The 116,226-nt window shown below is 39.4% G+C and overlaps 7 protein-coding genes and 2 long non-coding RNA genes across 15 annotated transcripts; 4 read left to right on the plus strand and 5 right to left on the minus strand.

Moving 5' to 3' along the window:
• Positions 1-11,416: 11,416 nt before the first annotated feature.
• On the minus strand, positions 11,417-13,155 carry LOC148869715 (uncharacterized). The gene is made up of 2 exons (XR_016106706.1): positions 11,857-13,155; positions 11,417-11,717 (listed from the first exon to the last, which is right to left on the minus strand). It is a non-coding gene; the product is annotated as an uncharacterized LOC148869715 (long non-coding RNA).
• A 22,876-nt stretch (positions 13,156-36,031) lies between these two features.
• On the minus strand, positions 36,032-37,352 carry LOC148869716 (early nodulin-like protein 14). Its single transcript, XM_088967695.1, has 2 exons — positions 36,616-37,352; positions 36,032-36,523 (listed from the first exon to the last, which is right to left on the minus strand). The coding sequence occupies exons 1-2, from the start codon at positions 36,803-36,805 to the stop codon at positions 36,165-36,167; spliced, it is 549 nt and encodes a 182-aa protein (XP_088823821.1). The 5' UTR covers positions 36,806-37,352; the 3' UTR covers positions 36,032-36,164.
• Positions 37,353-43,195: 5,843 nt separating this feature from the next.
• LOC148869717 (early nodulin-like protein 15) lies at positions 43,196-44,082 on the plus strand. The gene is made up of 2 exons (XM_088973447.1): positions 43,196-43,471; positions 43,576-44,082. Exons 1-2 carry the CDS (start codon positions 43,291-43,293, stop codon positions 43,923-43,925), a joined length of 531 nt encoding a protein of 176 aa, XP_088829573.1. The 5' UTR covers positions 43,196-43,290; the 3' UTR covers positions 43,926-44,082.
• Positions 44,083-50,018: 5,936 nt separating this feature from the next.
• Positions 50,019-50,942, plus strand: LOC148869718 (early nodulin-like protein 15). Its single transcript, XM_088967738.1, has 2 exons — positions 50,019-50,346; positions 50,444-50,942. Exons 1-2 carry the CDS (start codon positions 50,166-50,168, stop codon positions 50,794-50,796), a joined length of 534 nt encoding a protein of 177 aa, XP_088823864.1. The 5' UTR covers positions 50,019-50,165; the 3' UTR covers positions 50,797-50,942.
• An 8,342-nt stretch (positions 50,943-59,284) lies between these two features.
• LOC148869719 (Tetratricopeptide repeat (TPR)-like superfamily protein) lies at positions 59,285-62,731 on the minus strand. The gene is made up of 2 exons (XM_088974051.1): positions 61,982-62,731; positions 59,285-61,031 (listed from the first exon to the last, which is right to left on the minus strand). The coding sequence occupies exons 1-2, from the start codon at positions 62,623-62,625 to the stop codon at positions 59,978-59,980; spliced, it is 1,698 nt and encodes a 565-aa protein (XP_088830177.1). The 5' UTR covers positions 62,626-62,731; the 3' UTR covers positions 59,285-59,977.
• A 753-nt stretch (positions 62,732-63,484) lies between these two features.
• LOC148869720 (uncharacterized) lies at positions 63,485-69,577 on the plus strand. Its single transcript, XR_016106711.1, has 3 exons — positions 63,485-63,651; positions 68,590-68,828; positions 69,140-69,577. It is a non-coding gene; the product is annotated as an uncharacterized LOC148869720 (long non-coding RNA).
• Positions 69,578-70,237: 660 nt separating this feature from the next.
• Positions 70,238-77,602, minus strand: LOC148869721 (magnesium transporter MRS2-1-like). 3 transcript variants are annotated; one of them, XM_088973448.1, is made up of 5 exons: positions 76,836-77,602; positions 73,328-73,456; positions 72,912-73,241; positions 72,757-72,804; positions 70,238-70,577 (listed from the first exon to the last, which is right to left on the minus strand). In XM_088973448.1, exons 1-5 carry the CDS (start codon positions 77,406-77,408, stop codon positions 70,347-70,349), a joined length of 1,311 nt encoding a protein of 436 aa, XP_088829574.1. In that variant the 5' UTR covers positions 77,409-77,602; the 3' UTR covers positions 70,238-70,346. The 3 variants fall into 3 exon arrangements, with proteins under 3 accessions (XP_088829574.1, XP_088829577.1, XP_088829576.1); XM_088973451.1 differs by having other exon boundaries at positions 72,757-72,832; positions 76,836-77,549; XM_088973450.1 differs by lacking the exon at positions 73,328-73,456.
• Positions 77,603-79,688: 2,086 nt separating this feature from the next.
• LOC148869722 (signal recognition particle receptor alpha subunit family protein) lies at positions 79,689-88,766 on the minus strand. Of its 5 annotated transcripts, none has more exons than XR_016108062.1 (11): positions 88,652-88,749; positions 87,392-88,391; positions 82,759-82,843; positions 82,575-82,670; positions 82,301-82,453; positions 82,071-82,178; positions 81,837-81,956; positions 80,775-80,900; positions 80,566-80,649; positions 80,226-80,475; positions 79,689-80,137 (listed from the first exon to the last, which is right to left on the minus strand). XR_016108062.1 is itself a non-coding variant. In XM_088973453.1 (10 exons), exons 2-10 carry the CDS (start codon positions 88,360-88,362, stop codon positions 80,350-80,352), a joined length of 1,869 nt encoding a protein of 622 aa, XP_088829579.1. In that variant the 5' UTR covers positions 88,363-88,391; positions 88,652-88,766; the 3' UTR covers positions 80,163-80,349. The 5 variants fall into 5 exon arrangements, 2 of the variants coding, with proteins under 2 accessions (XP_088829579.1, XP_088829578.1); XR_016108061.1 differs by having other exon boundaries at positions 79,689-80,124; positions 88,550-88,675; XR_016108060.1 differs by having other exon boundaries at positions 88,550-88,675.
• A 3,607-nt stretch (positions 88,767-92,373) lies between these two features.
• On the plus strand, positions 92,374-92,982 carry LOC148869723 (uncharacterized). Its single transcript, XM_088969929.1, has one exon. The coding sequence runs from the start codon at positions 92,374-92,376 to the stop codon at positions 92,980-92,982; it is 609 nt and encodes a 202-aa protein (XP_088826055.1).
• The last annotated feature ends 23,244 nt before the right edge of the window (positions 92,983-116,226 follow it).

Below are 116,226 nucleotides of genomic sequence, written 5' to 3' on the forward strand. Positions count from 1 at the left end.
GAGTAAAGAGAGCACTCGAGGGGGCATACGAGCTCAAATCCTTAGAGGGCAAACAAGTACCCTGAGCATGGAACATCGCCAACTTAAGGCGATACTACCTATAGACCGCCAGGCGAAGTGGACGAAATCGCTACCAGAGCCCAAGGACCAGGATGTCGAGCTAACGAAGGAACCTTGGCATAGGAAAGCAAAGAAAAGTCAACCAGAGGCTCAGGCAAAGCGGAGACTTAAGTATTAAACATCAAAATAGGTCGTGCGAGTGCAGTAACCCGGGCAAGAAACAGATCGGGCATATGATCAGTTCGGCAAATACGATCAACTTGGGAGAGAACAACCAACACTTAACCAAAAGAAAAGTCATTCCCTTTCAATATAAGGGAGTGTACATTTCAAAAAAAAAAATTTACAAGCCCGGAGCTACTTCTTCATTATCAAAAGGCACTTCAACGATACCCAAAGGTCCTGCCTCGCCCTCAGAATCTGGCTCACCATCAGCAGCATTGGCCATCTCCTGAGTTAGGTGCAAAGTAGATATGGCATTGATATCGAGCTCGGGGTACATGTTCCGGATCATCCACCGGCTCAGTTTAAAACCCCTTCTGTATGAGTCCACCATCAGGTCATCAACGCGTGACGAGGCGATGTACTCATCGACGGCCTTCTTCTTGGCATCTTCGGTGCCTTGAGAAAATATCTACGTCCTCTCCCTAATGTCCTCTTGAAGGTATTCAACTTGATGCTATAGATTCAGCCTCAGGTCCGCCATGTGCTTCACAACAACCCCCATGGCCTCGGCATCTCTCTGAGACCTTGCCTGCCTGGCCATTGCAGCGCAAGCAGCCTCCTCAATAGCACGAACAGCTACCTCAGTAGCTCGGAAAGTCGCCTCGACAGCACGAAAAGCCTCTTCGGCAGCTCGCGCTTGCCTCGAGCTCCTCTCCACTTGGGCCGCCAAGGCATGGATAGAAGAGTTCACCTACCAAAAGGAAAGAACAAATGATTAAGAGAACGACAGCAAGAGGGATAAAAGCAAAGAAGCCCGACAAGAAATCTGACTCACCACCATAGCATGAGTAGCAGCACGATAGGTGACCTGGTTCAAAGGAAGATCGGTCCACGCCACGATCTCCTCGGGGAAGGTGGCCTCCCTACTCTTCTGAAGAGTGTAGTTCGGCAACAGCACGCTCCTAAATTCCCCTTGGGCTCCCGAGCCTGAGGGCCCAGCTCGCGTATAAGAGGACCCAGAGTAAGCGGGAGCACTAGAGTAGGCGGGAGCTCCCGTGTGAGTAGTCTCGGCAAAAGGGGCCCCTGCCGCTTCTTGCATTGGAGGAGCCACCTCGGGCTCCCTGGGCGGATCCTTTGACGGGTAGTCTGGTACCTGAGGCTCCGCATCCTGGGGCAGCTTAGCACGAGTTCGCTTGGCGACTTGCTTCCTCATCTTCATCCTTGAAACAGGTGCCCACCGCAAGTTCTTTCTGAGTCCATCACACCTGCAAAAAAAGAGTTCGACATCAGAAAAAATGAAAGAACAAAGCAAAACAAGAAACCTCTGAGCAAAGAACCTACCCGAACTCAGGCCGGCCGCAATGAGCTTGGCCTCCGTCAGATATTGATGGCATTTTAGCCCTAGCTGTGCCCATTGTTGGAGGCCCTTCACCGTCTCTTTATCAAGCGTAACACCGGAGTCAGGGGCGGCCATTCCCCACCCAGTCTGAAATGGCCACCCTAGTACACTTCGCACCCCGAAGTAGTCCCGCTTACACGCTGGGACCTTGTTGAGAAGTTCATGCAAGAGCTTAAAACCCAGGCAAGGAGACAGGTAATACGCCCGCCTATGCCCTGGAAGGGGACCCGCTTGTTTCTTAAGCATTAAAATAGAAGAAAATATCTCCAAGTCTAAAGGAAAACCCTGTTCGCAAAATAGGGAGATTGTCCCCACCAAGTTACGAATGGAGTTTGGGTGAAGCTGGCCGACAATAACGTCGAAGTGATTCATGACCTCGACGAGAAAGGGGTGGAAAGGCAGTCACAGCCCTGCAGCGAGATGCTCCCGGAATATCACGATCTCTTCAGGACCATGTTCCCAAGGAAAGCTACCCGAAGGTATGAAGTAGGCGTACTCCCCAGACAAGTTGTAATAGGTAATAAGGGATTGGAGCCCCTCAGGCGTCATGGTCGAGAGACCAAACCTATCTAACATCCGACCTCGACGAGAGGTAGACGCCAAACTGCCCGAAGCGGCTCGGCCTACGGGCTCAAACTCTTCCTCAAGTTCTACCTCAGGTTCGCTAAGGCCGTCGGGGGATGCAACTCGGTTCGTAGAACCTGCATCAGACCCACTTAAAGAACTGTCTGAGCTATCCGAGCTAGACATCGAGGAGAAAAGATGGGAATCCAGGAAAGTACTCATCCAGAAAAAGGTTTGAACAGACTACGGGAACTGGAACACGAGCAATAAACTTAAAGGCGAACTAAAAGCCTAGATGCGAGTTGAAACTGGAACACGAGCTCAAGAAGCAAAGCGCAGAAGTGACAAAGCGACTCGGGTCCCCCACTATTTGTACCCACAGTGACCGAGAACCAACAGTGCAGATCAAAGCCAACACGAGCTCAAGAAGCAAAGCGCAGAAGTGACAAAGCGACTGGGGTCCCCCACTATTTGTACCCACAGTGACCGAGAACCAACAGTGCAGATCAAAGCCAATCCAACGGACCGCAATCGCGCTGACCACACGTCCCCTAAGACCGAGACATGATTGGCGCACGTCTTTCTGAAACTGACAAAACACTGGTGCACGTTTTTTTGAAACTGACAGAATGACAACGCACGACTTTCTGAAACTGACAGAACGCCAGCGCACGTCTCCTCGCATTACAAAGGGCAGCGACACGTTTTTTCAAAATTTGAAAAGACCCGCTGTCACGTCTCCCAGTGGCACGCTTTTTTGAAATTTGAAATAAGCGTGTGCCGCCACATCTATCAACATTTGTAGGTAGGTCAGCGCGTTTCCCGCCTTTTGGGTGCTTGAGAAACCCAAAGAACCCTGACAATGCACCTCGCGCTATTGAAATTCGAAGTACAGGGCAAATCCACCTGCCACCTCACGAACTCCCCGCACCAGGGCAAGACCCTTAGCACGAGGAGTGGGAGGCAGTTGATGAAGGAAGGTTTGGACTGACCTCGTAATTACGCAACATGTGACGAAGGCAACAGCTCAGCACAACAGTGCGCCCAAGGCGCGAGCACCAAAAGGAGGAACCAGCGGTCCGACCTACCAGCAGTCCGAACTCCCTACTAGGAGCCCGAACTCCCTACAAGGAGCCCGAACTCTCCCATAGGCCCCGAGCCAAACACAAAAGGCAATAACCCGAATTGGCCTGCCCCATGGCAGTTTGGGACACACCTCTATCCGAACTCAAAACTTCACACCGCTCACCACTTCAGCACTTCGCCTTCAGGATGCCGGACTGAACAGCCGTACCATGCTTGACACCGAGGAAGTTCGTATCCAGGGGCGGCGCACTTCAAACGGCCACCTGCCACCGCCATCTCCAGTTACAGAGATGGCTCCAACAAGGAGCAGTGGCGGTTCTGTCCCAGCAGAGGGGATGACACTCGAACTGGCAGAGCACAGAAGTAATCATACCCGACCTGACAGAAGCCTCGGAGTGAGTGCGCGAAGTGGTTATAAAAGGCTCCTTACCCCCCAAGAACAAGGTATGTGAACTTTGCGCCATTTGGTTTTATCTTGCCTTTGAGAGAATACTAACTTGAGCTTTGGAGCAATCTCACCGGGTTTCCCCCGGTATTCCCTCATCTTCTCTGTTTTAGGCTCCCTGTTGCTCCAATCGGAGGCAAGGTCATTGATAGCTAAGACCGGCCGGATTGCGCACCATCAAAAAGGATGAATCTCAACCAAATAGACTAGAAAGACACCATTAACGATTGCAGGAAATTCCTGCTTTTGCAATAAATTATTTTGTTTCTTCTCCATTTCTTCTTTGGATGCCGCAGACCCTCTCGCTTCTAGCTCTCAAATCCAACAAGATACAGAATTTTGGGAACATTAGTTTTGTGACCGACCTCATTCTAACTTAATGAATCTTTCCTAGACAAATCCCAATCTCAGATCAGCAGAAATCTACTTTGGGTCATTAAGCTAGACAAAAATTCCACTTCAAAGGCTCTAGAATTGATCACTGAAATTGGTTGCTTCCAGATTATAAATCATAGAATATCGATAGACTTTTCAAGCTCTACTTATATATTTAAAAAATTAATTTATTGTAAATGGTTTTATCCCCTTGTCCAAGCTTAAAAACGAAAGAATTTCCTGCAATCGTTAATGGCATTTGTATGGTTTTTCTTCAAAATTTTTTAGTTTAAAAAATTGTATGTAAAAGCGTATCGTTTAGTTTTCCATACATGCGACAGGGGTTCCACATGTGAACAATGATATGTTTGATTTTGATTGGAAGTACACCCCTGCACATACCTATCCGACTGCAGGAAATCCTGTCTAGTAGCATAGTTTGGCGCTTCACTACCCTAGGCCGTGGTCACATCAGCCCCAGGGTGCCCCACAACGTCACACAACAAGTATTGATATGTATTGATCCATATTGGCCGATACGATCATGTTAGTGCCTTTTTGATACTCCCTTACAGGGGTGTATTGGAATTCTGACTGATTCAGAGAGTGGAGGAGCCCTAAACTAGCCCCTTGAATTGTCTGTGGAAAAAAAAAACAAAAAGAAAAAACATTACCGATATCGCCCGATATGCTTCTACTGACATATTGAACATATCAATATTTTAAACCTTGCACACAACACATTTTAGCCGTGTATTGAAAACAATAATCAAACTTGAAATTTGGAAATTGCACAGAATTAGGCTCAAATTCTACTTTGGGCCCATAATATATCTCGGTCCCAGCCCACCCATCACTCGAAATCTTTATTGGAGTTAGGAATACCAAACAATGTGGCCAGCCTAAGTTTACTTCACACATGCATACCCACTTGCTACTTTGCTAGTAGGCTCTGTTTGTGTGTAAATTTGAATCAGATGCAAAATTTGCATCTGTTTTAGTTCCACATTCATTTGTTGATCATGACTTTTCCCTATTACTTGCTATAACATTCTGTTTCTTTGTTTGTACTTTCTATACATGAGAGGTTACGATGTGGGTGAAAGAGTTAATCAATATATTTAGTCAAAAAGACAAATAGATAAAGGCTTGATGAGGAGGAAGATCCAACAATTTGTTACAACAAGCCTTTCTCCAAAATTTGTACATTTGTTGTTAGATAGTATATGCCCTTAGCTCCAATTAGATTGATGTACATATTCATTTATTGTAAATGAATAAAAGTACATAATGATTCATGTTATATTTGGTGTATTTATGTGTAATTACCCTTAAATTGGACACTTATGAGACTTGTGTTACTTTACAATGTTCTCAACTATTGGATAGACTTAGGGAATTTTATCCTGCCAAGGCTGATACTAATGTGTTGTCAAGTAGGTTATGGTAGTTTGTCTCAATTGTTAGGGTTAAACTCAAAGAACGTGTAGTGTGTGTTTGTTTGAAACACTGAACCCAAACCATTTTCCAGTTATGCCCTAGACCTTAGAGACTGGTGGGCAAAATTAAAAAGTTACACCACACCCCTTAGACTCAATTATGGTACTACACTAGGTGTTGAATTTGATTGTCTTTGATATGCCAATCAGTGAGATCCTTTGGGGGTCAATACCTGAGTCTGTTGGGGCAGTCGAGAATTTAATCAAGTGGGTGATTATAGTGACATGATCAACACTTTTGTCGGACAAAGTGAATGATCGGGATTACACTCTTTCTGATGGAAACTAAAACTGTCAATAGTCAATTTCAAACTTGTTTAAGATTTTCTTTTGCAAAATATATTTATATGATAATACATACATGCATACATATATATATACATACATACACATACATACATGCATATTATATATGTATATATAATGTTTTAAAGGAACATGTTTGCAAAAGATTTTAATTCCCAAGACCCATCCGAGCAGAGAGTGCAACATTGCACCTTGCAGCCAAGGAAGAGGTCATTCCCAGTTATACAGTGGTTGATCATTAAGGACTGAGAAGTTAAGTGTAAGAGTTCATTTATGGCTGTTTTTCCTTATAAGATAATCTCACTTAAGACTATCGTCCTTGGGCCTTCATTGGATGGCTGGACCCAATGACCATTTTGTGTAAATGTTGGGTCCATTAAGAGTCTATACTGATGTATTCAGGGGTTCACTGTGCTTGACAGTGAATTCGGCCAGGCTTTTTCTCAAAAGCTAGGCTGAATCCATATGGGCTTATGTAAGGTCATTGTTGCAGCCACATTCCATAAAAAGAGAACCAAATTAGCCAACAACTAAAAGGGGACGTGAGACATTTGCTTAATGGGCCTAAATCCCATAATTAATTGGACTAATTAAGAAGCCAAGCAGTCATGTGACTTAGGCAAATATGGATTTGGATCAGCCTTTAGGATAAGAGAACAAGTCTTATCTACTTAAAGAGTCCAAACCCAAATAACGATTTGGATTAGGAAGCTCCTATTTGGACTAGGAGAGTTGATCTTTAAGGCTTATAAATAGAGGAGGGTGAACTCCTCCAGATAACACTACTCTCAGCTTTTTCTCTCTTTCTCCTTCTGCTTTTGCCACCATACAAACCTAGTTCATTCTCTAGTTCTTGGATTAATAGAGATCAGTTCTCACTTCTGATTTTGCATGAAAAATCAGAATAATTTCGTGCTCATCTTTCTTGCTCAATCCAAGTTGTTGGATTACAGTTCTTGCTAAAGGACTAAATTGTTGAACCGGCTTCAACCTACGCTGTGCTTTCTTTAGTGGAAGCTAGTTTTGGTATCCTCTTTGGGAGTGAACATCCACTTTGGGAAGTACATGTGTGGAATCTGTATCAGGTACTCTTCCTCCCTTTCTTTTGGTTTCAGATCTGGTCTGATTTCGGTGCAAAAACAATCATTAAAAAATATAGTTTTCCTAAAATTGGGAATACAATTCCCGGAAGGGTAAAATAAATTTTTGAAAATTTGCCTTACATCCAGCATGGTTCGGCCATCCATACGATGGATTTCCTCTTCCTTGAGTAACATCAGAGCCAAAGGTTCAATCTTGAAAAAAAATTAAATCATATCTGAAATTATTTTTATTTTGCTCTGCAATAATTTTAGAATTGTTCTATTTTTATTTCTTGAATTTTTGGACTGTTAATGTGATGGGGATCGAATTTTTATTGGCATCAAGATTTGTGCACCCTGCTATTTATTTAATTGATCATTGGTCTGTAAATAATTTTTTTATTTTTAGACAAAATATATTAGGATTTATTCTGATGTAATTAATAGAAAATTAGGGTTTTTCTATTTTTTTACATTGGAAGACTTTCTAGAGTGCGTGAAGGAGAAGAAGAAATTTTGTAGAAAAATTCTACAATCTATGATTAATAGTTTCTTGCAGGTTTGTAGTTCGTCCGAATCAGATTCAAACCATCACACTTGCATCCCCAGATTGTTTATTTTGCTATAATTGAGTGTCAATATTCAGCTGTTAATAATTTCATATCGAAATCTTGAGAATTATAGCATGTTTTGGTTACCAAACCCTAGGCTGAATTGACCTAGTTTGGTCCAAACTGGTTGGACCGAAACCATGGTTCAATGGGGTCTGATCTTAGCCCCATGGCTCAAATTCGATTATGGGCCAAGGTTTTGATGGCTCATCACATGGTACAATTCGGCCCTCCCTTGTAAAGCCTAATTTCAAGTTAAAGCAACAGCAACCCAACTGCTATATGGGTCGAACTGCTCTTTGCATCTTAGCCCATATGCCTAGATGATATTATATGATAATTCATGGGCCTTTAATGGGCTGATTGTGTGTTAACTTAAATATATTGGGGTTTTACAAGCTTTTAATTGATTGGATCAATTTGTGATTATGTAGATGCTTGTGATGTGCTGAATGTGATTCGCACATGGGCCATAAGTGCTTGGCCCATGTATAATCGTATGTGGCTCTCTATGAACACCATGGCTAAATGCACATCATTTGCATGATGTCCATAAATCATTCGATAATCTCCCTTTTCAATGGGCCCCCTGATCGGATTCCTCCCCAAGAGGAATCCTGCAAAACCCTAGCTCATTTTGGGCCCATGTGAATCTAACTTTATGAAAGTCAACCACTTTGGTATGACCTAAACCAGACCTAGGGACTGTTTTTGTTCCCTCCAGATTAATACAAGTGCAAGTGATAGAGAATATCATATGATGAATTCTCTACATGCCTTCCGTCATTAACTTGAAGGCAGGTTGAATCGGTGGGTGGAGATGCATCATAAAATTGGATTTTCCATTTGTTGGTCCAATTGGTTGGATTGATTTATAAGATGATAGGGGCGTCATAGACCGATGTGGGAGAGGCCTATCCTAAAATTAAAGATTCTTTCATGGTACCTTGGGGTCTATGATATGATAGTCAGCACTTACTAAACAAAAATGTTTAACCTAAAATGGCAATGAACCTTGTCTGATAGAAGCTAAAGGGAAAGCTCATTGGATGGGTGGATATAATCCTTCATAGAAAGTGGTGGAGTTTTGTATCTGAAACACTTGGTTCCATGCACATATGTGATTTTCCACATTTCCAAAGACATGCATCGTGTTTCCATCACTGAGATAGGAGGGAAATCTCAGAGATGAACAAATGGAGATGGAGCATGGATAAAAGATCATTCTCTGTAAGATAACATGAATCAATTTTAAGTCGTGGACTAATATCTGTCACTTTTTAAAAATGGCAAATGGACAATTTTCCAAATTGTTGGATGATAACAAACTTAAGGGACCCAACTATGTTGACCGGTACCGTAACCTTAATCTAGTTTTGACATCTGAGAAATTGGACAATGTTGCCAAGAACCTTGCTCCGGAATGTCCAGGTCATAGGGCTTTTGAAGCACGTAGGATGGAGTATCAGGAATGGGAGGAAAAAAATTCTCTTACCCAATGTTACATCATAGCATGAAAATTCTCTTGCTCGATGTTACATCATAGCATGAAAATGACAGACTTCGATAAGATTGAAGTCTGCAAAGACATCCTAGATAGTCTAAAGTCTATGTATGAGGAGCATAATCGTTTTTTCCGTCAAACGGTCCTCAAGTTGTTGATGACCACACAGAGGACTGCGAGCCAACAGGTTCACGACCACACCATAAAAATGATGGGGTATATTAACAAAATGGAGGCTCTGAAATTTCAGCTCAATGATGACATGAAAACTGATGCCATCCTAAACTCTCAGCCTCTCTCCTTCAATCAATTTGTCATGAATTATAACATGAAAAAGCTAAAGGTTACCTTTAGGAATTCAACAATATGTTGCAAAGGGTTAAAGAACTGATTAAGAATGACAAGTCAATAGTCATGCTTGTTGAAGGTGGCAAATCAAGAAAGATGAAGGGCAAAAAGATGACTCAGAAAAAAGCAAATAAGCCAAAAAGGCATAAGAAATATAAAGCATCAAATGCATGTCACTTCTACAAACAGACCGGACACTAGAAGAGGAAACGACCTTAGTATTTGGAATCCAAGAATAAAGAAGGTAATTTTGAATCTCTTGTCAAAGAGATCAATATAGTGGTCACTTCTACATCCTGGTGTATTGACCCTGAACACATTGTAGGGTTCAAAGAAAACAAAAGGCTGAGTGACGACGAGGTGATCCTTTACTTGGGGACTTCTGCAACTGTTGCAACTATAACCATAGGAAATGTAGATTTAGTTTCCAGAGAAGGCATTGTGAGACTCAAAGGTTGTCTTTATGTACCCTGACTAAGAAGATATTTGATTTCAGTTTCAAAACTTTGCAAGGATGGTTATTCTATTCTATTTAGTGATACGATTACTATTAAATTGAATAACAAGTCCCTTACAAAGAACTTGAGAATGATCTCTATTCCCTCTGTCATTCTCTAGAAACAAACATAGCTGAAACTACGTTGGAAATTATCCCCAAGAAAAGAACATGTGATACGGTTAATCCCACATGCCTGTGGCATTACCGACTTAGTAATATTAATATAAATTGTATTACAAGATTGGTAAAGGATGGTCATTTGGCTTTTCTAACCGTAGAAGATCTTCCAACTTGTGACCTTGCTTGTAGGGTAAAATAACAAAATGGCCATTTGTAGGAAAATGAATGATCCTTTGGGGGTCAAAACTTGGGTATGTTGGGGTAGTCTAAGAATCCACTCAAGTGGGTGATCATAGTGACAGGATCATTCCCTTTGTCGGACAAAGTGAAAGATCGGGACTACACTCTCTCTAATGGAAACAAAAGCTACCGACATTCGATTTCAAACTTGTTTGAAATTTGTTTTAATTCTCAGAACCCATCCAAGTAGTGAGCACACCTTGCAATTAGGGGAGAGGTCATTTCCTTTCGAGCAATGGTTGATCATTAAGGGCTGAGAGGTTAAGTGTCAGAGACCATTTAAGGTTGTTTTACCTAATGGGCTAATCTCACTCTCACTTAAGACCATCGTCCTTGGCCCTTCATAGGATGGCTGGACTCAAAGACCACATTTAGTGTAAATGTTGGGCCCATTAAGAACCCATACTGATGAACTTAGGGGTTCAATGTGCTTGATAGTGAATTCGGCCATGTTTTGTCTCAGAAGTTGAGTTGCACCTATATGGGCTTATGTGAGGTCATTGTTGAGGTCTCACGCCATACAAAGAGAGCCAAATTGGCCAGCAACTGAAAATGAACGTGAGCCAGTTGCTTAATGGGCCTAAAGCCCATAATTAATTGGATTAATTAAGAAGTCAAATGACAATGGGCAAATATGGGTTTGGATAAGCGTTTGGATCAGCCTTTAGGATAAGAGGATAAATCTTATCCACTTAAAGAATCCAAATCCAAATAAAGATTTGGATTAGGAAGCTCCTAATTAGGTTAGGAGAACTGATATTTCAGGCTTATAAATAGATGAGGGAAAACTGCTCCAAATAACACTACTCTTAGCTCTCTCTCTCTCTCTCTCTCTCTCTCTCTCTCTCTCTCTCTCTTGCTGCCATACAAAACCCATATCGTTCAATTCTTGGACTGATAGAGATCAGTTATCACTTCTGATTTTGCAAGAAAAATTAGAATAATTTCGTGCCACCTTTCTTGCTCGATCCAAGCTGCTGGATTATAGTTCTTGCTGAAGGACTACGTTGCTGAATTGGCTTCAACCTAAGGGACGCCATCATCAGTGGAAGTTGGTTTTGGTACCCCTCTTTGGGAGTGAACATCCATTTTAGGAACTACACGTGTAGAATACGTATCAGGCATTCTTCTCCCTTTCTTTTGGTTTTAGATCTGGTCTGATTTTGATACAAAAACAATAATTGAAAAATACAGTTTTTCTAAAACTGGGAATACAATCATCAAAATGGTAAAATAAATTTTTGAAATTTCGCCCTATCATCCAACTGGTTCGGCCATCCATATGATGGATTTCCCCTTCCTTCAATACCATCCATCCATTTGATGGATTTTCCGTTCCATCACTCCAAGCCTAGATGAAGAAGAGTTGTGTCGGATTGGCCGCGGATAGTATTAGAACTTTTGCTACCCTTATCTAAAAGAAAAACAAACACAAAGCAGGTCAATCACTAAAAAGAAGGAAACTCAAAATAAAGGTAAAGAAAGCCTGACGAGCCGGCCCCCGCAGACGAACTGGCTCCTACAGCAAGAGGAATAACTCAGGTTTCCCTCACCTCTCTTTGGCGACGCCTACGCTCCCTCTTATCTTATCTTATGGTCATTGATCCTGATGACCGGTCCTAAAGAAGAGTTATTTTTTTCTAGTTGAAATAACTCTTATATACTATGTGACAAAACATATTTCTCATCAATATAATTTGTATTGGTCAATCCAAAACATTTCTAGTAGAAACGGGAATAGTGTCAAAGATAACCAAAATGAGAACCGAATCAAAAGTTACACTCAAGCCTATTTGCCCCAAAGATTTGCACCTCAAACAAACTGCATGAGCCTAGTAAATCTTTGCAGAGGAAGCAACAGGACATGTTTTAAGCTTTGTTTTCAATTTATTCACTTCCACAAGAGAAATAATTTACAAAACAACTGTGGAAGTGAGGAAAAGGAAGAGAACTGAGAAGTGGGTCTCTTGTGTCTGGACCTCAGTCATGCCTCCCAGTTCCATATGGAAGCTTTACACCTCAAAACCAGTCCGAGCACCATGAGAAGCACCAAGATCCCACATGAAGACCCACCAACTCTGTGTATCCAGTAGGGGTCGAACCTCGTAAATCTCCGATCTAAGAAGCGAGACAAGTTGATGGCAACGATGAGGACCACAAGCAACAGAGGTAGCCAAGAAGCAAGGCTGATGGGCTGCTCGTCGGGATCCGGCTCGGTCAATGGCTTCCGGTCGATATACAACGGCGAGACGATAGCAAGAAGGGTCAAGCCTATGGCCACCAGTCTCTCGTTAGAGGAAGCTCTTCCGGTGCCACCCATGTAGACGAAAACTGCAGTGAAATCCATGAGAGAAAGGGAGAGCTTTAAAGCTGTCTGTGTTGGCATACATTTAATATGGTTCAATTAATGCCAGAACCCTTCCAGAAGAGAAAGATTATATTCTCAGGAACATATAGCAGGCAGGTTGGGCTTATTCATGAAGCTTGGGATATATTACGATGGATGGATGTGGAAATGAAGGTAGTGGAAAAGAAGATTCCGCTTGCTCCATTGACAAGAAAGTCAAGAACATAGAAGTACGTCTATGTGTTTATCAGTTGGAATCCGATTCTCATTAGAAGCTGTATTTGGATTGGTGAACACTAAAAAAAGCATTTTTTTTATGGCAGAAGGCAATTAAAACTTAAAAGGCTACTAAACTAGCCTGATTTCAGTCTGAATGGGAAGAAGAATTCCATTAATTCTTGTACAACTGGCACTGTTTATGAGATCTTATAGATGGTTTAATTAGTGTACGCCCAGTTGAATTCAGGGTGTAAAAATTGGATTGGGTTGGTTGTGCCAGGTTGAAGATCGGGTCAGGGTTGGGGATGAAAAATATATAAGTTGGATTTAATTTTGGATTGGAGTAAGGCCATGTTTTGGAGTGCTTATCTTAAAAAAATAGGTGTTTAAAAACAAGTACTTATTCGAATAAGCAATTATTTGTATTTGGTACCCAACTTTTTCAAACTTATTTTATATTAGGTGTTTGGTGGTCTTTTTCTCCAATAATTACTTCAATAAACAATTGTGAATATTTTGTCCTTCATTTTCTTTCAAATTTTCAAAATATCCTATCCAATGCAAAGTGAATGAATAAAAGTACTTTAATAGAAGTGCTTTTATCTAAGCACTTTTAGTACTTCTATGAAAGTGTTTTCATGAAAGTACTTTGATAAAAGCACTTCCGTAAAATATTTTTATAAAAGTGCTTTTATAAAAGTGTTTTCGTAAAAGTACTTTTATAAAAAATACTTTCATAAAAGTATTTTTATAAAAGTACGTTCGTAAAAGTACTTTTATAAAAGTGCTTTCATAAAAGTACTTTTATAAGAGTGTTTTTCTAAAAGTACTTTTATAAGAATACTTTTATAAAAGAGTACTTTCATGTAAAAGTACTTTCATAAAAGTGTTTTTATAAAAATACTTTACTTTCATAATAAAAGTGTCTTTGTAAAGTTATTTTTGTAAAAGGGTTATAATTGATAATCTAAAAATTTACTGGGGACAATTATGGGAGAAAAAAAAAATTGAATAAGTGATTACTATATGACACTTCAAAAAAAAGATGAAAATTTGGACTTAAAATATTTTTAAAATAATCATTTATTTCAGACTTATTTCCCAAACACTACTAAGTGTTTAATGGTGTGGTCCCTGCCCAAATATGGCCTAAGGTTGAGCGTTGGATAACACCAACCTGACATACATACATATATGTGAATATCATATACATATGAATGCATACAACATTGTGTACATTCTATAAAAATAAAATTAAAAAAAAAAAATAGACCAACTGGATTCCAGCCCAACCCGAAAAAAGTCGGGTTGGATCAGAGATTTTTTTTTTTAATTTGCATATGCCTCAAGGCCCTCAACATGCAAGAATTTATAGAGGGGCATTTTTAAAATTTGTTTTGGTTATATTCAAGTTTTCGAACTAAAAAATTGGATTATTTAACCTGTAATAATCAAAGTACTGCACCATATATGATATATCGATACCACGCAAATTGAGAATTTTCCTGGGATGCTACACAATTATTTGACAGATCATCATTTATAGCATTGATGTTGCCTTTGAATCAGAGGGGGTTGCTACGGCTTTAACCCCAACAAGGCAACAAGCAGGGTCAGGTGTTATATGCTACATCTAATCTGTGGGTTAATGATGGGCCTATTAGCATACAACATGGAGAGTTTGTCTTTCCGGATTTGAACCTCACCTCCTCAAAGGATGCTTGTGACCAACTGGATATTAAGTGTATTAGCGACCAGATTTCAAATTGTCAATTCCATGAATAGCTAACAGGGGTTTCATGGGGCTACACAACAGGGGTTAACTCATCCCAAACCTTAGCGGCAAAGGAATTCAATCCCATATCTCCACTACAATCAGCTAGAGAACCTATCAGTTGATAATATCTAGGTTTTATTATTTAGCTGTGTCACCATTAATAGGACTGTAAGTCAAGAATTTCAATTTAACAAATTCCCCATCCCATACAATTCAGAGTTCAGGTTGCACCCCTAACCATAGAGCAGAGATATTGACAAAGCACTGATTTTAGCCTTCCACTTCTGCATTTTATCGGAATTGGAATTGATGCAGGCAGAAATGACATTCAAATCCAAATTCTTTCCTTTCATCCGATGGTTTTGACATAGGAAAGTCTCAACCTCTCTCATTTTATGGAAGCTGAGATCATCAAGTGGCCCACATACCAATTCAAGGGGAAAGTGAGTTGCGTTGTCACAATTCATTCTCAATTTTATATTGTTTTTCACATACTACCATTTCCAATATTCTTAATCCATCATTAACCTGGCCAAAATACCAGTTTGGGTCAACCTCCAAATCACTATTTTACAAAAAAATTCATTGACCATGAACCTATGTGGTTGAAATGTTGACACATCTGATCCGTTCAACGGGTTATCTAGTTATTATTTTATTTCCTTTGAACTTTTTATAGTAATCACATCACATGTTGATCCATTGATCCAAATGATTGAACTGCTGATCCATTGACCCACAGAGGAATGTTTCAATATCTGAATCAGCTTTTGTATTTTTCTTTTGCTTTTTGTGCTTTGGGTTGGACTAGAGGCTAGAGGGTGAAGTTTTGTGTTTTCTTATTGGGTTTTGGGGCATGGCAGGCTAAGGCTATATATGTCCTTTCAATTCCTATAATTTTCTTCCTCCATTTTATTTTGATAATGGTTAATGAAATTTAGGGTGATCGGTCCCTCCACCTGAAGTAAACTTAGGGGACTCTACTATATAATCCCAATATACTTGCCTTGGCTTTACCTCCAAACTATAGAAGTTAAACCGAAATATTTTTTAAATCCTTTTATTTTTATGTATACATGTCCATCCCATGTGCCCTTCCACTAGAGCAAAAATGTACTAGGGATGCAAGTCAAATTGCAGAAGAACTTCAATTACATTGGGCTGAGATTGGAGTTCGGGTGCATTGAAAATTCAACAAATTTCCGACCCAATCAGACCCAAGTTACACACTTATACCCCCTAATATATCTGTACCCAACCGAACCTGAAGCCATCAAATTGGATTAGGGTTAGGATTGGAGTTCAACAAATTGGGTTGGTTAACTTAGGGCTGGCCTTAACTGACGTGAATTGTGCTCCTAAATGATAAGACGTTAGGCTGTGCTTAGTTGCAGTGCAAATTTGTTTGCACTAGTACAAATGCATGGGAATGCAAATGAAAAAAAAAATGCAAGTTCTCGTTTAATTTTGATTTAGGTTTTATTTTATTCTTCTTTATGCTTTGAATTACTTTATTTGTACTGCAATCAAATAAAATAACCTAAAATTTGAAATAAAAATAGGCCAAAATTTACACTCGAATCATTTGCAGTCATAATTTTGTGTCAGTGCATTTTTTTTGCATTGCAACCAAACACAGCCTTAGGAATTCAAGTAAATAATTTTTTTTTTCGTTGAAAAATAAAGAGAACATGCAACTATATATTTTCTTCTTATAAACATTGTAGAACCGTGTGAGCCATCAGCCAAGGGAATTATGTTTTAAGCTAGTGGTGTAAGTTAGATGGGGTTGGACAGGTTGGTCAGTCCGTATACACTGAAATTTGACATGCATCTGTGTATGTATTTATGTATGTATGTATGTATAAGTGTTTATAGTTGGGCCAGCCTCACAATCGACTATGATTGGGATAAGATGAGGCTTGGCTTGGGCTACCTATGGGTTAAGACGGTCAAAACTTGAAAAATAAAAAACTAAAGTTTGGGCTCAGGCCCAGTCGTGACTTGGGTCGGCCTGAGCTTTTTTTTAGTTACCCTTTACAGCTACATAAGCTAATATATGAGAAGATGAGTTAGCTGTTTTATTTACTTGAGAGTAAGAAACAAAAGAAAAGGATGATAGTAGTCTATTAATGCGAGTCCAGAGTGTAGCTGCAATATCTAATACACGTAGACTTTATATTGCTACAAAAAAGAGAACGTTAACTAGTTGTAAGGAGTCTGAAACCATAATGAAGCATTGTAAGTCAACAACTCAGAGCTGCTTCCAGTCCACTGACTGAGTGCACTTCAGCGTCATAGCCATTGATGGCCCAACATTGTCTTCCCTGTGCCGATATAATTTCAGTGGATTCTTGGATGATGAAACCTCTTTTCACATATCTTTGTGTTAACATCATATTAACCACCGATGAATAATTGAGATATTGAGCCTGTAGAAGGTTTGGTTTTGAGGGAGATTGTTATTGGTTGTTGGTAAGGGTGTCAATTGGATTGGATTTGGTCTAATCCTATTCAGTCTAATGTGATTCCATTATAAATGGATCAGGTCAAATTCAATCTAATGAATATTTTAGATCATTTTGGATCGGTCTAATTCAATCTGTTTAAATTCATTTTGATTTAAATTGATTTCAACTCAAACCTGATCTATTAACACCTATATTCTTATCTTATATCAATGGATCAGATATTGGCTTAATCCAATCCAATTCAATCCGATATAAATTTATTACAAATGGAACATGTCCAATCCAATCTAATAAATATTTTGAACCGGATTGATCTAATCTAATCTAATATATATTGTTGGTCCGTCCATTCCATCTAAATTGATTTTGAACTGGACAGAGTCCAATCCAAAACCGGTCCATTGACACCCTTAGTTGTTGGGTGTTTTTGGGCCAGCTCCTGTTGCTATGGTTTGGCCTTGACTATAACACCAATAGGGGAATGCCAGAGCTCTTCAAAGATGGCTTTATTTCGAGCTTCCCAGATAAGATAAAGGACGATAATACATGCTTTGGCAAAAAAATTCTTGAATCTCTTGAAAAGTCCATACTTCATGTTTGTAGCCAGTTCTAAAGAGTAGAGTGGGGTGTTTGTTGTCTCACTTGTTATGGTCTAATACCTATTTAAACTTCGCACCATACCGCTCTAGAAAACGGACAAGTGAAGAAGAGATGCTTGGCTGACTGATTCATGGTTTGCTTACAAAATAATGCAAAGTCCTCATACTTCAACCATATGGTACACTTATCTTTTGTAAGAAAACCATCACAGAGTTTACAAACTAAGAGGATACAATGATATGGCACTTTGAGCTTTCAAAGATTGGGCATTTGAATTGTAAAGCAGAAGTAGATGGGTTTGAGGACAAGAAGGATTTATAAGTTGATCTTATGGTGTATTCACCATTGTTATTTCTCTTCTAAATTAATTTGTTTGATTCTGAGTGCAGGTTCAATATGAGAGTGGTAATTTTATAGGTAACAATATCAACTACGCCTATAACAAGTGGTGATCTACGTTATTGTGTCCCTAAGATGACCTGCATAATAAGCTATCTATATATAATTGGGGAAGCTGAAGGCAAGAGTTGAGGTATGCAACTTAATATAAAGGGGACCCATGGATCATTGAAAGCAGAAATGGATGAACCATCTTTGATTACCTAGAGGTGTGTGTTGGGATCGATGGCCTTATCCAAGGGTAAGGGTGTAAATGGATTGAAGATTAATATTCGAATTCGAATTTAACCAATTAATTATTTTAGATAATTAATATATATAATAAATACTTTATTTATATAAAATATATAAATATATAAATTATTTTTATAATTTAATTTTATATATATATATTATATAAAATATTTAAATATTTTATATATTACAATATAATGCTAATATGTCAAATATTGTCTTTTTGATACAGTTTAGTGTTTGAACCCCTAAAGACAGAAATAAAGATTTTAAGTTGCAAATTTGTACAATTTAAACCAATGTAATACGGCAGATTCGTTCCCTATAATAGGTGCCTCGAATTGGAATGATCATTTCAATTCCAATCGTTTATTTGGTTGGAATGCGATTCCAATTCCCATGGTTTTTAAAACCGAACCGGAGATCGAACCGGTTAAGGGTCCGGTTACCGGGTCCAACGGTCCGATCGTTCGAACCGAACGTCGGCCCGTTCTGATAGAAAATTTAAAAAATAAATAATAAGTCTGCACTTACTCTGTTCAGACTTCAGATACCACACCAGAGGCCAGCAAGGATGGCGTCCACTACTACCATCAACTCCACATTTTCCACCATCACTGCCAATTGTATTCGGAAAATCACCCATTTCCAACGCACTACCGTTAATAGCTTCGTTGGCCTCCGGAAAACCACGAGAATCACCATCCCCTCTCCCTAACTAAATCTCTCTCATCCAAACCAAATCCCCGCAGATTCCATATCTTAGCTAGCAAATCCAGCCCCAAACTCTCCGGTCGCAACCTCAGAGTATCCGTTATCAGCAGCAGCCCAGCAGGCATCTTGGCTTTAATGGTTGTTGTGGAGGTTTCTGCCGCTCAATACATGCTAGCCAATGCAAGAGATGGTTGTCGGTGCAAGAAAGCCCCAATATTAAAAAAAAAAAAGGGGGAAGGGGAATGACTAATGCGCAGAGATTTGGGAGGAAGAGGTGGTTGTCAGTGCAAGAAAGCTTCAATACAAGCTGGCCGATGCAATCCTTCCACTATGTTCACCGGTTGCCGCTGTAAATCTCGCTCGTCGAAGGTTGATTGTTCGGAAACGCAAGTGTGCTGCTGTTTACCAGAGGTTGGTCGCTGCCAATCTTGGTCGTTGCCTTCAAGTGCACGAAGGCTGTTGGCCGCTATAAATCTTCGGTTGAAAACGTAGGTGTCGTTCTCTTCTTTGATCAAAGGAGATGCTATGCCAAATCTTAGTCGTCGGCGGTTGCTATGCCAAATCATGTGGATTTTTACTCAGAACCGGTGATTCCACCGTAGTCGCCAGCGGTTGGCCGCTGCAAATCGCCGCTGCTACTGACGCTATAAAATCGCCGGTCGCCGCTGCCAATCCTTGGTAAATAGAAGTTGTTGCTGGTTATAAAATGCAAACCACCGTAGGTGAAGTTCACCGCCATCGCCAATCGCTGTGAATCGCCGTCAGTCGTGAGTCGGGATATGAGGACTGAGAGGAGGGAAGGGTGAGAACTAAAATGAATGACTTTCGTTCTAACCCTAAATGCCTAATTTGTAGGAGTATTTTTTTTTTTTGTTTTTATTATTTTTTTAAATCAATGAAAATGAAATTCATAACCCGCGAACCGCTGCCCGGGTCGAACGGTTTAGTGGTTTAACTGCCCGGGTCAGTGGTTTTCTGACATTTTCAACTATTTTTTAGGATTTAGCGGTTTATAGTATAATCGGACCCGGAGGGCTGAACAGTTACTGGTTTTTCCAGTTCGACTGTCCAGTCCGGTCCGTTTTTCAAAATTATGCTAATTCCTATTCTTGGTGTAATAGAATTCCCATTCCAAAATTCTAGATAGGAATGGCAACGGGGCAAGGCACCCCTTCCCCATCTCCACCTTGAAGTCACGATAACTTGCCCTGTATCTGCCCTATCCCCGGTGGCGGGGCGGGTTTAGGGCGAGGCATCCATTCCTCATCGGGGACGGGGAATCCCCAAATTTTCCCCTCTTCAAGACAATTACTTAAAAATTATCTACTTTATGGATAATTTATACATAGGATATAGAAATTTGGGGGTGATGGTGCACATTTGGTTACTCCTAGTTGGCACTTCCGTGGCTCCTGAAAGGTACCTGAGATAGAGAAGATGAAGAATCCTCGGGGGCTTGCTCGACAGGAACACTCCGACGCTTAAGTTAGAGTTCTATGAAAGATGCAAAGAGAGGAAGAAAGCTAAGAGTGCAGATAGCACGAGTATATGGAACTTGCCTCTGTCCTTTGGGATTGGGCTGCTTATAACAAAACTCTGTCGAATCAAGCCCACCTGCCTCTGACAGGGCAGGTATAAGCGCCATTGTCGTCCTGTCGCAACCGTTATAGCCAGGGCTGCGGTGGCACATGCAGGTTCGTCCTTGGAGGGTACGTACCAGTCAGGTGTAAGACACCTTCTAAAGGTGACAGGCACGACACTGTCTGACGAGAGATGTGGTTGCAATCTCCAGGTTTGTCGGGTCCTGTGATGTGCCGAACTGCTCTTTTGCGAGCTACCCCATACCGAGCTACCCTGCAAGTGGCGAGCTGCTTGTGGCTGACTACACCGATCTGTTTGGCCCGAGGTGTCTCTACCTCAGGGGTATCTAGAGGCGGATCGTGGTGTTCCTACTTGAGAGAGGCCAAAAATCCACTGGGAGGAGCTCGGGCATTAGAAAAGGTCAGGGGGGCCCGAGCTCGGAGGTAGCTCGGAGTGCCTCAGCCTTGGGAAGGAGGTGCAAGCCAAGCGGCTCTCGGCGAGTAGCCTAACCTGCCGACGGACTCAGCTCGGTGATCCTTTCCCACCAAGCTGTGGTTGCGCTTGTTGTGCTATCACGCTAAGTCATCGCTTGAGGAAGGTCACGCCCACGTGTACCCGTGCTATGAGGTCGGGCCAAATCACCCTCCATCAATTGCCCCCCACTACCTGTGCTGGCCGTGTTGACCCAGTGCGGGGAGTTCATGATGCGTCGGGTGGATTTGGCTTTGGTACCCATGCCACTACGTCGTGCGCTTCGCCTAGCTGGACCTGTCCAGTGCCCGACTTGATCAAAAGAAACCTGGGTCACGTTCAGTTTACACGCGGATGTCACGCAATTTGGACTTCGCAGATGCCAAAAAACACACTAAACTAATTTCACCTCGAGGAACCCGTAGCCGGTTTCTTTGAGAGTCGTTGGATCATCTCAATCTTGACTGTTAGCGCTCGGATGCAGTGGCTATAAATAGTGGGGGACCCTTGGTCATTTCTTCGCCACAAAGTCTTCAGCGCCAGTATTAAGCTCGCGTCTGAGGTTCCTAGTTTGGGTTTTCTAGCTCGGTTATTCCCTTAGTTCGGCATGTGTTTCCTGCAGTGAGTCCCTGAGCTTCCTTTTCTTTTCTAAACATTCTTTACTTTCCGTGTTATCATGTCGTCTAGTGTAGATAGCCTTATCGACGAGCCCGAGGTGGGTACCTTGGCTTAGGGTGGCTCTTCTGCCGCCCAGCCGTCCAACGTACGGGCAGCTTCGGGTCATCTGGCATCCACCTCCCACCGAGGTCGGGTGTCAGATCAGTTTGGCCCTTCCACCATGACTCTAGAGAGACTCCAGGACCTCACTCAGAGGTTCCACCTTCTTGGGGAGTACTCTTACATTCTTCCTACCGGCAGCTTTCCATGGGAGCACGGTCCCGACGAGATCGTGGTATTCAGGGAGCAACTGGTCGTTGGGGTCCATCTTCCTCTTCACCCTCTGATTGTTGAGGTGCTGGTGCACTTTAACATTACCTTGGACCAGCTTCACCCGAATTCCATACAGAATGTGGTTGGGACCATTTCCCTCTGCTTTGATCGCTCCTTCCCCATTGACCTAGATATCCTCAGTACCATCTTGGCATCAAAGAAGAGCGCTTCGGGACCTCTCCCCGGGCATAGGCGGGCTTATTATCTGTCTCCCCGCCTGGGTTTTAAATTAATGCATAAGCTCCCGAGTAAAGTCCCAGCCTAGAAGCGGGACTACTTCGTAGTTCGGAGCAACATGGGGTGGCCCTCCCCAACTGATTGGAGGGTGGCCGTTCAAGACCCTAGTGTTATCCTTGATGGAAAAACTAAGAAGTCACTTCAGTCGTGGGCTCGGCTCGGGTTGAATTACAAGGACTTCACAGCCGAGGAGAAGCTCATCCAGGCCGGCTTGAGCCTGGGTAAGTCTTGTCCTTACTTCGGCTTTATTGTTCGCATACTTGTTTCAAGGTTACTAACGCCGAGCTTCGTTGCAGGTCCCATGGAGGCGGAAAGGATAGATGGTCAGAGGTTCTTCCGCCAGATGAAGAGGAAGAAGCGCGTAGCCAAGAAGGCGCGCGTCGAGTCCCCGCAGACCTCCGCTGAGGTTCAGCCTCCACAAGCCCCGGCTCCGAAGCCTGAGCTCCCCGGCGCTCCACCTATCATCGACTTTGAGGGGGATGTGGCACCTTAGGGGCCCGAGATGGTGGTAGAGCCCACCACCGAGCCTATCGAGACTGTTGCAGAGGGACGCCACTGAAGCTGTCGCCGAGGCTCACCCTGTAGAGGCTACAACCAGAGCTCGTCCTGCTAAAGTCGTCACCTAAGCTTCTGAGGAGTCCACTCATGCGGCCGAGATGTTGGAATCCAGCTCGGGGAGTCAGGAGGGTCAAAGCACTCTGAACCCCCAATGCAGTCTTCAGAAGAGTAAGGAGGCTGCATACCCGGAGGAGGTCACAGAATGGGCCAATCTCACTCCTGGTCAGTTCGGTGCCCGAGCTGCTTCTCATACCATGGTGGTGAGTTTTCTGTGAAAGATTCTCTTTCTTTCTATTTTTCTTTTTTGATTGGTCTCCTTTTTGTAGGTGAACTCAGTCGTGCGTGCCTTGACCTTTCAATCTGATCAGCATCTGAAACGGGCTTTGAAACCTGAGAAGTCATCCCACGCAGCCCATACCAAACTGAGGGCAGCTCGCCGCCAAATCCACCGCTTGTAGAATGATGCCTCAGTTCAGAAGAGCTTCATCGAGGTGCTGCTAGTGGAGAAGAGTGGGCTGGCCCGAGACAAGGACAAATTGAGGGCCGAGGTGAATGGGTTCAAGGTTGGCCAAGAGGCCTTGAGGCTCAAGGTGGACAGTCTCACGGCAGACCGGGATGCCCTGAAGCTCGAGGTGCAGGGTCTCAAGGAAGCAAAAGAGAAGTTGGAGCATGAGGTGGAGTACCTCCAAAGTGACATCAAAGAGAAGATCGAACTCTTCGAGGATGCCCTCAAGGAGACCAAGGTTCAGGCTATCATTGACTATGTTAAGTCTCCGAGGTTTGACGACATGATGATCGAGGCCTACCGCAAGGGTTTCAAACTCAGCTAGTGGTTAATTAGGTACATCTACCCCGGTCTTGATACAAGCGCCATCACTACTTTGCGGATTACTGATGACATAGTGCGTCAGTCAGCGGATGGTCTAGACTCTAAGGACGAAGGCGCCCATGATGATGCAGAGGCCACCGGCTTGGTTAATGCCCCTGAGGACGTCCCTAGTAAAGACGATGATCCTCCGAAGTAGTTCTGCCCCTGTACTTGTGAGCTTGATCTTCTTCTTTTTTTTTTTCTAACAAACTTTTGTAATGGTATATTTGTAATGAAAATACACTTCGCTAATTGATGTGCAATTTTACTTTTTTTGCTGAAGTGATTACTTTACCCCGAACTGTTAAGCTATCGAGCTAAGTACCCGAAGTGGGGGTTTCTCGACTGTCGTCACCCTGGACTGTCTCCCAATACTTAATAGGGATAAATTTATGTACACCGAGGTGAGTAACGTAGTAGGGTATATGCCCGACCTGTCTGCACCTGGGTGAAGTTGACATTGGTTGTCCCTAACGGGTTCAACCTGTTGTATGCCGAGGCGGGCTATGCATAAGGTTCGTACCCGAGCTGTCAGCGCCTTAGGCATTACAAGTACTTAGCCTATGTCGATGAGGTGGCTAGGTCCTATATGGTGCTGAGATCTTTCATTAGCTTGGCGTTTTAGCCCTTAGGTTGGGAGGAGCGGCTTATAGTCCGCTCTCCTATAGTTCACCCGTGCCGAAGAGGCGACAGGGTCTTATGGCACCGAGGTCATGTTAGGTCAGCATTTTTGGCCCTTAGGCTCTGGGAGTGACTCGTAGTCTACTCAGTTGTTACAGGTAATACTGTCTTAAGTTGACAATATTCCATGCCCGAGGTATCTGTCTCCCTTCAAGGGTTTCGAGCTCATATGTTCCTTCCCCGAGCACACATTTCACTCGGTAAGGTCCTTCCCAGTTACACCCGAGTTTGCCAGCGCTGGGCTCAGGTACCCTAACTTTACGAAGGACCAGGTCACCGACGCGGAGATTCCGTTTCTTGACCTTGGCGTTATAGTACTGAGCTACTCTTTGCTAGTAAGCTGCAGTCCTGATGTACACGAGATCCCTTACTTCGTTGAGTAGATCAAGGTTGGTACGTAGTTCATCTTCATTTGTCTTGTCATTATATGCTTCCAGTCGCAGCGTAGGCACTTTGATCTCTACTGGGATAACTGCTTCAGTGCCGTAGGTGAGGTTGAAGGGAGTCTCTCTTATGGCAGTTTTCTCCATGGTTCGATAAGCCCATAGAACATTGGGTAGCTCGTCTGCCCACAATCCTTTAGCTCGATCCAAGCGTGCCTTCAGTCCATAGAGGATGGCTCTGTTTGTGACTTATGCTTGACCGTTTGCTTGAGGGTGTGCAACTGAAGTGAAATTCTATCGGATCCCCATGTCTTGGCACCAGTTCTGGAATTTGATGTTCTCGAACTGCTTGTCGTTATCAGAAATTAGTACCCGGGGTAGCCCGAAGCGGCATACAATGTTCTTCCAAAAGAAGTTCTGGACCTTTCGGGCTATGATAGTTACAAGAGGTTCAGCCTCTACCCACTTGGTGAAGTAATCCACTACTACTACTAAGAACTTCCTCTGGCCTTCTGCTAGTGGGAATGGTCCAAGTATGTCGATGCCCCATTGTGCAAAAGGGCATGTGCTGGTGAGATACTTGAGGTCGGCAGTAGGTCGATGGCGAATATTGGCATGCTTCTAGCATTTGTCACATTTTCTGACGAGCTTGATGGCATCTGCCTTCATTGTTGGCCAATAATACCCCTATCGTAGTGCTTTTTGGGCGAGGGCCCTGCCCCCCAAGTGTCCGCCGCACAAACCCTCATGAGTATCGCGGAGTATGAGCTCGGCTTCGGTAGGTCACAAGCAACACAAGTAGTGGAGCGTGTAGGATCTCTGGTACAGCCGTTCGTCTATCATGATGTACTTGGCTGCCTGGCGCTCTACCCTTCTAGCCGGATTGTGATCTGCAGGGAGGGTCCCGTGTAGTAAGAAGCTTGCAAATAGGTCGATCCAGTTCGACTCTGCTTGAACGACGGGAGCGACCTTCTCTGCCCCCTCCCCCTCGAGAATGCTAGGCCGAGGCAGGTCCTCTATGTACACGGTTCTCATGGTGATGTCGCTAGTGCTGGCTAACCGGGACAGGGAATCAACCTCAACATTCTCCGACCTCGGGATTTGTCTGATGAAGTGTAACTAAAAGTTGAGCAAAGTCTCTCTTACTTTGGCTAAGTAAGCAACCATGGTTGGTTCGCGAGCTTCGTAATCTCCTGTGACTTGGTTGACTACGAGCTGGGAATCGTTGTAGATGACGATGTGCTTGGCTTTTACTTCTCTGGCTAAAGCTAGCCCAGCTATCAACGCTTCGTATTCTGCTTCATTGTTGGATGCGGCAAACTCGAAGTGTAGTGCGTACTCCAATTTCATGCCACTTGGGCCGTGCAGAACTATCCCGGCTCCGTTGCCCTACTGGTTTGAGGAGCCATCTACATGAAGGATCCAAGGCTCCTCATCCCAGTTCGTGCTTGGCCTAACTAGGAGAGATGCCACACAGGCTGCTACCTCACAGGGCCCGGACTCAACTGGCTTGGGAGCTCCGGGCTCGCCCGGATTGGGGGCCTCGTGCTCAACGGACCTAGGGACTTTGGAGCTGAAAGTGTACTCAGCAATGAAATCTGCTAAGGCTTGGGCCTTAATAGCAGTTCGCAGCTTGTATCAGAGATCGTACTCGTTGAGCTCAATGGCCCACTTCGTCTGTCAACCAGAGACCTCGGACTTAAGTAAGACTTGCCTCAGAGGTTTGTCGGTGAGGACGATAACAATATGAGCCAGGAAGTATGGACAGAGCTTTCGAGCTGCGATGACCAGTGCATAAGCCAGCTTCTCTATCTTTGGATATCTCATCTCTACTCCCTGCAATACTTTACTAACATAATAGATGGGATCGTTGGATCCGATCTACTTCCTTTATTAGTACCAAGCTGACCACTTTGTCACTTGCTGAGAGGTACAGCTCTAAAATATCGCCCTCTTCGGGCCAGGTTAAGATTGGCACACTAGCAAGGTATTTCTTGAGCTCGTCAAATGCGAGCTGGCAATCTTGGGTCCATTTGAACCCTTTGCTTTTAATTGCCTTGAAGAAAGGCAGACAGCGGTCTACTGACTTTGACATAAAGCAGCTCAGGGCGGCTATACGACCATTCAACCTCTAAACCTCCTTCAACATCCGGGGTGGTCTCATATCTAAGATGGCCTTAATCTTATCCAGGTTGGCCTCAATGCCGCGCCGATTAACGATGTATCCTAAGAATATGCCCGATGTGACACCGAATACACACTTGTTTGGATTCAACTTCATGTTAAATTGTCGCAGAATTTGAAAGACAGAATGCAAGTCTTGTATTAATTCGTGTGAGAATTGAGTTTTGACGACCATGTCGTCTACATAACACTCTATTTTTCTACCAATTAATGGCTCAAATAATTTATTTACAAGCCTTTGAAAGGTTGCCCCAGTATTTTTCAACCCGAAGGGCATAACCTTGTAACAATATAGATCGAACTATGTGATGAATGCAGTCTTTTCTTCATCGACCAGGTCCATCTTGATCTGGTTATATCCTGAATAGGCATCTAAGAAACTCAGCAACTCATGCCCCGAGGTCGCATCCACTAAGCGGTCGATTCTGGGGAGTGGGAAGCAGTCTTTTGGGCAGGCTCGGTTTAGGTCGGTGTAGTCGACGCATATGCGCCACTTGCCATTAGCCTTCTTTACCAGAACGGGGTTGGCTACCCAGCTCGAGTAATGGACTTCTCTTATGAAGTCGGCTACGAGGAGCTTCACGACCTCCTCGTCGACTGCTTTCCATCGCTCTGGGGCTAGGTTGCATTCCTTCTATCTAACGGGCCTAACTACAAGATTAGTATTGAGCTTGTGAGTTATAAGAGTAGGGTCTATACTGAGCATCTCTGCTGCGGACCATGCAAAAATCTAAGTTTTGAAGCAGGAAACTTACTAGTTCGGATCGCAGGGGTTTCTGGACGGAAGCACCGATCTGAAGTGTCTGAGTTGGATCTGCTACTGAAGTCGGAACAACAAATGTTTCTTCCATGGGTGCAACTCGTTCTTCACCTTGCTCCATAGGCCGCTCCAGTTCGAGGTCGTCGGCCACCTTGGTCTTTCCCTTGAGGGCGGTGACATAGCACTTACAAGACTCAAGCTGGTCGCCCCGCGCTACCCCTACTCCGAAGTCTGTAGGGAACTTCATTGCCAAATGATAAGTGGAGACCATCGCCAGTAGGACATGGGTGATCGACTGGCCTATTATGGTGTTGTACGGGGAGGGGGTCGTGACCACCAAGAAGTCATGGTTGAGTCTAACTATGTTGGGCCATGTGTCGACTTCCACAGATACAGTTATTTTCCCGAGGGGTCTAACTTCTTCTTCGCTGAAGCCCACCAAGGGAGTATTAGCGTTCCTCAAGTCACTTCTCTGCAACTGAAAATGGTCGAATGCAGATTTGAAGAGGATATCCACCGAGCTACCCGAGTCAACGAGTACGTGCCTGACCTCGATATCATTGAACCTTTTATGACAAGCGCATCATCGTGGGGGTAGTGGATCCCATGCGCATCGTCCTTCGTGAAGATCAGTTCCTCTGTCTTTGGCCGTTTCAGAGGATTTTGTTCTTCCCTGTCAGCTTCGCGAACTGACGTCCGAGCTGCCACCAAGGTACGACCTACAATAATTGAACCTCCAACTATCATGTGGATGGTGCCCCGAACTGGCCTCTCTTCTAGAGGCTGCCTCTGTGACTGCTCTGCCGGCCTGCTGCTAGACTCGGGAGCATCCTTACCGTACTCCCCTTGTCGACCTGCTTTATTATTATTACTGTTGTTATTCTGTACAAAATTTCTTAGGTATCCGCGACGAATGAGTTTCTCTATCTCGTCGCGGAGATTCTTGCAGTTCTCGGTGCTATGGCCGTGGTCTCTGTGAAAACTACAATACAAATTTTTATTTCTTTCAATGAGATTTTCCCTCAAGCGGAGCGGCCACTTCACGTATGGGGCGTCCTTGATGGCCATAAGGATTTCGACCTGCTTCACATTCAGTGGGGTGTAATTAGTTCGGTCTGCTACAGGAGCTCGAAACGGCTGACCCGGCTTTGCCCCCCGAGCTACATCCTTCTTCTTTCGGTTGTCTCCTTGGATGGAAGGTTCTCCTTCTCTCTTTCTCTTCTCGGGCGTGCTCTCGCCCTTCTGGTTGATCTCTTCTTCTGTGGCTATGAACCTGTCCGCAAGCTTGAGGAATTCAGTTATGGTCGCCAGTTGGTTAACAACCATGTGCCACTTGAATTCTTTGTGCGTCACACCCTTCTTGGCTGCTGCAAGGCGCCCTGCGGGATCTAAGTGTAGTATCTGCATGCATGCATCGTTGAACCACTTGATATAGCCCCGGATGGACTCTCCCTCTCTCTGGACTATGCTGAGAAGGCTTTCCTCAGTTTGAGGGCACCGCTTGCTAGTGACGAAGTAGGACATGAAGGCTTGCACAAACTGTGCCCAACTTTTTATAGATCTGGGTGCAAGGTTCCGATACCACATGCAGGCTGCTCCTCTGAAAGTGGTGGAGAATGCCACACACATGCAAGACTCACTGGCCCTGGCCAGGTGCATTTATGACTGGAAAGCATCTACATATTCATTCGGGTCGAACAACCCGTCATACTTGTCGAGAGGGGGGAGCTTGAAGTCCTTGGACATTGGAACATCTAGAAGCTCGGGAGACAGGGGGATGGAACAGAAAGGAGGGGAGTTTTACCTTCACCCGAGCTTACCTCTTCCCTACCTCTGAGCTCGGGCAGGTTGTGAGAGGTAGTTCGGCGAGCTCGACGGTGGCGTCTTTGCTTCTTGGCGAGCTCCGCATTGGTGTTGCTCACCTCTGTACTATCAGAAATAGTTTGTGCAGGAAGCAGCTCGGGCTACTGGTGATGGCTACAGACAAAGGGGTTCTGCTTAGAGTCTGTAGCTAGGATCTTGAACCGGTTCTCCAGAAGTGGGGCCTCGAACTTCGATTGCTAAGGTGACATAGACCTGGCGAGTTGGGGTCCTCCCGACCTGACTACCTGCGGCGAGACCGGAGTGGCAAGTCTTTCCTTTCTACCTCGAGAGGAGGCTTGGCTCTTAGGGGGGTTCTGGGAAGCCTCTCTTTGGCGAGAAGGGCGTTCATCCTAGTGGCGAGACCTAGCTTGTCGTGAGGCTGGATGCCGAGGAGGGAGCTGAGGTTGAAGTTGAGGCAGCTGAGGGAATTACTGCTAATAGTGATATTGAGAGACTTGGTGCAGCACTTGCTGCTGGTAGAGCAGGAACTGCTGAAACTTCTGCATTTGGGCCTGCATGGCCCGCATGGACTGCACCTAGTTGTCAAGTTGGCTCTGGCTTGTCGTCGGAGGAACAACGGTTGGTTCAGCAAAGGTTGTCTCAACGGAGGGGGGAAGGGGAACACTCACAGGCGCCACTACTCGTGGCACGTTCAGGATAGGGACTCCATCCACTAAAATGGGAATGGTGAACTGCCCAATGCAGACCACGGGGGCCTGGAGCTGTTCCCTAGCGATGTCCATCTCCATGCTACATCCGGCATTGCTTGAAGAAGCCATGCTACATCCGGCATTGCTTGAAGAAGAAGCCATCCGGTCACTCCTAGCTGGCACTTGCGTGGCTCTTGAAAGGTACCTAAGATGGAGAAGATGAAGAATACCCAAGGGCTTGCCCGACGGGAACACTCCGACGCTTAAGTTAGAGTTCTGTGAAAGATGCAAAGAGAGGAAGAAAGCTAAGAGTGCAGATAGCGCGAGTATATGGAAGTTACCTCTATCCTTTGGGATTGGGCTACTTATAACGGAACTCTGTCGAATTAGGCCCACCCACCTGCCTTTGACTGGGCAGGTATAACCGCCACTATCGTCCTGCCGCAGCCGTTACAGCCAGGGCTTAGGTGGCACGTGCGGGGCCGTCATTGCAAGGTACGTACCAGTCATGTGTGAGACACCTTCTAAAGGTGGCGGGCACGACATTGTCTGATGAGAGATGCGGTTGCAGTCTCCAGGTTTATCAGGTACGGTGGTAGGCAGGAGGCCTTCCTGTGATGTGCCGAGCTGCTCTTCTACGAGCTACCCTATACCGAGCTACCCTACAAGTGGCAAGCTGCCTATGGCTGACTACACCGAGCTGTCTGGCCCGAGGTGTCTCTACCTCGGGGGTATCTAGAGGCGGATTGTGGTGTTCCTGCTTGAGAGTGGCCTAAAATCCACTGGGAGGAGCTCGGGCATTAGAAAAGGTCAGGGGACCCCGAGCTCGGAGGTAGCTCGGAGTGCCTTAGCCTTGGGAAGGAGGTGCAAGCCAGGCGGCTCTCAGTGTGTAGCCTAACCCGCCGAGTTGCCAGATTCAGCTTGGTGATCCCTTCCCACCGAGTTGCGGTTGCGCTTGTTGTGCTGTCACGCTGAGTCATCGCTTAAGCAAGGTCACGCCCACGTGTACCCGTGCTACAAGGTCAGGCCAAATCATCCTCCATCAAGGGGTATTTTAGAATTGAATTATAATACTTTCTGAGCAATTCAAAAATAAAATTATGGGATCCTAAGATTTTAAAAATTTAGGGAAAACTTAGATATATTTTAAATATCAATATTAAACCTAGAGATATTTTACTAATTTACCTTCGGGTTCAGGGCGGATTCAGGGAATTATATACAAAACATGTCCCCACCCCATACCCGGTTCGGGGAAAAATTATTTTCCCCATCCCCGCCCTATCCTTGTTTAGGGTCGAGGAAAACCCACCCTGTTCAGGGTAGGGCAGGGCTCCGGTTTTATGGGGGAAATTGCCATCCCTAATTCCAGAGTCTGTTAAGAAAAAAAAACTCTTGACAGGAAAAAAATCAAACTCTAATATTAATAAAATAATAAAATATTCATGAAAACATTTTTAAAGTAATAATATGATAATGATAATAATAATAATTAAAATCAGATTTGGGAATAGGCTATTCCAATTCCAATTCTGATCCTTACTGCAAATCAAACGCTCTAAATATATTAATGAATGTCACTCAAAACCTTATCAAATCGGATTTTGACGGTCCATATAATTATTGGATTGGGTGAATCCAAAATAAATTGGTATATATTCTTATTGGTCTGAATTGGACCTAAACCAAATTTCCATCAATCCCGATCATGAGTTCAAACCCTTGTTCAATTTGAAACCGATCAACACTGAAGCCAGTAAAAAATCATTTTTATAAAAGTACTTTTACGAAAGCATTCTGTAAAAGTAATTTTATGAAAAGCACTTTTACAAAAATAATTTTATAGAAGCAGTTTTATAAAAACACTTTTATGAAAGCACTTTTGCAAAAGCACTTTTACATAAAAGCACTTATACAAAAATACTTTTACGAAAGCATTTACAAAAGCACTTATATGAAAGTACTTTTATAAAAGCATTTCCATAAATTACTTTTACAAAAGCATTTTTATGAAAACACTTTTACAAAAGTACTTTCTCAATGTCAAAAGGGCATATTTTTGTAATTTTCAGATTTCTTCATTTGAATATATTTTTATAATTTTTATATGTTCTATTGTTTATATTTCATTTAGTTTGGATTGGATCCAATCCAGTCCATTTACATTTTAATGGATTGGATTAGATTTGATTTACATTGGATTTGGACTAGATTAGATCTAATTGATTTATAAATGGACTCATATTGGACTAGATCGGGTTGGACTTCCATTTGACACCTCTGCCTCGAAGAAATAAATGAAGGTGTCATGTGTGGCAAAGAAAGCACTGAATCTCGTCTTCACCAACTTATACTCCCCCTTTTATCACATGTCTTTGATTGTTCTATCAATGAATGAAGGTGTCTTGTAGGTTCTATCAATGTCTTCGATTGTTCATGACAACAAAGGGCAGTTTGGTAACTCTAATATCCCCTGTAACGTTAGTTAACGCTGCTGCACTAAAGTGTCACTTTTCAAAGATCAGGTAACGAAGGGAAACCACTCGGTAGTAATCTACAATTTACCCGAAAAAATAAATTAATATCAGATTATCAGTCATGTTTCAAAATATCCATACACTTGATAGCAAAATTTGTGTACGGAGAGTTTGTTTTGATCAAAACTTGGGTTTTTTTTTTCATCTTTTTTGCCTTATATATCTTTTTGGCAATTGTCTTATGACAATATATTTCATTATATAAAAAAAACTGAAATCTAATAATTCTCCAAAAATAGCGTATAAATGGTCCCAAAATACAATAATATATAGTCAATAAGCTTTGTATCATGTGTGTTGTATCGTTACTTTGAACCTTGATATCAGGGGACATGTAAATATTATACAACTTCACTAATAACATCAATACATATTTATGTAAGTTTTTTACGAAATACTGATTTAATGATGATTCTTGTTACTTTTTTAGTTGAACATTTACATATAACATTATTTTTTAGGATTGCATATTCCAAGTTAAATAAAGTGTATGTTATTTTACCTATTCATTTGAAAAAAAATCAAAACTAACGGAATTAATAGTAGTAATTAATAGACAATAAGCATAATTAATAAACATTTAAATTTGAATTCCAAAAAAAAAAAAATCTTGGCTTGTGAATTGTATATGTGTTAAAAGAGTATTTATAAACAATTTAATGAAAGACTAGCAGAGGGGGCCCTGCTTTGTAGGGGCTCGCTCATAAACTATTAGGCTCGAGCTCGATTCGAATTAGAGACTTGAGCTCGAGCTCAAGTTCATCTCAAGTCAAAAGCTCAAAAGTTTGAGTTTGGCTATCTTTGATTACAGGTCTCTCAAGCAACCGAGGTGTTGAGCTGAGGTCTCCCTCAATTGCCAAGGTGCCAAACCGAGGTCTCCCTTAGCTGTTGAAGTGTCGAGCTAAGGTTTCTCTAGTAGGCAAGGTGTCGAGCTAAGGTCTCCCTAAGTTGACAAGGTGCCGAGCTGAAGTCTCCCTCAGTTGTCGAGGTGTTTAGCCGAGGTCTCCCTCAATTGTCGAGGTGTTGTTTAGCTTGAGCTCAATTCCAATTAGAGACTTGAGCTTCAGCTCAGAAGTTCGAGCTCGACTCGGCTCAAACTCTATAACCCTTAATTGTAGGTCCCCTAACAGTCGAGATGTCGAACTGAGGTCTCCCTCGGTTGGAGAGAGAGTAGCATTCTTATAATTTATAAGGAGAGAAAGAGATGGCATTCTTGTAATTTGTAAGAAAAAAAGCAAGAGAGAGAGACCAACATTCTTATAATTTGAAAGAAAAAAAAAAAAAGCAAAAGAGAAAGAGTTGGTAGAGAATGACATTACTGTAATTTCTATGAAAAAAATGCAAAAAATACTATTAGATTCCATTTCCCTCATCCTAGGCCTTCTTACATACACATTTCAGCTTAATATATTTATATATTGATACAAGCAAGATGTGGGGTGCAAAACCTTAATTTCCAAACTGAACGGAACTTGAAAAAGAGCCCAAATGGCTAGACTGCTAATATGAAAGTTGAAAGAAACATGTGAGAATTAAAATTTGGAAAAAAAAAAGTTAAAAGGGAAAAGTTAGGGGTGCTCATTGTATGGTTCAAACCATAAAACCGTATCGAACCAAACCGAATTTGCAATTTTGTTTGATTTACACCTAAAAACAGTTTGGTTCGATTTGGTAGTTTTCTAAATTATAGTTTATAGTTTCGGTTTGGTTTACCAAACTATAAACCGTAAACCAAAATTATATATTATGCAAATGTATAAATGTAATATTAATATATGATGTACAAATATTATATATTAGGGGTGAGCACTATTTGGTTAAAACCGAAAAACTGAACCTAAAATTTTAGTTTCGATTTTTTGTTAAATTGGTTCAGTTAATTCGGCTTTTGGCTAATTTGGTTTTCGGTTTTGAATTTTAGAATTAGAATTTTGATTAACCGAATTAACCAAACTTTTTGTTATTATACGTAATATATAATATATAATATATAATATATTGTATATTTATATATTAATATATAATATACTAAAATTTAATTTCATAATATATATAATATATATTATATGTTATAATATATATAATAGAGTATATATTATTAAAATTCGGTTTTAACCAAAATAACCAAAAATTTCGGTTTCGATTATTTCGGTTTTGGTTCAGTTTTTAACTGAATGCTCACCCCTATTATATATAATATAATATATCTAAATTAAATGCATAAAATTATTAATATATAATAAAATCTTTATCTTATAATAGAATAAAAGTTATAAGTTTTAATTTTTAAGAAAGCTATTTGGACTTTCTAATTGGATGAAACCCAAAAGAATTATAAAATAATCTAAGTCCCTAAACCGTTATTAGAAACCGCACCAAGCTGTTAAAATGGTTTAGCCTAATTTGATTTTTATACCAAAATGATTTCGTTTGGTTTAGAAATTTCTTAAACCGTAATTTATCGATATGGTATGACATCCTCTCCAAATTGCACGAAACCGGACTGATAGAAAAAATGGTCTCATACAATAAGGTAGCAATAGTAAAGTTTAGGGTATGTTGTACCAAAACAACATTTGGGAGGTTGGGTTAATTGTCACTACACTCAAGGTAGCTGTATGTATTTGGCTTTCACAAAATAAAGAAAGGTAGCTGTATCCTGCATGTAATTTACCCTAAACTTATATGCTGTCTGTTTGTAATTACCCTTAAATTTCAAAGTCGGATCAGATAGTTTTAGATCCAAACTAGATCCAATTATAAACGGGTCGAATTCGGACCTTGTCCCGTTTCCCAAAGCTGTGTACGATTCCGTGTGACACGTAAGGTTCGCCTTCACGAACCTTCATGTTTTTTATCCTTTCCGTTAAAGATGAACAGAGAGGGCAACCAGAGTTCCAGAGCCCCATCTTTTGTCCCACCGTAGGACAGGGTGGGCATCCAACCGTTGGGTCAGAATCCAATAGATCCATGCAAGTACATCTCACTGTGCAAGATGGGGTTAGGTACTCCTGCACACGACCTTCTGAAAGCAAACAGAACAAAATTGGCGGGTTGCCACCCTTTGCTTTCCCATACAAGGAAACTCCAACATAGGCCACCGCTGAAGCCTGAAGCTGATGAACTCTGGTCCTGCATTTCAATGGCAGTTTTTGAATTCCACAGAGATGAGAGAGAGAGAGGGAGAGAGGGAGAGGTTCACCATTACACAAAGCAAATCCCATTACAGAATAAAGTTCAGATTTCCATTCTAGCTACTACATTCTTATCTATCTGTATTGTATTATAAGAATCCCAAAGATAAGAAAACGCTATCAAAATTTTCCATTTTTGTTGCTCATAACAACATCATCCCCACCAAACTCCCTAAAAGAACCAAACTGAAACCACTCCTCAAGCCATGCACACCGCTAGTCGGAGACAACGCCGGTCCCTCTTGTGCCACCGCCGGAGCAGGAGCCGGAGCAGACGAGCCAGACCCATGGTGTCTCGGCGACAGCACGACCACGGTCATCTTCTCTCCCTTCTGGCAGTTATCCTCAGTTCCGCTGATGAAGTAGAACGGCCCCGACCGGTCGAGCTCAACCTTGGTGTTCCCATCCTTGTAGGCAGCGATCGGGTTCGACGTATTGCAAGCTGTGTACGCCTCCTTCGTCACTTGCAGAACCAAGTCCTTCTTGGGGTCGTACTTCCAAACTGCAGAAAAAGAGAAGACGTGAACAGAATCAGAAGAGAATCCAGACGAGGAAATGCCTCAAAAACTTATGATTTCAGATGGAGAGGATCACCGAGAGAGTCTCCAATTCTGAAACGAGTAGCTGCAGCCCACAGACTTAAGGACGCGCTTTCATTGGATGGGATTTTCCATGCGTTCGCGTTGCCTCCAACCAAGATGTCTCTGGCTTCGGTGAATCCGAAGAGAAGAATCGAGAAGAGCACCAACAACGATGACAGAAGAGCTGATGAAGAAGAAGCCATGACGATGGATAAACCCAGAAAAACTTGAAACGCGAGAGCGAGAGGAGATTGGCAGAGAAGAGAAGGAGATTAACACAACTCAGTCTCAGAGGGTTGTTGGGAGGGGGGGGGGGGTTTCTTCACCCTATTTAACGTGGAAAAGAGGATAGATAGCCGTTGAACCAGACCGGTTGATAGTTCAGTGAACCACTTGGTTTCATGTTTCAACTGAAGAAATGGAATATTGGATTGGAAAGGAGTAAGAAACATAACTCGGAAGTCGGACGGGATCAGAAAGGTCGAACCATTGAATCGGAAAATTGGTGGCCCAATGAAGTTTCCGATTTTTACGTTCGATCCGAATCCGACAAGCTAAAAACGTTTCAACTTACTTTTTGAATGACCAAAAAATGCCCTCACATTTTGTACGTTTTTTAATTGTGTAGAGGGCTAGTTCTGTTATTCTGCAAGAAGCCACTCACGTTTTACTACGCGGCCTGGCCACACTTTTACGAACCGCAATTTAAGGGAAAAGGTGGTAACGGCGATCGGCAAGTTTCAAGTTAAGAGAGATGGAAATGACATTTCTAACCCTCATATTTTGGTCTATTTGCAGACTTTTGGGATGGAAATTTGAAAGTGAAACGTGAGTTGATCATTGCATGAGATACTCAATACTCATACCCAGCATGTACTGCATGGCAGAAAAGTTGGATCATTGATTGATGATGCCCAGTATGGCCTACAACGCATGCAGAAGAGCTGAATGTAGAAATAATCCATGTCCCAGATGGTTTGTGTTTGGATGGCAGAATTCGATGGAAAATGTTTTTCTAAAGAAATTGGTGAAGTTTTGAAGTGAAACAATGAATAATAATAATCACGGTATAAATTTCTATTGGCTGTGATTACGGCACACCCCAGTTTTTTATGAAGAGGGCACAAAGCCATAGGCCCACAAACTCTATGTGACAAAAAAATTTACCATTTTTGCAGCACAGCACAAGAGGTACAAATTTTGACTAGTGTCAATTGTAATCAATCAATTTTTGTGAATTGTGAGAGAGATGTTCCAGATTCATCAAAAATGGGATGTGTCCAAATCATTCTCCTTTATCGGGTGCAAAATTTTCATGTCTACTTATTTGCTAGCAAAAGGGAAGGTAGCACATCATTGACTCGATCAACAAATTGATGATCCAAACAATTAAACCACTAAATTATTTGACCTGGTCAATGAGTCTTGCTTAAAATATTAATTCTCTTTTTGATTTTAATAATTATTGTTTATCACATTATTTTTATTTAATATGATAAGACATAATAGTAGAGACCAGGGGTGTTAACTTGTTGGGAATATATATATATATATATAATGTTTAAATGTTTTATATATTATATGTAGTATCAAATATACATATGCTTTGCACGTGACAAATTTAGATGACGCTGATGATAATTATAATAGCAACATATGCCAATATATGTTCAAATTGTTTCTTATTTTTTATATTTTCATGTGCATGAAAATAATTCTTATTATGTGTATTTTTATTTAATATGATGAATATATAATATTAGAAATGTGCTCAATGTTTCTTTACAAAGTTTTTGTATTTTGTCATACTTTTTATAATTTTCATAATTTCTTGTATTTTATATTTTTATATTTTATTATTTAATAGAGTATATTACATATAGGTACTTTGTATACCTTGGGGGTAGTCTCACTTTAAACAAAGGTGAGCTTACTTTGCTACCACTAGTTTGAGTCCAAAGTCCACTGAATGAAGAAAGATGAACAATGAGAAAAAGAGAGTCAAAATGTGGATATTTTCATAATTTTACCCCTCACCATAAAATTAGTTTATTGGAATTGGATTTAAATGTATATTTCTTGAAGCTTAGGTACGAAGTGGCACATTTGAAAGTTCATACCCTAGCTAAAGTGAGATTACCCCCAAAGTACAGAGTACCTATATGCAATTTACCCTATTTAATAATGGCATTGAGGTTTGATACATTTGAGCCAAAAAGCTTGAATTGTTGACTTCCACCAAGAGAAAATGGTTTTTTTTTTTTATCAATTTTAAATTCTACATTTCATTTTTATCGTCAATGAAAACAATACTTATTTATCACACTTTAATTTTTAATATGATTAATATAAAATATTAGAAATGTAATTAATTTTTTATATAACATCCCTGCCATTTTATTTTTTGTGTTTTTATATTTTTAGTTTTTATTGTTTAATTATGCATCAATTGTAACACATTCGACCCAAAAAGGTTGAATTGTTGACCCACCATTGAATAGGAAAACAATTTCATCTTTAAGTTGATTTTAAATTTTGCATTTCATTTCCATCATCAATAAAAACAATAGTGGTTTATCAGTCATTTTTTTTTAAATATGATTAATAGAAAGTATTAGAGATGTGCCAAAAATTTTCTACATTTTATTACTTTTGTAAAATTCTATTGAAGAAATGTTTCTTAAAAATGACATCATGGGTTGACCCATTTGACCTGAATGGTTGAATTTCTTATCCACAACCTAGATAGAAGAACAACTTTGTTCCTAGGTCAGTTTTAAAAAACATAGGTTTCATATTGTTAAAAATCTTAATATTAAATTTAAATATTATTAATAGAATTTTTTGGTGAAAATACCTTAAATATATGATTTAATGAGAGAAAGAATGGGAATTAAGATCTTGAACGTAAGGCTAAATGAGTGGGAATTGAATAAGGTAAAAAGTATTGGTTCAAATGCCTTCAAAATTAAGGATGGACCAAATTGAAATAAAGGGGTATTTTTAATCAAGAAAAAATTTTCACACACTCATACTTTTAATAGCATTACAACTATAAATGTAGATGAGCTATATAATTTATTGAATTGGAAGTTTAACAAATTGACTGAAGTCACCCAAATTTGCAGATTCAACTAGTTAAATGATATGAATAGGATATTTGAATTCAACCCGTTATTATATTCAAATTATCTGAATTTGATTTTAGATACCATTAACGCATCTAGAGAGGAAAAAATATATTAAAGAATTTTCTTTTTCCCTTCCCATTCCATAGATCAAATGGGGAGGTGTAGGCAAGCATTTAATAATGGTACTCTATGACAAAGAAAGAAAATTTCTTTAATGAGACCAGCAAAATACATATGTAATTTTTTAACAAACAAGAATGTTCCACAAAATCATACATACTAGAAAACACCTTCTTGATTTATATATTAAAAAATTATATATTTTGGATATACATTGCAGAGTTTATGAGATACTTTAACAGTTTAACTTTGTGTATGCAGATAGTGTTGAGTGTGTTTCAGCATGCCTGCTCTGTTTTAGCACTTTGAGTGTATTCAGGTTGTAGAACACCCCTTACTTTAGGGGACATCTCAATGGCCCAAAGAATCTTCTCACTTTCTGCTCTAGAAGGTCTAACATGATCCTCTATTCCTCTCTATACCCATCATTATCCATCAGAAAGCAGAAGAAAAAAAAAAAAAAAGCAAAATTGAGGAATCATAGCAAGCAACAAGTTCATGCAACTCTTGAATTTCTTCGTCAGATGGAGTTTGTTTTATTTGTACGTACTGTAACATGATTTTTACTTATCTACATATAAAGTGAACCCCATCAAAAGACTTGTCTTAAGAGCTCTCGTAGAATGCGACATGATTTCTAATTATTTTTGTTGATGGTTCCACCTTGTCTATAGTGCGGAGTATCAAGAGTTGCAAAACCCATTGTTTCTTCTATTACAGCAGTCCCATATACAAATTTAAGCATGTATTTGTAATCGTGGGCATTTATTTATTAAATGTTTGTATTTGATTTATTTGTAAAGAAAAATAATAATGAATCTGTTTATTGACACTTAAACGTTATTATGCATCACATCATTAAGGGAGTGTTCTATAATGTAGATGATAAATTGGGTGATGTATTTTTATCTATACCACAGGTGTAACACACCACACCCCAACAGGATAGTTGTTTTGCACCATAGACAAAAATGTGTGTACTGATGATTCATACCACACCTTAATGGGTGTTCCGCAAGGTGTGGCACATTTCTATATACATCTTGTGTTTGATTTCATACATCTCAACTACAACGCGTGAGATTATTTATGATGTTAATAAATATAATACAATATTTTAATTTTTTAGTAATATATATAATAAAAAAATATTAATAAATTACCAAAAGAATTAATAATTAATAATACTAACAATAATATTATTAATATTTAATAACAAATAATGATATTAATGTTAACTAAAATTAGTAATAATAATAATAAAAATAATTATTAATATTAATGATTAATAAAATAATGTTAACAATATTAATAATAATATTTATAATATTTGATAATAATTAATAATATTGTTACTAATTACTAATAATTAACAATGATTAATAATATTAATAATATTAATAAAAATAATATTCAAAACTTATTAATTAATAAAAATATTATTAATAATATTACTAATATTGTTTTATGAAGTTATTAACAATTTGACATTACTACTATTTATTTATGTAAAATAACATGATTTTCAAAACTAGACCGGACCAGACGGTCGGACCGGAAAAACTAGGAAGTGATCAATTCCATTTTTTTGCCAAAACTGGATTTGGGCAAAAAAACGTTGATTTGGTCAGCAAACTACTGACTGGGGCAATTGAACTGTTTGAACTGTTCAATGGTTTTGATCATTTTTTTTTTCTATCAGAATGGGTTGACCGTTTGACCCAGGAACCAGACCCCTTACTAGTTCGTTCTCCAAGTCGGTTTTAAAAACCTTGTAAAACAATAAATAATAAAATATACATTTATCCAATTAAACGTTATTACTTTTTCCATGGTTTTCAAAACCAAACTGGACCGGATGATTGGACCGAAAAAATTGAGAACCGATCAGGTGACCGGTTCTGTTTTTCGCCAAAATCAAATTTTGGCCAAAAAATGTTGATTTGGTCAGCAAACCACTGACCCGGGCGGTTGGAACCGTTTGAACCGTTCAATATTTTTTATCATTTTTTTTTATTTTTTCTACCAGAACGGGCCGACCGTTCGACCCGGCAACCGAACCCCTGACCGGTTCGTTCTCTGGGTCGATTTTAAAAACCTTGTAAAATAATAAATAATAAAATATACATTTATCCAATTAAATGTAATTACTTTTTCCATAGTTTTCAAAACCGAATCAGACCGGATCGGACTGGAAAAACTGGGAAACGATCAGGTGATTGGTTTCGTTTTTTGCCAAAACCAGATTTTGGCCAAAAAGAGTTGATTTGGTCAACAAACCGTTGACCCAGGTGGTTGAACCATTCGAAACATTCAACGATTTTGACCATTTTTTGTTCTTTTTTATTTTTTTTCTGTTAGAGTGGGCCAATCATTCGATTTGAACGATCAGATCATTTGACCCAGGAACTAGACTTCTGACCCATTCATTTTCTAGGTCGGTTTTAAAAACCTTGACTTTTTCATGCAAAACTCAAATAGCATGATATATGCAATGATAAATATTATATACAAAATATGAGATAATTCCTCATCCCATACAACAAAATAGTGTTGTTTAATCCATGAGATAAACCCATGAATGATAAATTAACCTATGGTGTATACCAATCCACAAACACCACAAACCCTTCGAACGCCCTTAACAATAGTGATGTAGACCAAAACAAATACATGATACATGTTCCATGAAACCGAACACCATGAATAAACGCCTACCCATTAGAGAATGGGAAAGCGTTAAAATGAAACTTTACCCTTAACGCTTACCCCAACCATAAATGTGCAAATAATTCATAGCTTGTTTTTTCAAATCTCCATGGGTATGCTGAAGTGGTGCCTGCATTTATTCGATTCAAACACCGCCTAACTCAAAAGCTCTTGTCCCCGAGAGACAACTCCTAACTTTCAACTTTCAAGTAACATCTAACAAATCACCAGATCACCACTCCTGCCACCCAGGACATTCTGCAAGGGAACCCATTTGATTGACAGATGGCATTGCCAGCTGGACTTTCATAGAATGTTCTACATTTGTCATTTGTGGTGTATGGTGCACTTGTAGGCCCGTTTCGTTGTATTGAAATCTTATACCTCGGCACATATGGACACTTGTCGGTTAGTCCTATCTTTGGAACCCAACATCGTGATCGTGACCAAAGCTCCAATCCAATGGCTCTAGATTAAGGTTGACACTCTCTAATTGTCCTTCAAAATAAAAAAGAAGCTAACGGCGTTTTCCAGTTTGTTTTTTCTCGTTGTTACCGTTGAGAGGAAACCGACAAACCCAACCCAACGGCTATTTTCTTCCTTTCTTCTATAAATGAACCCACACAGAACATCGCTGAAACACTGCGCTGAGTTCACTCTCACTCATCACATCTCTGAGACCACTAAGAAGTAGTTAGAAGCTATTTCCCAGATAGAGATAATCGATAATGGCTTTCTCTAGATCTCTAGCTTCATCTGTTGTGCTGGTATTTCTCCTTCTCAGCTTCTCAGAAGCCAGAGAAATCTTGGTTGGCGGCAAAACCGATGCATGGAAGATCCCATCCTCTGAGTCCGTCTCCCTGAACCGATGGGCCGAAGCAGCTCGTTTCCAAATCGGTGACACACTGGGTAACTTCCATCTTCAATTCCATGCTTTTTTTACTCATCTGGCTTCATTTCTTCTGCTCCTCCTCTGCTCTAACACACTTGCTTTAATTTGCTCTGCAACACAGTTTGGAAGTACGATGCCAACAAGGATTCCGTATTGCGAGTGACGAAGGAGGCTTACTCCAGCTGCAACGTATCGAGCCCCATCGCTGAGTACAAGGATGGCAACAGCAAGATTGTGCTCGACCGATCAGGGCCAGTCTATTTCATCAGCGGAGCCAATGGACACTGCGAGAAGGGGCAAAAGCTGATTGTGGTTGTGCTTTCTCCAAGAAGTAGGTTCATTAGCTTTTCTCCGGCGCCATCTCCGGCAGAAATTGAGGGGCCTGCTGTGGCCCCGACAAGCACTGCTACAAGCTTGAAGGGAGGGTTGATGGTTGTACTTGGGAGCTTGGTGGGGATGGTTTTGTTCTGAGAAGAGGAATAGATCAACTGGGTTTGGTAGGAAATTTCAAGTTTCCATCTTCAGGGGATTATTTATTCATTTATTGGTTATTTTTGTCGGGAATTTTTTGGGTATGAGTTTGTTACAGTTACTGAAATTATAATAAGATTCCTATGGATTGGATTTATGGTCTTGCGTTCTTTGTGGTTTTGCTTGATTGAATATGCAAATGGACTAACCTAGTTCACATTTTCCGACTGCATCTTGAGCAGAAGAAAGAAATTCAGTAAATCAGTATTGGCAGAAATTGATGAAAATAAAACGGACCAGCTGGTTTGAAACAGGTTAATTTTGTTCACCAAAAACATTTTCTTGAAAAAACCATCGTTTTATGGTTAAAATTTTTTGAAAAACGAACTTGTTTTCGTGTTTTTCTGATAAATTTCAAAAACGTGAAAACACAAAACTGTTGGTAAACTTCGTTTTTTGGGTGGAAAACCCCAACACAAATTCTACCAAAACCACCTTACCAAAACAACACCAAATGGAGACGTGTGTCCCAAGACATGCTCGGCCGGCGGCGATCATTCTCACAGGCGATGGCGACGGCGACTCTAGCAACCCGCGGTGATCCTCTCTGCTTCATTTGTTTTAGAGGATTTCCAAAACCCACTAACAGCATATTAGAATGAGATTCAAAAAGAATTCTTTAACCTTCGCAATAGGATCTGACAAGGAGACCCATTATCTCCTTCTTTTCATCATTAAAATGCAGTAAGTACTCTCGGGCGTATCCACAAGTAAAGAACTGAAGGGATTTAAGTTATGTAAGGAATCACCACCTACTTTTTGTAGACGATTCCATCCTAAATCAAGCTAACCGCAATCAGGTGAATAAAATAAAGGACATTCTTTTTTTTTTTTTTTTAACAAATCTCAGGCCAGAAAGATATAAAGTAAAATCAGGAGCTTATTTCAGTAAAGGGGGTGAAACAACTCCATCTACCCTCCTATAAAACTCAGGAGAGATATCTAGGGGCAATTCACCTTGAAAACACAAATAGAAAGAATCATTTAGCCATAGTGGATAAGATGAACTCAAAACTAGCTATGTGGAAAACACAATTTCTTTCACAAACTGGAAGAACTACTATATGGCTGTCCTTCAGGCTACTAGCTTACATTCACCTTGAAAACACAAATAGAAAGAATCATTTAGCCATAGTGGATAAGATGAACTCAAAACTAGCTATGTGGAAAACAAAATTTCTTTCACAAACTGGAAGAACTACTATATGGCTGTCCTTCAGGCTACTAGCTTACATTCACCTTGAAAACACAAATAGAAAGAATCATTTAGCCATAGTGGATAAGATGAACTCAAAACTAGCTATGTGGAAAACAAAATTTCTTTCACAAACTGGAAGAACTACTATATGGCTGTCCTTCAGGCTACTAGCTTACATTATGAGCTCTTCTATATTGCCAAAGTCTAGTTTCAAAATTAGAGCAGATTCAAAGGAGCTTTTGGTGGGAGGGCTCTTCCTCAAAAATGTCTTTCCACACAATTTCATGGGACAAATTGTGTGGAACAAGAAGAGAAGGGGGTTTGAATTTTAGAAAGTTAAAGGAATTCAACAAATTTGGAGATTGTTCACTAGTGAACATGGCTTATGGCAAAAAGTAATTAAAGAGAGATACATAAAGAATCAACCACTATTCAATTTGAAGAAAAAATTCTCTGATCCTAAATGGTGGAAGCAGGTGGTTGAAACTATGAATCTTTATGTGAAAGATCCATGGGTCCCTACTATATATAGTTCAAAACCAGTTTAGAGGGGTCGGTTTAAGGCCTGGCTTTCCTCTGAATCAGTGTCTGATCCAATACAACCCCTGGAGAGGCGTATTTGGGAAGCCATCGGCATGATATGTATAGGCCAATATTTCGATACTTTGAACCTTGACTACAACTACTCTTTACTATTGAGTGATAACCAAATTTCTCATATTTTTATCTCTCCATCCCTACCTTCAGATCAGTTGATGTGGAAAGGATCCAAAAATGCTAAGTACAGTGCTAAATCTGGTTATTTTTTCTTCATGAGTTAGCGCCCCTCACCTTTCGATCCTTCTTGAAATGGAACATTATCTGGAAATCAAAAATTCCCCTGGGGTTCCAACTTTTCATGTGGAAAGCGTGGTGGAATGGGATGATCCCAACTAAAGACAAATTACTGTTTCTGCATAAGTCAAGAGAAGATTTGTTCTCTCTGTAAATCTGAAGTAGAGACATGGGAGCATCTCTTCTTCAACTGCCATTTTGCGCGAGCCATTTGGATTCATGTCCATATTAGTATAAATCCAGAAGCAACACACAATAAAATGATGCATGAAATAATCGAAAACCAGAGAAAGGAAGAGCTTAGCCTACTGTGGGCACAAGAAGATGAATCCCACTTCACAGGCCTTTTCTTTATTCTTTTTAGATTAATTTGGGATATGAGGAATGCCTCAATACATAATGGCAAGGTCCTAGACCTAGCCCAACTGATAGCCAGAGCAAAGGCATATCTGCCAAGAGTTCATTCACCTTTTCAACACCAATGTTTTTTTTTTTTTTTTCTCAAGCTCATATATTAGACTGATGGACTCTACAGAATTCATAATGCACATTGATGATTCTTTTATCTCTCAATTTGAATAGTAGGCTCTCCTACATGGGATAGAATCAACTATCAGAATTCAAATTAAGTCTTTATATGTGTTAACAGACTATTAAAGTTGTTAATAGATTTTATGATGCTGAGGAGGTTGACTGGATCATATGCCGATCAAGGAGAATATCTTTACTCTATACTAAACTTTTTTGATATAATGTGTATAAATCATATTAGTAGATCTCTTAGGCCATGTTTAGGAGTTATTATGTTAAAAATAAGTGTTTATTGAATAAGTGCTTAAAACAAGTGCTTATTTAAATAAGCACTTATTTGCATTTGGTACCCAACCTTTTCAAGTTTAGTGGTCTTTTTCTCCAATAATCACTTAAATAAGCAATTGTGACTCTTTTGTCCTTCATTTTCTTTCAAATTTTCAAAATATCCAATCCAAAGTCAATGAATAAAAGTACTTTGATAGAAGTGCTTTTATAAAAGTACTTTTACAAAAGTGCTTTCATAAAAGTACCTTGATAAAAGCACTTCCATAAAATACTTTTATAAAAGTGTTATGTAAAAAGTTCTTTAATAAAATCACTTCCGTATAAGTGCTTTCGTAAAAGTGCTTTGTAAAAGTACTTTTGTAAAAGTATTTTCGTAAAAGTATTTTGATAGTACTTTGATAAAAGTACTTTTAAAAAAAGTAATTTGATATAAATACTTAAAAAAAATAGTTTTGTAAAATTACTTTAATCAAAGTACTTTAAAAAAATGCTTTTATAAAAATACTTCGTAAAAGTGCTTATCTCTGGAGCTAAACCCCCATGAAATAATGAAATAATGAGCCCCTCATGCATCCCACACTCTTCTCTCTACTTCTACCCAATCAGTAGTTCAAAACCATGTGCCTAAGCTGGATGATTAGCATGGACATTGGTTCAGGACTTCAACCCTGATGGGGCATTCTGGTGTTCTTTTCTGCTAAAGTTGAGATAAGGTAGGTATATATATATATATATTGGATTCCACCATGATGAAAAACGAGATCCGGAGGCAAATATTCTATACGTACTTGCTTGTCTTTTCTTTTCTCAGCTATTTTGAGATCCTGAGCCTGAGATGTATTTACTCCAACCACAGAAAGATAAATAAAGACTTGCATTCAATGATTCAAATTCCAAACCACTTGAGGGTTTAGTATGGAAGGGTAACAAGGTAAACTAAGAAGAACATGTACTAAGACAGAATTTAAAGCTGAAAGTAATTTCTGCAAAGCAAGTACAAACAAACACACTAGAAACAAATGACGAAAGCAACCACATACAAAAACAAATCAGCTGTGAATAAATAATTCGGTGTTGAGAGAGAATATTGCCCTTGAATTAAATAAGAGACTTGTATAAATAAGAAGATCGAAAATTTGAAGTAGTTTTTAATTGCACTACATGCAAAACACAAAACAGTCAAAATTCTAAGCAATTTTATCAAGTTATAACCTAGGTTTTTTATTTATTGATGAGGTTTCAGAAAAATCTAAACACTAAGGAACTATATTAGGATCAAATGCCAATGTGAGAGAGAGAGATACTTGTCGATCTTCCTTTATAGTTGGAGTTTCAACTTTTTGCTCTTTCTTAAATCAAGAGAGAGAGAGAGAGAGAGACGGCTGGGAGAGGAGAGGGTAGGAAGGAGACAAATAGTGAAGAGGGAAAGGCACATGGCAGCCCCAGTAAACCTTCTAAACCAAGCAGAGGACCTTTCATTATTTGTTTGAAAGTACTCTCTAGAATGCTTTCAGAAGATCTTAAAGCTGGCGACATGGCTATATTTGGTTTGAAGGAAAAGGTAGGGAAATCTTTACAAATCTTGTATAAGTTTCCCTACCTTTCTCTACTTTTTCCTTCCAAACCAAACACAGCCTAAAGGTTTTAAATTCGGGAGATGTAGTTTGAAGCAAAATTTATCTCTTGTTTGCGGATGATTTTATTAATTGTTGGGGAATCAACCATGGCGGAGGTTCAGAAGTAAATCAATTTTGGATCTTTTCTGCTCTTGCTCTGAACAAGTGGTGAACTTGATAAATCTTCAGCCTCTCACAAGAAAATCTGAAATTATGGATCTAGTGGGTGTACGTTAATGAAATGAAGGCGGAAGATTTGTATGTTGGATCGAGGTCCTCTCCTTAATACTTGAAAAAAGCATTCAACTTGGAATCAGTACTGGAGGCAAATTGACAAATTTTCTAATTAGCATGGTCCTCTCACAAGTCACAACCTTCGCACGTGGGGTAATTGTTATGTGGTTTCTTTTATGGAATTAATGCCCACTTGAACTCTTATCTCAAGGTCTTTTGATGCTAATTACCAGAACACTTGTATTCCAACCCATCAGCCCAGTTGTAGTTCTGATCATTTAATTCAGGGGTGGACTAAATGGTGCGTCACTCATTCTGCCATACGCTTGGCTATCAAGGATCGATCATAATGGAGTATGGTTGGTAGAACTTCTCTGTGCTCTGTGCTCTCTCCTTCAATTCGATGCTCTTCTCCTGCTGAAACTGAAGGCGGAAGCGTTGGCTTGGCGATTCTGGAGCTAGCGCCTGATGTGATGCCAAAGCTATAATTGATTCTCTTTCTTCAGATGCAGACAGCAGACCCTCCATGGAGGAGTATTAAAGTGTAAACTACATCTTGCTTGTATCTTGCTTTTCTTCTTCCACATCCCGGGCTTAAACTTTAAACATAGATGTGCTTATGCTATGACCCGGCCAACTTCTATCATCACGTTTAAACTGAGCGTCGTATTTGTTATATGTCGACGAAACTCAAAACCCAACGCAAATTGCAAATCAGATATAGGATTCTAGGGGTTGGTCTAATTTGGTTACGTTGTGCTGGGGTGTCTGTTGGGCGGAGTACAAAAGAGTTGCATAAACCTGATGAATAGTGAGATAAATCCCACGTGTAAAAGGATGAATGTTATGTATAAGAAGAGGATAGCTTTGACAGATACCATGCACAACACAAAACGTGCATGGTCGTGACTCGTGATCCACGCATCTATGCCAGCTATTCAGAACATTCTGTGACGGACCCACTGGATTGAGTCTGACAGATGGCGGGGCCAGCTGGACTTCTGGAATGTTCTTGATGTGTGTGGTGCTGGTGTGTATGTTACACTTTGACAGTGACAGGATGCATAATGCGTTCAATAATCAATACCACTACAGCTAGGCCCCCGTAACTCGTTGAGTTCAAATCTTGTATCCCGATATCGTGATAAAAGTTCCAATCCAACGGCCTTTACGCAGAGGATAACACCGTGATGGTCCTCTCTAAAGAAACACATCGGTAGTCTCGTCTCGTTCGAGTTCCAGGTGAGCTTTTGCTGCTGTTGCTTCACCCATTTTTACCGTTGAAAAAGAAACCCAGACCCAACGGCTATTTTCTTCTTTCCCTCTATAAATGGAATGGACGGACCCTCACTTAACAAATCCCACTCGGCCGCTCTCTCCCTCTCTCTCTCATTCTCACTCTTTGAGACAAGACCAACCACGGAGTGTTTAAAGCTTTTACTCTTTTCTCTCTGACTGTGTTTCTCAGATTGATTATCAATGGCTTTCTCAAGACCTCTAGTGTCATCCATGTTGCTCGTCTGTCTCCTCTTCAGCTTCTCAGACGCTAGGGATATCTTAGTTGGCGGTAAAACAGACGCATGGAAGGTCCCATCCTCTGAATCCGAATCTCTAAACCGATGGGCCGGAGCATCTCGTTTTCAAATCGGAGACTCACTCGGTAACTTCCCAATTTTCTATCCCAAGCTTTTTACTCATCTGGACTCATTGTTTCTGCTACTCTAGTCATAACACATTTACTCTCTGCTCTGCCCCAGTGTGGAAGTACGACGCCAACAAGGACTCTGTATTGCAAGTGACCAAGGAGGCGTACGCCAGCTGCAACGTTTCGAGCCCCATCGCTGAATACAAGGATGGAAACACTAAGATTGTGCTCGACCGATCTGGGCCATTCTATTTCATCAGCGGAGCTAATGGACACTGCGAGAAGGGGCAGAAACTGATAGTGGTTGCACTTTCTCCGAGAGGTGGGTTCATTAGCTTTTCTCCGGCCGCATCTCCGTCTGAAATCGAGGCCCCTGCAATGGCTCCAACAAGCAGTGCTACAAGCTTAAAGGGTGGCTTGATGGTGGTGCTTGCGAGCTTGGTGGTGGGCATGGTTTTGTTCTGAGAACAGAGGATAGATCAACTGGGTTTGCTGGATTTAGGGGTATATTTGATTCATTTATTGATTTATTTTTTTGGGATTCTTTTTTGGGCATGAATTGTTACAATTACTGAAATTATAATGAAATTTATATAGATGGATCGTCTTTATCTTGTTCTTGTGCATTTCTTTTTTTTTTTTCTTTTTCTTATTTTTTCTGGGCTGCAATGCATACTCTAGGTTCCATGTCTCCCATGGATGGCCTGTACTTGTCACTATGTTCATCCAAAAACTTTTCTGTGGCCTGTGCTTGTCACAAAGACCTGGTCCTATATTGAATTGGATTGAGATAAGAATCAATGGACCAAGTTTAGGTTAGAATTATATTAGACCTGGTCCTATTATCGGTTATCACCCCTAATTGTGATAACCGATAATAGACGGGGTCATGATCTACGATCAAATTTGGACTAAATCCATTGTGCCGACTACTAAGCGAATTGAGCTCTGCTCGCGCCTTACAACGACCTCAGATGTATATTCCACCGTACATTGAGAACATATCTCATAAAAATAATAACACATAATTACGAGATGTTCACAATGCATACACAACACTGAAGTCTGAACCCTCTAATAAGCGTCGGAAACAGCAATCAGAGAAATTCTCATTTTGGTGTAGTGTTATTTTTTGGCTTTTGATTTATATGTAAAAAAAAAAAAATACAACCATATGTTTTTTAATTTAAATTATCAAAAGTTAAACTTCTAAATTATAAAACAAAAGCATTTCAGAAACACCCTTAAACCTCTCGCGATTCCCCTTTATATATAAAATTATAAATAATCTATTTTGAAAAAACAGAAATAGAATATAGTAGTGGCAAATATTTCTACTTTGAAAATAAATAAAAAAATGAAGGATAAAATAGTCTTTTTCATCTTTTCGTTAGCAGACACTAACGACAAGGGAGAATTTAGAATGTATGTTCATAAGTCAAGAATTAGAATCGGATTCTGATCTTTTTGGTTCAAGTAGAAATTGGAATCAGAATCACCCAAAATTTCCAATTATGCCCCTGTTAAAAAAACCTCAAAAACAACCACTTTTTATATATTTTCAACATATATCCACATTGGCAACCTATGGAGAAAATATGAAAAAAAAAATTGAAAAGAAAAACAAACAAACAAAAATCACTCTCCACCATAAAAAAATGAAAAAATGTACGTCTACAAAACTCATCTACAAAAAGTTGACCTTTTAGAACCATTAGACTGTGTTTGGTTGCAATGTAAACGCAAATATGTACACTACATATTTACCCATTTTTTGGTTCATGAATGCAAACGTTTTAAACCGTTTTTGCATTCATCTTGTTTGTTTGAAATCGGTGCAAAAGTGTGGGCCCATCATTAAATGCTCCAAGTATCATATGATTTAATGCCTTAACTTTGGTCAAAAAGTTAATTATCAAGAGAACACAAAATTATATCCAAAAATTACATTAATGCTCTCTTTTCATAGTACAAAAGTGTCAGAAAATGCATTTTTTCTCTGATAATCATTACTTTTTTATGCATCAAACAAACGCTCACAAACACAAACTGGAGTACATAAATGCCCCGGTTCGGTGTTTGTATTACAAACAAACGGAGCCTTAAGTGTGAAATTCTTAACAAAGAAATCAACAAAATCTTCATTGTCTATATTTGTTCTATTCATACATGAGCCAAATGGGAAATTGTGTGTCTGTCTAACTTTCATAAATGTGCCACAAATTACTAACATCAAATCCTGCAAATTTTGGGATGATATCCTGCTTGTGTATCTGCAGAACAAAAAGGGTAACATAGTTAAACAGTTAAACGTGAGAAGAGAATTTTGGGGAAAAGAACCAACTCACCCAAAGCTCAAACATTAAAAATAAATTAGGCCGTCCAAATAAATCAGTAATCTCACATAAAAATTTTGATAAGACAAAGTGTGCCTTTGTTTCCTATATATATAACTAATCATGACCATAGCCATAGACCATGGTTAATCAATTTCACAATCTTGTGAATTAGCTCACTAAATATCACTGAGCAAATTTATTGAACAATCTCAGCAGCTGTGACACTATAGGTCTGTAATCTTGCATAATCATCTATTTTACAAGCCAAAACCTTGGAAAATATAGAAGTACAATCCAAAGAAACAGAATGCAGCATAAAAAATGAAATGATAAGTAAAAATATTGAACTTTTCATAAAACAAACAAAAATACCTTGTTAGTTTGCTTCTTTAAATGTTTAAATCTTGCTTTTTTATCAACAGGGAAAATTTGAAGCCCTGCAACCATTGAGTTGACACCTGAAGATGGTCCTTGGATATAGACCATAACTTTGGATGGTTGCTCCTCATTTCTAAAACAACCTGCCATTTTATGCCACCTATCACCATTAACCTCAACTTGGCCCCCCCATTGACCCACTGGTTATCCACACTAAGTGCAAAATTTACATTTTGAGGACTAGTTGTTCCTGGACTAATGCAAACCCAAGCAGATACTTGGTATGTCAGGTAAAGTTTTAGTTTATCTCTGATCATCTGAGCAGGGCCCATCTAGGCCTGTGTATCTCTCACAAGGATGTAGCAGCCACTTAAAGGTTCATGGAACCCGAGGGAATCTCTTGCCATTGGAAAAAGTTGATGAGGAGAGCTAGTGCCCACACTACGAGTACAGTTACCAAGAGAAAACCACCCATTAAGGCCATCAGTAAGATTGCTATTCTCAACTATATTAGCTCCAAAAGCAGGATTCTATAAAACAAAGAACCATACATGTGATGCTTAGAACACTAAAAAATGACTCTCATAAGAAGGCTTGCATCAAACATCTCACATATATGGAAATTACTGTGTATGTCTTGCATTAGATCCTTCCCTTTCTATCTTATCCCTCCCTTACCTCCTAGTTCTTCCTTCCTTTTAGATCCACACTAGACTTTTATTCAGCCATCCCCTCTACTACCTCAGCTTCATTTCAACTCTCAATATACAAATTCATCTTTCCTAAGAAAAAAAATTGAACTCGTACTTAATTAACCGGTTTTTTAGTGGAGGGGAAGGAGGTAATTAATTTTAACCGAAGTAATCTATGATCTCCAAGATAAATAAAGGAAATGAAATTTCAAATTTGGAAGATTGCATATAGAACATAAGGATCTTGGAGGGGGTATTCCCCCCCCAACCTGAGTGAATTCACCAGGGTGTTTTAGGAGTTATAGGTCCCTCTAACAAATAGAACTCATACTAGAGAAGGGGAGGAAGTGATCATCTTGGAGGTTCTACCTTGGACAAAATAAGGAAATTTGTGGAATTTATCTATTTTTTAAGCACAAAGAAAATGATGCTACCTAGAGAGTAAAGACCCACAATATGGTTCAGTCCCAACCCCACCCTTCAAAAGACTATATTGGTAATCAAATTAGAAAAACCAAAGATCCATCAAGGAATGATCAAAATCATCTCTGCTCCAACCAACAAGAGTCACCTTGCACATCTACCTGCTAAAACCTTGGAGAAATGCATCCACCTGAGGCTGAGGCCATAAAGCAAGGCCAGCATTCCAACTGATAAAAACTAGTGACCTAACGAACAAGTGTTTGTAGGGCTGGAAATGGATCCAATTAAGGTTTAGGAATGGATTAAACATACCAGAAAGATGCAGTTAAGGTCAGAAGGCAGTTTTCGATCTTTTATGGAAATAGGAATCAGCATCTGATACATATCTTGGAGTCCATTTACAGCACCAGATTAAGTGATCTGTACAAGTTGGAAGGGATAGAAGAACCAGGGGAAGACCAAAAAGGTTAAGCAAACTTCGGCATGATTTCAACACAATAAAAGCACATTGACTGAAAATTCTGAAATTCACCAATTAAAAAAAAAAAAAAAAACAATCTCAAGTTTATTTTGGAGCTAATCTAGTAATAGGATCCTCAGATGAGCCTACACTTTTTTTTTTTGAAATAGGTGAAGTATAATATCTTTGAATAGAGCAAAAAACATGTATGACAAAGAGCTATACACAGGGATTTGCAAATGCTGCCCATGTAGTCCTATACCCCCAAACCCTAATTTACAAATGCATGTCTTGGAAGTTCCGATAGCTGTCATTATCAGAACACAAATGCATGCCTACCAAACACTTGCAAAACTGGCCCAGAGTGCATTTATGTATTGAACTAGCATTTGCATCGCAAACAAATGCAGCCTAATGAACAAAAGTTGCATGCACTAATATACATGGACATAGAGGAGGGAGGGAAGGGAAGCAGCCATTTGAGAGGAGGTTTGTTGGACCAATTACTTGGGTTTTAGATGCCATAGTTTTACTCTAAAAGATGAAATTCTATTGATAACCAACCATTTTCGTTTTCTATAAACTTCAATGTTGTAAAACTGAGTAGAAAGATGAAGAGAATAGCTTTGCACATTTAAAATCTTAGGGGTGAGAGAGCATTTAGAAATTTGTAGTAAGACAAGTTTACTCGAACCTGTATCAATAGATGGCAAAACAACCCACTGACCACTTAAGACTACACCTTCATTTTGCTAATTGTTTCTGTTTTAAATTTTAATATTTACTTTTCTATTAGAACAATATTGGTGTCCAAAATAATTTAAGATATACATGGCATGTATTTAAGTCTTGTATACTTTTTAACATTTTTCAAGTGTGGCCAAATAGTTCATACTTCACATAAATATGTTTCTTATATGTATATACCTCATTTATAATCATCTAAGACTTGAAGTTAGTGTTATCGAATCATTAGGATTTATTGGAGTTTCACTAGAAAAGTGCATGTGCATCCTAATTTTTCCTCTGTATGCATGGGTGTCCAAAGCGTTGCATCTCTTAAGTTTGCCTTTCCTACATTTTTTGCCTTTCTAATACTATGAACCTTGATTTTAACACTAAAGCATTAAAAATGAAAACAATTACTTATAATTTAATTCAAATTGCATAAAATCATCACATGATCAACATTAATTTTCACACATTTGAGGAAGTGGTAAAAACTGAGTTTATTAGAAAATACAATTCACCATAACCCCACAGATAAGATTAGTAATATTTTATTCAAAATTAAGTTGCATTACAATTAAACCAAATTTTAAAATATATAACTGTTATTTGCTTAAGTAGTGTTAAAAATCTTTTGGTAATAGAAACTCTACTGCCCTTGTTATTTGGAGGCCATCAAGCCACAAAAGACTAGGATTTGTGAGGAAATTTGAATCAAGTACAACTCACACGTACCAAAATATCTCAAAACATATCAACCATCTAAGAAAAAAGCAGAACAAAATCCATCCAATTCGCTAAAGTAACATCAGAAATAAAAAATAATTAATTAATTAATTAAACCAGTGTTCTTGAAATGGGGAAAAAACAAGAAAAATAAAAACATGACCCATCACTGACTCGAGTGGTTGTGTTACAGAATCAATAACTATATTAGTAGGATTCAATGAGCTGATCAATTCCAAATATCACAAGAAAAATACTTCAAACCTCTTCCACAAGTTAAAAGTCAATATCAGAATCCATCATAGTCTGCTATTCCTCCTTGCTGACTTCAAGATGTTTAAGTTTTGATTCCAATTCATCCCCATTTTCATCACCCTTCTCTTCCTCTTCATCACTTTCTCCCCCTTCCTCACTCCTTGCTGACCATGCAGCCCTAGCCCATCAGGTGATTTCTTGAATGTGTCCTTTACCTCATAAATACCTTCACCAGAAATGCAATTCCCATTGATATTCAGCAACTTAAACTCAGGCTTATTTACCACAGCTTGTACTAAGGACCTCACCCCAGCCCTTCTTACTGAATTAGTGCTGAAATCAACTTCTTTTAATAGGCCATGGCCTTCTTCCAGTGTTTTTCTGATCAAAATAGCACCCTTATCCTTCAGTTCATTCTTAGCCAAGTTAAGCTTAGCTAAGGCTGACCATGCAGTCCTATACCCCCAACAAAGAGCCATTAATAATATCACTTGCAAATCACAAACTCTGTATTCACAAGTGTCTCATCTCACAATATTAATTTGCATAACATTAACATAAGCAAGTGTCTCATATCATATTCAAATGAATGTAGAACATTGAAAGCAACCAAAACAAGTATTTCAGGTGAAGCACACTAAAACCGTGCTGTTAAATACTTTGGATATACACAAACTTTGCTAAAAAAAATTCTATTCACATCTATATCAGAGGTATTCTATAACAATGTAAAAAAATATCAACGAATCAGATTGAATTTTCTATTTCCTGGATTGACTGGTGTGAAAAGCTCATCAATGGTAGCAGTGAAGAAGTAGGTCGATCCCAAATAGAGCAAGGGCGGATCTGCAAAAAATAAAAAACATATTTCAATTAGTGAAAAAAAAAGGAGTAGGAAAATGAGGCGGAGAAGAAGAAGAAGAAGAAGATACTGAACTGGGTCAGAGCATGGGCTGTTGATTTGGAAGGAGGAGGACAATGGTTCGGCAGCGGTCTTACCTCACCGGAGGTCGGTTCAACTCTCTGTTCGGCACGGAAGATGGGTTGGATTTGCTCAGTCTCTGTTTGGCAACAGCTATTTGTTTGACTAGGGTCAGAAATGAAGGGGGTATTCTTGTCCAGAAAACAAAAAATGAAAACATAAACCAGAATGGCAATCACATTCCCTAGGAGGGGGTTGGGAATGGCCATTCCCCCATATGGGGGATTCCTATTCCACCTAGAATGGGAACGGGATTTCCATTCTGGTCAACCAAAAACTTGAATGAGAATGGGTCATTCTGATTCCGATTCCAGGCTTCTATTCCCTCGAACCAAACAGACCCTTAATCAATTGTCAGAAAACATAGGAATAGAGTTGGTCAATTTACTAAAACTTTGGGATACTTAAAAGATTTGCCCAAAAAAAAGTTCCAACCAACAAGTATGCCTTTGCAGGACACTAGACTAATTCATGAGCACAATTCAGGTATGACATGCTGATTAGTGTAAATTTCAGTAATTCTAGCTGCACTTATAGAACATGGGAATACCAAAGAAAATTTGGGTTTTCATGGTAAGAAAATATCACATATCTATTACAACGAGTAAAATGAAATTCTATAATCATTTCTCAAAAAGAACAGATGATGCAAAAGATTCAAGCTATATATCCAAACCAGCACCAAGGAAAGCTGTCACTAATCCAATGTGGTCTCCACCAGCTGAAGGGTTCACAAAATTAAACTTTGATGAAGCAGTGAAGGCAACCCCAGGCCTTCTAAGTATTGGAGGTGTATCCAGGAATCAGGAAGGACAGGTCTTGGCTCGATTCTTTGAATCAATTGGTGTAGGAAATTCTCTCAAAGATGAAATTTTGGCTGCTTTGGAAGGGTTAAAAAGGGCAAAAGAATTAAATATTCATAGACTAATCATCGAAGGCAATTCCAAGTTAGCTATTGGCTGGTTAGAAAAAGAAGATAATGGATTGTGGGAATTTGCAAATGAAAGGAAAAAACTAAAATGGTTTTCCAGAGGCATGGAAGTAAGATTTATGGGTTAAAAAGAGTGCTAACTCCTTGGCGGATGCCTTAACCAAACAGGGGGTTGGAAGGGTTCAATCTATGTGGGCTTGTTTGTAATCTTTTGTGCTCTTGTCTTTGGGGAGGGCTGAGAGAGTTTACCTCTCCTCTTGGATGCTGTAATTGTTGTTCTTTCTTAATAAAATTTCTGTTATTGATAAAAAAAGATCCATGCTATATATTAAGTAGGACAACAAAGGCATTAATTTTTTTTTTTCAAATCAGTATAAAAAACTTTCTTGATCATAAGAAAAGTGAAATAATGTTAAAACACAAACATGGCCCCTTCAGTAGCATAGCCTTGGACTAAAACCACAGGAGTAGCTGATCCAAGTGAAAGAATCATGGATTGGATGCTATAACTTTGTTCTGTCCATACCAAATTTTAATAACAGACCTGATCCAAGTGAAAGAACCATTGCAAGAAAAATCCACTATGCACGTTAGCGTAGCCTTGGGCTAAAACCACAGGAGTAGCTGATTTCACCTCGAACTATTCACTGTAAATCTCTTGTTTCAGGGCCCCAGAGTCCAATGACTACACTACTCTCAAATCTCAATCCCTGCAATAAGGCTAAAATTTCTGCTCTAATAGTTTGTTTCATGACAACTGTTATTAAAATCTTAGTTTCATACATGCTTCTAATTAATAACAGATGAGAATTTAATAACATTAAATAAACATTAAATAACCTTGATCCACTTTTTCCATGTGTCAATGTTAACCTGTTATATTCATTTGTTAACTAGGGAAAGTTTACACCCTTTCACTTGCTGGGCCCTTGTTGTTTCCTGCAAAATCACCTGACCTATCAATATCATGCTTTGAGTAAAAGGAAATAACATGATGTATCTGATGACAAAGTGCAACAGTTACACAATCACTGAATGGGACAAATATAGATTTCTGAAGCTTGGGGCAGCATTGTTAGTTCTATTTTTACTGACAGTTCAACATACCCAAAAAAGAGAGAAAAAAAAAATGATACAGAAATTCTTTTTAGAGTTTAGCACAAGATATTCAAGCTTTAAACCAGACAGTTTTCTGTTTTAATGACTTGTCACTACTCCTTAACATTCTTAAATTCGACATAGAGATACATGAATCAAACCAGCAGAAATCTCTTGGGTCAGTTGTATTCCAGTAAAAGGTCGGTCACTAAGTTTCCTTAAGACACAACAAACTATAAAAACTCTGAGAAGACCAGAATTTGGCCTTCTATCTTTCTGGTTCCCAGTTCTCAGAAAAAATGTAATGAACTCCCAAGGAGTGAGATAGGACATGCACATAATGCAGGTAAGCTTGTAGTGATAACCCAGTTTCATGATTGAAGATTTGCTGCTCCAACATGGGGATGGCAAAGCCATTCTATTCAAACAGGATACTTTGATCCAACAAGCTGATCTTTAAACATAATGTTCCACAAAGTGGCCTACTTGCTGGGCCAACTCCTTCAGGGTTCCACCCATGGCTACAGGGCCTTCCCAAAGCAGTAGTGGTAACTGGTGTCATGAAACTGACACTACTCTCCATTTTTTGGCTCTCAAGTCAGATCAAAGAATGATAGTTGAAAGAGTATCATCTTATCTCTTCATAGGTCTAAAGACTTTCCTCCCTCTAATGTGGCCTTTCGTACAAGGGATCCGGATATCTCCATTTCCATTTTGGAGTGGCCCTCCTTTATGACATTTATTACCTACTAATGGCTCCCTCAAGAGCTTCTCAAGCTCAGGATCATCTAAGAATCCCCTTGATCTCATTTCTGCATAGAATTCTCTAGCCTTCATCAACCACCCACATGCAGCTAGGCCCTGAATAAGTGCAGCATAATGAGCAGAATCAGGCAATAGCTCATATTTCTCTATTTCCAGCCACATCTTCAATGCATTCCCTGGTTGCCCTAATTTGAAGAATTTGTTGAGAACCAGGAGAAAAGTATGACTATTAGGACCACAATGAGCCTCTCTCATTTGGCTAAGCATTTCTAAGGTTCCTTCCACATTCATCCCTCCAATAAATGCATGATAGGTTGTAATAGTTGGCTTGAGGCCCTCCCTGACCATGTTGGCCCATACATTTCTTGCTTCATCCAGCTTATGTGCTTTACATAGAGGAAGAATGATTGCATTGTAAGTGGAAGAATCTGGTCGCAGGCCTGCTTCTTTAATCTTATCTATGACATGGAGAGCTTCTTTTAAACAATTCTCCCGAGTAAGCACATTAATGAGTGAGTTGTAAACCTCTAAGCCTGGTATCCAACCCCTCTTCTTCATCTCATCATAGAGTCTCAGTGAATCAAAGAGATTCCCATCCTTGGAGAAGCAGGATATCATACAGGTATAAGAAGTAGCATTTGGAGTGACACAGTTGTTTGACATTCCACTCCAGACTCTCTTGGCTTCAACTACATCAACTGAAATATTACACCACCCATTGAGAATTATGTTGAAGCCCTCAGTTTCCAAAGGAAAGACCTTCCTGTTTATAAGCATGAATTCTTCAGCTTCTTCAATGTTTCCATGCTTACAGAGAGCACGGAGGAGGATGAAGAATGCTTCTGTATCAGGGATTATTTTGAACCTGTCCATAGCGTGAAATGTTCTAATGGCTTTGCTTGGATTGTTGGTAGCTGCATACCTAATAAACACCAAAAGAGAAATCAAGAGAAGAACCATGAGTTAGTGTTTTTTACTGTAAGATAAGAGTAGTCCAGAAATTGGCAAGAGGTAAAAACAAAGTGCAAGATGGATAATATACATCTTGAATTTTTCACAGCCAACAAAAAGGAACATAGGTAGAAGAAATAAGGGAAGACCAAAAAAGAGATGGATTGAAGTAGTAAGAAATGATTTAAGGGCCTATAGCTTAACAGTTGATATGACACTAGATTCATGAAGGCAACCCTATATGGTTGGGACAAGGCTTACATGACGATAATGATGATCTTGACAACCAACAAAGTTGACCAGAATGTTCTTTCTTTTTTTTTAATTATTTTTGAGCAAGCTTTCAATATAAAGTAAAATAGAAGTGAAAAACATTAGAAAGTAGAAACAAAGATTGAACAGAAACAAAAAACTGATTTAACTATAACATAGCGAATAACAGATGTTACTACAAGGGATGCAAGAAGGAAACACACTACTCAGTTACAGGATAATTGTCTTTTTCTGGTTACAATTGCAAGAGGAATGGTACATAACTATATAAAGCCAAATAGTCATATAAGTTAATGCTCCATACAGAAAATAAACAGCTAATAATATCAATACCAGAAACTCAAGCCGAAAAAGAAAACACTTTTCGTGAAGTTTGAAGTAAAAGAAATAATTTTCAGCTCTACAAATAACTCAAATAATTCAAAAGCAAACGAAAATCAGAAAATTTTCACGCTTTTCTTTCTTCATTCAGTGGAGACATCAAAGCAGAAAACTCCTGTAGAGAGTTAGATTAAGCAAAAAATAAAAAACCTATAAAAGGAACCAAATGATCCTCAAAAAATTCTAACTTGTTCCTCTTAAACAGCTAACTCATCTTGAACCGGGATATCCAACAAAGAGACCTTAAGTACAAAAGAATAGTGCAACCTGCTTATCATGATGAGCAATGCCCGTCGGGTAGACAAGGAAAACCGATGCATATCCCTAATAAGGCTCCAGGCGGTTCTGAAACTCCTGTGCTTACCCAACACCCAAATCATCAAATTCCAAACGTCTGCACTCTGACATCCCCATCTCTCGCCCCATCTGAAAGCCAAAAGGGCCAACTCCCATTCATGTCGTAGTGCCCAAATTGCTGAATAAACCAAACCACGAGTGGGCCGCACCCCTGACTCCTCGAGAAAAGCAATAGCATCTCCTTCTGAGGGTAATTGCTTCGTCTGCTTGAGCGTTTCGAGAAACCCATCAAGACCCAGCTCGTTCGGATTGCATTTTTCCTCTCCATCCACCTCGAAATCACTTGTGTCGTAGTTGGGAGAGGATTCGAGGGGCGAGATTTGGTATTTTTGGAGGTGGGTCTGAGAGGGTGAGAAGAAAGATGGACTAGTTGCAGAAGAGTGGAAAGAGTAAAAAGTCTGTAATGAAATATTGAAAGGCTGGTGAAAACTGGGGCGGAAGAGCAGGGAGACGAGCAAAGGCTTGGCCCTTCTCCTAACAGCGAGGCTAAAGAATGCCACTGCCATCAATATTTTCTTGAAGTATCTCTGCTTTAAACCAAGCTGCCAAAGCATCTGTACCGGGGCCGGTCGGAGGATAATTGGGCCCAAACCTCCTCGGTTCGATTTCCCTAAGGAAGATTCCGTCCAACTAATTGAACCAGCCAGTAAAAGCCAAAATAATAAAACCCAAACTACACATCTCTCGTTCCAACTCCCCAAATTCCATCATCATCTCTCAGAAGTTAGAATGCTTGAATATACCACCGGCAATAGGGATGCAAACGGATCGGATTCGAATCCAATCCGACACTATTTATGTTGGATTCGATCCGATCGGATCTGATAGGATTCGACTTATTTTCTTTAAAAATTAAAAATTAATAAGTTTTTAAAAGAAAAATAAAATATACTAATTTAAATAAAGTAAAAACAAAAAATATAAGTATTTTTTAAATTATTTTCATCATATATATATGTTTTTTATAAAAAATAAATAATATAACAAATTTATAAGAATATATTTATAAATAAATAAATAACATGTATATTATATATATACAATATAAGCATATAATATATATCAGATCATATCTTCTCGAATTGGATAGGGATAATTTGAATCCAATCTGATTTCTGATTGGATTCAATTCGAAAAAGGGTGATCAAAATTCGATAAAAAATGACCGAATCTGGGATCAGATCATTGATCGATCCATTTGCACCCCTAATCGGCAACCACAAGAACCAACCTTTGGCATTAGACATCAATAAGAGACCAATAGGGTCTAGATTCAGTGGACCCTTCAATTCACGGGGTGCGTGAACCCTCCAATAGGAGGGTTGCATGTCGCCTCTTCAGCTCTCCTCTAAGTAATGCTCAATTCGCCATTTTCCTTGTCAGCGCAGTTTAACTGAGAGGAAGAAAAATGAAATCAATCGAAATGAAGAAAGCCAAGCTTTCCCCCTTGTTTGAACTCCCTATCTCCCCCATTTTTACCTGAGCCCTAACTCAAGAACATAAGACCACCAGTGGCATCCGCATTGCTTCACCGAGCTCCGATGGCTTGCTCTTAGCCGGTGACAAGGAAATAACCTCTGGTAAGCTTCTTCCCATTCTCCTTTTCTTGGAAACCTCATCTCAAATATTATATTCTTTATATTCTTCCTCTATAGACCATCGGCGACAACTTCATTGTTCCACCAAACTCCCTCGGATCATCACAAGGTAACTCAAGCTTTGATCCGAAATACTTATGCAACCACCCAGAAATAACACTTCTAAACACTATATATATGCAAAAGCCAAGCACAATATGCCATCGTCGCTGATGCAACACCTAGACAGCCCCAGGTCTACCAAACATGGGCAGCACTCTGATATCATATTCAAGCTTAAGTTGCTTAATCTTTTGCACCCGTCTAACATCAAACGTCGAAGCTCCTCTCCAACTATGCTAGCTATGGCCTAGACACTCAGATCTGTAATACTAGAAGACCCACTCATATCCATGCTCACCAAGCTCTATACTATGTTTGTGTTGAGCGTCTAGATGAGGTTAATGACCCCTTGATCTGTGATCAACTTTAGTCCCATAAGGGTGAGATGTTTAACTTGAATGCATGCACACCCTATCCATGCCAAGAATAAGTCTCCAATCTTGTGGCATTTCTTCAACGCTAAAGAATGCAAACAATGATATTTTGGAAGCCAAGTTGTTTGTGAGTTTGAAATGTCATCTGCTATTCCCCAACATCTTACCAATGATAATGTCTTCAATGTCGCACTACAATTTATGAACACTTGAACTAAACCATTCCAAGTAATAGAACGACATTCCTCCAGTACCGAACTCTCGAGCAACGAAGTCAACTTGCTCAACTTTTTCAGACCCTCGTTGGTTAAACCGTTGCACTTTTGAACTGATATCTACGTCAACCTACTAATCATAAACCCATCATCACCAATTGCCATGGAGCTTGCTTTGTTTAATAAACTGGAACAAGGTGTCAAAGAAAGGATATTCAAATTCTTGTGCATTCCAATCAAGCCAAATCCCACCACTTGAGTGATGCTTGAAATATTGTCAAGAATAATGCAACTTAGGGGGAAAGTTTGGGTTTCTTTCTTTAGATTGATTTCGTTTTTTTACCGCTCGGTTGAACTACACTGACAAGGAAAACGACGAATTGAATAGAGGAGAGCTAAAGAGGCAATGTGAAACCCTCCTATTGGAGGGTTCGCGTGCCCCGTGAACCGAAGGGTTCACCGAATTTGGACTCAGACCAGCAGATTGACAATAAACTTTTGGGAAAATTCCCGATAGGTACCCTGTACTTTAGGTCGAGTGCCAATTTAGTACCCGAACTTTAAAATGCAACAATCTAGTACTTACCATTAATGGACCATCAGTTATGTATATCACGAGACCTCATGTGCGGTTTAAGACTTTAAAAATATCAAAAATACCCTTGGACAATGTTAATAATCTTCTTTCTCAAGAAAATGAAACAGAGCCCAAACACACTGTTCACCATCTTCTTTCTCAAGAAAATGAAGATCAGGTTCTGGGAACCCAAATCTCTTGATGGAGGTGAAGCCTCCATCATCACCAGCCAGACGTTCTTTGCCACACCAAAGAATGCTTGCAGCAATGGCTCCGGCCTCACTCGTCGAATATCCAAATCCGAATCCTGCCAGAACAAAAACAAATAAATAAACATTCCACCACCGAACGGAAGCCTCCGCACCCCTCATCTTATTTACTAACTAAGAAAGAAAGTGCCACCATCACAGATTACAGAGAGACCAAAGAAATGGTGATGATTCAATCATCCATGGTGATGGGGTTTCGCGTCACCACAACCGGCGGTTGTTGCTCCGCTGGCAGCATAGCAAGTGATTATTTCTGTAATTTTTATTCGTTTATCCTCAATGAATAAATGAAAGAAGAATTTTGGAGCAGCGGTGATCCGATGAAACAATCTGGGATTAGGTATAAAATATCGTGTACTGGAGGTCGAGGAGATTCATATTGCATTGACTCTGGATGGTGGTTTTCTTTCGGCAAAACCCACATGGACATGGGATGTGACTGGGTGAGAGCGCGCTGATTAATGCCATCTCCAAAATCCAAATGAATTAGGGTTGATAAGGATTTATGGTCTTCACTGAACACGATTGGTACCATTTCATACTTGCAAAATCAACGACATAAATGTCTGAAGTGATGGTAGTTGGGTTGCATTGCTAATTCATTGCTTGGGTGTTCATATGGCGCATCTCTCTATAATGTTCATTTCTTCATTTGTACATCAACTCATAAATTTAATATAGATCATTCCGGTTTTCATTTGGTTGCCAACTTGCTGCGGAGACTGAAGAGGACAATACGTGATTAATTGTTGATTGTTGGCAAAAGAGCCTTCAAATCTTTACAGGTCATAGGTTGACTTAAGGAAATCCGCTTATTAAGAATATCTCCTTCATTCCTGGGAAAATGTTCTCAAAGTGCACGGCTGCGATGTACTTTTGGGGTTGGTGTGAAGCGCGGCCTGTGAGGAATAAATATAGTTTCTGAGTTACTGTAGAGGAGCCTAATCCATGAACACAAAACACAAGGATGAATCCATGCAAACGGAAAATCCCAAAACCCTTCGAATAAATTTCCCAATAAAAATATAAATATACAAAGGGATGTCCAACTACTCTTTACAGTGTCTATACTTGAATCCACTTTAATGAGCAGCGGAAAATAAATTTTGGGTTGTATAAGCAATTGTCTTAGCATTGACACACCCTTATATCAGATAACCCCATCCTCCCTGATGGCATAGTTATCAGTCTTAACTCTTCTGATTTCATGATGATTGAATGGGATTTTTTATAAAATATTCAATTGCAGGAATCATGGTTTTTAAAACCGACCCAGTGATCGAACCAATCAGGGGTCCAATTTTTGAGAAAAATGAAACCAATCAGATGATTAGTTCCTAGTTTTTCCAATCTGACCATTCGGTCCGATCCGATCCGGTTTTGAAAACTATGGCAGGAATTGATCAAAAAGAGCATAATACCACCGCCTTTGTCCCTAACTTCATGGAGAACATCAGTGACCAAATGCGCACTACTGGTTTCGGAACCTCAATCGTGGGGCTCAGAACCTGATGCTAACTTCGGCCTTGCCTGATGCTATGGGGACCTCTCCTTGCTCGACTGCGTATTATATGCTACAATGAGGCTCTTATCATCCTTCCCCAGTGTTTCCCCTACAACCGGGGCCACGTCTTCTTAGATGGTTGCTTCATGCGGGAGGATACATTAATGGAAGAATGGTTTGTAATTGTGGAAGGTTCGGAGTTTGCACAGTGTAGTAAGATTGAGAGTTTACACTTGAAGGGCATTTTTATCTTTTTGTATGCCACTTAACAGTTGGTTAGCGACGAGTATTAGATTATCATAAAATGAAAGTTCGGGTATGAAATTGTCGCATTTCAAAGTTCAGGTACTAAATTGGCACTCAGCCTAAAGTACAGGGTACCTATTGGCAAATTTCTCTAAACTTTCCTTATTCTTTTCTTCCTCCTCTCCTTTGATTCCGGTGATTCAATCCTCCTCTTCTCTTCTCTCACTCTCACTCGACCTCGCGGTACATGTTGCACTTCTCTCCCCTTCTCGCTCCCTTAAGACCACACACCCCTCTCCACTCTTTAGCCTTTGTCTTTAGAACCCCATGACCACGCCACCATGCCTAAACCATCAACACAGCTCCTCCTCTTCTCCTTTTCTCCCTCCATCTTCTTCTTCACCTTCATTGTTGCTGCTGCCTCCCAGCAATTGAATTCCTGGAATTCTACAATTCTTGAATGCCCTTCCATTTTCAATAACAATGTCTATTACAACAACAACACCATGTCGCAACAGTAAATATTGTGAACATATACAAACCAAATCTCGTAGGGAGAAACTGAAAACATGGTATAGGAGTTTAGTCTACTTAAACAGGGGTTGGCTTGGGGAGATTACTTTTGTTCCAAGAATGCTGGCCGACAGTGTGAACTGCTAAGGCCCTAAGGGTTGTCCAATCTGTTGAAAATAGAAAAGCAAAAATAAGATTAGCACGGGAAGAAGAAGAAGGACTAAGAACAATAATACCTACCGGAATGCTTGCCACCATTCCACTGTCACGAACACTGATGTGTGAAGAATGGCCGGTGGGATGCTTGGGTTAGGGCTCGGAGAAGAAGAGATCTCGAAATGGAGAGGAAGTTTGAATGTCATTTGGAAGGAATTCATTTTGGGTTTAGTCCTTTGGTGGGTGGTTCAGTCGGTTTGTTCAGCTAACGGCTGAACACCTGTTAAGTCTTTTGATTGTTTTATTATTGATTAACAAAACCCATGTATTGTACAGGTTCCCACTAGTTTGATCATAAAAGCTCTAAGGGGGTGTTTTTATTTTTGGATTTTGAAAGGGGGAAATCCCATTGACCAGTGGGAATTAGAGAAAGTTTATTTTCCTAGGTATCACTTACCCAATGGATAAATAACTTTCCCACATAAGAGGAAAGTTGTCAATACTTGAATGGAACAAAAAAGTCCCTTTTAATAATAGATTTCTATAGCTAAAATGGCCATTGCCTTATTTACTTAAAAAATAAAAAAAAACGTGGATAAATGCACTTACTCGTGTAAGTTTTTCCTTGCATTTAGATGGGTAAGTAATCAGGGTTTGGAAATGGATGAAGCAATCAAGGTTTTTTGTGAAATTGGTTTATATGCTTGTTAACTGAATGCATATATGTATAGTTATATTGCCAAGGGTTTATGTGAGAAGGGGAGAGTAAGCCAGGGTTTGGGGTTTTATAAAAAAAATGAGGGGTAAAGGTCTTGTGCCGACTAGTAGTACTTAAATAATTCTGATCTGTAGCCTCTCAATGGAACGGACTCACGGAGGTTTCAAGATGAAATTGATGTTTTGTTTGATATATTGAATAATTCAATGGTTCCTGACCTTTTAACTTACAAGACTCTCTTTGAAGATTTGTGTAGGGAGGGCAGGGGAAATGAGGCCTTTCAGCTTCTTGAAGAACTGAGGAAGGAGGGATCCATGGAGGAGAAGACCTACAAGACTTTGTTGGATGGATTGCATTTCTCATGTTGGGAATAGATGTCAATCTGTGGTGAAGATCTTCTTTTTCTTATGTACATAAGGAGATATTTGGATATTAAAGAGAAGACCAGATGTTGCGGAGCTCAGGTGTAAAACATGCAATTGGAGGTCTGAGAATCATATCACAAGCTCTTTATTCTGTAATTGGTCTTCGTCCTCTATATTCATTCATTTTCATAAGTTTATTTCAGTGCTTGGGTTTACAACATGTAACATGGAGAGACTAATAGTTTAAGTTACTGCTCATCACTTTTTGTCATAGTCTTGATTCTCGAAAATTTCAAGTATCTCAACCCAAGGCATATTTCTGTAGGATTAATTTACACATTGATCAATTTAGCTTGGGATTGAAATGAGGCTTCGCAAGATTGCTTGCTATGCAATTGATCCAGTTTTTTGGCTTTGTAATCATTCTGCAGATGGTTGTGATAATTTGTTGCTAATAATTTAGCAAAACTGAGTAGCCGATCCCCATATAATTGGGATAAGGCATGGATGAATCTGATCTGTGAAGAATGAATGAATTTAGCAAAACTGATCTGTGAAGAATGAATCAATATTTATGCCCCTGAAGCTATATGAAACTATCAACTAGGTGAGGAAAGCCTTCGATCAGATTTTGTTTTCTGTTAGACTTGGAAGTTTCTCATCGTTGGAAGCTTAATGGATAGCCATTAGTTAATTATCCTGTTTTCTGGATGTTCAATAAATGATGCGGCTCAAGGTGGAAACAGTGGCACCTGGGTGTTTCGAGATTCTATAACCAACAATAAGGGAGAAGTACCACAATATTGGATACTTGCTTGAAGTTCCATTTCCTTGCTTAATGACCAAAAGTCACCTTCTTTTAGATGGAAATGCAGATATGACAACAACATTTATTGTCTTCAGTAAGTTTATGTTTGATTGAGGTTTTAGTTGTTGATGAACTGGCTAAATTTCTATGGTCAAAGTTAGATTTGCACAAACCAGATTGGTTTTAAAATTTTACATTGTTCATCCAAGGAGTGCTACAAGAGTGTAATGAAATTGCAATGGCATGTGCCAGACTAGGCAACTCAAGCTTTGAGCATGTTAATGTGACAGTGGTATGGTTTCTGGGCCTAATTTGTTGCTTGAAGCTGAGTTTGGACAGGGCTGGTGCTGACTTCACTCCAGGACATCTCTAAGAAGGGAATTACCCTTCAAAAGTGGCAACATGTCCTAACTCCTAATTCATAGCATCCAGCCGCACATTGAGAATATCTCCCCTACATTCATATTCAATTCATGGGGAGATGTTCCCAATGTATAGTGGGATTCCCATGATTTCACCATGTGTATAGAGTTTTTGGTTGCAGAGAATCTCGTGGCCCGCCTTTAACTATTCACCCCTTAAATTTTATTGCATTGATAGTTTTGGTACAACGTGCTTTTAGAGAATTTCTTTTCAACTGATATTTCTCCAATGAACAAAAGTGCAGATTTAATCAGATTAATTGTTCTATATGACAGGACTTGCAAGAGGAGACAGCATATACAGGAAAGAATTCAATGAAATTGGATTTCTTACACCAAAATCTAAATAACAATTAAAATAGGTCTGAAAGAGAGATTCCCTTGCCTTCTCTCTCACTTTTGTTGCATTTACAAGGGCATGAGTCTTCTGTACTTGAAAAACCACAAAAATGAACAGAATATAATAACCCCACATATTCCTGTGATTATAAGAACCCACTTGAATGCTTCTGGTTCGTTAAACAATGATATTGAGAAGTTCATCCCAAAGACCCCAGCCACCACTCCGAAGATTGCAACGACAAATGTTGCAGTACTAAGCAGCAGTTCAAATTGGATTAGTTGATTGCGGACATTGTCCTGTCACAACAAAAACAAATCCCTTTTATCCCATAACATTTGAGAGCACCCTCACCCAACCTTCCACCAAAATTTACTTGCATTTACATTGAGGAAATTCAAGAAAGCTTCACTTTACAAAACTAGGAATGACAAATCTGAATAGCAATTTCACATGCCACCCAAGCATGGTGTCAATGGGTCCCAGCCAAATCTTCTATACAAAATGTATGGGGGATGCATGTGATCACCAATGTGTGCTTGCTTTGATGCAAATGAATGTCAAGAATTTTCATCTATAATCACTTTCAGGTCAATCTTACGGTAAATCTCCAAACCTCAACTGTAATCCTTTTGGATTCTAAGTCTGCTCTCCTACAAGGGTTCAAATTACAATTTTTAGTCCAAACCATTTACTGATCATTTCATTAGCTTCCCCAGCCTTTTCCAGGTTAGAATTGACAACGTAGTTGACTCTCACATCTGGGCTGAATATTTTAGAACAAAAACTTGGTTCCACTGAAATTGAACCCAAACTTGCAACCTATATTCATCTTCATGTTTTACAAGTGCTGCACTGCTGGACCATGGTGCACTAGCACATCTCCGGATACTTCTAATATGATGATGATGATGATGATGATGATGATGCCCGTGTGCCTAAAGAATATGTACTGGGTCTTGGTATTCCTAGACAAGGTTCCATGTAGGGTTGCCAATAGGTTAGGCCTGGATGGGCTTAGATCAACTCAAACTGATTTGAAGACACTCCAACCCAACCTGTTCTGTGAACGGATTCCAAAGGTTAAATTTACAATTTTTTGAATGTCCATACGTCAATAGGTCAGGTTTGGTATGGGTCATCCTCAACCAGGAACTGACCTGCAGCCTGATTAAGATTGACCCAATCCAATGCCATGACCCAGACATCCCTAGTTCAATGAGAAGAGACACCCAAATTTATCTTCTTTTTTTTTTTCATTTTGTAAATGGTTTCATAAACAATTTAGGGGGTGTTCTCCAACCTGAGTTTTTTCCTGTTTTATTCCAAAAAAAAAAAAAGGTTCCACACTCATTTTGATAAAGCATTGATTCTTAGGCTGTGTTTGATAAAGCACTAATACAAATGCATGGGAGCGCAAATGTAAAAAATGCAAATTCTTGTTTAATTTTGTTTTGGATTTTACTTTATTCTGCTTCGTCTTAATTTACTTCATTTGTACTGCTATCAAACAAAATAAGATAAAACTTAAAACAAAAATAGGTCAGAATATACACTCAAATCATTTGCACTGCCATGGTTTTGCATCAGTGCTAATTTATTTGCATTCCAACCAAACACAGCCTTAGGTTCAGTTTGGAAGGAGTACAAATACAAATATGTAGAGTGCAAAACCTTACATTTTGTACTACTTTGTATGTATTTGTACTGTACAAAAAACACATTTTTTTTGTGTGGTGTATTTCATAATTTCTTGTTTCCAAAACTAAAACAAGCAACACGTTCTTGAATTTTGGTTTCAGAAACATGTTTTCCCGTGGTGGTTTGAGGTTATGATTCATAAAGCAAGCAGTATTTGCACAGATTCCAATCAAATGGACATTATCTCACCTTCCTTAGTTTTAACATTTATTTATGATCTTCTAAATGTAGGTTTGGATAATACATGGATGCTTTAAGCCAATACTTGGAAGAGGGTGTATCTTGGTGTATACCTGTAGCTTATATCAGCCTTAATGCATTATGGAAGTAAAAACAAGTTTTTTTTTTTTTTCATATCAACTTTTTATTGGTATTAGAAATAAGGTCATTTTCTGAATCAAACTGAAAACTTTAGCTTTGTTTAGGAAAAACATACAGCCAAGAAAGCATTTTTTTGTTGCTATAATATTTCTTGGAAACAAGTAAAAGGAAAATCATTCATGTTGAAGAACACCCCCTTAATATTTACTTATTTTTATAGGCTGGCATGCCAGACATATACACCTGCTTGCTTGGTACCATGTCAATTAGCAAGACAAAAACCAGCATGCAAATGGTAGAGGCAATTCCTTGTGCCTATTTCAAAAAAGGCAAGAGAAGAACAAAAAAATCACCATCTTAATGATGTCGTCAATCACTTTTAAGGGTTTTCTCGATGTTTCTGTAAAGTCAGGAAAATGTATTTACTGCAATTATGGGAAGGAAAGAGGAACAGACCAGCTGAATGTTGATGAAATCTTCCGTGTCTTCAATATACTCCTTCAACTGAGACAATGATAGAAGGATCATATGACTGAAGTAAATAATTCCATCCACATGTAAGAGGAAATGAGAAGAAAAACAAAGATCCAAATTAAAGGTGATTTACATACCGATGTTAGTTTATTGAGAGTGCTATCAATCACTACGAAGTATGCCTCTAATAACATCTCCAGCTCTTCTATGTTCTCAGTTGTGCTGTCTGAACTCTTCATGCTATCCTGCCTGCTCCTTCCAACACTCAAACTTTTCTCAAGTTTCCGACCGTCAGGGGTTGAAACAGGAGAATTTGGGGCAGAAACAGATAACCCACTCCCAGTAGAGCTGTATCCTATAAAAGACTGATCACCATAGAATAAATCCATGCGCTGCTTCTTCTCTGTAAGGTACATTTCAGCCATATCTCCATCATCATCCATTAACTGCTCTATCTCATCCCTGACCTACAAAACAAAGGTACAGAAAGAGTTCATAATTTGCCCAGAACTTTTGAATAAAAGAAATAGAAGAAAATGGATTTTGAAAATACTTTCTGGACTCTTCGAGTTAAAGCTACAAGTCTGCTTTTCAATCGACGAACTCGTTCCAAGTTTAAGGTACTGATCTTTGAAGTTAGTTCATCTAACAATGGATACGCTTCAATTTCTAACTCTACTGCCTGATTAACAAAAATTGAAAATAGCTCTTCAGTTACTACTCTATAAAGCAAAGTTGAAATTGCCATGAGGCTAAGGAATGAGGATATTAATATATAAATGCATGTAGTTCTTTTATATATGCATAAAATTAGAATAAGCTATTGATATCTGCTCTAACAGTGTGGAAATGATTTGCAAGTCTCTTATTTTAAACATTCCCTACTAAAAACAGAAGTATCCTCATTAAGCTGTTTTTCCAAATGTTTAGGAGAGGGAAGTGTATATAGGAAATAACAAAAAGAAGTTGGACTACATTATTTATCATGAAAAGAAAAATAATTTGAATACTTAAAAAGAATAGTCTTTTAGGAATGGAGATCCTACAGGGAATAAGACAAGTCCAAGAATAACCTAGGTTATGATGAATGCAGCAAGATCTCTAAATGGCAATAGTCAATGACATGCCTTTGTAACAGTTTGCAAGTGGTCTGTGGCGACAAATCACTTGAAGCAATCATGAATCTTTAGATAATGAAAACAATCATTCCTCAAGTCAATGTATCATAATGCAAGAAAGTAAACAGCATGAAAGATGAAATGTAAACAATAATCTGAAAATTTTCAATGGACAAAAGAAAAGTTATGGCTAAAAGGCCAAAGGATACAAAAACAAATAGAATAAAGACTGAAAGAGGACAATACAGCAATATGTCAGCCCTAGAATATTTATCCTAATACAAATAATCCCTCTCAACCCCTCAGTCGCAAAATCATCAGCCACTGAGTTAGGAAACTGAAGGATCCACTTGAACAAGCTGTTAACTCTGGAATGATGGGCTTCATTTCCTCTTACTTGATGATGCAATACCTAAGGATTGTCAAAACTGTCCTGTATCCATCCAGTAACAGCTTTGAAGCACCCAAAAAATAATAATAATAATTTCCTTGCAATTTTCTGATTTTCTCAAAGTTTGGACCCTCTTCCCAATCAGTTTCTTTTTCCTTCCCCCCCCCCCTTTTTTTTTTTTGATAAGAAAGCAAATGAACCATAAGCAATTGATCTTATATAACCATACAACCCTATATCTGTAAGAAAAAGAGAAGGTATTGCACTATTACCGAGTTAACTAGCTCACTTGGCATTTCCAACTTTACACTTCAAACACAATAAAAAATGAAGACACCTCAAAATAATCACTGTCCCTGGTCCACACTCCAACCTTGATGATCCAACTTATCTCTCAAATTTATCTCTAAAAGTATTATCCCTGTAACTCCTTCCTACCCACTGCTTCAACCCACCTATACATTCATTTGAGGGATTAAGGAACTGCAATATCACAAAAACGACTATCTGCAGCTTTTCTATTCAATCATGTCACTCTCTAGCATCCTTACTAATAAAACTCAGGGCAGTGATGTCTCGTTATTACTTTGTTTTTTTTTTTCTTTTTACATATGCAAGATGCACACAAAGAGAGGTCACTGAGACAATAATACCAACCTAACCCTCCACCCCCAGCCCCCAAAAGAAATAAAGGGGAAAAGGAAGATGGTTTGAAACCTAAAATATAGAATAAACCCTTGAGAAATCAAACTGAAGGTACACAAGGATGGAAGTACTGTTAGCAACAATAATTTTATATGTGGAAGCTGGAAACTTTTACTTTCTACACCTTAACATGCACTCACCCTTGTTCCAGATTAGTCCTAATCAGTAATCACACCTTTCACGATTTAAAGCCATGAAGCAGTACCAAGAAATATGCCTCTTGACTTATATTCAAATCCATTCCCTAGGGTTTTCAAATAACCTATAAATTATTTTATGTCACCTTCAAATCTTCATGCAGTTTATTTTTGCTCTTTCCAGAGATAGCTTACAAAGTTTTCATGGAACTTATATTGGATAAGGAGCACAAATTCAATTGTGACACTGAAAAAAGATTCTAGCATTCACCCATTAACCCCAGTTTCTCAATGAGATAACATGGGAAAGAAAGTCTCACAGGTCTCCTCTTCTTTTGTCCCTTCTTTGTCCTTTATGTTTGTGTGCATGCATGCATGGGATGGGGGAATGTCTGACAATTGTTTATAGAAAGAGAGTGAGCAAGGAAATATTTATGAAAGTATATATATCCAATAGAATCATCCTGGCTCCCGAGTCATACTCAAAGTGCAATACCCCCATCCCAGAAAGAAAAATAAAAGAAAAAAGGAACTTTCTGTAAATACAAATATCGCATTCCTATGGTTTAATTCCAGAATCCTTAGCTTCTTCTAGTTAGAATACAGAGACATTGAAACTTCAATAATATGATAAACAATATATGTGCAGGTAATAACATATTCTCAAACATAGGGCAGTTATGCTTGTTCCATATATGCATTGTAGCCTCTGAGCTTCAGTTGGATTGGTACATTTAAACCAACAAAGCTTTCACAACTAATTAAGATTCTTGGACCTAGAAGTTGCTATGTTACTTCATAAATAGACCAATAATAATATTGTTCTCCACATGATAAATGTATGATTACCATGAATTAGTTTTCTTCCTTTATTTCTTAATTTTTTCCCTTTTTGCTCTTTTGTAAGACTGATAGAGAGCAGTTGAGGATTCACCATTGACCCAACCCTTCTGGCTCAAAAAGGTAACCCTTCGCACAATCCAAATTATATGAGAAAGACATGACATGCTGTTCAAGAAACAATATCATTTTTATATCATTTGGGCTGAGGAACCTCAATTATTTCCATGCAATAATTACCAAAATTCATAGGAATGGGTATGGTGGAGTTGTATGAATTGCGTTCTATTCCAGTATATGAATAAAAGTCAAATTTAGTTGACCAAATGTTCTAGACTACCAAGAAAAATAAAAATAAAAAAATGGAGCACAATAATGTTGTTTCCTTCCAGGATTGAATCATCCTTGAGTATTGCTTTATTGTCGCTGACCAGTTGAATAGGCAACTCTTACTGTAAATGTAATCCCTTATCAATTGGCATTTACAAATACTTAATTTCTGTCCACACCACTATCCTCCAATAATGTGGTGTTCACCTCAATCTTGAAATCAGACTGAACTGGTCGTTCAATTAATTGTTTTCATTTCACTTTACCAAGCATCGTAACTTCATTCAATAAAATGGAAACATATAATGTAATTCAAAGGCCTCCAATTCAAGATACCTGAAAAGATCGAGGAGCTTTAAGATGCGGAAATTCAAGAAAAACCTTTTCACCACCGAAGACCTTCTTTAGACTAGCATAATTTAATATTTTATTCAGAAAAAAAGCGGCAACTAAAGGCATGAACCAATTCAAATAGAAAAATATTATCACAAATGTATTAATGGAGTCGGGCACTAGAATTCAGATTACTTCTCTTCGCACCTGAGTATCGAGAAACGCACATGCAGACTCTAGAGCAACTTCGAGCGCCCTAAATTCGAAGGGCAAATAATCTGGCGACGTATTCTCGAACACATCCCTGCTCTGTTGTGAATTAGGACCATCCGACTGCCAGGCCTCCCCGTCCCCAGCCGGAGTCAATCGCCGCTGCAGCTCCACAACGTACTGCAAAACATAACTATCAAGAGAATTCAATAGTAACACCTCATCGGCGTTGATTATACACCGAATCTGTTCTAGATTCACGACAATCGCCTTCTCTCTTCCGAGAATGGTAGACGGATAGACGAACAAAGGATCGAGGAGGCGGAGATCCCGGGCAGGGAGATCGCAGCGACGCATCATGGTGAACTTATCAACCTCGATTATCTGAGAGTTCCCAGAGGTGTCGACGCGAATCCATGATCGAATACTTTGCCCGCGCTTCTTCAGCCCTAGGAAGTCCGTGCCTTGGAAAAGCGACCGGCCGGAGGCAGAGGGTCTGAACGACTGTTCTCTAACGTTTACCACCGGCGAGGGTCTTAGCGGGAGAAGGCGTTCTTTGAGGTCCGCCATTAATGGAGAGTTTCACGAGGTCTGCACTCTGCAACAATACCAGCTCTTAGAGAGAGAGAGAGAGAGAGAGAGAGGGGCTGCACTTCTCGTCTCTGCGAAGGATCGTAACATTGTTTCTGCTGCTTCTTTATGATTACTGAATGTTGGTCTGCATGAAATAGGAAACCATGTGGTTGAATACGTCATATTATTATGAATCATTGATTTGAATCTTGATTTCATTATAAAGGAACATTTATACGTTTTGAACGGTTTAGATGGATTTAGATGTGAAAAACCTCTGATTGTCGCAGAGTGCGATGTAGGATATAGGGACACGTCATGTCATTATCGAAGCGATTTTCAGTTTCCCGCTATGGAATTGTCTACAGTTGTACTCGCAATGCTGGTCAATTTACCATTACATCACGTGAGCTCTGTCCACGTGGGTCTTATCTTACAAATCTTAATGATGTTTACGTTGAAAACTTGAAATTGATAGTAAGGATTAAGGACTATAACCTCGGCCCTGACCGGGCTAGAAAATGATCACCCGATCTAAAAGGAGCCGGACCCAGATCTAGATGGGACCCATCTAAAAACTTCTCCTCCTATACACCCAAAGTTTTTCTAATTATCGAGTGAATGGTTCGACCGTATGGGTTGGGTTAATAGATCAATTTATGATGTGATAAATTGAATACTAATAAACACAAATACATATAAAAATTTATTAAAAAATGTGAAAATTGGATGTATCTAACATTTTATATGTTAATTATATTAAAAATAAGAATAAATATGATAAATAATTATTATTTATTTTGGGCTGATTTCAGGAAGCTCCAAATGAAGCTTCCTATGCCTTCTGTGTTTTAATCTCGTTCGAAAAGATTCAAAATGATGCACAGAAATATGTGCATCTACCAAATGGTCTTCGGGCTACCCAGATCTTATGTCAAAAACTCAATGCATTTATTGACTGTCAGAACTACGAGAAGATTTTCTCAAAAAGACTTACCAAACGGGCTCTTAAATTTTATCATGAATTCCCTGATGAATTTTTATTCTCTAACAAATATGCAAGATCAAACGACCAACGCTAAGTACTAGCCCACTTCATGGCCCTAAAGAAAGAGCTTAATGCTTGATAATTAGCCCCCATCCATCTCTTCATATACCCGTTTTTAGGTTTTGTCTATTTGTAATTTCAGGGGGACAGCATACATTCCTAGAATGTAATAGCTTGAAGACTCATTCTTGTAATCCGAACTAAAACCTTGAGATGGAAAATCCATTGGACTTTTCAGTTCCACAATCCCGATCATGATTAGCTATAAATACAAGGAAGATTCGTGTATTGTTTGATTTAAGGAATACGGCCAACTAGATATGATGCAGCGAGAGATTACCCAGAGATACATCCAAATTTTGATTGATCCATTTTGAAAATTTGGGTAGAAAGATTTTAGCATATTTGCAACTGAATATGCGTATGATATAATATGATATTACTTCCACTCTTTTCTTTTTTTTCAAAATTGTTATCTTCACACAAGACGTTTATGATTTTGCACTCTTGCTCCTGTTTTGTTGGGGAGGGTTTGAAATGAAAAACTTGCAATTTTTAAATTGTTCCAACAAATAAACTCCTCTGAATAATTAGCTTGAACTGGATCCATTCATTTAGAAGAAGAAACTACTGCTTTAACCAACACGATGAGATCGGCAATATAGAGAAACCACTACTTACAGAATAGCAGTATATAAGATTATAAAGTTTTTTACAACTGCCAGCATGACATTTGTAATACAAAGAAATCAAGCTAACTTCAAAAGAAAAACGATTAGTTTCTATGCAACTAGCAGAGCCTTGGACGCATAAATCCGTTGTGGAATTTGGAAACAGAGAAATTAAGAATGGTTGGAAAAGCAGGAACAATAAAACACATGGTTAGTTGCTGAGTTCTTTTCTTGTGCCCATTAGTTAATGGTCGGTATGTTTCCAAATTTCTGAGACTGTGTTGGGCACTGCTGTTGATGATTTATGGGAGTGGTGTGTATTATGTGATATTAGAGATATATATGCTGCGTTTAAGAATTTTACCAATCCAAGACAATACGATTGGATCCAATAACATTTAAACTTGTATACTTAAACATGAAATTTCTATTGTATTTAGTAAATTAAGTTGCATGTTTAATGATTAAAAGATCTCCATAAAAATTAGGGAGAATGACTGTTCAACACACGATCCTACAATTGGGATAGGTGCCAACTCAGAATTGATGCCAATACACTGGCGGATATTGATATTTTTGGGTGAGAATGTTTGTTATTTTAAATTGTATAAGGTTACAGTAGAATTCAGAATTCTGCAGTGTGATGCAATGTACTTTTCTGTAGAAATTATTTACAATTGATTTTCTTCATAATATAAACTATCAAAGTCATTTTTTGTCCATTTTATTAAATATAATAATTTTATTATCTTTTAAGTTTATTTGTTAATGGTAATGAATTCCCAAATTCAACCAAATCAAATTTAGATCTGGTTATATCCAATTCGCTCCAATCAGTTGGCAGCCCTAGCCTGTCTTGAACTTTTATAGCATTGAAAGGAGTGAAATGTTAATCAACAGAAACTCTCAGATCCTTATTGGTAATTTCTTGCTGAGCCCTGAGGGTGATATTCCTTGGCAACATCTTGCGATATTGCATGATAGATCTCACCACCTAAAACAAAATACTGATACATAAACACATGAGAGCACATTCCCAGGTTAAAATAACTTCATTAACTAACTTGAATATACCGCTACAGATGGGCAATTTACCTGTTACCTCCAAAGCCAAGATAATGAGGTCATTGGGGGAAAAAACGCAGTTTAGCAACAAGGTGAAAGATCAGTGATATAATAGCCACACTTCAAGATAAAAGAAAATCACAAGACCAAGTTCTCATTTGAGGAGAGTCTTCACAATGGATTTGACATTGAGCTTCTTGAGGTCTGTGTAGGACTGACCACAGCCAACAAACATCACTGGTGCCCCAGAGATGTAAACCATGGAAAGTGCAGCTCCAACCTGTGCCATACAATTCCAGATGTATTATAATATGAGCAATATACGAATACATAACCACAATCATATATCCCAAAAACAACTGGTGTCTACCTTGTCATCGATGGTGTCAAACTTTGTGAGCAGGATTCCATCAATTAACATTGCATTAGGCGAGGTTGAGAGGTCTGCCAGTTTCTGCATTTGGAAAGGTACAATTTGCTTAAGAAATCATTAATTACCCAAGAGATGTGTGTGTGTGTGTATATATATATATATATATATATATATATAAAAGAGAGAGAGAGAATCAGATAGCCAACCTGATTAAATTTTGATAATTGATCAACAGCATCATTCCCAACCAATGCTTCTCCAACAAAGAGGACCAAATCTGGATTGTTGAGGTAGATGAGCTTGGACAGTGCTCTCATCAAGGGTTCATTATCCTGAAAGACAAACATTGCATATTTTAATATTTATTATACAATTAATTATGAAATAAAAATGATTTTCAATTGACAGAACAAATGGAACTCTAGATGTAACTAACTGAACCAGTTACATACTTCATGAGACTTTGCTTTAGGATAGTCATATTAGCATTGCTGCAGGGATGTTTTGTGTTTAATGTAAGAATATGATTTTCAAATACTGGAAGTGGAGGGAGACTCCTATATGGTTATCAGCTGGATGAAAGAGGAGGGACCTTGGTAGAGCAACATCACACAGAGAAATCAGAGGTCTTGCTTCTATGGTTAAGTATTTTTTTAATACATCTTTAGCAATGGCATGGTTATCTAGGAAGGTGTCAGGATGTATCCATTGATTAGGCCATGTTTTGTATCTCTTTTCCTTGTATTCTTACTGATGGATTGATAAAGTTGCTCCATACTAATAAAAAAGAATATGATGTATTCGCTGAGCTTTTACAAGAGAAAATGAACAAGTGCATAACCCCCAATCATAATGACAAAAAAATGAACAGACATAAACGCCAGGGCAGAACATCCAATCTGCATTCAAGGACAATGTCAACTTCGTAACATTTTCACCAAAAATTGACCCCGGATACCAGTAGATGTTCCAAGTACAAAAAACAGTATAAATGCATTTTATGCTTTTTTTATATTCTATTTTTTGTCTGAGGGATTATATAGCATATGTGGATTGATTATATAGTCAGGATCATTTCAACAGGCTAATTTCTCATCATTGAGAACACTTAGCAGACTACTCGTAATCATTCAATGGATTCTCCATCTTCTAGCTGCACAAGCATGTGCATCACATGTATGGTTGTAGCATTATATGCTGCAGCTTTTGGTATAAATGACAACTTATAATCTTCAATCATGAATTAAGATAATTTCTCAATAACATACCTGCATCCGCCCAGCTGTATCAACAAGAACCACATCTGAACCATTACGGGTAGCCTCTTGGATGGCTTCCTTAGCTACAACGGCAGGATCTTTCTCATAGCCCTTCTCGAATATAGGAATCTGAAAAAATGCAATTTGCATCAGACATATCATTTACTAGTTCTGGAACTGCAATAATATGACTTCCAAAGAAGACCTAAAACCATGAAAATAGACTGTATGACCCTGCCATACCTGAAGCCTACGGGCATGCGTACGAAGCTGCTCAACAGCTCCAGAACGAAATGTATCACAAGCTGCCATCATAACTTTGATCTTATGCTGCAGGAGCCAGTAGGCAACCTGCATTTGAGAAGCTAATTAGTCTACTTAGCATGAACAAAGACTCCAAATTACTAGAACATATGGATTTGGAGTCTACTTTTCTAAAGTTTAATCTAGAGAGGGTACAGCATCATGAAAACCTTAGCAAGGTTGGTGGATTTCCCAACTCCATTGACGCCAACAAAAACAATGACATATGGTTTTCCATGCTCCTTTACCGCATGAACATCCCTCAATATGTCAATAGAACGTTTAGGAGTCAAGATACGAACCAACGCCTCTTCCATTGCTGTCTGCAGCCATCAAAGCATATTAGATTAGTAAGCCCTTCCAACTAAAAAAATTGGAAATATAAATACACTAAAAAAAGTACACTTCTTCATTACTCTACACAAAAGAATTTAGCTCACATACCTGAACAGTTGAAGATATCCTTGTAAAAGATGCCTGCTTTTTACCTTCAAGACTAGCTGCTACTGATTCACAAAGCTTCTCAGCTATTTCTTCAGCCTGTGAATATCACGGTCAGGAACATCCATGAGTGGGCTAGGTAGATTGTAAGTGGAAGTTAACTAATATATTGGACAGATCAACCTACCACATTCTTGGTCATAAGCCTATCCTTGAGAGCTTTCAAGGCTGGTTCCAAATCTGATTTCTCTAAATTTGCCTTTCCTGCAATACTGATGTTTGGAAAATTGCAAGGAACTTCAATGTGAGTAGGAAGTCAAGAGTTCCGATTAATGATAAATTATACAGTTGAATAGCAAAAGGCCTAAAAATGAAGAAATAAAAAAAAAAAATCTAAATACTATTGCTCTTAGATTTAGAGAAACCAGAGGAAGAATTGGAATTTCCACCCTAAATACGAAACTCCATTGCTCTTGGATTTAGATAAGGGAAGTAGCATTTTTTATCAATAACACAACTTTCCACAGGGATAAGATACAAAAGAGAGGAGCTAAACTTTCTTAACTCCCTTGGCAAAACTAAATATAAACAAAAAAAAAAAAAAAGAACAAAATAGAGAACTAACTCTTAATTGAATTTATTTGAATCGTATAAATTATAAGATTTATGAATCAAATCATAGGATTCAAACAAAAATTGTAAGATTTTTGCAGAAAAGGATTCAGACATAAGATTCGAAACAAAACCCTTGGGATTCATGATTCAAATCGTGAATTGTATTGTAAATCATAAGATATTGACAACATTGCTTTGAGGTGCTTTTTTGCTTTCCAAAAGGTTTACTGGAGTTACTTTGGAACTGAAACCTAGCTGGTTTATCTAAAAAAGTAAAAGTTATTTGGGGAGTAAGTAATTTCACCAGCAGTTCTGTGGACAACCTGGACAGAGAGAAACAGGAGACTTTTCAAAAAACAAGTTCAATACGACAGACAGTATTAAAAGGTTTTTGGGGAAGAATCTTCTCTTGGGTGGCTTCACACGGATTATTCAAGAATACTCCTTGCAGCTCTTTTTTTCTTACTTTTTACAGCAGAAACCCTTTTTGTATCTAGCTGACTAGAAGGTTATGGGATGTATAAAGCTTTTATTTGTTTCCTGCTCAGTGCCTTATTGTGCAGGTCTTTGTAATTATGGTTTTCTTCTTTTAATGAAACTTTACCTTTTCTCATAAAACAAACAAAAAGAATGGAGAATTGAAATAAAACTACTCTCACTTTAACAACTCTTAAGTCCCTACTTTGTCTCTCTCTCTCTCTCTCTCTCTCTCTCTCTCTCTCTCTCTCTCTCTCTCTCTGATGAATCTGTTTTTCTCTCTCTTTTTTTGTTTTCCTCTCTCTTAAAAATATTTTTTTCTTTCAAGTGTGCCAAAAACATGGATTTGCATTTACACCATGGAATGGTATTTCTCATGTCAAGGGGATAAAATGAAAAAAGAAAAGAACAACAGGAAAGAAACCAGCTGCTATGATACCCAGATACCTGTACAAGGGCAATGTATCATGTCGGGTATGTCAATTTTTAGTGTAAATTTCACATTGGACACCTTGTCCAGCCGTGGTTTTGTCATGCCTGGGTAAAATAGGCCAGGCTAATGGTCAAAACTTAACCACGGCAATGAGCTTATAGGCAAAAAAGTGTGATAAGAGAAGGAATACTGCATATAACCATTAAGGCTTTTTCCCTTCTTTCCTTACCCCTGCTACCTAAATCACCAGTTTGCTACATATGGAAATAATCCAGCTTAATCACTCCGCAGAGATAAGCTTATTGCACCTCTGCTTCATGAATCTAGTTGTCTTCCTCTGTATTAGAGAAAGATAGCAGTTTCCATAATTTTAGGTTTCTCCTTCAATTATTGTGAGAGGATGTTCAAAGCCCTCAGTTTTGGGCATTAGATAAGGGTTACATATTAAGGATTTTACACTTGTACCACCCCTATGTTTTCAAATTTGTATTTGCCCAATACTATAACTTTATTTCCATATGTACCCGTAACAATGAATAAGCATTACAATTTGTTAGTTTTGGATCTAAATGCCAACCTGCCTTTACATTTCGCCATTAACAACCATAGTGGAAAGTGGAAACCTTTCTCTTCTTTTTATCTTCTTTACTCACATTTTTTTTGCAACCAAATGTAGTGTGTTGGGGGAATAAGGCAGCAAGAGGAAAGTGGAGGGAGAGGGGAGTGGTATTACTTGCCATTCTAATTTGCATTTCCAACAAGTATAATGATGGCTCTACTTCTCTTTCTATAGATGATGCTGAATTCTACTTTTCCTTCTTTTTTTAATTTTCGAATAGGATCTGAGATAGGAAATGGCTTCATTACATATATATCTCATTTCTTGTGTGCCTTCTTTCTGTCAAAGCTATTTCCCAATTAGATAAGGTGATTTTCATGTTAAGATCTTTTGTGCTGTTTGTATCGTCTCTATACATAGGTTAGGATATAAGAGAAGTTATCTTTTCTTCATAATTTATATTATTACGTGGTTACTGATCAAAAAAATAGTTAAGATCTAGATCAGTTGTTTCTCATTGGTAGACTGTTACTGTGTATTAGTTTCCTTGTTCTTTCTTTCTTCCTTCTTTTTTTAAGAAAAGGTAAGGTAAATTTCATTAAAAGCAAAAGGCATGGACTTCCATACAACGAGGTTCTTACATGTATATCCATTTAGGGCCCTACAAAAAATTCCACCCACAAAAAAAGAAGCTGAAATTTTCCTAAGATCTTCAATCACTCTATTAATCACCCCTTTTTTCAGATGCTGATTTCTCTGCTGTTCCTCTCATGCCAAGTAGCCCACAGCACTGCTGGTGGAATGGCTGACCAACAGCACTTGCCTTTCTTGGACATACCCAAAACCTGCCACTCTTCAAAAAGTGCTTTTACTGAGCTCAGGAAGCACCAATTTGGATAAAAATCTTTAAGGAAATGATGCCAAGCAGTTGCACTGAAGTTGCAATGCATGAACAATTGGTTTGAAGTCTAGGTCTCCTTGTTGCACTTGCATAGAGGGCACACCAAATCTGAAATGTCAAAACCCTTTCATCAGCATTTCTTTAGTTAGGGATTTTTCCCAAAGTACTACCCAAGCAAAGAATTTCACTTTTGGTGAAGCAACAGAACCCCAAATAGCCTTGGTTGGAAAATTCTACCCTAAATAACCTACTATTCCTTTGTAAAAGGATTCAACAGAAAACTCGCCTGATTGTGCCCATTTCAAATGTCTAGAATCTTGGAATTGCAAATTGTTGCTGATTTTGGAGCAGAGCTAGTAATTCAATCACCATTTCCATCTCCCAATCATTGAAGCTCCTTCTAAAAGAATCCATGTAATTCTTCCTTCTTCCAATACGAGATTGAAAACATGTCTTGTAGTGGTCGATTGCCACACCAAGGATCCAACCAGAATTTGAATTTGACCCTGTTACCAATTCCAACTTTAAGACTTATCCCTTTCATATATGTGAGGAAGTTTTGGAGATGACTCTCCAGACACTACATCCATATGGAAAATGGGGAACCTCTGCATCCCAGCCATTGCTTCAAAGTTTCGAACACCATACTTCCCAGCTATTATATTCCTCCATAAGTAATTAGATTCTAAAGAAAATCTCCAAATCCATCTGCTTAATAGAGCTATATTGAAGTTCTTCACCTTTCTCCCAGCCCACCTTGACATATAGGCTTGCATACCTGTTCCCAATTCACCAAATAATTTTTTGAGGAGTCTTTCCAGCCCATCCCCTTTATTTCCTTCTTTTTCAGGGGTGGGGGGTAAATATGTAGAACTTAGTTTTCCAATTAGATCATTTAATGGATTTCAAACAAGAATTTGGAACATATTGGTAATTAATGAAGTACTAAAAAATGTTAGCAGGAAGAACCACAACACCCAAAATATTCCTTATTTCAATATCCTTCATAGAAAAAAATATATATTTTAGTGTTTTTAATGGCCATTTGCAAAGGTATAAACGGAAATAAGTGTATAGGAATTGATGGATAATTTTTTTAAAAAAAATAAGGGGCACGATTTGAACTGGATGAGTGGAAAAACTAGAAAGGATAGGGTCAGAAACAAAGTCATTCATAGGAACATAGGAGTAGCCTCAATAAGTGATAAAATGAGAGAAAGTAAACTTAGATGGTTTTGTCATGTGCACAGAAGTCCATCAATAGCACCTATATGAAGAAGTGATTTGTTGCAAGTTGAAGGGGCTAGAAGAGTTAGGGATGAACCAAAAAGGACTTGGGTAGAAGTAGTGAAAGATGATTTAAGTGCTAATCATTTAATAATGGAGAATGGATAAGGATTTAAACAGAATGGAATGGCAAAACAAGACTCATGTAACTGACCCCATATAGTTGGGATAAGGCTTGGATGATGCTGAGGGGCACAACTGCAGCATCCTTGATAACATCAACCTTACTTAATCTCAAATTTAGGGCTTTGTACATTATCTCATAATACCTGAAGGAGAAAGCAAAATACAGTGGAAAACATGTCCATCCTCCAATTATAGGCAGGGAAACAATGGTAGCCATCACACATTCATATCATGCAGTGAAATGGTAATCCCAAAATACTCCCAAACATGTGAAGGAATAAACCAAACTACTCCATTTGACAAGTTCTAAACTTCACCAAAAAAATTGGAAATTGTAGTTAAGTAAACAAAATAAGAAAGTCTAACAATCATATAAACAATAATAAAGAAATAAATAATAGGCCAAGAAAAGATAGATTTACCTCTGAAACATTGACGAAAACCACCCCTTCTTTGCATCAGCCTTGGTGTTCTTTGCCAATTCCTCTTCTTCTTCAGTCTCACTTTCGCTGCTGATAACTTCTTCCTGGTCCATCAGACTTTCACCCTGATCTGCCATAACTGCAATATTTTCATCCCCTTTCTCATCCACAGGATCTGTAAAATCCAATTTTGACTCCGGAGGAGAATCGTCCCAAACTCTATTTGCCTTTGGCTTTGATTTTTTCTGAGCCTCCGCCTTGGAGGTCTTGTTAGCAACGGTATCTGATTTCTTCCCACCTTTTGATCTTAGCTTCTGAAGTTTACTTACGTCAAAAGCCCCAATTCCGGAAGCCCCATTCTCTTTGCTCTTAGGAACACCGTCTGCTGGAGACTTCTCCATTCCAACATGCCCATTGGAATGCCCGTTCTCCAATTTTCGGCCCTTCCCAGAATCACCATCACCGCCATCCTTGCCAGCCCCGCCGCTCTTCTTCTTACCACCCCCATCCGATCCAACCTTCTGAGATGCAGTTTGCCGCTGCATCTTACTCGGCCCGTTCACAGCCTTCGCCAGCTGACCTGACTTCTTCATTTCCTCGGCCCTAGCCTCAGCCTCCTTACGAAGCTGCCGAAAAACATCATCGAAATCATTATATACGGTGCGCTTCGGATCATAAATCTCCGAGAACTCGCGCTTCACCATCGAGAGCAGATCATCCACATACAACAGATGGAGAATTCGCTGATAAACCGCCACGAAAATCAGGCCGAGCTCGTTATGGAAGGTCCATTTGAGGGTGTAAGCGGCACCGGGAGCATCGTAGTTATATGAAGCGGCACCGGATCGCTCCTCCAGAAGGCAAGATCGGATCAAGGTGTCGATGGGAGATCCTTTGAGGGCATTCCCGAGCTCCTTGCATGTCCAGAGGATCAATCCTCCTCTCGTGAATATCAGTAACTGTTCTAACATCTCCGGTTCTACGAAACTACCCTAATTCCCTGAAATTAAATCCAAAAAAGGCAAAAAACAAAAGAAGATTTAGAATTCGAGACAACACAATGCAAAATACCGCAGTCGCAAATCAAACATGAGATAGATCATCAAACAAAACCTAAACCTAGTTTGTGAGAATTAACGGAAGAAATACTTGTATTACCTTCTAAGTCTGAGAAACCCTAGAGAAAAGAAGAAGGTAACGATGAGGAAGAAGAAGAAGTAAAAGAAGAGAGAATCAAATTCTAGAATTTTCAACGCTTACAGTATTTATAGCACACGTATATTTGACTTCATAAGTTAACAGAGACCAGATAAACGTCAAGTGCGTACGCCACCGACCGACGGCCGACAACTCCGGTAGCCCACCTAAGTTAACCGTCATAATAAAGAGCTTTTCTTAAGAAAATAAAAAAATAATTATTAAATGTGAAATTACAAAAAATTTAGAAATGAAAAAATTTATGCCAATAATACCCTCGGCTTACATTTTTTGTTTGGTTTTAGAATTGATCGAGTAGTCAAGCTGTCCAGGTCCCGACGGCTGACCATTTCATCGGTTCACCGGTTCTACCACCCACTGGGTCAATGTTGGTTTGAAATTGATCGAGCGCTTGAATGAAAGGTATCACAACCATTGACAGGTATTTTTGTGGGGTCTGGATGACTGGATCTGGTGCGACGAATACAAGTACGGGTGCAACTCGGGTGAATTGGGTTGAATTGAAAGTCAACCCAAGCCCAACCCTAAAGTTGCAAATAAGGTCTCGTGCTTGGCCCAACCCGTGGTTCAGCACGAATTTATCAAACCAGGCCTAACCTCGGGCTTATCCCAACACAACTCAGGGTTGGGTTTGGGATCAGATTGGGTCAACTTGTGACGAATACACTTTTGTATAATTATCTTTTATTGTGCTTTATATAATATCAGAAAGAATTAAAAAAGGAAAAACCTATGATGCAACATGATACTAAAAGGGTTTTCAAGGTAGTTGGTGATACACCCACCACTCCATTCCCAAAATTTGTGATAGTAGGACTCAAATCTCCGTCTCTGACATATAAATTATAGGTACATAGTGACTTTTCAGATCATCAGAGAATAGAGAGGATATCGAATTGGTATCCCATCAACCCTTGCGATGAGTTCACAATTCATCAGCCTACAATGAATTTATAATCCATACAATGACTGCAATGAATGTATTCATCGCATGATTGAGATAAGTTCGTAATTAAGATGAATCTTGATGAACTTTGGTTAATGTGAATTCGTGGTGAACTTTAGACATGTGTGGTTCAGCGATAAATCTCGGATATATGTAGTTCTGCGATGAACTTCAGGTGTGCATGGTCTTGCAATGAACTCGAGACCATTACAGAGCCTCGGGGTCACCATAGGCTAGGAATAAAAATCAATTACACATGCGCCCTTAAGTTACGCACGTGATAAAGCGCCACGTGGGTCTAATAAAAGTGTGCCCAGTAATGAATGACGTCACCAGTGTCACGTTGGTTAAATAAACCACGAAAGGAAGTAGCACACATGGATTATGAGAATCCTCGGATAAAAGGAAAGTCAGTCCTTTGAGGGATCTCATAAAACACATGGCGAAACCCTATTAGTACTCCTTGATAACTGACAACGAATCCAATACTCCCTTTCCTAATGGGAATCAAACACTTTTGACTCTATTTCGGGACCTCAAGATCTCTCCTTATAAATGAGAGACCATCCTATAACGAAATCATCATTCAATCATTCCCTTACTCATTTGTCCTTATCACCTTATCGTTTGCCTTAACCTTTAACCTACCTCCTGCCTTCGGTTTTCCTTTGTCCCTCAAGAAGACCACTCTCATATAGCCTAACCACACTTTGCTTACACAAACTAAGCCACCCCTCAATTAGCATACTGATAAAGGGTGATTTGGCACGACCTAGCAAGAAGGGGACACGTAGGCACGATATGATCGAAGGACGACAACTCAGCCAGGCAAGCCCAGTTCATAATATTCATAGTTCGGGTATTCGGCCACCTCGGCCTGAAATCCGCCTCGGTGTAGAGGTACCTCGACACCTAATCCAGTTCGGGACTAAAGAATCGAAGTTCCAGCTCGGAGCTAATGAGTTGAAACGCCACATAACTGACTCCAAAGGCCTCCCCAATAGATCCCGAATCTCTTGAGGTCACGATGAGCCAACGGATGTGGGAAACGATCGAAAGGTCATCCCTATCTCTTTGCAATTTCAAGCTTAATCTCAACCTCAATGGCATCCTCCAGTCACACCGGGAAAAGTGTCGAGATGAACGTCACCAAGGGGCAAGCCCAGCAACCAACCTTTCCCCAAACTCCTACAGTGTGCATCGACCAGTTCACCATTCCGCTCACAGCGTCTGGAGTCCCATCACTATTCGCACCACCAAGCACCACACAAGTGAGCGCCCCACTTCTCCCAGTGGTAGGTGCAACTTTTTCTGAGCCCTCCATGGTTCCCCTCGGAATCGGGCATTCCCAGTTTTACGACCTCGTTCAGTGCATCCGGGCTATTCAGATCCAGATGCAACAGGTCCGACAATTTCAGTAGTACTAGTAGTATCATTTCTACCGGCAATATCAACATCAGTACCCTCCACTACAGCCAAACCAGCAACCGGTTCCACCTTGGCACCTAGGGCCCCATCACGATCAAAACCCGAATCCGCTTGGGACTAACCAGAACATCAACCGATCTCCCCATCAGGGTGAAGAGAGCTCACAAGTATCGATTCCTCTCAGGAGTCAAGTCTCGCCCCGTGGGAGGAGAGATAGTCAGCACACTTTGCCGATCTCGCAAGGAAATCTCATAAACAGGTCCGGGGATAGTCAACCCAATCCACCTCGGTACTCACAGCAAGAAAATGATGGCTCGCGAGCAGATAACTAGTTTGGGGTTCGATGTGTGAACTCGAGACAAGGCCTCTCCGTCCCTCGTGATAGTCAGCCCTAGAATCCCACAAGGAACCAGGATCCACCTCGCGATAGGGCTGAAATACTAGACCAAACTGAAGTCAGCAACACCAACGCCGAGCCAGTGAAGAAGAAGCAGCGATGACGTCACAAAACACGCCGCCTCTCGGTCAAGAACAACTCGCCAGTGAAGCTAGGCCAATTAGAAGAGCAAACCAAAGGGAAGGAAGAAGCAAGCTCGGTGGCTACAAAGACCGCGCCTCCACTACTTTGCCAATCATCCCCTCTATCCCCCGAGCTCTTGGCAACTCCAATGCCAAAAGACTTCAAGATGCCCCCATTAGACAAGTATGACGGGTTGTTCGACCCCAATGACCATGTAGATTCTTTCTAGTCTCAGATGCACCTAGCTATGGCTGATGAGTCTTGCATGTGTGTGGCCTTCTCTACTACGTTCAAGGGGGTAGTCTGAACTTGGTACCGAAATCTCACGCCGGGCTCCATCAAAAGCTGGTTCCAGTTCGCTGACTTGTTCACCGCACACTTTATTACTAGCAAGAAGTGTCCGAAGTCGCAGGAAATCCTTCTCATGTGGTTCAGAGGGAATGAGAATCGATTAGAAGCTATATCAAGTGCTTCAATGACGCTTGCCTGTAGATACCGGACCTCGACCTAGCAATACGACTCAGTGCAGCCAAGAAAGGAATCACCCACAAGGAGTTTAAGTGGCATGTGGTAGTTAACAAACCAAAGGACATCATCAAATTCCTTAAATTAGTAGATCAGTTCATCAGTACTGAGGAGGAAATTAATCAAAAGGTCAACAACCCATCGCCGGAAAAGAGGAAGAGAGAGAATGAAGGAACAAGCAATGGTGGACGGAAGAGAAAGAAAAGCAAGTCCCCGAGCAAGGAAAGAAACAACTTTAGAAGTCGGTCCCCCTTGCGAACTCGCAAATCAGTTTGGCGCTCTAGGACCTCACTTGTGGAGAGAATGAGCTACACGCCTTTGAATGCTAAGAGATGAGAGATCCTAATGGCTATTAAGGACTTCTCCTTCATCAAATGGCATCAAAGGCTAAGGGGAGACCCAGCAACAAGGAACCCAAACGTTTACTGCCATTTTCACCAAGATAAATGGCACAACACAAAGAATTGTAGGAATCTTTGCAACGAGATTGAGGAACTCATCCGACGCGGATACCTGAAGAACTTCATCTTATGGGAAGAGAGGGGTCAAACAGATCAGCAAGCAGATCGACAAGGGGACCAGATGACGAATGCCCCCGAGACCAGCAAGCAGAATGAGCAACCACCGCGTCAGTTGCCAAAGGAAAAACCGATCCGTGGGGTAATTAACATGATTACCGACATGTCCATCATTGCCGAGTGTACATCAGCAGCCGGGAGGACATTGGTCTGCGAGCTAGAGAATGAAGAGCAAAACCCACCAAAGCGGCCTCGGCTTGAAGGACCGATATACTTCACTGAGGATGATTCATGCAGGATTCAGTGTCCTCATGACGATGCCCTAGTAGTGAAGCTACGAATTAACGACTTTGAGGTAAAACGGATATTGGTAGATTCAGGCAACTCGGCAGATGTACTCTTCAAGGAGACTTTCGATAAATTACAATTACAATAGAGCAACCTGAGACCGGAAGATACCCCTTTGGTAGGGTTCATCGGCGAGGAGGTCAAACCTCTTGGTCGAATCACAATACCTATGGAAGCCAGCACGTGGCCAAACATCGTGCGATTTGAGCACACCTTCCTGGTAGTCACAACTCCCTCCCCCTACAACGCCATACTAGGTCGGCCTACCACACATGTTCTACACGCAATAGTATCCACTTACTATTTGGCGATGAAGTTCCCAACTAATTATGGAGTGGGAGTCGTGCGAGGTGATCATCTCGAATCGCGCAAGTGCTACATAGTTGCTCTTAAAGGAAAAGCGAAGCTAGTAGAGGATGTCGAGCTCGAGCGACCAACGGAGCATACCGACGAGCGAGCTGCCCTAACAGACGAGATGGTCCACATTCCGGTCTCTGTTGATGAATCGACCAAGACTCTCTAGATCAGTGCCTCGATCAACGAACCACTTCGCTCACAGCTAGTAAGTTTCTTACTTAAAAACTTAGATATTTTTACTTGGTCCGCGGCAGAAATGCCCGAAATTGATTCGAAAATTATAACTCACAAACTAAATACCAACCCTTTAGTCAGGCCAATAAGGCAGAAGAAGCGCAACCTCGCCCCAGAACATTGGAAGGTAGTCGATGAAGAGGTTGGGAAGCTTCTCACAGCAGACTTCATCAGAGAAGTCCATTACCCGAGCTGGGTGGCTAACCCGATTCTGGTGAAAAAAACCAATGACAAGTGGTGCATGTGCGTCGATTACACCGACCTGAATAGAGCCTGCTCGAAAAATTGCTTCCCGCTACCCAATATCGACCGCCTAGTGGACGCGACCTCAGGGCATGAGTTGTTGAGCTTCTTGGACACCTATTCCGGTTACAATCAGATTAGGATGGATCCTGTTGACGAAGACAAGATTGCCTTCATATCTGAGCTCGGGCTATACTATTACAAGGTCATGCCCTTTGGATTAAAAAATGTTGGGGCAACCTTTTAGCGCCTTGTAAATAGGATTTTTGAGCCGTTAATCGGCAATAAAACAGTGTTATGTTGATGACATGGTCGTGAAGACCCAGTTTTCTTATTTTTTGTTAAATGATTTAAAAAGTGTTTTTCAAATTTTACGAAGATATAACATGAAGCTAAATCCAAATAAGTGCATCTTTAGGGTCATTTCAGGTAAATTTCTAGAATATATAGTCAACCGATGTGGCATCAAGGCCAACCTGGATAAAATAAAAATCATTCTAGATGTGAGACCACCCTAGAGAATAAAAGAGGTTCAGAGGCTGAATCGTCAGATAGCTGCCCTGAGCCGCTTCATGTCCAAGTCAGTAGATCGGTGCTTACCCTTTTTTAAAGTGATAAAAAAGAGTAAGGACGTCAAATGGACTGAAGAATGTCAGCTCGCCTTTGATGAGCTAAAAAGATACTTAGGTACTGCCCCAGTTTTAACTCGACCCAAAGAAGGGGATGTGTTAAAGCTATACCTCTCTGCGAGTGACGAGGTAGTTAGTTTGGTATTGATCAAAGAAGTAGATTGGGTCCAATGACCCATCTACTATGTTAGTAAAATTTTGTAGGATGCAGAAACTAGGTATCCGGAGATCGAGAAATTAGTATACTTACTAATCATAGCAGCCCGAAAACTTCGCCTGTACTTCTAGGCCCACACTATCGTCATTCTCTCCAACAAACCCCTGAGTCAGATTCTGCTCAAGCCTGAGGTGTCTGGGAGATTGACAAAGTGGTCTAGCAAACTGAGTGAATACATTATCCAGTATGAGCCTCGGCCAGCAATTAAAGCTCAAGTCTTGGCCGATTTTGTAGCAGAATGTACGTTCAGCATTGCGACCCTCGAGCTGATCAAGCTCGACCACACAACGGAAGCTTCAACCAGTGCGGTGCTGGTCCCGATCAGAGTGGAACCAACATGGGACGAGGAGTCCTAAATCCTCCACATCGACAACTCGTCCAACCAGCAAGGAAGTGGTGTAGGACTGATACTGTATACCCCAAGCAAGGTGAAGTTGGAATATACTATCTAGTTCGGATTTGAGGCATCAAACAATGAGGCAGAATATGAAGCATTGGTCATCGGGTTAACCTTAGCAAGGGAAATGTAGGCCAAACACCTCATTGTATGTAGCGACTCACAACTAGTGGTTAACTAAGTCACTGGTGAGTATGAAGCCCGTGACCCCACTATGGCAGCTTACTTGGCCAAAGTCAGAGAGACCCTGCACAGCTTCATCTCCTACTTCATTAGACAGATTCTGAGGTCCAAGAACGCTGAGGCCAATGCCTTGTCATGACTAGCTAGCACGAGCAGCAACACCATGCGAATTGTGTACATGGAGGATCTACCTCGGCCCAGCATTCTTGGGGGGTAGAAGAGGTCACTCCCGTATCACAAGTGGAACCGAGCTAGATTGACCTGCTCATGAGTTATCTGCTCCATGGGGCCCTACTTGCAGAACGTAACGCAGCCCGAATGGTAGAGCGCCAGTAAGCTAAATACGTCCTCATAGATAAAACAGTTGTACAGAAGGTCTTTCACGCTCCCTTACCTGCTTTGCTTGCGACCCTTAGAAGTTGAGTATGTACTTTGTGACACCCATGAAGGCTTGTGTGGCGGACACTTGGGGGGTAGAGTTCTCGCATAGAAAGTGTTAAGACAAAGCTATTATTGGCCCACGATCAAGGTAGATGCACTCGAGCTCGTCAAAAAATGTGACAGGTGTCAAAGGCATGCCAACATTCACCATAAACTTGCTATTGATCTGAAATACCTCACTAGCCCGTGGCCCTTTGTGCGTGGGGAATCAACATCCTTGGTCCTTTCCCCTAGCAACAAGGCAAAAGAGGCTCTTGGTTGTAGCAGTAGATTACTTTATGAAGTGGGTGGAAGCCAAACCCTTGGTAACGATCACAACCTGCAGCATACAGAACTTCTTCTAGAAAAGCATAGTATGTCATTTCGGACTACCTTGGGTGCTGATATCCAACAATGGGAAATAGTTCAAAGATATTAAGTTCCAAAATTGGTGTGCCGAAATGGGGATTCAATAGAATTTTACCTCGGTGGCACAACCCTAGGCGTACGGGCAAGCAGAAGTAACCAACAAAGCAATACTTCATAGATTGAAAGCTCGCTTAGCTCGAGCCAAGGGGTTGTGGGTGGATGAACTGCCCAATGTACTTTGGGCCTACCGAACTACTATTAAGATTGCCACAAGTGAAACCCCTTTCAATCTCACGCATGGCATAGGATCCCGACAGAAATCGAGGTACCCACATTACGACTGGAGGCTTACGATAAGGAGGCGAATGATGATGAGCTCCATACCAACCTAGACCTGATAGAGGAGGTACGAGACCTGGCTTACATCTGAACTGCAACTTACCAACAAAGAGTAGCTCGGTACTATAACACTAGAGTCAAAAAGCGACACTTTCGTGTCAGCGACCTAGTTCTTCGAAAGGTTATGGTACCTAAGTCTGGTGTTGGCAAGCTCAGGCCGAATTGGGAAGGTCCATACTGAGTAAAACGGATATTTGGGGAAGGCACGTATGAGCTCGGAACTTTAGAAGGGAAGTAGGTGACGAACTGGAGAGAGGACTACGAGTCACTTACAAAAGCCTAAGGGCTATGACATCAAGCTGATAGAAGACCTCGGCACTATGACAAGTCCTAGTCGCCTCTTCGGCATAGGCAGACAAGCCCTAGTCGCCTCTTCAGCATAGGCAGATGAGTCTTAGTCACCTATGAGGCATAGATAGCTCAAGTGCAAACCCTATGGTGTCTAATTCACCTCGGCGTATAACAACGTAAGGTTAATCCCACATGGAGCCTAGCTCGTTAGCTCGGCACTTAGGGATAACCAACACTTAGGCAAATAAGTGACCCAAGCATAGACAGTTCGGGTATGTACCCTACCTTGTCTGATCGTCCTAGAATGCAACGGGAATTATATTGTTTCTACATCCTTGAGCTCACCAACTCGGCAGCAACCTATACTTAGGAAAAGTTCACTCCTATTTGGTTTAGTTCACCAGCTCAGGAGTAATCTACACTTAGAAAAAAATTTTGCACAAAGATTGCCAAAACACTTATATTTCATTGATGTAAAACTTTGAGTACAAAAAAAAAACTATAACCGAGCTCGGAAGCCCGGGATGTACATTGTATGTAAGGAGGTCCAAGAAAAGAGGCACGACTATACATCCGATCTACCAGAATCCCCTCCAGCAGGTAGGTTGGTTTCCATGTGGTCCTCCTCCACATCCTCTTGGCCTGCCTCTCCTTACGACTTCGCCTCAATAACTTCATCGTCGCTTCCCCTTCGGAGGAGTCGGGTTCCTCGTCAGCCTCCTTCCACCGCATTAGCCACTTGCAAAGATTGAAGACTGACCGGTACGAGCTAGATCCGTACTCAACCTGGAGTTCGTGAAACTCCGAAGACTCCTTGAAATCCTCGATGGTGTGCTCTCTCTCTTGAACTCGTGCCTCCTGGATCGTGGTGTCAAAGATCTCAGTGCGCTCCTTGATCATCGCCTCGAGGTTCTCGTTCTCGCATAAGAGAGCCTCCTTCTCCCCCTTGAGTTTATCCTTCTCCTCTATCAGTAAGAGGATCAGCTCCTGTTGGCTCCGAGCTCCCTTCTTAGCTCAAAGAACCTCACCTCGAGCTAAATCCAGCTCATGGTAAAGCTTCCGAACATTTTATTCGGCCTCCCAGGCTCGCTTCAAATGGATCTCAGACTGGTAGACGAGCGAATGAATAACGGATTTCACCTAGCAAAAGGAAAGTAGGCATAAGTACTATTAATGGAAGAGTAAGAAAATAAGCAAAAGTGCAAACTACTCACCACCATGCAGTAACTAGTCGCTCTTCCCCCGAGCCGACTTGTTGGCATATTAGCCCATTCTACGACCTCCGCAGGAAACACGACATCCTTGCTCTTGAGGAGCCCGAGCTGTGGGGTCATTATGCTCTCCTTCGGGAGCTGAGGCTCAGGCACCGAAGTACCCTCGGGCTCATGAGGCGGGGCTCCGTCGTCCTGGTCCTCATCCAGGTCAACGATTGGAGGTTGGGGATGGACCTCCTCTGGGAGCTCGGCCGAGATCGGCTCTGGCGCAATGACCTCGGGTTGAGCAAAAATCGAAGGACCGACCTCCTCCCAACGAGACCTCTTCGAGGCCTTCCTCTTCTTCCCCTTCTGAACACTTCGCAAGAGGTTTGTTGAATCAACGTCTGTCATAGCTGCTACAAGAGAAAAAGAAAAAAGTTAGTCACGAACTGAAGTAAGTGCAAAATAAGAAAGAAAAAGCAATGTGTGTGCTGATGTGGAGACCTACCAAGAGGACTCAGCCCAGCTCGTAAAAGCTTCTCATCACCCAAGAAATCTTTCACTTCAAGGCCGAGGTCCCTCCAGGAATTAATGACCGCCCTGGTCTCAGCATAGCCTCACACCGGGGCCCTTGATGGTCACTCGCCAGTGAGTCGGGAATGGCCATCCCTCAAGGTTCCGAACAAAAAGGTACCTCCTCTTCCAGGCCGGTACTTTGTTCGGGCTACCGAACAAGATTTTGAACCTAGGGCGGGGAGAAATGTAGTAACTCTGTCGGGTGTCCCCGCGCAGGCAAGCAGAGTTCTTCTTGATGGAGCAGATCGAACTAAAGGTGTCTAAGGAAAGAAGTTGGTTATATTGGTGGAACAGAGAGATCGTGCCAACTATGGTTTAGATGGAGTTCGGGTGTAACTGGTTAATGGTAATGTCAAAGAACTTAATAATCTTTATGATGAAAGGGTGGAGCAAGAAGCGAAACCCTGCTACGAGCTGCTCCTCAAAAACCGTGAGCTCATGGTGACCATGAACCCAAGGGTGCTGATCCAAAGGAATACTAAAGGTAAGGGTGTCGGGAAGACGGTAATAGGCTACCAAGGACAGTAATTTGTCTGAGGTTATCGTGGAAGGGTCGAAGTCATCCGGATCCTGACCCCGAGAAGAAGATGGGATCCCCTCTCTAAAGGTCAGTTCCTATACCCGAGCTTCAGGTTCCTCAGTCCGAGATGGCTCGACGTTAGGTAAAGGTGTTTCCCCTAAGAGGTGTAACAAGGAGCTCTCTAGCGAAGAGCCGACCTCACCGGCAGGAGTCGAGGACCGCACCTCGGCACCCTCGGGCTCATTAGAATCACTAAGCAACCTATCTATGCTAGCACTAGACATACCGAACAAGAAAAGGAAAGGGGAACAACTAATGAAAGAAGACGAACTCACCAAAAGAACAACAACGACCTCAGACACAAAGGAAGGAGTGGCGAGCAGAAGGACTTCGATGCGACATCAGGAGAGCTCAATTACAAGATTTTTGGCAAAGGCAATGGGCCCTATGGCCCCCTATTTATAGTTCTCTGCATCTGGTGATCAACGGTTGAGACCTACACGATCCGATGGCTCCCATGAAAAGTGGCTGCACGTCGCCCAAGGACAAAATCGGTTGTGCTCTTTGACGTCCACGGAATCTATAAACAATGTGACGTCCGCAAGTGCCTGGGACGCGACTTGGGTCATTTCGTGGTTGAGCCAGATGGTTGAACAGGTCCGACCAGCGGTTCACCCTCCAAATTGACTAGACCTCACGCCAAATCCACCTAAACTCTTCATGAACTCCCCACACCAGGTTAGGACCCCTGGCACAAGGAGTGGGGGACAATTGATGAAGGGTGATTTGGCACGACCTAGCAAGAAGGGGACACGTAGGTGCAATCTGATCGAAGGATGACAACTCAGTCAGGCAAGCCTAGTTTGGAATATTCACAATTCAAGTATCCGGCCACCTCAGCCCGAAATCCGCCTCGATGTAGAGGTACCTCGACACCTAATCCAGTTCGGAACTAAAGAACCGAAATTCCTACTCGGAGCTAATGAACCGAAACGCCACATAGCCGGCTCCAAAGGCCCACCCAACATATCCCAAATCTCTTGAGGTCACGATGAACCAACGGATCTCGAATTTCCCAAGATCACGATAAGAACTCATCCCGGTTCTGCCCGAATCGAAGGTAGACGATAAACCTTATCAACGTACTGCTCTCCTTCAAAAACGGAACCAACCTTATCTTCAAAGCCCGGAGAACCCGAAGCTCTTTCGTAAGGCCCGCGACTAATCCAGTATATAAAAACTCAAAATCTCAAGGCAAAGGTACGCGTGATTATTCTACTCACTAGCACTCAAACTCTCAAGCATTCAACTCGCATTCACAACATAAGTACTAAAGCATCGGAGCGACCTCGCCGGATTCTCTAATACGCTATTTTGTAAATCGATCCAGCTCATCGCCCATTTAAAATTCGGATCGCCCTCCAGCTAGGAATAGCTAGATCGCACACCATCACATACCAAAAAGGTTTTGATCAATCAAAACCGCATATAAGTTTAATTAAAAAAAACATTTAATCATTTCTTTTGTTAGTTATTACTTTTATGATATCAATTCATTGGTTATAGCTATTTCTGATATAATGTCTTTTCGATATTATAATCGAACCCATAAATAAAATACATATTTATATGTATTTGTTCGAACATATTAGATTGGATTTGAATTGCATATTTGCATTGGGACAATTCAAGATTTGACTCAACCTACCCAAGACCTCAACCAAAGTCGAACTCAAATTTGGATGAAGCCCCAATTATTTGGACGGGATCAAGCCTTCAATCCGAAAATTCAGACCCAACCCATGCAAAATCCCGGGGTCACGTCAGACTCAGATTGAGCATTTCATCCCAACACACAAATATGCATACATGACTAATCACGAAGGAACAAACTAGCATTCCGTGTAATGGGCCCCACACCCTGTGCGGCGATTTGAAAATGTGAAATAACTGACCGTGTAGGGTCGGGTCAGTCCGCGTAGATAGGCACCAAAGCCAGTTGTGTTATTTGTCATTTTGGTTGTTTTGTAGTGGTATACGACATTTAGGGGGGGGGGGGGGTACTGTACAACAAATGGCTATCCATATCTGTATTGGGCACTAGGGCTTATCGATGTGATATCAACAAAATCGCTCAAAAATTGTTAGGCCAACTATCCATCACTTCTTTTTCTTCGTTCCTGTGGGCTGTGGTAAAGACCACAAGCTCACAAAGCCACAATTAGTGATCACAATCATACTTGGAAGGATGTGATGGTTTTTTATTTTTATTCTTTGGCCTACATATCCATTAAAGGATGAAAAAAAAAGCATTCATTCAAAACTTCAAAATAAATTAGTTTTCCTGACAAAAGTTGAGAAATTGATGTGGGCTAATGGCTGCACCATTGATTTTGCCTTCTTTTCAATATTTTTTTTATCAACAATTGATGCGGACTGATATCAGAATACTCACTCACCTCAACTCAAATCAGCCTTAATCTTCTCTCTTTTTGGTTCAAGAATGTAAAGTGCAATTCATTATTTGTATTCTTCCCGTGCTGTTTAAAATCGATGCAAAACGTAAACTTCATCATTTAATATTTTAAATTTTTTATCAAATTAGTTAATTATCAAAAAAGCATAAATTTATATCTAAAAAATAAATACAATAATGTGCTCTTTTCACAATATAAAAATATAAGAAAAAACATTTTTGACACCTTAATTATTACATTTTTGTAATGACAACCAAATGCGAACTGGGGTGCATATATAACAAACAAACGCAGCCTTAACAGCAATTGAAATCGGAATACTCACCGAATCAACTCAAATCAGCCTTGATTCCAACCATGGACAATCATCTAGTAAAATCATGTTCCATTATTGTGTTTTATCAATCGTCTAGTAAAACCATGTTCCATTCTTGTGTTTTATCAAGAGCCATGTCTTTCATTAGGGGGGTATTAACCATTGATCAACCCAAAAAGTTTCAGTTAGAAACAGCAATGGCACTAAACACAATCATAATTGTCAATACTGTCGAAGGATTGGAGATTGGGTCAATCTAGTGCGTTGCCACTTGCCACCAGCCAAGCGCAGGAGAACCTCTCTTTCTCATACATATTTCATATCTGGATTCTGGAGTTCATAGACCATTCTCTGGTCTAATAACTAGACCAGAGATCCAAACAAGACAAAGAAATGAAACCGCCATAGAATAAATAGCCTGAAGATGAGTGAGAAGATGGTATCCCTGACACACCACAATGCAAAATCATACTAGAAGTAGCAGGTCAAACTGCAGCCTAATGGCGCCTCGGTTAATAACACGTCTAAACCTAGATTGATCGATTGCTAGGACAAGAAATTTTGGAATACAAGATAATTTGATGGGACCAATTTTGACAACCACCACCGTGTACCCTGTGACCAGTTAATTTGAACTGTGAACCTGCAATTTTCTACAACACATTGCCATACTGGGTAACACAGGATGCAGTGAATCTGAAGAGATTAATGGAAGATAGTTGATGTTTTATCTACTTCATAAGTCATAACAGATGTTCAAGTCTTGAACAGAAACAAGAGCATCTAAGGTTGCAGAATACTCTATTTGAATGATGGACTTCCACACAATGAAACACCTTAAAACTTCCTTAAGCCTCAGAAACTACCTTTTTCGGTCATTTTACAGACAAACAGTATAAGCTGCTATTTGTCTATATGAGATGGTCAAATGATAATGGGAAGGATGGGGGATCCTGGACTTCACTGTTGCTTCTCACTGTTGCTCTCCAGTTCTCTTTTCAGCTGAAGAGAGAAGTCATCACTGACATCATCATCATCCCAGTCATCTTCCCACTGTTGTGTTTCTTTTCCTTCCTCCTTGTCATCCCACTCTGTCATACATGAAACAAATTAATAAAGTCAAGAAGATAGGCAAGAAAGATGATTTAACCTTCTTTTTTCAATAGAACACTAGCAAGCAACAGGTGAATAGCAAGAATATGGTGAAATCCATTCACAAAAAGAATGGTTTCATTTGCCAATCTTGTTACATATAATTTAATGTACACAGACACCAAACAAATAAAAAAGCTAAATGGAGAAAAATACAAGGGAAAAAATGTTAAAATGTTCCAGAGTTTGTTTGACAGATTTTCAAGCACCTCAAATGGCATAGCGATGACAGAGGCAGAGCTAAAGAAGTTGCTACAACACTATACCTTTCCAGTTCCCACCAATAATATAATTAACAATATAAAAGGTCATTATCTAATGTTGGTCCTAGATATCTTGGGTCTTGGGAAGGGTAGACTGGATAGGGTCCTAACCGTTAGCATATTTTGCACAAAGTGGCTGCTCTCAGACTCGAACCAGCATTCTCATGCTTGCAAGCCCAAGATTTTACCATTACACCAAGCAATGGCCCCTAATATAATTAACAATATATTCCCCATAAAACAAAACCCAACTTACCAATGATTCCGTGGTGCCTATACAATCTTTCACTTGCTTACATTATTTTTGGATCAATAACCATCACATATTCTTTTAATTACAAGGAACAGGTGAAACCCATACTCATGCACTCTTGTTGCCCATATTTTCCCTAATTTAACTCATATGTTTCAAGTTTGTATGCTACAAAAGACATAATGCTAATACAGTTGAATGTGGCACTAAACTCCCTTGCTAATCTGCTCACTTCTCTTATGGTGGACTTGTACTTCCCAAGTACATGTATGATTGATTGTATGCTATCATAAATAGAGTTAAAGCTGGAATTCTTAATCCACTGTTGCCAGATTCTTAATCTTTTCCTTGTCTGATAAAAAAAGTTCTTTTGACATGTAAGATGCTGAATTGAACTTCCCTAGTCAATATTCAAGCTCACTGAATTTTAAGAGAACATCCATGCATCTTATTTGATAGACTTATTATTATTTTTTTGATTAGTGGTGTTTGAATTATTTGTTAGAACTATTGTCCTACAAATGCCACTAGAACCAGAACAGTAATATCAATTTTAGTGTCTGATTAATTCTAGGAGACATCTCAATGACTGGGAGTTCTCAGATCTGCTAGAGTTGCTCCAGTTAATTCAGGATCATCAACCACATCCAAATCAACAAGATTATAGAGTTTGGAAGTGGGCTAGTGATGGTATTTTCTCTGTGAAGTCCTTTTATTTGAAGTTGATTGCTGGTGATTCTCAGGCTTTTCTGTGGAAAGAGATTTGGCTCCATCACATTCCTCCTAAAGTCTCTTTCTTGGTCTGGACAGCAGTTTAAATGTCTTTCTAAGGATCAGTTGACCAGGAGGGGTTTGGTGCTGAATTCCCTAAGCTGTGTTATGTGTAATGAGGAAGCTGAAACTGTGGATCATTTGTTCATTCATTCTAAGGCTGCCCATAAACTTTTCAGCCACTTCTGTTCCCTGTTAAATGTCAGCTGGTGCCTGCCCAGGTCTCTATCTGACTTGCTTTTCTCTTTAAGTTGCTGGGCTTAAGCAGTAGGGGCAAGGTGCTTTGGAATGCTATTCCTCATGTGGTGTTTTAGTTCTGTGGAAAGAAAGAAATAGTAGGATTTTTGAGAGAAAGTTCTGCTCCTTAGATGATGTCGTGGTTTGGGCAATGGCTACACTGCATTCTTGGTTGTCGGCCAAAGATTCTTTCAAGCTTATCCCTCATCATCAGTATTTTGATCATGGATTTTTGTTTACCTAACTTGTTGGTTGTCTCCTGTATTTTTCTTGAGAGACTAGATTTTTTGGGTGGCTTTTCTGTATAGTTGCTGGCTGTACATGGAGCATACTAAGGACAGTTATGTTTTGTATGTTACAGTTATATTTATAATATAATAATAAGACCTTTCTCAAAAGTCATAACAATGTACACAAATAATAACATGTCATGAATTGATTAATCAATACATTTGGAATTCACTAATTGGTTTACTACTTGGAGAGATTTGAAGCTGCAAAGATTGGTAAGACAATATAGAATTCATAGCAGAGACATGCTTAAGTTTTAATTGGTGCATAGAAACTTAATTTAGTAATCATAATCAAATAAGTCAATTATAAGCAAATATCACTCATGTTAAAAGAAATTTTCAATAAAACAGTAGTAGGCCAGCAGTGTTGTATGGAGCAGAGTGTTGGGTGGTCAAGAAACAACATGTCCCAAAAATGAGTGTAGCAGAAACATGTATGCTGAGATGGATGAGTGGAAAAACTAGAAATGATGGGGTCAGAACTCAGAAATGAAGTTATACAAAAGAACCTAGGAATATCTCAACTCCAATAGGTGAAAAAAATGAGATAAAGTAGACTAAGGACCTGTTCGTTTGTTCTGAAGTCTGACATCTGAAAGTGCAATAATTACATTAAGAGGTACACTGATATTGGTGAACTTTTCTTTCCTCTGAACCTTGAATGCAGAGAATGTAGTTATGAATTCTGAAAATTATCAAATATCCATTTTGACCCCATATATGAGAGTTTTTGTTTGCTTTTTGGGGGTATCATTGGAAAACAAAAAGTTGTATGATTGCGCTTTAAGAAATAAGAGATAAGAGGAAATGAACAACCATTTTTCTCTTAAAGTTAAAAGATACCTCTTAAGAGATAAGAGTTAAGAGGAAACAAACAGGCCCTAAGATGGTTTGGTCACATACATAAAAGACCATCAATAAAACATGTAAAAAGAAGTGATCTGTTTCAAGTTGAAGGGACTAGAGTTACTAAGGGCAGACCAAAAAAGACATAGATTGAAGTAGTAAGAAATGATTTAGGTTCTTATAATTTGACAATGGATATGGCACTAAATAGGATGGAATGACAAAACAGTATTCATGTATCTCACTCAGTATAGCCAGGATAAGGCTTAGATGATGATGCTGAATCAAACATGTCAATTTATTATTTAAGAAAGTTAATCAAGCATGGGACCAATACCATCGTAAGTACTAGGTCAAAGGGTTTCTCATAAATAATATCTAAAAAGAAAAGATCTAATAAAACATAGAGACAATTTTGTGATTCTAAGGGGAAAAATACATAATAAAGAGAACTTCTTGTTTAAATCCTATACCACAGAAGACAATTTCTTGGCAACCAACGGGAGTAAGTCAGCAAACAAACAAACAAAGAGAAAACAACACAAACGATATTACGAATTTTAGCTAGCAGGAGATTACCTTCACCAATTTCAAATTCTTCAAATTCATCATCATCTTCAAAAAGATCAACTTTGGCATCTTCCGTTGCTACCTTTGTTTCGGTTGCCATAGCTAAATGTTCAAGAGACCTGCAAAGAGTTACAGAACGGCAACTACCACTCAACCTATAAACTTAGTAGTTCTAACATACCAAACAAATACCTATTGATGGTAGAAGTAATCCACAACACCAACTATGCAAGAACAACCATATAAATTAACGACACCTAGATTCTTGCTTAAACTCAAAATCCAGATATACTGTCACGAATATTGTAATAGACAGTTACAGTAAAAGACTTCACGCATCTTTGGCATAGTAAAGACAGAAAGGGTATTTAAGTTAACTCAATATTGAGAAAATCGAGCTAGATACAATTCTGCAAAATCATCACTTACTGCAGTTATTAGAAAGCTCACATCTACATTAACAAACGCGCAAAATTGTTGGAATTCTAGCCCAAGTCCTTTTTCTTAATATGTTTTAAGTTTCAAACGAAGATATAAGCTAACATTTTTATAATTTTTTTGGCAAACCTAAGCCTTACATTCGCATGGTTCTACCTACGGCTTCTTAATCAGCAAAAGAAACACTAAAAACCTCTCAAAATCTTTAGTTTTCCTACGGATTAAGCTATTGATCATAACCAGTTTATAAGATCACAAGTTTCTCCAAATTCATCTTATAATAGAAACTTAAATTCAGAAGAAAAGAATCTTAATCAGGGTTTTAAGAGCTGCAAAATCGATATTTCTTCCTTTAATGGAACCACTAAGCTCGAGACAAAATCTGCCCTCAATAACAACAAGGAAATTGGGTATCTTAAAATTTTCAACCAATCTATGATTTTTAATCTACAAGTGACTAATCAATCGAAACCCTTACATGAAATTCCTAATATATTTATTTATTTCGTACCTGAAAAACGCGAGCTTGAACAAAACCCTAACTTGGCTTCGAGAAAGGAGGAATAAGGAAATTTCTTCTGAGTTCTGAGTTCCGACTTAGTGACTTCTGATACGAAGGAAGCAAGCTGCCAAATCCTAGCTCGCTTTAAGTTAGGGGTGCAACCCGGGAGGGTTGGATCAGGTTTAAGGTCAATCAGGCCCAACCTGCAAACCTCCGGCTCGAACCTGGCCAGCCCGAGGTTAAGGCCAAATTTGACAACTAACGCTCAACCCGAGCCTGACCCAATGCACTTGGGACGGGCTTAGGCTCAGGTTGGATCATATCAGGCTTAGTCAGGCCTGAGTGAGTGGGCCCAAGTTCAAAAAATTGTTACGTATCGGCCAATCCGATACATATCGGGAGCATCTTGATATATCCTTACAGAAGGTATATCAGAACTTTGACCGATTTAGGGGGTGGAGGAACCTTAAACTGGTTCCTAAACCGAATTTAAAAAAAAAAGTAAAAAAAAACAATATCGATTTAAAAAAAATTATGAATATATTTTTATAAATATATATTTTATTAAATTTTATAATTTAATTTAAGAGTATAATTGATTGAAATATTTCAAGTCTGCATTTAATTTACTCAAATCGGACTAAAAATTGGAATGTTCTATGGGTTTAAGTTCTACCAAGACCCACTAAAACTGTCATTTAACCAACACTAGAAAGACCATCAATTCCAAGGGTTAGTTTCTACCAAAACCTACAAAAACTGTCATTTAACGGAGACTAGAAAGACCATCAATTCCAAGTTTTCAGGGTCCGTCAAACAGTTTGAGTAGAATCTTAAAACCAATGTTTTCAAATTGGTGTTGACCCCGATGGTCAGACCGTTTGGTCTGGGAACTGTCTAGGTATGAATGGCAATTTCCTCTGTAAAATCGGGGCCTCGCCCTGCCCCACCCTGAATAGGGCAGGTTTTCCCTAACCCTAAATAAGGACAGGGCGGGGACGGGTTTTGTTTATAATTCCCCGAACTTGAAAGTAAATTAGTAAAATATCTCTAGGTTTAATATTGATATTTAAAATATCTCTAAGTTTTTTCTAAATTTTTAAAATCCTAGGATCCCATAATTTTAGTTTTGAATTACTCCTAAAGTATTACAATTCAATTCTAAAATACCCCCAAATTCCTATATCCTATTTATAAATTGTCCATAAAATAGATAATTTTTAAGTAATTGCCTTGGAGCGGGGAAATTTCGAGTATTTCTTGTCCCTAATGGGGAATGGATGCCCCACCTCGAACCTGTCCTATCACCGGGGACGGGGAGGGGGTGCCCTGCTCCAAACCCACCCCGTTGCCATTCCTATGTCCAGGCAACCAGTTTTGTTTTACTTCAAACCCAGTGCCTAGCCAAAAATCATTGAATTGGTTGATGACATGTTGACTCAGGCAGTTAAACCATTAACCGTTCAATAGTTTTTAGCCATTTTTATTTTAATTTTTGTCAGAACAAGCTATTTGTTCAAACCAAATAGTCAAACTGTCAACTCAGAAAACCGATGTCCATAATAGTTCCCGTTCGATTCATTTTTTAAAACACTGCATAATCATATATGTATGTATCTTCGGATGGCTTGGTTTGATTAAATCAGGTTCAGGCCTGAGCTAACAAATACAGCACATCCCAATCATGTATTGAGAACATCTCCTAATAAAAAAATACAGGAGATGTTCTCATTGCACTCTGAGATGTGCATGTGGGACATTTTTAGGGCGCATTCTATGGGGGAGTGGGTGGGGGGCAGATGTGAACCGCAGAAGAAATCATAGATAGCACTTTAGGCTGCGTTTCGAGATGCAAATAGATTGTAAATCCCGGTTCAGGGTAAATTTGCACTCTAGTTCACTTTTACTTGTATTTGGCAATATTACATTTTTTTGGTGAATATTACATTTATGCATTGACAAATGACAAAGCAATGCATATTTACATTGATAATAAGATGTAAAAGTACATTAGTAAAAAAGAAGTAAATTTGTTTTCAAGTGGGCTTTTGATAAAAAAGGCATATACTTTATTAGAATTCATGTTGGGATCCATTATAGCTAAAATTCTGTTTGGTAAGAAGGTAAATTTGTCAATACAAAACTAACCCAGTTTTACAATTTATATACACCCTTTTACATTCTACATATTTACATTCACACTTATTTGCATTGTTTCCAAATTCAACCTTAGAAGTAAACCACAGAATAACAAATTCACATTGGCATAACATCCCACACAGGTGCCCCACATACACATCTTAGCATACATTGGAAACATCTTTCATAATTGTCAATCAGAGATATTCTCAATATATGATTGGGATGTGCCATGAAGCGCATATGCAAATTCCAAGATAACATGCTTGAATTTGTGTTGGAGCTGGGCTTATAACCCCAACCCAGATCGAGGGACCAAGGCCCACCCCAACATAGAATTATAATGATGTTATGTATAATGATTTTGGACACCTATATATTTTGATAAGGGGGCAGCCGAATTATATTTTAAAAAGTCATTCTTCCCGATAGACAAATGGGTTCAACTAGGAAAAGATATGATATTTGAAAAACAACTGATTGAACTGATCAGTAAACTGGAATTATAAACATGATAGTGAATCAAGTGTTATGTATCAAAATTTATAGATGAATTTTGATTGATCAAAACTCTTTTCATATCATATCTTTTCCGTATCATAGATTTTTTCTATATAAATATTCCTCCTGTTTTGAATATATCGTTAGAAAATAAGGGTTAGTTGTTATTTTCACTAGGAATGTGTCTTATTTATTAAAAAAAATGATCTTCCCAATTCACCACTTTTGGTAGTAAACTCAATTTTTGAAAGGTAGAAATTGAATACTCTTGAGCGTGGCGTGGGGTGGGGGAGGAACTTAGAGATTATTAGAGACTCTTCTGTGCTTCAAATTAATTTGCCACGTGTAAATTTATTTGGTTATTGGGAAACATACAAAGCAATCTGATATGCTAGTGTTATTTTGCACTGGGTTCGGGCTTATAACCTTGGGCTGAACTTAGGCCTAGGCCTAGCTAGACCCTGAATCCAAGTTTTGGGCTTTGAGCCAGACCAACAAAAGCCGTTCACCCCAATGCTCATTCCTAATAAAGTGGGTAGGGATATCGATGGGTTGGGTTTGGTACGGGTTTGACTCAATTCTAGTTCGACCATACAGTGCCCAACCCTATCCGACTTAAAAAATACATAATTTCTGAATCGATTAAACCCTATAGGGTCTAACTTGATATTGACCTGACCTGATCTGTAGAATTTTAATTATATTTTTTAACACAATTTAAAAACTTAAAAGCCGTTAATTTAAATTATGAAATTGTTTTATAGATTTTATAGTGTCACTTTGTTTTCCACACCATATAAATAAATCCTAAAATTTAAAGTTATAAAGTTAGAAATCAAAAAATTACGAGAATATTCTGTATATATACAGAATATCATAACCCAACAGGGGTGGGCCAGCCAAAACTCAAACCTGATTCAGGTTAAAGAATTAACCTGACCCTAAAGCTGAGTATCACTGATTTTAGTCTAAACCTATACGGTCAGGTCAAACCGGATTTACCATTTAACCCAATACCCACTGACATCCCTACTGGCCACAAAGCAGCCTTGCTGCTTCTATGCCATCAAATGCACCAAATTAGATGTAGACACAACTTTGGGTGGGTTCGGGTTGGTTGTTTGTTGAAATTTCAATAAATCCAGCATGAAGGACCAGGCCCAAAGCCCAAAGTCCAATGTGTGTGTGTGTTTTCTTTGTGCCGTAAATTGGAATTTATGCATTGAAATAAGGAACAATTACAAATGGAGCAGTGGTCACCCAGCAAATGCTAGAAATCACTTCCCGATAGTTAGTGACTAGAACATGGGACAGTAGATTAACAAGACAATTAACATGAAATAAATGGATAGAATTGTGATTTGCCACCAAAGCTACTGCAGCAAGGAGAACAGATTTACTAAGCCAGGAGCAAGAGTGGTATACCTTTAATAGCTTGTCTTATTCCTGTATCAGAAAACCGTTCCAACACTTCAGCGTTCCAACTTCTGTCCTCATTCAACAAGTCACGTACACGCGCAGTTGAATCTGGAACCCCATGTAATGGGTATGGGAATACTGAAATTGGGTAGAGATGATACCCTTGGCCTTGGGTCCTTCCATGTACCAATCCTCTTGCAACAACCAAGGGCCAACACATCACGCACCTTACAAATACTTCACCATGCATGTCCAATACCAATAGCCCAAGTCTTCTTGGGAATAAATCCATCATTCATGAAGTCTTCATTAGGGCTCAGTTTGAAAAGAGTACAAATGCATTTATGTACAGTGCAAATACATATAAAATAATATAAATTATAAGATTTTTCATTCTACACATTTGCATTTGTATTCCTTCCAAACTGAGCCTAGAAAAATGTTTTGACTTCAATCTTTGCACCCATAAAATACGCCATGTCCAATACTGAATTTTGTATTTATGATATAAAAAATATATGGTATAGAAAGAGTTTTGACCAATCAAAACCCACCATGAATTTTGATAAATAATACCTTATTCATTACCAAGTTTATGATTCCAATTTATTGGCCAAATGGTTTTGGATATCATATTTTTTCCATATCATAGTCAAACCCTTAAAATGTTTCATCCTTCTCATCCCCCAAACCACCACAACTCTTAGAAAGACGTAGAGGAATCACTTGCATAGCAGATGAATTGTCTCATTTGTTTCTCAACATCTTCACAAATTGAAGTGGGAAAAGCCATCACAACCATCAGGTATGAAAGAATTGTAGTGAGAACATGTTGAAAAGAAATTCATTAACAGCAAGAAACAATAGGACACTAACAAATAGGCCATACACATACTTTTTATTTTCATAATATATATATTATGATAACTATATGACATCTCAGCGAAGTTATCAGGTTTTTCAAATTTGAATGTGCTACATCATTTTGGCAATTCAAGCCGAGGTGATTCAAGAAACCCTGCTCTCATGCGTCCTAAGACTTGCCGTTGCAGCAATATTTTCCAAAAAGATAGCTTGAGATAAACAAAAAATTGAGGGAAAGTTCTTTCAGGATTTCAGGACCAGGCTACGCATATCACGCCCATTGAAATCCTACTCACTTTATTCCTCTTAATTTTTGTATGTTGTTTATTGCATTACAAGTAAAAGAAGTCAACAAATAAAGAAATTTATTTTCGTGAGTGAAAGCAAAAGTCGTGCACACATAACAAGAGCATGGCATCTAGTTATACATCTGGAATATCTCCTGTACTGGAGCTTGGATCAATCCAGTTCATATTTTTGTACGGATTGTACTTGGATTTTTAGTTCTTGGTCTAGGTTTTGGCCCAAAACCCTGGAGTTTTCTATTTTTTGGATAGATTTGGGCCTAACTCTTACGTAGCTTGAGATCATCTTGATCTTACCCAACTTGGGCCCAGCCAGACTATATAAATGCATAAATACATATCTTGATACATATAGATATATAATGTATGGACATATAAATATACACATCTAAGCATGTGCATATGCAAAACATACAAACTTCCTATTTAAAATTTCAAATTTGTGATACTAAATAGGTTCATGCAGATTTTTTGTACACTGGGCCTAACAAGCCCATTGAGCCCATTGACCAACCCAAGCCTGGCCTGGTCCCAGGCCAAACCCAAATATATAAATTTTCAGTTTAGGCTGGGCCTGAATTGGAAAAATTGAGCTTGACATCACGTCTGCTCCATGCATGGGCCTTTACTGGACCTGATTGGACCTTAAACCCAGCCCAACCTGTCAGTCTTTCACTGCTAGATTCTTGATGCATGGCTGGTGGTTAGGAGTCTGGATCTTCTGTCCACACAAACTCTGCCCACGTTTACCTACATAACATCGCAGTCACACATATAAAACATCTCATCCTCCAGCATAGTATTATGCAAGGGGAGATATTTCCAATTCACAGGGGATAGTGTATTGTGAGTAGATGTGGGCAGGAGATCCGGAGTCGGATGCCATTCTCTCTGAGGGTGTGTGTAGAATTTTTGCATTCACAAGAGATCCCATCACAATATAATTAGATCTGGGAAAATCTATGATATGGGAAAAAGACATAGTATCATAAGAGTTTTGACCAATCAAAACCCCTCCATGAATTTTAATAAATAACCCCTGATTGGCTACCAAGTTTGGCTACCAAGTTTATGACATCAGTTGATAGGTCAAAAAATTTTCAGATATCATATATTTCCAATATCATAGTTGAACCCGATTATATCCTTATATCCAAATACAAATCGAATCTTATCCCTCGGTTATAATTAGATCTTAAGGACTTGTTTGGTCGCAAAAGTTTTTCTTCCTGCTCTACTATGAATAAAGCTACAAGTTTTTGGGAAATTTGGTCTTTATGATGGTTACGAGTTTGTACTGGCATATGTATTATTCCTTCTAATGAAATTAAGTCCAGTAATTGGGTGGTTCTGATCATTCAATGAAATTAATTTTTGCCAAAACAAAAGCAGTAATGCTAAAAACACTTATTTTGTATGCCTTCCTAAATTACCCGATGAATGTGTTAGTGTATCGTATTAATTATTAAAGGATAGACCTTTCGCAAGCAAAAGAGTCAAAAGGGGTCCAAAGGATTTGGATATATCAGTTACACATTTTTGTATTCAGTTCAGTTTTACATCTATTTGTTTGTAGTTATGATTTGCAATTCTATCTAATGCATTACAAGAAAATTGGTCAAAGGCGGCGACTTTGAAAACCCCCGCATTAAAGAAGAGTAAGGTGGCGGTTTAAAATAGACCATTGCCTAGAAAATCAAAACATTCATGTGACTATACTAGGCAGCAGTCTTTCCATCGTTTGTAACATTGAACTGGTCTGAACCCCCATTCTATTCAATTAAGAATTGCGAGCAATAAACCTCAGATCTTCTTGCGTTGTTTTCCTCCAAAAGCAAAACACCATAAGGGAAAAGCTCTCCTCCTTCCCGCATGGGTTTTGCTCCTTCCCATGCAGAGGAGAAGTACTTTTGGAGACAAAGGCAAGCTCTTGTATTCAATAGAGGCAAAACTCCTCTGAACACAGAAGCAGAGTATTTCTTATCTCGTTTTCATTAATTAGCAGTGCAAATTTTGCATTTAGAAAATTAGTAGAAAATTTGCACTAGAAACACCTTCCTAATTTTCTCTCATATAAGGTGGGGACCACACCATTTTGCCTCCTACCTTATTCCTCCAAAACAAATGGCCTTCTTCTCCCTCCGTTTTCTTTCATATAAAGTGTGGGCCACCTCATTTTACTTCTCACAAACAAATAAGATAAAATCAAATCTAAAACAAAGTAAACCAGAATTTGCACTCCCCTACACTTACCCAAGTGCAAATCAAATATGCACCACAAACAAACATAACATTTTTTTGGTAAATTTGACCATAATGGCACCTCCCTGAAGTTTGGTCATTGCAATCACCTCTCCTGAACTTTCTAACATAATTGCAAGTAGACCCCTCTGTTAGAATCCTCTAACAAGAGGCACAAAAAATGTCCAAAATACCCATGAAGTTACTATTGAGGCTGATTTCTATGGGAAAAAAAAAGTCATGCAATGACCAAGAGCATATGTTTCTTCAACCACCAAGCCATTTACCACTTTCCAATAATAAAAGAAATACATTAACCTACATACAACCCAAATAAATAATATATACTAATATTCAAAAACTCCAACTATAAATTAAAAAGAATAATTTTTAAAATTATTATTTTATGAACAATGGAAGAAATAATTTATCAAATCTATGTATATACCGAAAATTGATTTTTAATTTCAAGAAATTTATACAAATAAAATTATTATTAATAGAATAATTATTTTAATACTTAAAATTTATAAATTTACGCATTATATGTATATTCAAATTTTTATAAATTATTAATTAATATTTTATTTTGCATTAGATAATAATGTCTTTACTATTTTAAAAAATAAAAATATTATTTACAAAATATTTGATAATATAACAAATTGAATTGGTCAATTCCACTAACCTACATTTATATAAAAATAAAATAATTTTTTATTTTAGAAACTTTATAAAATAAAAATATTACTAATAGAATAATTATTTTAGTAATTAAAATTTATGAATTTTCATATGATATACATCTTTAAAATTTTAATAAATTTGATATATTTTAAGTTAAGATTATATATTTTTTTATAAATTATTAATTAATACTTTACTTTACATTTTATAACAACATATTCATTTTTTATAATAACATATTTATCTGAAAATTGATATTTTTGTTGATTTTTTGTTACTGTTAAAAAATAAAAATATTAAAATAGAAATATTGATATAACAATTCAAATAGAATAGTTGCATATGTTTTGTGCATTGGAATTTAATAGAAAATAAAATAATAATGGCTTTGTGCTTGTATTAATTTCTAAGAATCTATATAATATGTCTTAGATTCATGATTGATGCACTATCAATAAAATTGCATAATACATATGCATCTTGCTAAATTACTTGTAATATATTTCTTTATGTATACCATTAAAATATAAAGCTCCTATGTATTTATATATAATTTATAATTGTTTTGACATTAAAATTAATATTATTAATATATTTATGGAATTCCTATGCATTTCCCAAGTGTATACAAATGTTTTCATATTTTTCGTCTGTATCCATTCATTTCCTAAGCATATCCGTATCCAAGTTGTCCGATATGATACTTGATACCGATACTTTGATCCTTGGGCACAAATCACTAAACCATGTTAAATTTTGTATTTTCTTTCTTCTGGTACAACTACACCACACAATACACTCCCCCCCCCCCCCCACACACACACATATTTGGAACAAGGATTAACATATCTATATGACCGATAATCTCTTTTTTCATTTTTTTTTATTTTATAATCATTAGAGAGTTGGAGTATAGTCTTGGAATGCTTTAATGTTTTATAAATCCTGTGAATCGATGTATTTAAGCATATTTGAGTGCACTAATATAGACACTTAATATTTTAATCCTTGATTTAGAAGATGAAGG

This window comes from Nelumbo lutea, chromosome 2, assembly GCF_056320005.1.
Source record: "Nelumbo lutea isolate HS-2025 chromosome 2, American lotus-T2T, whole genome shotgun sequence".
In the NCBI taxonomy this organism is placed as follows: Eukaryota; Viridiplantae; Streptophyta; class Magnoliopsida; order Proteales; family Nelumbonaceae; genus Nelumbo; species Nelumbo lutea.

Excerpts from the sequence above, each read along its gene's own strand:
- LOC148869716 (XM_088967695.1), bottom strand. The coding sequence starts at position 36,805 with ATGGCTTCTTCTTCATCAGCTCTTCTGTCATCGTTGTTGGTGCTCTTC. Across the intron at positions 36,524-36,615 it reads CAGAATTGGAGACTCTCTCG|TTTGGAAGTACGACCCCAAG; the intron begins GTGATCCTCTCC and ends CTTTTTCTGCAG.
- LOC148869717 (XM_088973447.1), top strand. The coding sequence starts at position 43,291 with ATGGCTTTCTCTAGATCTCTAGCTTCATCTGTTGTGCTGGTATTTCTC. Across the intron at positions 43,472-43,575 it reads CCAAATCGGTGACACACTGG|TTTGGAAGTACGATGCCAAC; the intron begins GTAACTTCCATC and ends TCTGCAACACAG.
- LOC148869718 (XM_088967738.1), top strand. The coding sequence starts at position 50,166 with ATGGCTTTCTCAAGACCTCTAGTGTCATCCATGTTGCTCGTCTGTCTC. Across the intron at positions 50,347-50,443 it reads TCAAATCGGAGACTCACTCG|TGTGGAAGTACGACGCCAAC; the intron begins GTAACTTCCCAA and ends GCTCTGCCCCAG.
- LOC148869719 (XM_088974051.1), bottom strand. The coding sequence starts at position 62,625 with ATGCTTTGGCAGCTTGGTTTAAAGCAGAGATACTTCAAGAAAATATTG. Across the intron at positions 61,032-61,981 it reads TTGCTCATCATGATAAGCAG|GTATGCAGCTACCAACAATC; the intron begins GTTGCACTATTC and ends GGTGTTTATTAG.
- LOC148869721 (XM_088973448.1), bottom strand. The coding sequence starts at position 77,408 with ATGGCGGACCTCAAAGAACGCCTTCTCCCGCTAAGACCCTCGCCGGTG. Across the intron at positions 73,457-76,835 it reads GTGCGTTTCTCGATACTCAG|GCAGTAGAGTTAGAAATTGA; the intron begins GTGCGAAGAGAA and ends TTTGTTAATCAG. Across the intron at positions 73,242-73,327 it reads TAACTCGAAGAGTCCAGAAA|GTCAGGGATGAGATAGAGCA; the intron begins GTATTTTCAAAA and ends TTTGTTTTGTAG.
- LOC148869722 (XM_088973453.1), bottom strand. The coding sequence starts at position 88,362 with ATGTTAGAACAGTTACTGATATTCACGAGAGGAGGATTGATCCTCTGG. Across the intron at positions 82,844-87,391 it reads TTTTCGTCAATGTTTCAGAG|TATTGCAGGAAAGGCAAATT; the intron begins GTAAATCTATCT and ends TCCAAACATCAG. Across the intron at positions 81,957-82,070 it reads CGCATGCCCGTAGGCTTCAG|ATTCCTATATTCGAGAAGGG; the intron begins GTATGGCAGGGT and ends GCATTTTTTCAG.
- LOC148869723 (XM_088969929.1), top strand. The coding sequence starts at position 92,374 with ATGGCTATTAAGGACTTCTCCTTCATCAAATGGCATCAAAGGCTAAGG.